The sequence below is a fragment of the Sardina pilchardus genome, chromosome 23 (assembly GCF_963854185.1).
Source record: "Sardina pilchardus chromosome 23, fSarPil1.1, whole genome shotgun sequence".
Classification (NCBI taxonomy): domain Eukaryota; kingdom Metazoa; phylum Chordata; class Actinopteri; order Clupeiformes; family Clupeidae; genus Sardina; species Sardina pilchardus.
This window is the reverse complement of record NC_085016.1, coordinates 28971343-29093238: the sequence shown is the minus strand read 5'-3', so window position 1 is coordinate 29093238 and position 121896 is coordinate 28971343. Positions and strand designations below refer to the sequence as shown.

Sequence of the window (121896 nt, the reverse complement as noted above, 5' to 3'; positions counted from 1 at the left end):
GCAGGATTCCAACAGCCAATCAGATTGCTAGATTCCAACAGCCAATCAAATCGCAGGATTCTGGGAGCCAATCAAACTGCAGGATTCTGGGAGCCAATCAGATTGCAGGATTCTGGGAGCCAATCAAATTGCAGGATTCCAACAGCCAATCAGATTGCAGGATTCTGGGAGCCAATCAGATTGCAAGATTCCAACAGCCAATCAGATTGCAGGATTCTGGGAGCCAATCAAATTGCAGGATTCCAACAGCCAATCAGATTGCAGGATTCTGGGAGCCAATCAAATCGCAGGATTCTGGGAGCCAATCAGATTGCAGTATTCAAACAGCCAATCAGATTGCAGTATTCCAACAGCCAATCAGATTGCAGGATTCTGGGAGCCAATCAAATCGCAGGATTCCGGGAGCCAACCAAATTGCAGGATTCTGGGGGCCAATCAGATTGTAGGATTCTGGGAGCCAATCAGATTGCAGGGTTCTGGGAGCCAATCAGATCGCAGGATTTTTGGGGCCAATAAGATTGCAGGATTCTTACAGCCAATCAAATTGCAGGATTCTGGGAGCCAATCAGATTGCAGGATTCCAACAGCCAATCAGATTGCAGGATTCCAACAGCCAATCAGATGGCAAGATTCCAACAGCCAATCAGATTGCAAGATTCCAACAGCCAATCAGATTGCAGGATTCCGGGAGCCAATCAAATTGCAGGATTCCAACAGCCAATCAGATTGCAGGATTCCAACAGCCAATCAGATTGCAGGATTCCAACAGCCAATCAGATTGCAGGATTCTGGGAGCCAATCAAATTGCAGAATTCCAACAGCCAATCAGATTGCAGGATTCCAACAGCCAATCAGATTGCAGGATTCTGGGAGCCAATCAGATTGCAGGATTCCAACAGCCAATCAGATTGCAGGATTCTGGGAGCCAATCAAATCGCAGGATTCTGGGAGCCAATCAGATTGCAGTATTCAAACAGCCAATCAGATTGCAGTATTCCAACAGCCAATCAGATTGCAGGATTCTGGGAGCCAATCAAATCGCAGGATTCCGGGAGCCAACCAAATTGCAGGATTCTGGGGGCCAATCAGATTGTAGGATTCAAACAGCCAATCAGATTGCAGGATTCCAACAGCCAATCAGATTGCAGGATTCTGGGAGCCAATCAAATTGCAGGATTCCAACAGCCAATCAGATTGCAGGATTCTGGGAGCCAATCAGATTGCAGTATTCAAACAGCCAATCAGATTGCAGGATTCCAACAGCCAATCAGATTGCAGGATTCCAACAGATTGCAGGATTCTGGGAGCCAATCAAATTGCAGGATTCTGGGGCCAATCAGATTGCAGGATTCCAACAGCCAATCAGATTGCAGGATTCTGGGAGCCAATCAGATTGCAGGATTCTGGGAGCCAATCAAATTGCAGGATTCCAACAGTCAATCAGATTGCAGGACTCTGGGAGCCAATCAGATTGCAGGATTCCAACAGCCAATCATATTGCAGGATTCCAACAGCCAATCAGATTGCAGGATTCTGGGAGGCAATCAGTGTCGAAATTGCTGCTTTTATCGCTTCGTTTCATGCTAAATTAGATTTTACAAATAGGCTCTGAAAAAAGAACACTGTGTGCACGACGTTGGTATAGATATAGATATACCGTTTAACGTAGAAACTTCATTCAAACTGAGCTGCGTAGGTCTTACTTAGGTGACTTCAGCTATGTATTTTTCAACTTTGTAACTTTTATACTTTTTGACCTATTCGGTTTTTAAGTCCGACGTCACGGGCCCAACAGCTATTTTGTGAAAAGACGTTTATTAGCGCAGCCAGACGGTTTTTGCGACTTGTAAACTTTGTCATCACCACCTTCGTTTTAGCGGTTTTAAAACAAAATCGCTAAACTTTAACAAAATAATCACTGTAGCTATCCATCCATATGATATATTAATGGGTAACGTCTAGGCTTCCGCGAAAAATATAGATTTTATTAGGTTGAGGCAACAAGTCCGTTTAAGATGTGGAGGTTAGGGTGCATGTAGAGAGGGTAATTAGGTGAATCAAAGAGAACAAGCTGTTTGACACAGTAATACCGTTGACCATCGCTGGCAACATTAACCAGCTCTTTACAGTAGCCTGCCTCTTGGCAAATTTTCAGAATAGGCCATTGGTAAAGGCTTGGGCCAAGGACCTACACACGTACAACTGATTTTTGTAATCATCTTCCTGGGCTATTCCCCTGTCAGAAAGAAACAGGTGTTCCAATGTGCATAGTTTGTTTACTTACAAGTTAGTCTTGTTGAGCAAGCCAGTAAGAAGTGTCATACAGTTCAACATTACTTTTGTGCAGGTATGCTTGCATATACACACTGAAGAAGTAGTGGTCCACCTTCTCTCTAATGACAGTGGTCACCCTCTCATCCACATCGATGCGCTGCACCAGCAACACCACTTAAGGCCAGTGATCAGTAACTGCCCCTGCACTTGCCAATAGTATGCATGGCTTTCGCGGAGTGATGCAGTCCCATACCGCATCTGTAGACAGTTGCAGTCCACATCCTTTTTCACAGTCGGACACTTAAATCTCCACCAGTCCGCAGGGTGGTTGGGCAGATGGATCAAAAACCAGGCCATCTGGTGAGGCTCCAAGCCAAGGGGCATCGGGATGGATGACGAGGCCACAGGGTGTGCAGTTGATGTTCCTCATCCGGGAATACTCCTTGACTGCCTCAAACTCCATATTTGCACCTATTGTAATCACATAATCAATACACAATTCTTGTTTATATGTATTATTGCATACTATGTCAAAAGTCATCATCAGTTAAAAGATTTTTACTATCAAACTGAATTACTATATTTCTAAATTCTTAAAAACCTACAAACCTCTTCTCATCTCAGCTGTCTGCCTAGTCCTCTGAGGATTCTCTGTGCAAGAGACTCTGCAGAGCTCATTCCCCTCACAAAACACACTTCCCGGAAGCGAGACGAGGTGATCCTGCACCGACGTAGGCGATGCCAGTCCTGGTCTGCTGCCTGGTCCCTTGTTGCTGCCTCAATTTTGTAAGCCATGTCCTGTGTGACCAACAGGCTACTAAGGTGGAAGTGTTCCCTTTCGGTGCACACGTGCACACACTCTGTTGGGGCAAGCCTGTAATCCTTTAGAGGCAGTGCTGTGTAGGTTGGAGCATCTTTGTGTATTGTAATGACTCTTAGGCATTAAAGGCTGCTGGTATGACAGCACACTCCCCATCTGTGCCAGGCCAAAAGCTGTTTCCACCAGGGTTTTTTCAGCTGTGATGCCCATGGTCGTCACAAGGGGTTTCTCAGCAAGCTCAAAATCCTTCTCGCCTGCTAGCTTCATGTTTAAAAGTGACCAAGATTTCTGGTAATTTTCCCATTTAAAACGTGTCTCCTCTCAAGTTAGAAAGTGCAATAAGACCAACTGAAAATGAAACCTGCCATTTTTCTAGGCTGATTTGACATGGAACTACATTCTCATCTGGCGTAATAATCAAGGCAACTTGCAAACGTACCGTAGGCGCAGTGATATCGTACGCAGCATCTGAAAATAGTAACCATAGACAACAAGCAGTAGTAGTGCCAGTAGTTTGCAAGTCGCCTTGATTATTACGCCAGATGAGAGTGTAGTTCCATGTCAAATCAGCCTAGAAAAATGCCAGGTTTCATTTTCAGTTGGTGTTATTGCACTTTCTAACTTGAGAGGAGACACGTTTTAAATGGGAAAATTACCAGAAATCTTAGTCACTTTTAAACATGAAGCTAGCAGGCGAGAAGCTAATGGTCTAATCCGATTCAATGATCTATGCTAGGCTGAAGCTAAAAGTTGTATCACCAGACTCACAGAATGGCTGGATGAACGGGAACAAGGTAAATATCGATTGTTTTGCTCGAGGGGAGGTGGAAAATGAGCGTATTTCCGAAAATGGCGGAATATCCCTTTAAGCCTTTCTTGTCCAATGTGTTGAATATAAGGCGGAATAGGGTAAAAAGATTAACAAGCAGATATCACTATGAAACTTCACCAACTGATTACTTAGATCAATATGAAAAATAAACGTATTACAAGTTTTCTGAAATGTAATTTTAATATGCAAATGTGAGGTATGATGTAATTATAGCCTATCACTGATTTGCATAAACTTCAAAATATAAAATCTGAACATTGGTTAAAACCAGTTTTAATTATTTTTCTTTTCATTTTAAGAGATGAAAAGTATTTTAGAGAGGGAATTATGGATATATGTTTAGTTATTCAGTAAATCAGAAAATACTATAGCCTACCAGCCTTTAAAAAAATCAATTTTCGCCATGTTTTTTGGAATAAAATGTTATGTAAATCAGGCTAAGAATAATATATTAACAAACCCCTCTGTAAAAACCTTCTAAACATGGTTAAGTATAAGACTGAAAAGTTTGGTGTATGTAGATGCTTGTGAAGTGGAGATTTTGTTCTCAGAGTGAGGCAGGAAACTCATCCATGGGTGTATATCCGCCATTCAACACATTGGACAAGAAAGTCTTAATATAAAAAATTGCCCAAGGGATATCACCGGGCACCCTCTTAAATCTTAAAGAGGTACCCCTAGTCTACTGCCTGACTGAGGGACTGATGTTCGGGTCTTGCAGTTTCATGATGAGCCTAGATGGTATTATGGTGTTGAAGGCGGAGCTGAAGTCGATAAAGAGCATCCGTATACGTTGTTCTGGTCCAAGTGAGAGAGAGCAGTATTCAAGGCCTTCATCACAACAGAGGTCAGAGCGACAGCGCGGCAGTCATTTAAACAGCTCACTGATGATTTCTTAGGGACTGGGATGATGTTGCCCACTTAAAGCATGTGGTGACTAGGTTTTTATGGGCAAAGATGGCAGCTTTCGGTCCTTTTTGTAGGCGAACTTCAGAGGACAGTAGCATATAGCCTGTATACCTGTCCACATTTTAACTGTAGCATGACAGTAGCCTAGGCTATATGACCACTGCTTCTCTCCACAAAAATAAATCATGCTTGTCAACTTGTCTGTATCTCTACTTTAACTTTAACCTTTAACTGAAATTATTAAAAATTCTGCTCCTCTGTCATTTTCTCATTTTCTTTATAGCAGGGCGCAAATCCCCCTTTTTTAGGGAAATCAGACGTGGGCTGCTGTAAAAGGTTGTCATAGAAAAATGAAATCTAGGGTGTCCCAGGATCACAACCTGGGAGGACAACCCGGTCAATAAGCTGCTGTTTGTGTGTTACCACCCTCTTTATGCCCCATTATAAGTCTATGGACGAATACAGTAGGCTATATTTTGGGGTGAATAGGGTAAAAAAATTAACAAATAGATATGCCCCACAAAAATTCCTTAGATGATTTCTCACTGTAAGATAATACTTTTTTGAATTGCAAGTTTTCTGAAATACTTTATACATTTTATGTAGATGAACCATTATCAAATGAAATATGGACGAATTTGCATACATTTATAGCCTTGGGCTTGGGGGGCTTAAAGTGCACCTCTATCAACCAACCAGACTTTTGGTGAAAGGTCTGGCTATGCTGAATATAAAAATGAATGTTAACATGGGACAATTTTGGGTTACACTAACCTAAGCTACATGGGTGTACATTGAGAATCAATGCATTACAATACAATGCAAATACTATAGAGAGATTCATTGTCAAATGTTGTGGAAGAAGGTGAGACTTGTCTCAGCACATATTAAATCATATCTACAGGGTGTAAGATCTAGAAAATATATAGCCTAGGTTAGGCTCAGCCTAGGCTGTTTCTTACTGTATTTACCCATAAGGTACAGGCCAACCTTTTGATAATTAGGCTATTGCGTAGCCTTTATATTATTATATTATATTAAGTGTATGATAGCCTACCTCATTTACATATTTGTACATGATATTTAAAACAACTTGTAATACAAAAAAGTATTGCCTTAATAAATAATCATCTGAGGAATTTTTGTGGGGATAGGCCTATCTATTTGTTAAAATGTTTACGCTGTTCACCCCATAATATATTCGTCCATAGACTGATAATGGGGCATAAAAAGGGCTATAACACACAAATAGCAGCTTATTGACCGGGTTGTCCACCCAGGTTGTGATCCTGGGATTTGTTTTTGCATGACAACCTTTTACATCAGCCCATGTCTGTAAACCCCCCTTTGCCCCCTGGGTATGTCTAACTAGGATAGCCTACAACCAGTGTTGGGGAGTAACGCATTACATGTAATTGAGTTACGTAATTCAATTACAAAATAAATGTAACAGTAATATTACAGTTACTGTAGAAAAAAATGTAATTCAATTACAGGTACTTTTGACATTTTTCAAAATTACAATTTGAATTACATCTCAATATTGTCAGCAAAACTTTGCAAATAATATTGTATGTAAAAAGAACTGTTTCCCTCCACAGCCATAGTTTGATACGGGACCTTCTGATAGGCTCCATCACGTCTACAGAGCCATCAGCGTAGGCCTACATGCCTGCCTTTAAACGTGTTATGAATATCGTTATATTATCCTCACACAAAAATGTGATGCTAATTCATGTAGGCCTATTAATGCCCTTGCTGCCTGTGCGCTTGTAGCCTATAGAACTGCTCAGCCTGTAGACAAAGGCCGAAATCTTCGCATGGATTTGGGGACTATAAATACCATTCAAAAATCGGAAAAGTAATCAAAAAGTAATCAAAAGTAGTTACTCAGAAAAAGTAATTCAGATAGTTACACTACTATTACATTTTAAACAGAGTAGCCTAACTTGTAACTGTAAAACATTACATTTCTAAAGTAACCTTCCCAACACTGCCTACAACCTACTTTGAGATTGAATAATCTGGACACTTTTAGCAAAGATCTTAGAGAAATTTCTGTGTGAGTGTGTTTCAAATGACAGACCAGGTAGATGACATCAAGGTAAAATGCATGGTAAAATACTGTCAGTGCCGTTTCTGCAAAAGTCGCGAGGACTTTTGTTTTGAAGTGTCTGCCATATTGAACTGGCATCAGTCAAGCTAACATCTAGCTGGTAAGATGTGAAGATGGCGGAGCTTCAAATGCTTTTGGAAGAGGAGATTCCGGCTGGACGAGGCGCTTTACTTGACAGTTATGCCAATCTAGAAAGAGTCGCAGAATACTGTGAGAGCAATTATATACAGGTATGAATAAGATTTGTGATCCTAAATATACGCACAGTGCTGAAAAGGCATGGCTGTGAACGGAAAGACGTCCAGCCTGTCATGGCTTCATTAGCTTGCTAAGTTACCTAGCTAGCTGGCTAACGTTTTGGTCATTGGAGTATTTTGCCATTGACTGCACATTGCCCTCAACAGATGTATTCAACGTTAAACTCTTGGATATAATATTAGCAGTATATTTCAAAATAATCGTTAATGATCTCGTTCAGATACAGTCCTTGGTTTTTATCACGAGTAACTTAACGATGTTTAGCGGGGTAGCCATTTTAGGTAGCTATATGGTTGGTAGTCATTGGTGTAACGTTATGGATAGGCAGCTTGCTAGCTGGCAAGCGATCATGGTAATCTAGTGGCTAGCCAGTTCGCTAGCTAGAACAGTTGCTAGCTGGCAGTAAATGCAATGGAAGCAGTTCCCAGTATGCTTTTGAAGTTATCTTTTTAAAATAACGTTAGTTGTCATTGTCCACCTTATACGTTATATATATATATATATATGTAGCCTATATAAAATAATTGAACCAAATAGTCTGTCTTAATTCGATTAATGATCAACAACAAACTAACGTTTATGACACGGCGAGAAAAGTTCACCGTGCTATGCTCGCACAGGCACCCTTCACCAAGTGGCTAGGAAGAGCAAGAAATGTTGTAGGTAAAGTAGATCATGTTCCCATAGATTGATGAACGTAAACATTTCAGTTGCGACTGGAGCAGAAAATATAACTGGTGTGTTTGGAAAACGCGTACGTAATTGGTGTTTCTGATGGTGTTATGGTCCTTGCTAACGTCACTCTTAACATTAGCAGCTATCCAGTGTGCCAATCTACGTTAATTTCAGTAACAACAAAACAAATTGTGACCTCTGTGATCATAGCCGTTTGACCCAGAACTGTGATATAATTCCCCTTTATCAAATGTCAAAGGCTGAGGTTGCTCAAGTCAAATAAGCAGCGATTTTTGCTAGAGAATAGAGATTAAGGCCCGCAGAGAAAAACAAACACAACACACACACACACATCGAACGCTGCCAGGGATGACTGTGATTTACTTTGGTGTTGTGTAAAGAATTTTGTCTCTGTTTTGCAGGCATTGACTCAAATTTGTAAAATATCAATTACCCATATTTTACACTATACTCCTTGCTGTCAACATTAGATGTGCTGCAGATTTCCTAGATGTTGAACTCAATGCGTTAAATTGCCAACAGACGTTTTGTATGAAGATGCACTGTGTTTCTTTTGGGGTAGAGAACTTCAAACACGTCGAACGGGTAGACCTTAGAGCCATTAAACTGGGTTGGGGTATCAGATTTGACCCCAAGGGCTTGTTCGAAGGTTCTATCTATACAACAGGTTTACTAAGCCCGACATTGGGCAACAAATCACGGCTGCTAAATGTCGCTAAATGTCGCTCAACGCCTCTGGCTCAGATGGTGCGCGAGGTAAAAACGCCGCGAACCAGCACCTGGACGTTTTTTGGATTTTTTTGTAAACGTGTGATCACTGTGGAATTCCGTAGCTATTGTTAATTGTCCTTGGCCCCGTTTTCCCATTAGGTGTGTGTTGGTTGGATTATTTTTTTAGAGGTCACACCCTGCTGCATGTGTCCACGCTGCTTGGTTTTCTCTTGCGGAGTGGTGCTTCTCCTCCGGTTCTTCGTTTCACTTGGGCGGGTTGTGTGAGTAGGTGGGAGAGCATCATTAAGCTCATCATTAGCACGAACAGAGACTCGGTCTCTGAAAGGAACCACTCTGTTTTCCCCTTTGATGCGGTACCACAGGCAGTATCTGTCCTTTGTTGGAATGTATCAGTTATAGAGATAATTTAGCATCTTGAAAGGTGCACACAGCCTACTGTACAGAGACCATTAAGGAAGAATTACAAACGGCATCTATGATCAAACATGGTTGCTGGCTAAACGTCAGTGTGTATTCTAGCAGAATCGACTGTCTTTTTAGTCGTTTTCATCATGTCAGATTGTTGGTAGGATACCTAGTTAACCCAAGCACAACTTCATCTGAAACAAACTGAAGGCTTTCTTCCCTCTTCCGACTTTATATTGTGTTTCTTAGTTCTGTACTGTCTCCCTGGCATGGCCGGTCTGTTGTTATGGCTGCCAGTGCGTTGGCAGTCTGTCTGTGCAGTGTTGTGTGTTTTTGGGCTGACAGTGGAGAGCTGTGCCCTGGTTCCCTGAATGGGACATGCTCCGCTTGAGCGTGCCGTGCACTCCCTCTATGGGACCCTGACCTGGTTCAACCACTCGCAGCACTGACTACAGAAACAGAAGTGTTGACGGGCTACATTCAGAGAATGCTGAATGTTTGTGTGTGTGTGTGTGTGTGTGTGTGCGCGTGCGCGCATTTGAACACATACCACTGAAACCACATACTTGGAGAGAAGTGTCATAAACTTCATTCAGCAGAGTCTTGGAAATGGCAAGATTGTTGAGTATGCCATGGCTATGTGAGTGAATATGAGGTTTTAAGTCGCGCAGTGAATGTGGTGTTTCTTGATTCAGGCATCGGCTTGTGAGTTGTTGGACGGTGCCTGTGGGGGAATGTATGCAGTTTCACCTAGCTGATTCGTGATTCCTAGCAGTATGGACATGTTGGTGTACTGCTTCATATTTTGAATTTGTATTTTTTTTTTTTTTTTATCTCTCTGGGTTGAATCTGGTTAGCAGGTGGAGTGATGTTTGTTTGATGATAAAGCGATGCAAGAAGCAAGTCGTGCATACGTAATACTCCTGTGTGTGTGCGTGTGTGCAGACTGCAGACTGAGAATGGTCTGATGAACCCTCAGACCTGAAGCCAAAAGCTTCTGATGTATGACTAATGTGTCATCTTGAAGCTGAAATTCTATAAATGTGACTCCAACCCCTCCTCTAGGACCTGCCAGGGGCACAACAACACTGTGTACTGCGTAGTACAGTGGGCAATGTTTTGCTTTGATTTTATGTAAAAACGCTTGGGTTACATAACCGAAGTTGAGAGTTTGTCTCTCCATGTTCCATGTTCCTTCGAGCAGATTGTGTGTGTTGGCTTTTGCAAGGCACCCCCCCCCAAACTGTCCTGTGAATGTCTTCACACTCGCTCACACGTACCACATTTATTTTACGGCTCTCCGATGTGATGGCGTTGCCTTAGCAACCATGACAGGTGGTGATTGATGGTTGCAGGCGGCCAATGGCGCGTGTCTGGGAGGTGTTGTGCTGCTCTGTCATTGGGCTTGCAGGAGGCACAGTCTCAGTGTCCTGATCCGCTCCCTTGCTCCTCAGGAGATGATTTTAAAGGGATGGGGTGGGGTGGGGTGGGGGATGTTGAAGTAGGGTGTGTGTGTGTGTGTGTGTGTCATTCTGTCGTTATCTCTGCATCTGCATGCTGCCTCAGTTAGTCACCCCATATCTCCTTCTTTTTCCTTTCTTTGTCCCACCTCCCTCGTTTTCACTATTCTCTCTCTCTCTCTCTCTCTCTCTCTCTCTCTCTCTCTCTCTCTCTCTCTCTCTCTCTAGTCCCCTGATAAACACAGGGCTTTGGAGGAGACCAAGAGCTACACCACCCAGTCCTTGGCCAGCGTCGCCTACCTGATCAACACACTCGCCAACAATGTGCTCCAGATGCTTGACATCCAGGCGTCCCAGCTGCGCCGCATGGAGTCCTCCATCAACCACATCTCACAGGTTAGACACAAACACACACGCACACACACACACACACAGGACCTGATCCGTCAATACCACACACAGACATAACACAGTGGAGGTCTCCATCATCCACATATCAGATGTACTCACATACACTATGCACACGTTCTAAAGGATTTCATTGTATAGTCCTTTGCGGCCAGCCAGTTACAGCATTCTAACTCAACACTGCATGAATTTTGTTTTTCTCCCTTCTAAAAATGTGGATCTAAAAAGATAAAAAAAAAATAATGAAATACAAAAAAAAAAACATTCCCCTTTAAGCCTGAGGAGAGTTTGTGTCTTTAGCCAACACCTTACATCTCGTATCTCATTTCCCCCTAGACGGTGGATATCCACAAGGAGAAGGTGGCCCGCCGGGAGATTGGCATCCTCACGACCAACAAAAACACTTCCCGCACACACAAGATCATTGCACCGGCCAATCCCGAGAGGCCTGTACGCTACATCCGCAAGCCCATTGACTACGGCGTGCTGGATGACGTGGGCCATGGCGTGAAGGTAGGCGTGGGAGTGGCCCAGGACACTTAGCATGTGGAGGCTGTGATACTGGAGACCCCAAAACCTTTGCATGTGCCTGTCCTCTATGCACTGTCAGCATTAGTACCAATGCAATACATCTCGTAACGGCTGCGTTTAGTGGTCTTTTGATGCACTGTCTAGGCATTTTCTTGGAGGACAGATTGTACCTAATTGATTAACCTAAAGAGCACCGAGTTCTTTTGCTCAGCTTAAGGAGGATATAGATATAGATAAAGATATAGATAGACAGACAGACAGACAGACAGACTAATGTCCTTGTATTAACCAGATAGTTTGTAGGATTAAAGTATTGTATTGTCGAGACATGCAGTAAATGTCACTTTCCTTAATAATGTTAATATTGAGGCCTGTGAATTGAAAGAGAAGCTCCATATGGATGTCTCTGAAATGGCAGTGGCACGTTTTTTTTACTCTTTTTAATTATTATGATTATTTTCTTCTCTATACAAACTCTCCAATATACTGTGTAAATGTATGTTATGCTTTGCTAGTAGTTTGCACCTTTCTAGTGACCTGTTTGCCTGTGCTCTCTCTCTCCCCCCCCCCCCCCCCCCTCTCCATTTCCTCTATCCCTCTCTGAGAGTAACACACTGAGATACTTTGCCAAAGTGCCATATGCCGTACTAACAGAATGACTCTCTTCTCTCTTTATCCCTGTTTCTTACTTGGCTCTTGTATGGTCTTAGTGGTTGCTAAGGTTTAAGGTAAGGACTTGTTCCAAGGCCCCTTTCCACTCCCTGGCTTGGTGTGTAGTTGTGTTGTTTGTGTTTGTCGTTTCCTCCATTGAAGTGCCTTAAGGGCAATGTATCATCTCATCTTCCATCAGACTGTAATAGATAGACTTCTGTATAGATCTAGTCGTTAAAAGTGACAGAGCTGGAACAGTTTTTGTGTTCCATGAGTGTATGTGTAATAGTGTGATGTTATGTTGGAGGTGTGACTTCTTGACTTTTAACTTTTGAACTCCTTGTCCATTTTACAGGTCAATGCACAGAACATGAAGGCAGGTGGGACGATCCCCCGCACTGCAGCACCGACCCAGAAGCCCCCGAGCCCCCCTGGACCAGGGAAGGGCACTCTTGGGTATGTGGGCTGGAGGATCGATGTGTGTGTGTCTGTCTGTGTGTCTCTGTGTGTGTGTGTGTGTGTGTGTGTGTGTGTGTGTGTGTGTGTGTGTGTGTGTGTGTGTGTATGTGTGTGTTGGAAATGTGTCTAACAGGTTTTGTCACTGTGACGATTGCAGACAATTGGACCTGACACTTTGGGAAAAACAATTTAGCATTTTGTAAACGCATTGGGTTTGTACCGTTACATTTCCTGAGGCCTAATATTTTTTTCCCCCTTAAAATGAAGCTTGTTAGAATTGCCCTGTCCTGACCCGACCTGACCTGAGTATGATCAGTGGGGAGAGGACAAACGCTGACCTTCAGATGACCTCTCTCCTTCTGTGTAGAGGAAGAAGGGTCTCACTCAGGGGATCAGCATATGTTTTTAGTGTGCTTCAAAACATCCATGTTTTATTCATGCTCATCTCCATAGCAAAAGACAGAAGGCTTACTTCCTCATTGTGTGTGAATGTGTGTGTATGTGTGTGTGAGTGTGTGTGAGTTTAAGCGTGAGACCAGTGTTGCAATGTTGGGATTTTTTTATGACCTAACCTATTTCTTTGGTACTTGATGGGTTTGGCCATTCCAGTTATGTGTGTATGTGGCTGCTCTGCTTTTTAAGGCTAGATAACGCTGGCATTGACAAATCACACTCTGCTCTTCAATTCCAGCATTGTGGGCACTCATTGTGAGTGTGAAACGTTTGTCTGTTCAGGGCCTTTGTGTTACTTGTGGTGTGCGTGTTTGTGTGTGTGTGTGTGTATGTCAAGAGGGTGTGTTTGCCAGGTGTGTCAGTGTTGATCTCCCTCGACTTGTGTCGTGTACCCTCTCACCACCCCCCTCCCCCCACCCCCAACCCTTCCCCTCATCGTTGCCGTAGCAACACAGCTGCCATTCATCACGGCGGTGCAACAGAAATGGCGAGCAGCAGCATCATTGCCTTCTAATAGACCCCCGCCCCTCCCTTGTACACCTAGAGCTCCACAGTGCCATTACAACTCCCAGTATGACATTCAGCCATTGAGCTGACACCTGGGAGAGCTCAGAATGTGCACTGTTGCGTTCGCAGACGAGTGAATTAGCCAGCATGAAATAACCAGCATGAATTAACATCATCCACAGGCAGCCTGATCTAATTCCCTGACCAATAGCAAAGTAGTTAAGCCTTTTTTTTGTATCACGCACTGCAAGTCACAGTGTGGTGCTTTGCACTGACCACTGATCAGAAAGGAGGGGCCAGTTTGCTGTTGGGCCACTGCAAGGGAACTGGGTCCCAGATAAAGCTGGTGTTTGAGATTTCAACCCCAATCCCATCCTTTCCTCCTCCCACCCCCAACTCCCCAACCCCCCGTCCCCTTTCTTACCCCCCCACCCCCGACCCCCTCGGCAGGCGACACTCCCCCTACCGGACGCTCGAGCCGGTGCGTCCTCCCGTTATTCCTAACGACTACGTGCCGAGCCCGACACGAAACACTGCCCCGGCCCTGCAGAGCCCGGCACGCACCGCATCTGTTAATCAGAGGACCCGCACGTACAGGTACCCCCTCACACACACCCTTTTACACACACACCACACACACACACACACACACACACACACACAGACCACACACATACAGGTACCCCAGTCTCACACATACATCATGCCAGAATGAACATATACATAGGCGTGCGTTCAAGCATGGATCCCCAGACATAGGACACAAATATGCTCGGAAAGAGGCACACACAGTTTTGCTTATTCATTGGAATAGACAGAAAGACACACACATGTTGACACACTATACAAATCATATAGCCTGCAGAACAGTCTGCAGAGAAACATGGCCTAACTCACCGCATTGGACCTTCAAACAACGATCCAAAACGTACAGGCAAACAAGGCAAGAAATCGATGTCAACATTTCTTAGCGGCCCAGCCAGTGACAAGACGTGAACCCCAACACCGCTATTAATCAAATACACTATATTGCCAAAACTATTGGGTCACTCGCATATGAGCTGAAGTGACATTCTTAATCCATAGGGTTTAATATGACGTTGGTCCACCCTTTGCAGCTATAACCGCTTCAACTCTTCTGGGAAGGCTTTCCACAAGGTTTAGTAATGTGTTTATGGGATTTTTGACCATTTTTCCAGAAGTATATTTGTCAGGTCACACACTGATGTTGGACGAGGAGACTGGCTACGGTGCTTCTTGATACGGATCCTTGTTGCCTGTGCATGCACCCTGTATACTGTAAACCACAAGGACAATACAATTAATAAATTACATTGACAGAGTTGCAGGTTATGCATTTTCTGATGTGATATTTTGTTCCCAGTGGAGAAGCTGGTGAAATGGTCAGTCTTGTGAACTCGTTTGCATATATCATCTAAGCGTTTGCGGGGACGTTTAGAATGATCAAAAGTATCTGAGTGTACTAAGTTATCCTTGAGATCAGACGCCCTAGAGCAGGGGTCGGCAATTAAGTTTGGCCTCGGGCCAGATATTTGCCAAGCCATTACATAGCGGGCCACAAGTTCACAACCAAAACAATTGCTAATTTAATTAATTAATATCGGAGGAGGTAAAAATGATAGGCGCTCTTGAAATGTCAGAGCAGAGACATTCAAGCAGGCTGATGTAGGTTAAATTTGTCGACTGGTCATTGGGGGCGCTATTATATGCCTCAAAACACCAGAAAAACATTTCCACGCGTTGCTGTTAGCTGTAAAAAAATGGCACTATCAAAAAATCTGAAGAGACAAGTTAACAGCGAAAACAGGATCTTTAATGATGAATGGACAGAGAACTATGCCTTCATCCTCCCTAATTGTATTAATGCAAATCCCACATGCCTGATTTGTAACAACTAGGTGTCTCTGCATGCAAAGAGTACAAGACGGCACCACGAAACTAAGCATGCTCCGCTTTAACCCTCTCTGATTTAAAGGTTGCGTTCCTAACACGCACGCGTTTGAAACTCGTGTTTTACTTTTCACAGTTCTATGTGCGTAAATTGCCTGTTTGATGTCAGGCCTGTTTAAAAGAAGTCGTGTTTTAATTATCACCATAAGCTTATGTCCGTTGTTTGAATGACAACAAGCGTTTTAGGGACTAGCTTGGAATTTGAGAACCAGCGCTGTCGCCTTCATTTGTTTTTGCATGTTGTGCGGTCACGCTGCACCTCGCTGCGTGCTTCTTCACTCGTATTCAGATGAAACAAATAGCTAAGCATTTAGATTGATTGAAATTCTTCTGTTCTGGAAAGTTACGTTTCAAAATAAAGAGCATGTTTGAGACTGGCAGTCCGATTTTTAAAAAGTGTTTTTTTTTTTTTTTCATTCTCTGGTTCAAAAGATCTCACGGGCCAGATGTTCTTTGCTTGCGGGCCGCATCTGGCCCGCGGGCCGCCTATTGCCGACCCCTGCCCTAGAGTGAGTGACGAGCGGAGGTCTGGGGGAAATCTCTGCACATTTTAGCGTCTCCTGCAGGACATGCCAATGACATTTAATAATGTTCTTTATCTGGTGGCTATGTAGAGTGTATGTCGTGCAACAAATCAGTGGAGGATCGCTGCGATGAGGTTTTGGATCGTAGAGCCGGATTGTATTTTCGTTAGACGTGACTCGTGTGAGGGCATCGTCAAGGCATTTGGTTGTGTAGCCCCGTTGGATAAGTCTTGATATAATTTCTAGGATATGTGTCCGATCCCTGCCATATTCAAGGCTGAAATGAATGGAGTCCACAAGATTATTCATGTATATTGGTTGAATTGCAGTACCTCTCTCCATATTAGGAATAAATCATCAATGTACATGTCAATGCTTAAACAAGATGATGTTCTTGGCAAATGGATTATTTGTGTGGATGTGCCTGTGTTCAAGAAAACCCATGAAGAGGTTGGCATAATCTGGAGCGAAGGTTGCACCCGTACCTCGAATCTAAAGGAAATAGTCTTGTAGCATCCCCAAACTGTTCCCACAAAGTTGGTAGCAGGAGCTGTTCAAAATCTCTTGGTTAACGCTGAAGCAGTTCCTTTCACTGGAAGTAAGAGCCCAGTTTGGGGATGGACACTTCCTGTTCCAACATGACTCTGCACCAGTGCACAAAGCAAGGTCCATAAAGACATGGATGACAGAGTTTGGTGTGGATGAACTTGACTGGCCTGCACAGAGTCCTGACCTCAACCCAACAGAACACCTTTGGGATGAATTAGAGCAGAAACTGAGAGCCAGTCTTCTCGTCCAACATCAGTGTATGACCTCACAAATGCGCTTCTGGAAGAATGGTCAAAAATTCCCATGAAGACACTCCTAAACCTTGTGGAAAGGTTGCTGTGGAAACACACATACACACACACACACACACACATACACACACACACACACACACACACACACACATACACACACACACACAGTACCCACCCTGGGTGCATTCAACTGACGCCTGGTGGTTAGCAGTGGCTTGGAGGCTTGGTCCCCCCCCCCCCCCCCTCTCTACCCATTCTTCTTTCCCCATCCCTTGTTCCGTCTCTTTCTCTTTCCTCTTCTGGATTCTGTCTAAGTGTGTCTGTCTATGTGCTGTCTGTCCTTGTCCTCTCTGTTAGCAGAAGGAACAGTCACTCACTAACCATCTTTTCCTTTTTCACTTTCTCTTTATTCTCCCCCTCTCTTTTTTTCTTTCTTTCTCTTGCTTGTCTATTCTCTTGCGCTCTGGCTCGTTCTTTGGTGCTCTAGCTCCTTAGTAACTTAGCATTTTTCTTTTCTTTTTTCCTTTTTCTTTCTGTTTTTTGCCTGCATTTCCAGCTGCTTCATTTGCATTTGGCGATCTTGCGAGGTTGCTCTCTCATTATGATCCATTCTAAGGGGAAAAATCTCTGAAGGACCTGTTACAGGCTTACACTAAAAACTGTTATTCTGTGTGACATGGGTTTTTTGCTGTTAATGGGATGATATTTGTGTGTTGTTACATTTTGAGTGTGTACACGTGTGTGTGTGCGCGTGCATGCATGTTTTTATGTGCAGTGTGTGTGCAGATATGGAGAGAGGGAATGTGTGTGTGCGTGTGCCTTCAGTCTGTGCTAAACCTGAGTGTGTATTAGCAGTGGCAGCAGTGGCGGCAGCCACCCCAGCAGTCGCAGCAGCAGCCGGGAGAACAGTGGCAGCGGAAGTGTGGGCGTGCCCATCGCCGTGCCAACCCCAGCCCCTCCCTCAGCCTTCCCAGGTAAGGTCTCCACCTGTCGGCACCGCGTCCCTCACAGAAACAGCCAGCTCTTGGGCCACTAACCCACACCCTAGCCCCCTCTTCAGCCTGATCTGTTGCCCTGTATGCCATCCAGATCTCGTAAAAAGCCTAATGTGACCTTCCACCTTTGACCCTATGTTGCTCCATCCGTTAACCCTGTTGCTTGACCTTTAGCAGTAGGGTGACCTAGATGGTCAGACATGTAACAATGTCTCTTAATCTCTTTCTGCTTCTCTTTCCTCTGATCTTGCTCTTAATCTTCTGTGTGCTTTATCTCTCTCTTTGGCCCTCTATCACACTTTCCCCCATCTTTCTTTCTTTCTTTCTTTCTTTCTTTCTTTCTTTCTTTCTTTCTCTCCCTCCCTCCCTCCCTCTCCCCCTCTCCTTCTTTTGCTTGCCTATTCTCTTATTCTCCTTTCTCTCTCTCTCTCTACTGTGTTTTGTGTTCTCTGTTGGTTGGCTACTCACTGCAGGTGCCGCTCCTGCTCCTCCTAACCCTCCAAAGCCTCCTTCCTCTTCCTCTTCCTCCTCTGCCTCATCCACCCCCGCTCCTGCCCCGGCACCTGCACCTGTACCTGTACCTGCGCCCCCTGCCCCCCCACCCCCTCCCACTCCTGAGTCCACCCCCTCCCTGCCCCCTGCAGAGGGCCCACCCCCTGAAATCCCCCCTCCCCCTCAGCTGCCCCCCTCAGCTCTCACGGCCACCAGCTCTGCTGCCCTTAGCACCCCCGCACAAGGTGAGTCCCCACACCGGTAGCCCAACCCATCCCACCTTACCCCACCCAACCAAACATCATCCCCTCTTCACCCAGCACCAGCACTGCCACCTCCAACCCAGCCACTCATCCATCCTGCTTTCATTCTTCCTCTCTTTCTCCATCTCTCTGAGGATGTGTCTGTCACTCACACGCACAGTGTTCTTTACCCTCCTCCATGGCCATTGGCCTCCCCGCATGACTGTCCCTCATAGTGTGTGTGTGTGTGTGTGTGTGTGTGTGTGTGTGTGTGTGTGTGGCTCTTTGCCTTCATCTCTCATTCCCTCAGCTCTGGTCAGTGTCCTTCTCCTTGACATAAGAAACATTTCGATCTCTCTTGAAAATAATATCCAGATATCTCATATCACAGTTTGCCATTGCTTTTTCCCCAACTAATACAGGAAATAGTTGGAAGAAGTCTGTCTTTCATTTACTGTACCTCGTCATGTGCTCAAGCTTGTTGCCATTATTTATTTAGTACATAGCATTTGTACTTTCAGCTGTTAATGCTTGCTGCTTTCTCACCAAATATCTGACCCGGCTTAAAGTGGCATATTGAGCATGGCACCATTTTTGTAACGCTCGTTCTTAGTGACTACCAGGGGATTTGGACTTCCTCTCAGTGAATTATTCAGTGAAACATTCACAATTTGAAGTCCTCTGCTCCCTAGTCAAGCACATGCAGACATAGCCCTTTTGTTTCATGCTGAAGATGAATTGGTGACTGATCTATCCATCCAGATAAGTGTCCTGGATGAACTACTAATCAGTACAGATCAATTGACACACACACACACACACACACACACACACACACACACACACACACACACACACACACACACACACACACACACACACACACACACACGTTGTTTTGTGGTTGGGTAATGATTAGTCTCATGGAGCCAGATATATATTTGTCTCTGCAGGATGCAAGATGGTCTGATTTTACATTGGGCACAACGCAGATGACTTCTGTAACAAAAGCCAGTGCACACAAAGCTAGCTTAAAGGTTTAACTCCTTAAACATGCCCAAGTGCTGTTTAGTATGTGATCCCACATTGAATCTTCCAAGAGACATTGTTTGAGGTGCATTGTTTTAAAGTGTTTCAAATGCTCAAAGCATGCCAGTTTTCATGAACATCTAGATGAAAACGGTCATATCTCCACATGTTGGATCACATGTATTACAATACACATTACCCACGTTTACATGGACCCTATTGATCCGATTAGAAACAAAAAAAAAAGCCATCCATGTAAACATGGCTGTTGTAATATTATGTTGTCTATGTTGTCAAAAGTGTAAAAATAAATAGTTATTTGTGCCTTTTTCGTGCTTTGTGACTAGGCTCCATGATTTCAACAACATGCCTGTACTTCTTCTCACTGTCACCCCTCTACTGTTCATCTCCAAGGGAACGGCCCTCAGTTCTACAGCATGAACCGACCAATGACACGGCAGGCCACACCCAACGTGGGAGGATCTCTTCCCTACCGCCGCCCCCCATCGGTGACTGGCCAGCCGAACCTTCCCCAGAATCCGAATCCTACTCCGGCCCCGAGCCAGAACCAACTTAATGGAGGACCACATTACCAGAACCAAGGTACCAAGGAACCAAGGTCACTTTTGTTCCTCTCAGTGGGCCTTCAGCTCCATCTCAGAACTCCTGCACTTTATTGCACCCAAAGTTCTTGTTTGTTCTTCTGGTATAAGTATAGAGAAAATATCATGAAAAAAATCCCCTCGTGGTCATGAAAATAATGGCTTCATTGGAACTTTACATCTTCTTCCTCATTTGAGAATTGGGATCTCTCTGGCCCGGCCCCCACTGACCCGCCCCTTACACACTGTTCATTTGCTGTGACTGGCTGCTACAGCAGACCGGACACGTTAGCCTGATTGTCTGCATCTTTATGAAGAGTTGTCCCACCCCCGAGTACTCAGGATTGGTTCAATGCCCTTATGGTCATAAAGGACTGCAGTTTGAATTTGTACACTGAAACTGTGATTGGTTGACCTTAGATCCAAGGCAGTAATCCATGACGCTGAGTGCAAATGTTGCTCTTTATTTGACTTTTATTTATTTATTTGAAAACATAGCTGACATCATATGGACATGTTGACAAGGTTAAAACTAGATTTTCACTGGAGGGGGTCTTTAAGCATAAGCATTAGTCGTTCATCTTCATGCAGATTGCAGTGACTTTGAGTTGTCTCTAGATGCTTTGTGACCATCACAAGAGTTCTCTCTGTGATGAGGCTTTTTGCTTCTGACCTAATGCCGCACCTCTCTCTGCATTTTTTTCCCTCTTTGCTCTCTCATCATCCTATTTCACCTGTCATGTTTCCTCTCTCATCATCCTATTTCACCTGTCATGTTTCCTCTCTCATCATCATATTTCACCTGTCATGTTTGCTTCCACGTCCTTTTCTCTCATTTCCCATCTCCCTCCTCCTGATGTGTCCTCTTCCTTTCTGGCTCCTCTCTTTCTCTCTTTTTCTCTTTCTCTCTCTCTCTCTCTGTCTCTCTCCCTCTCTCCCTCTCTCTCTCTCTGTGCACTCTTTTCTTCGGGGCCTGGGGGGGTCATCAGGTCCAGCAGTGGCTCCCCCTCCCCCCTCGATTCTGCAGATCACTCCTCAGCTTCCGCTGATGGGCTTTGCCGCCAGGGTGCAGGAGACCAGTAAGTGTCTTCCCCACTTGCCCCTCTCCATGCCCGTGCGCCGACACCGTGTGTGTGTGTGTGTGTGTGTGTGTGTGTGTGTGTGAGAGAGAGAGAGAGAGAGAGAGTGTGTGTGAGTGATTGAACATGTCTGTCAATATTATATGTATGTTGTCTTGTTTGTTTGTAGGCAACTTGCATGCATTTTCATGTCATGGTATGTCCTCATCATTGCGGTTTTGTTCATTAGAAATGTTTGGTGTGTGTTTGTCTTTTTATATTTGTAGGTAACCTGCATGCACCATTGCTGCATGCTTTCTCCATAACAGATTATTGTTTCCAATAGAGAAATCCCCCCCCCCCCCCCCCTTAACATGTTGTAGGACAAATGGTTTATTTGTCAGGCCGTTGTGGTGTTGTCTCCTCACTAAAGCATACAAGCACAATTCCATGTTTGCTTTTCACCTCGCATGGCCCTGTGCCCTGAGGGAGTTTCTGCTAAAACAGAGTGTACAGCAACACTCTCGGCAGGAGAGGGCAGCCTCATTCACCTTTAATGAGGAGCTCAGCACTGCGCCCTCTACTGGTTGTGTGCAAACATCTACCACCTAGCACAAAGAGGGGACGAGAACTACTCAAAATAAATAGTTCTATTGATAGACAAATAAACAAAGAAAATGATTGTAAGTGGAGCTACAGTTCTTTCTTTCTGTGTTTTTGTGAAGAGTAGTCTTCACGTAGGCTGGGTGAACCCTGCCTGAACTTCCGGCGAATTTGGATTTAGCCCGGCAGCTCAGACTGGAAACCTGCACATCCATCTCCTCTGTTCCCTGCCGGAACCTTTGGCCCCAATCAGATACTAGCTTATCCAAAAGACACACCGGATCGTTGGTCTGATTGGTTGAAGGACTATCCAAGCACACAGTGTCATTTGAACGATGCCCATTGTTCACGCCTTGAATGCAGTAGAAACAAAGCGCAGCCTCCCCATACTAATGTTCTGTCTTAAAAGATTGAGCTTAGTAAGGTGATAGCCAGACTAGTCCAGCTTCCAGAGCCTTCGTGTGATGTGTGAACTGTGATGGAGTTGTGCTTCAGGTCCCCTTCTTCCATAGTTCCTGGGATTGTTTTGGTGGTGTCCTTGCATGCCGAGGGGTTTCCCCTTAGCCTGACCTTTCATTTTAGACCACCTTTAGATTACCTTAAAGGGATATTCCGTCATTTTTGGAAATAAGCTAATTTTCCACCTCCCCTCGAGCAAAACTATTTATGTTTACCTTTTTCCCGTTCAACCAGCCATTCTGTGAGTCTGGCGATACAACTTTTAGCTTCAGTCTAGCATAGATCATTGAAACGGATTAGACCAGTAGCATCTCGCCTGCTAGCATGATGTTTAAAAGTGACTAAGATTTCTGGTCTCTTCTCAAGTTAGAAAGTGCAATAAGACCAACTTAAAATGAAACCTGGCGTTTTTCTAGGCTGATTTGACATGGAACTATACTCATCTGGCGTAATAATCAAGGCAAGTTGCACGCGTACCATGGGCGCAGTGATATCACTCAGCATCTGAAAATAGTCCCCATAGACAACAAGCAGTAGTGCCTGATATCACTGCGCCCATGGTACGTTTGCAACTTGCCTTGATTATTACGCCAGATGAAAGTGTAGTTCCATGTCAAATCAGCCTAGAAAAACGTCAGGTTTCATTTTCAGTTGGTCTTATTGCTCTTTCTAACTTGAGAAGAGACACGTTTTAAATGGGAAAATTACCGGAAATCTTAGTCACTTTTAAACATGATGCTAGCAGGCGAGATGCTACTGGTCTAATCCGATTCAATTATCTATGCTAGGCTGAAGCTAAAAGTTGTATCGCCAGACTCACAGAATGGCTGGGTGAACGGGAAAAAGGTAAATATCAATTGTTTTGCTCGAGGGGAGGTGGAAAATTAGCTTATTTCCAAAAATGCCGGAATATCCCTTTAACCTTCAGTGCTGATCAATTGAATCATTTTATGCATATACCATGTGTGTATATCAACATCTACATACATAATGTAGTGCACTGTGCATCTTAAAAGCAGAGCCGATCGTTGGTCTTCACTAAAGCGGGCTAGTTTACCAGTTCTGTTGTGTGTTTTATAATGAGCTCTGCATAATTTAACAGAACTTTTATTCTTCCCTCTTTACACACACACACACACACACACACACACACACACACACACACACACACACACACAATCCTCTCCTCCTGCAGTCTCGGACGCGCCGCCACCCCCACCCCCTGCCGACGAGCCGGTGTTTGAGGAGACTCCCCCTCCACCACCCCCAGAGGACTACGAGGATGAGGAGGACGAGGAGGAAGAGTCTGCCGTGGTGGAGTACAGCGACCCCTACGCTGAGGAGGACCCGCCCTGGGCCCCACGCAGCTACCTGGAGAAAGGTGAGGCAGTGCACCTCGATTGATTGCTTGATTGCGATGGTCTAGCTGATAAAGATCTAGCCTTAAGAAAACAAACTGAGGGAACACACATACAAACAATAGATAATAGATATCCAATAGATCTCCGTTCCTTGAGGAGGTCACTGAGTACTATCGGTGCGAACAAACTAAAAAATAATCAGTTTTGCTTAGTTGGAGTTGCTGCAGTCTGCTGTTAAGACAGCTAGGCAGCTACAGCGCCACACTCTGGGGCCATGAGCATTGGGGCTCACATGCTTTCAGAGGACAGGGCAAATGAGGGTCTCGGAGCTTCCAACTGGAACAGCAGAAGGTTGAGAGTTCAGTCCCACCATTGTGCCCCTGAGCAGGGCACCTAACCCCGAGTTTCTCCAGGGAGACCGTCCTTATAGTTAGCTCCAGACGCGCTGGATAAGAGTGCCTGCTAAAATGACCAATAACAAATAATCTCAACATCTGATCTAGCATGCCTCAATGATGTCATGATCCATGGCAACTTTTATTTCTGTCAACTGTTTACTACATAACACAGTGGCTGGCCTATATATTGCCTATATGGCCTATGAATATTATGGTTACTGTCAGGTTTTGTATTATGTCAAGTAGGGGTGCAACGGATCGAAAAAGTCACGGCTCGGATCGTTCCTCGGATCAAGAGTCACGGATCGGATCATTTTTCGGATCAGAAAAAAAAAAAAAAAGACAAATAAACATAGTTTTGTCTTTGACGGGATGTTGTAACGTGGCTCAAGCACTTTCAGCATGTGTTTAAAGTAGGCTAGTGTTGTCATGATACCAAAATTATTGTTTCGATACCGATACTAAGTCAAGAATGACTTTTTCGATGCTTTTTTACAATTTTAGTTGATTTGGTGTTTAATCACCTTATATTGAATATTGTGTGATCATTCACACCAGTGGCCATCCAAGATTCTGCTGGACCCTCCACACACAATATGCATAATTACTAGTAGCTACAAATGTTCAGTCATTTGTGTAGGCCTACTGATTTAGCTATCTTTAATGTGGTGTGGAGGAGTGCGCATAGGAGGTGTGTGTAATTGAGTCCCTGTCGCTTTAAGAAATACGTGAGGGTAATTAGGCTTCAGTCTCACGGTTTTATTCTTGAGAAAATAAGTTGGATAGCCTATAGTGCATGATGACAAGGATATTTCATTAGATAAAATACATGTTAATAAAACTAACAAGTCGAAGAAAATCTTTCTGGGATCATAAAAGAGATGAGTGTCTTGCAATGCTCCTTTATGATTTTAGTGAGCACTTAGCTATCTCCAGATGTACAAGTTAGCCAATGTTGCGTAGCTTATTGCTGACATTGAACCCAACAGTAGGCTAAGCCTAAATTACCTAAATATCATAGCATAGGTAGGTGCGCAACAAACTTGAGATGTAAGTGTGCACAAACGAACTTGATATTAGGCTATTATTGTGTTGCTGCTATGCAGCCACATCAGCACTTAAACTAGCAGCCATGTATTGCTGGTTATGGCATGACCGCTAATAACGTGTGTGAGAGCAGGAAAGACGCGCAGGCAGGCTAGGGGAGCAGAGCAGGGAGGGACTAGAAGCATGCCTTGTGGACACGCATGTTACTTCAAAAGAACACACGGACATTATTATTAATAATTATTATAAATCAGTCCACGGATCATGTGTGTGCCGAACCGAAGATACTGATCCGAACGGATCACGGATCAATGATGATCCGTTGCACCCCTAATGTCAAGTCATGTCAATGTGGGTCATGTGAACCATAGGCCATGAGAGAAAGAGCTTCACTGCGGGAGGTTTTTCAGTTGATGTGGGAGTATTTTCTCTGCCTCTGACTTGAGTAAATAACCGGCTGTAATGACTTGTCACCCTGTACACTTTTATGTATTGCGTATTGCGTCTGTATTTTTGTAGTAATTGGAATCCACCCACGATGCCAAAGGCCACCCAGTCTATTAAAATAGTTTCTAATGAATTAACAGTGCAAGGACAATTGCAGGAAACACGCTTACATTCTGAGTCTGTAACGTGTCCATCTTTAACCCCCTAATAACCCCAGACAGCTGAGTTGGTCAACTCTTATTGGAAATGGTGTGTTTTGTGAGCACTGTTGACACGGTACTCAGCAGAAATAGTGTGTGTGTGCTGTGGGTAACACAGGATATTCTGTTTCCTGTTTTTCTCTCATACTGTCTGATACAGAGATTTTGCATCAGAGTTGAACTATGGTTGCCCTCTGACAGGCGGAGTTCTAGGTTTTGTCCCTGTCAGCTTGCTTTAGTCCGTGAGCACAGACTGAATTGATCGTCTTCTGCAATGACCCTGCAGGATATTGACTTGTGATGATCTCTCTCTGTCTCTGTCTCGTCCAGTGGTGGCCATCTATGACTATTCGCGTGATAAGGAGGACGAGCTGTCCTTCCAGGAGGGCGCCATCATCTACGTGATCAAGAAGAATGACGACGGCTGGTACGAGGGCGTTATGAGTGGCACCACGGGCCTGTTCCCCGGCAACTACGTCGAGTCCATCATGCACTACGCTGACTGAGCCCCCGACACACACACACACACACACAGCCCCCCCTCCACCCTGAAACACCTACATCATGCTCATCCGCTGCCCACTGAGCCCCTACACACACACACACACACACACACACACACACACACACGGGAGTAAACACTCCCTTTATCCTCCTTAATTCACAGTGCTGCTCCCGCCATACCATCTGCTGCTCTTCAACATACACTCTCTCTCTCTCTCTCTCTCTCTCTCTCTCTCTCTCTCTCTCTCTCTCTCTCTCTCTCTCTCTCTCTCTCTCTCTCTCTAAGTAGATACCTACGGATACAGAAACTATTTACATAACACCCACACACTTTCTTTCAATGATTCAGAACACACACACATACACACACATACACACACACACACACACACACACACACACACACACACACACACACACACACACACACACACACACACACACACACGCGTATGTACTCAGAACTTTCCCATCCCAACCTTAAGTTTTGAGTGATGGATAACTGGAAGAGACTGGAGGTGTGAAGTGGAGGAGTGGAAAGAGTGAAGAGGACCGAGACTTGACTTGGAGAAAATGCTACATATTTTGCCTGAGGAAACATTTACCTGAAGTGAACTGTGAGATTTAGTTCTTTCTCAATTTTCTTTCTTGTCTTAAACCGTGTACCCATGAAGTTAAGGGTGTATAGTAAAGACTGTAGTGTATGTGTGCGTGGGTGTGCGTGCGTGTGTGTGTGCTTGGTGTGTTTTGAGTGTGTGCGTTTGGATATCAGTAGTTGGAGAAAAAAATCCAGAATCTGACTGACCAAACCTACAGGTCATTAGGACTCTTTGGAGGACTTTTATTTTTTCCTCAGTTTGAACTCTTGTGTATTTCTTTCCATTTCCTCCTTTTTGAAATAAGCTTGTTTGCTTCCTTATTGCTTTGAGTCGGTGTGTGGATTTGCATGCTTTGTGAAGTGAGAAGTGTTGCTGTGAACTGAGACCGAGGAAGAGGGGAATCCATAGAACTCGCTGTCTTATACCTCCTTCTTCTCCCTCTTACCCCCCCCCACATACACACACACACACCTTAAATTTCAGTTCTTCTTACCCTCAAACAATTACACTTCATACGTGACTTTACCTGAGAGTGCTCTGAAAGGAGAGAAAAGCATGAACACTAAGTGGTTGAACACTAATATTTTGTCTTCAGACTGCCCCTAAAAGCTTCTTGAGGGCTTGTTACTGCTAATGGTTATCAATGACCTGCATCTGCACCACACATTTGATCAAACTGACTTTCCATTATCCAGAAACACGCTAGCAACAGCCATGGTTAAGCTTGTGAGAGACAGAGACAGATATTTATTTTTCCATGTAGGGGTGGTGAGAGATTATATTCTATATGTTTATTTTGAGGGAGAAGGGAAGATCAACTAAGCTATATGAAATGTTTTCTTTTGATGTGGGGGGTTGGTGTGGTAGGCTGGCAGGGGGAAGTGGGTTATGGTTCAGGGCAGGAAGGCCGTGGGGGGTTTGGCGGTGGGGTGGGTGATAACCAAAGGGTCCAACTATGTTTGGAGTGCAGTGTTATATGAGATGACCTTCAGAGACACTATAAGCCTCTTCACTCTCATCCTCAGTCTCGCCCATTTCTTTACAGTCTTAATGTTACACAGTAAAGTTACTGATGGCCACACACACACACAGCGTTTCACATTTACTACAGAGAGATAGGAGTCCTATGAAGAGAGGAACATTAGTTGGTGCCATAGACATGTAAAGGTTCAAGGTTGGTTGGTTAGTGTGTGTATGTGGGTGAATGAGTGTGTGTGCATGAGGTTAATTTTGTAATGCTAACCACCTTTACCTTTCATCGATCCAGAACCACTACAGCAAAAAGTTCACTCTGTTATTACCATTTTTCTTTTTTTTTTGGCAACGTAAAGAACTACTTACGTGCTCTTGCCTATTTCAGAGTATCCTGTGTAAAGTGTTGATATTCAGAGTTATATTGTATATGATATGATATGATATATTGTGTTGAGCATCATGTGAAGGCCCAGCAGTGATTTCATGCTTACCCCCCTCCCCTGTATACCGCCTGCCCCCTCCAGTCCTTTACTTGTATCTGCAATAACGACAACACGAGGCACAATGGATCTGGTGGATCTGGACCGAAAGCACAAGTGGACTGGGGAGAAACGGCAGAAGTGGCCCGTCTGAGAATAGACTGGATCACACACTCAATGGGGAACCGGTCTTTACAGTGGACCAGCCTACAAAGCAAGAGACTCATCACAAAACTGACCTTTAACCGATCATATTGTTTGTTCCACGAGTCAGCTGTATGACAAGGTGCACAGGGGACTTTTCTATGAGGTACATTGATGTCTGTGTCAGACCGTCTGTCTGTCTGTCTGTATGTGTGCCTGCGTGTTTGATGTGAAATGGCTATTTCACTGTCTCTTATGTGTGTTAAGTTTACGTTATTATTTTTTTTTTCTTTTTTTTTTTTAAATTGAGAGTTTGTGGACTTGAGTCTTTGCATGTTGATTATCTTTGTGAGGTTTCTTTTTTTCCCTGATGGGTGAGGACTTTTATTGGGCCTTCTTTTCTGGGGAGAACACTGCTCAATTTCTCCACTTCCCCCCTTTGTCTCCTCACTTCCTCCCTGAATACTGAACTGTAAACAAAGGATTGATGCTAGGAAACATAATGATTGTGTTGCCTGTGTTGGTCATGCCCCCAAGAGATTTGAACCGTTGGAGAAAATACTCCTAGGACAAGATGAAAGACGAGACACACAATGTTTAGTTGAAATGGGGCCTTGGTTTTGCATTGCTGCCTTCATACCTTGAAATACAGTCTCCCTTAGCGTCTGCCAGAACCTTGTTACTTATGCCCAAGTTCCCAAATGGATTCAAAATCTCAGCGCAGGATATGAAAGGGACAGTGGTATGGGAAGAGGCATGGTGTGATGGACAGGGAGGGGATGGAGCTGGAAGGTTGGAGTGTGAATGAGCAGGAAAGAAGAGCCCCAGTTTAGTGTAGACCCTTTTGAAGAGACCAGTTGGCCCCCTAGTGGCCCAAGCCCAAAACTACACACCCCTCTCCCCCGAAAGCACCAAGGCCCCATCCAAAGACAACCCCCCCAACTTCTGTACTTGAGTCCAGGTGAATAAGGCTTGAGTTGAAGACCAGTCCATATGACATGGCAATCAACTTAATCCAAAAGGAACAATAAAAAAATAAAATCCGTTGGAAAAAATAAATCTTGACTCCAACTTTTTTCCTCCCCTTCTTTTTAATCATGTGTTTTTACAGCAGCGTTAGTGTGAAAAAAATGTATGTAGAATATCAGTAAGGACACATGCCAGAGGGTTCACTTTAAACATTGGTACTTTAATTGTGCCGTTAGTCTCATTCACACAGAGGTGATGCTGTATGGTTAGTTACACAGACTTCAGCTACCAGACCTCTGTATGATACAGGTATACCCTTAAAAGAAAATCCTCATCATTCATCTTATTACAAAACTGATTTTAAGATTTTTAACATTAAATATTGCCACAGTCTGATAACTGTTTACAAATGTGTTTCTCTACATATAAATTTGTTTTAAATATCTTGACACTGGGGTTTTTAAGCTATTCTCAAACATCCTCTATTTTAAGAGAATGTGTTCTTGCTTGATTTCTTGTTAAGGAAATATACATAGAATTGTGCAGTGTATTAATACATACAGCAGATAGAACTGTAAAAAAAGATTGCCCTAAACTACGTAATCTTGATACCAAGTGTCACTAGTACAAAAATCATTCTCTATGCAAGTATGTAATATGTTCATGAGTGGCTATATTTCATACACTTTCAATAAGCCAGTAATTTCTTCCAGTAAGTCATATGGTAAAGAGAGCTGTGAGGAAGCTTCACAGTTTAGATTTTATCACAGGCCAAGCATTTATCTTATTACCCACCAAAAATACACGCATTAGGCCTGTTTGAAGTTACTGAATTTGTTACTTTTTTTTTTCTTTTTCTTTAAATCTTTTGTCTCATTTTCATTCTCTCTTTCCACACCAGTGTAGCTTGGGGCAAAAACAAAAGCATTTCTTTACATTTTAAAAACATCCATAAACCATGGACAGTATCTCACTTGAGAAAAGATTACTTTTTTACATCAAAAATATCAGAAAACAACTTTTTGTCTTTCGCTTTGATATTGCTGAGATGGAAAAGAGGGAGACCAAGCGTCAATCTACAGTCGGGACACAACCACTCCTTGGCTCACCCTGGCTACTGGCTGCTGCCACTTTTGCGGCACAGAAAAGAATTGCAATAACAAAAACAATAACTCGGACCACCACCAGACAGGAAACAGGAACAGCTCTAAAGGAAATAGAGGGGCTAAAATATTGTAATTTCACTGCACTCGAGTGGAACTCAGCAGAAAAGTGGTTTCCGTTAGGTGACCGTGCCACCGTTCGTCTCCGCATTACAGGTTGCAGATCTCGGTCTCCACGACAAACTTGTTCTCGAAGTGGCGGATCTTGTGGCAGTCGAGCGCTTCGCGCTTCTGCATGCCTGTGGTTCACAAGACACAGAAAACAGCAAATTCTCAGAAACATCTCGATGTCAGCGGTTTTGCTAAGCACGGTTCATGGTGGTTAAGGGAAGGTTATTATGGACCACATCAGCAAAATGTATCAGAAAATAAACACAGAGTACAGCTGCGTAGCTGTGTGAAAGACAAGACAGGTAGGTTTGTGTGAACCTGGATTTCAACATCATGCTTCGCGTTGCAGATTTTAGTTGAAAAAGATCTCTAATAATAATACATGCATTACGTAAAGAACCCCATCTTAACCATATCAATGGACAGAAACTCCGACATAAATACAGACAATCTACATATTCTTGCCAAGATCAATTCTTCTTTATACTTGTGTGATCCAATTTGTGTGTTGTCTGTGTACTCACCCATCACAGTATCTCTCCTCTGCAGCTTGTAGGTGTCCTTGCCCTTGCACAGGCTGTAGATGAAGTAGCCCAGCGTCTCCACATTGTCCAGCTTCTCTGTCACGATCATCTGCTCGTGAATCAGGTAGGACTGGGGCAGGTAGGTGCCCGCCTGGTGAGGTGAGGAGAGGAAAATCAATCAAATGACATGGAGAGATCTCCAGAGATCCAATTGGAAGCGAGACTTACACTTGAACGCTTCAAGGACACCATCAGGCACCATGGAGACACGCGCACACAATGTTTTTACACTCATACTGCTTACAGTACATACAACAGAAAAATCTACCAAAGTATACCACAGGTGCGCGCACACACATACACACACAAAATCTCTTTCCTGAATGAAGTGAGATCTGCTGACCTGATGCAATGATATTACCTTAATATTGATAAGCAGCTCCAGGAAGTCTTTGGGTGGCATGACGATGGACGTGTTGAGAGGGATCACATAGCACTTGTTCAGGTTCAAGTCCAGATAGGCAGTCAGACGCTGAAGGAGTCCCAAAATACATCGCACCACAGATTAAAAAAACAAGTCACTAGGTATGAATATGTATGTATGGCCATAGCAAAAAGGATTTCACATAGTTAGAGGCCTTGGGTAAAAGCACATGAATGACATTTTGAGTAGAGTATAGGGGAAGCTGAAATGGTAACATGTCACCTGTCTACTCCAAGAGCTTAATTTCAAGAAAACTATATGTGAAGACTACATGTGCTACCTACTACATGTGTCCGAGTTAGGGGCATGTCTAGTGCTCCAGTGTCAGGGGCATGTCTAGTGTCCTCACCCTGTTGAAGTCGTGGACAATGTCAGCGGGGTCACTGTTGCTGAACTCGGGCACGGGCACGTTGATGAACTCCACCTCGTCGTCCTCCAGGATGCGCACGGTCTCCTGGATACGGCGCAGCTGAGAGGGCAGGTCCTCGGGCACCATCACCTCCTCCTCCTGGATCATGTAGTCTTCCTCCATGTAGTCCACGCCGCAGAAGTACACGGGACCCTCCTGGAACAGCGAGGGACAGAGAGAGAAAAAGAGAGAAAGAATGACAGAAAGAAAGAGTGAGCGATATTCTTCAGCATTAAGAGCTCAAGAGTCCCAAGTTGTCCCAAATCTTGGTTGCACAGTGAAAGTGGATATTTCATCAATTCATATGGTCGCACAGGACTGAAGCCAGAAATCTGGTAGCAGAAGAGGCTGAGAGCACATAAGCATAGAAAGTCCCCTAATCATCATGAGTAATCAGAAGAAGTGGCATAATCGGCTATGTTTACACACACATTATGGACCAATGATGGGACATGTTGGCAATATTGGGTCATCATTTAAATAAATCAAATTGGTCTATGATGACAAATTGTCACCAATTTAATGTCGGACAAGGAGTGCATGAACTTGAGCCATCATGTGGCATACGAGGTCATAGAGCTGACCCAATGATGTTTGCAATTCGCTACAGCATTCTAGGTGACTTTCATGAAACTTGTTATGACGGCAATAGCGCACAAAACCTATTTAATGGGGACTATTTTGAAGAATCAATATATTAAACTAAGTTTCATAGCCCATTACAAAACCTTAAAACTCTTCATTGCTCAGTGATAAGATAGTATGTTGTTTTTTTTTTTTTTTTAAATAAATAAATTTGACATGATAACTACGTGGTCTGTCTTGAACAGAAGTGTATGGCGATTCTGAGACAGCTGTATAGTAACCATGACGATTTTGGTGGAGGAGGCTGCTGTGACGTAAAAGATGTACTGCGGTCATATGCTGAAAATAGTTCTGAGTTCTGGTAAGGTTGACCATAGAATTCCGACGAATTTGTGGTAAAGAAAAAGGTCTGTTAGCATCAGCACCCCTGACACGGGTGATTGAGCTTAATCAGATAAATTACAAAGTTTTGGAGAACGTTAAGCATCTCAATTGTTCTAACAGTTACATTTACCTGACTAGTCAGCTTTCTGCTTACTCACTTCTTCTTCAAAGAATAATTTTGATCATTATCAATGTTATATCAATATCATATCAATATCAATAAATCAATATCAACCTGATTGAATCTAACTTGTCAAATGTATACCCCAGCCTCATTTTTATTTTATTGTAATGCATCTATTTGTTCATTAATTCATATATTTATTACATGGGTCTGTGTTTGATACGTATTTATTGCACAAAATAAATAAATAAATAAAACGGAGTTGAACCTTCCCACTCAACATGGATGTGAATGTGAACATAGCCTTTGATTGAAGCAGGTGAAGATTATGATAAACCCTGTGGGAAGATCCACACAAACCTGATGGAGATAATCATACTCATCATCATCACCACCACCACCTCCACCCACATTCAGGTGGGGTTTCATTTGGAAACTATTATCCGTGCGCCCTACCTCCTGAAAAGGGAAAACCTTACAATTACCACCTGGGGAAATGGTTGTGGTGCCACCGTAAGCAGCAGCACTGAGTCATGTATGGCGATTGTGTGTGGGTGCGTGGGAGGCAGACGGACGTGTCGGGCAGCTCTGCTCTTACCGCCAGGAAGTAGTACCTGTACAGGTACGCTCCTCCGACCACTACCCCGGAGAGCAGCAGGGCCAAGCCCAGGCACATGCACCAGCACCAGGCACGCGACTGCTGGCGAATACGCACACCCTCCTCCACATCCTAGAGAGAGAGAGAGAGAGCGCAAAACAAGAAGCAAACAAGTTACATTACATTTATTCACTTTTTATCCAAAGCAACTCACAGTTAAGTTAAAAGAAGTAGAACAAAAATATATATGATATAGGTCCGAGCAAATATAGCATGAGGTACCTTCTTTAACATTCAAACATCAAGTCAAGCCTCAAACCCAGAATTCCCCTTCCCCCCCACCCACGAGGACAATTTTCCCCCCTGTTACGTCCCGGAAGTTGTAATCAAGCCATGGTAGGGGGGTCCAGAGACAAGAACATTTTGAATATTTAAACGTTTTTAAATGCATCAATGTGGTGCACTTTGAAAAGAAATTCAGAGGTTAGACTTATTTGTATCTATGACCCCCCTGCTGGAAGTTACAATCAAGCCATGGTAGGGGGGTCCGGGGGCATGCACATTTTTAAATATTTAAACGTTTAAAAGCATCAATCTGGCGAACTTTGAAAAGAAATTCAAAGGTTAGACTTTTATCTGTGGATGATAATATTTCTGCTGTACTCTAAACTATTTTGCACTTCAGAATTTTAACCATACACACACAGGTGGAATAGTTTTGATGATACTGCAATCCTAAAGTAGCATATCTAAAGATTGATTGATCTGTCTGTCTGCATCCACAGTTCCCTCAGGAGCTGTTTACTCCTCAGCAGATCTGCTACTGATCTGGTGCAGATCCATGTCGGGCCTGACCTGGATGCTCACAACAAAATTAGGTGCTACTTATCATTTTGGCATTTTTCTCCGTCGCAGATACCCGCTTTTCAATTGCCAGAGACAATGAGCTGCGGCTCTTATGTAACATGTGCGCATGGGCGGCCGGGCGCGCGCACACACACACACACACACACACACACAGCAAATCCAGCCTTTCATCCCAGTTGCCTTGTTTGACCTAGCCGCTGATCTTGCATAGGCTGCGCGCACTCCACAGCTAGATTATCTAGCGGTGCTCAGCGTGTCATCCGGCCATTTGCCTTCACTTGGGTCTTCCTTAAACAGATGCTTTCCTTACCCCACCCTCCGAGTTCCTCCTCCATCTTATTTCTTTCTCTCCATCCTACAAACTCCACTCCAGCCCTTTCCTCATCCAAGCATCCGTCTATCTTTCGGGTTTTGCTCTTACACCACCTCCCAGGCCTCCTCAATCCAAATTCCTCCTCAAATCTCCCTCCTTCAAACTCAACTCCTTCCCTTTCCCATCCATTTGTCTGTCTATCTTTCTTTTGGTTTTGCTTCCCCCCATCCCCCGGCTCCCTTCTCTTCATCCCATTTGTTTGCTCCTCAGCCCACACAGTCAAACTAGTGTGTGGGTGTTGATGACTGCCTCCGCAGCCCTGTCCAAAGTACAGCAGGAAAAAAAAACGTCTTGATTGCTGGTCACTATATGGCCTTTAGTCTGAACACCCTTCCAAAGCACAGACTTGACTGCTTGTAAACAAGTCCAGGGGGTGAATGTTTCGCTTCAACTTTGAGAAGGGGTTAAGGGAAGTCAATATTCAACAAAAAGAGAGCTGAGAAGGCAGAAGTGACTAGAGTGGAACGGACAATCCAATCCACCTCACCACATCACAACTGGCTTCACATGGGCCACCTATACTACTGTGCTCACAGTCTCCAGGGAAGTGAGCAGATCAAGTGAATTATTGCTAGCTGTTGCATTTGTGTTTGTTGTTGACAGAGGTGGAGTGGGGGGGGGGGGGGGGCATTTTGAAGGCCTCTTGCTATTGGCACATGATTTACTCAGAACAAAGGATTTGTTTAGGGAGGAGATGCTGGCAGGGTCCTATCTCTTCCTAGAGATAAACTGGGAAAATCTCATGCACATGCGTGCATGGACACATACACACACACACACACACACACACACACACACACACACACACACACACACACACACACACACTTGATGCAAGTCTGATGAGCAAAACGTCTGTTGGGCGTTTTTGTGAGAAACAGAAAAAAACGGAAAAACGAAAGCGAAAAAACTATTATCTGGATTTAGCATTTCTGTTATGTTAGGTCCTTAGTGAAACTTGTAAGACTACCAATGAAATGCTCAATGTTCAATTTGAGGTAGTCTAGGCCTATTTACAGTTTTATTATCATTGACGGGAAGTTCAACGCAACAGTAAAAACAAGACGTTTCTTGGCTAAAAAGGGGAAGCGCAACACACAGATAGGGCAATTCTGAGAGGAAGTACCGGCTTTCCTCTTGAGACAGCAGTTAGCACGCACCCAAAATTAACCTCCCTTCACTAACATAAATACCACCCCATCAGATCTTCAGTCCTTCACATGTTCAGTCTTCCATTTTGTGCATCACGTGGAGTAACAAAATGTTTTCTTTCCTACAAACTGAATTACAGTGAAACAACAATAATACATTTGTGTCACTGCTAATTGTTGCCAACAAAAAAAACTCATAGTGGTATTGTTTAGTGCTGGCAATAACATGCAATAACTACCTAATTCCCCAGACACAAACTCTGTCTCTCCCTCTCCACAATGGAAAACCTCTTATGAAGGGAGGCTTAATCCCTTTGTCCAGTAAGCCAAGGAACTTCATCACTTCCAGGTCACTAGGTTTACCCTTTTATGAATTCTACAAACAATTGACAGCGTTCAACACCACATCTCTCAAGCCAGCAGTTTTATTTTGCAAAGGTTTCTTGATTGCCTTTCTGCCAATCTGAAAGTCCAATTTACTACTCATGACACAGCCAGACTATCTACAGTGGTGTTTTGGGAAGGGGGGAACATGTCTGGCACCAAGATGATGAAAATTTGCCCGTGGATTGCGGCAAAACCCACCAGGGACAAGACTACATTTCCACCCACAACCTACTCACAAGAGCACCAGTTAACACCAGTTAACTCTTTTTTTGGTTCAATCTTCACAGCTAGATTGACCATGGTCTTCGAAGTGTCTGATTAGACATTTCCAGCTCAGTTGAGTTTATAATTGATCCCAGCTCAACCAAAATTACCACCCCTACTCAATTATGTCAGATACACATATAACAGCTCTTAGACCGTAAACAACTAGGTCTTCAACTGTAAATAAGATACAGAGACAAACAGGATAAACAAAATACAACACTATACTGTAAAACCCCATGTCACCCACAGTTTGCTAATCTGTAGAGGTCTTGCAACAGTATGCTGGTATTGTGTGTGCATAAAATAACAAGATAACAAGATAACAAAATCTCAGAAAAGACTAAGAAAGAGCACACACACACATTTACTCTTCTTGTTCAAAAACTACCTCAGAACTACAGTTTGTGTAACCATGAAACAAGCATTGCATCAGCACTTCCAGGTCCCCAGGGTGACGAGCCATCTTGTGGGTGGTGTGTGTGAGTTTGTCTGGGCGTGCAGAAAGAGCAGGAGAGACAGAAGGAGTGAGAAAGAGAGAAAGGAAGAAAGAAAGAGAGAGAGAGAGAGTTCAGAGCTAAAACATTTAACTCACAACACAAGCAAGCCGATACATGCCGCGCTGCATGCTACCTACCCATCTACCTACCTACCCACACACACACACTAAGCATTAGAGGTCACACAGTACAGAGCCTAAGGCCTCCTCATTCAGTCGCACAGTCTTCACTGAACCATTCAGGCAGTAGGCTTTGTCTATAGGCCTGTAGTGTCTCCTATGCATGGGCTGCGCTGGCTTGGGGTTGACCACTCTGGCTACTGAGACCGCTTTGTATATCATAGGTGGACAAATGTGGAAGGCTATATCTATGCTTAGACTACTAAAACTAAACAGCCTGGTATTTACTGAATTGTGAAACAAAAATCAATATCCAGCTTTTCTTTTGCATATTTAGGTCTGTTTGTCTGTATTACCTATACTTCTATCCCTCTGTTTCTCTCTCTCTCTGGAGAGACACAGATATCTGTAGGTTTATCGGTCATCATCCTCTCGTTCTATCTATCTCCGACTAACTAGTAGGATGAGGCACAAAAATCCCCTCTGCCGGCTGTTCACTGTTGCCATGGAAGATTAGCGTGTAATCTCTCACACTTCACGTTGACTCGTAGGCCTGTCCGAAATGTGCTTAGGTCGTCCTCACCTCTCTTGGCCTGCACTTCCGTGAGAATCTGCTCTTCTAAGCAATCTCACTTCCTCCTTTTTCTCCTACATCTGATGAGCCATTTTCACTTTCTCGTAAGCTCTCGATCAACTGTTTAAAGACATGAGTTACTGTCTGTATGCAAATACCAGCATGCACACACCGAACACACACAAGCCTACACAGGACGTCAAAGCAAGGGAAAAGTCTGCTTGAAGTTATCAGAAACTTCTGCATTTTCAAATCTTAAATAACCTGGCCTGTGCCTGAATTCAGGTACTATAACATACAACGTTAAGACCTAACTACAATCAAATATACTAGTATAATACATTTCCTTTTTATCTTAGCACAGTGATTTTGGCTTTACCATTTTTAAAATGCTCCGCCTAACTCTGGACTACTCCAAATAATTGCTCTCAGCGCCAAAGTCCAAATGACACAATAATGTTACACGTCATTGTTTTTCTTTCTTTTCAAAAAGCCGCTGAGAGAGGGCAGAAAGAGTAGACAGTGAAACTACCTGGTGAACCTTGAGAAAGGGCCAAGTGACTTGTGCTGGATGTCACATAATTTCCTGTACAGTCAACATTACCCCAACAGGTTATTCAGGATAACCATTAACATAAGGGCATGGTGGTTTAGATATTTACTCTGTACTCTGAAGCCAGATTGCAAAAAAAGGCCTCGTTTTCACTCTTTTTAAGAACAGAATTTAGAGGAACAAGTTTGTTTCAGTCTCGCTGAGAATGCACCCGCTTCTCAAAACATGAGCAGACAATTTGAAGGGGGAGTGAAAGCTCCCACGAAATCATTGCCTGTCGCGGAAAACCCAGTTAGATCTTTTTTACTCATGATTCACACCGCATGTCATAAAATTAGCAACGACACCAAAACCATCCAAATTTACACCATTTCAACAACAGATGGTGCTTTTTCAGGGCTCCGCGCAAGGAGTGCCAAGTCACAGAGACAGACGAACAGAAGACAGGGATGTGTCAAAGTCTGACACCTCGCTCGATTACGCTCACTTCACACATTAATTTATAGAGCGCTGATCCCATAGCTGCTTCGCGACTTCCGCCTTTGTTACTCACCCACCCTCCAAACGATCCCAAAAGGCTAAGAGAAAGGGAAACAGGAGCCGCAGCAGTCAACTTAACTGGAAGTCAAATTTCTATTGCCCGAATATGTAAAACAAAACATGACATACATCTATCTAACTTTAATCTTTCGCCATCTCCACTTTCCAGATTAAGAGATTTCCCTTCGTTGTCGGAAACAAGGGAAATATTCCTAGGAATTAGCGACATTTCGTGTTTAAATGGTGGTAATGTTACTGGCTCAAAGTGCACAAACACTCGTTTGATAACATTAGTCTACCGATAAGCATATATTGTTTCCCATCAAGTCGATATGCTTGTCAACAATTCGTTGACGTTAAGAACTTCCTTCAGTGTTTCAGCAACTGCGAGACTGTATGTTCTGTGGTTCTGAGCAGTCAGCCATTTTTCTTACAGCTTCGGATTAGTCAAAACAGACTCTCTGTTGGACGGATCAGGTCATAAACAAACCGGGAAATGCTACAAACTTTCCGTATATAAAGGTTTAGACGTGACATGCATTAGTTCTACTTTGCATAAATTACTAACACGCGTGCACTAAATAATTTCGTCTCACCTTAAGTCGAAAGACGAAACCGCAGCTCAGTGTAATCGACACTGTTTGGAGGCCCCGAATTCATTTAAACCGCGCTCGACATTTGTTATTCAAATAATGGCAAATGCATTGCACGTCTATATCAGCAAGCCTGTACCACCACGGTTATGGTGTACCCACCGATATACCCGAATCTCAAATCACCCCACTCGGTTTTCAGTTTATCGACAGAGTTGAAAGAATAAAACAATTAACGTTAGATTTACCCTTTCATCAGGGATCAATGCCTCTTCCTTCCCATCTTTCTTCAAATCCTTTTGACCAAGAGCAGCGTTGAACGTTAATTTCACCATTGTGGAAAAAATATGCGAGAGAAATCTCGTCTCCTCGTAGGTCGACCTCCTCTGTAAGTACCCAGACTAGCAATGACGCATTTTAAACACAAGGCAAGAGATCGTAAACCCTAAGTCACCACTAGAGGGAGTAGAAATCCATTATCATACACGGCTTACTTTTTTTCTGATAATGTTTATTTATTACAAAATATATGGTGTGCATTACTGTTGTAATAAAAGTTTCCTGACTTCTCGCCACAAAGCAATCCTTTGTGGCTATAAGTCCTGAATGTCACCTCCCACAGGCTCTAGGGATCTGTTTTCAATACATGGATTAATTAGACTATGCTTTAAAAACAAAAATCAGTTCCCTGAAGGGAAAAAGTTCCCTTTAGGCCCAGGACTTGGCTTAATCCATGAATGGAAAACTGTGCTGGTTTAGGCAGATACTCAGTCAGAGAGTCAAGTCAGAGAACAAACTGAGGGTTAAAATTCCATGCAAGAGTGCAGACCCAATGTCTCACAAATGTCTTGGTTGACATCCCCCATTATGAGAGATGCTATAAACATGAACAGTTTCTGACAGTGTTGCTTGGAAGATGTTCAAGTCTTTCATTAAGGTTTAAAGACCATTTCCAGAGGTTTATGTTCCATTTGGAATGCCTTTGAATGGATGGTATCCTTGTTGCCTTAGACAAGCCAGAGGCAGGAAAAGTTGCTCTTCAGGGGGGAAATTGTCCCATCGTACCCAACGCCATCCTAAAAAAACACATACCGTTTCTAGTGAATTGTACATAATGCTCTACAAACCAACACGTTTCGTCCATACCACTGTGTTCTGTGTGTGTGTGTGTGTGTGTGTGTGTGTAAGTCTTATTATGGTGACTATGACGATATAATGTTTAAGATAATCAGTGACCTGTGTTAAAGACATCCTGCAACATTTTAACCTAGATATAATAGCTTCAAAGTCATTTTGACCGTAAACTAACTCATAATAGGGAGAATGACACACCACCCCAGCCATGGAACCAGCCTTGCAACTTCACTCTCTTCCGACCCAGAGAATCCCAAATTGCGTGATGCCAATTGTACGATAGCCAACTTTTTGTGTGAAATCATGTCATATTTATCTGGTCAGTCAACATGGCTCTTCAGAGATTATCTTTGCCGATTTGTAAACAAATCCACAAATGCCGTTTCCAAGGGGAGGCGAAGGTGCGAGCCATGAGAGTTGTACAACAGTTATGTAAAATATTACATATCTGATATCTATAGCTAACACTACCTAATATGGTGAACTGTAATTTAATGCCTGTACATTGGGAACCATGCTCTATTGTGACTATGGGCTGCACTTCAAAAAAAGAGTTGTGAAAAAAGAGACAAAAGTCATGTTCATTCCCAGATGCTGCAAGTATGATCCACACTGCTTAGGATACAAGTCTTGACTAGATGGATCACTCTAATGGCAATAGTCAATGACACCGAAATATGTTCAAATACTCCAAAATGATGGCACATAATGGTTGTTGTGCATCACCCAGGTAGGTGCTACACATTGGTGGTGGTTAGTGAGATTCCCTCTTCATTGGGAAGCACTTTGAGTGTCTATAAAAAGCGATACACTAACGTAACACGTTGTTGTTGTGTGCACTGTCTGGGGAATACGTTTGCAACAGAGTGTTTGTTTGCAAAAACACTACATGACATTCTAATTAACATAGCCTACTAAAAACAAAGTGCCTCAGTCTCAGTCAGTCTATTGTGTGAGCAAGCCGTCTGTTGGTGTTGATGTGATCTGTATTTCTGTAGGTCAACAAAACAGTCTAATGTGAAACATTCTCATTCATAATCCTCAAAGCCAACCTGAATGTAGCTATTATTATGAAGTAGCCTACAATATAAAAATATAAATACTAGACATATCCAAAAGTGCTTTGTTGATTAGATTGAGGGGGTTACTATACAAATAGCCTATCTAGCAAATATCACAATTCATAATTACCTTCATTCTTTTCAGGTTCAAGATTCACAGGCTCTTTTGAGATGACCCTGTTCAGTTCACCCTGCATAAAGACAGTGATGTAATGGTAATTCTCCTCTAGCTTGATGGAGTTCACCACAGATGCATACTGTAGGTTCTTCAGATGGACCCCAGCCTCCTCCATCACCTCTCTCTGTGCACATTCCTCCCATGTTTCTCTGTTGAGGGGTAAAGGTCAAGTCTTAACACATCTTATATTTATATTTTTATCTATTTGTATTTTCCAGATTTAGAAGAGCATTCCTCTGCTTTCAATGTTTTTGTTTGTCTGTTTACACTTACCCAAACTCTATGTGGCCACCGGGTAACTGATAAGTACCTTTGCCCACGATACCTTTTCTTTTACCCAGTAGGACACAACACGGGTTTAGTGAATCTGTGACGATTACACCAAGTCCAACTCCAGGACGCTTAGGGCTGCAGTTTCGCACCGCTGTCTCTGCCATTCTACATGAGACCCTGCGGAACAGAAACATGTTAATAATGGCCTTATAATGACTGAAAAGTAAATCACTTCAGCATGGATGGCTAATTGGGGAGAATCTGTTGCAAAGACCCCAACTGCATAATCAACACTTCAATGAACTCACTGTAAACCCCTGTATGGAACAAATCTGAGAAGGAACATGTAGAACCAAGGATCGTCGACAGATTCGACTAGAAGACTTATGGAAAATATCAACATACAGTTCAAGGCTACTTAAGCTCTCATAACAGACAAGACTAGAACTATTTTACATTGAGGGCATTCAATCATTGCAACGCATTTCTTTTAATGGAAGTTTGACGAAGCGTGATCATCTAGGATATGAACTCACCGCGCATGGGCAAAAAAAAATGACGTTGAGTTTCTGCGCAAGCGCTATCAGAGATTTGTTTTTCTCCGCGGCTGCTAGTGGAGAGAGAAACATGGCGACGTCCCTGATTTGCGGCCGGTTGTCCGCTGGACTAAGGAATTCCGGGTCCAGGACAACTCTAAGCTCAGCAGCTAAGGTGAGTTGGTGTTGTGATGGAAATTAAAATGTTTGGCCATATTCTGGGTGTTCAGAAGTTGTCCCCAATCGACCTCTTAGGTTGAATCGCCTCAGAAGCTAGAGCTAACGTTAGATAGCTCGCTTAACTAGCAAGGGTCACATTTGACATTAACTGACGTTAGCAAGATAGCTTTACTTGTCAACAACTAGCATTTCTCCGTTCCTTGGACATTTCGTGACATACGGACAAATTGTCGGTTACATATTCATGTATGTCAAACAAATAAGTGTTGATTTGAGAAGGATGTGAAAAGCCAGTGATCTGTGCGGCTGACGAATGAACACTGTCTATGGATTACTTTGACCTCCACGGGATGGTGCTCATAAATGGACGTGGTGTAGCTCTCAGAGGAATTTCAAAATAACTGTGCTAACACAACACGGTTGATAGGACTGCACCTGATTCTAGCTATAAATAGTCCTTAGGCCAACGTCTTAGGCCGTTAGATAGGCCATCTGTCTACTGTCTTACCCGAACTTGTATTTCTGGCTAGTGCTGGCCTTTAAGTTCATAGCAGTAACGTTAACTTATGTTGTCACCAGTAGGCTATATATGTTATATACGTTATATGCCACTCAGCACGCCAACAGTAATACGTTATCGTTTTTGGTGGCCTTCACGATGGGTCCGTACCCATCACTTCAGATCGGAATGCCGCATAGATAATCTAGCTGCGTGCTGTCTTCTCACGGTGGTCTCTCGTGTGTCCCTCCTCAGGTCCTCGGTGGAGCCACAGGTCTGCTCGCTGGACATGGCGCCCAGCAGCCCCCCCTGGCTATGCAGCAGCAGCAGAGGCACCTGTCGCTGCATGAGTACCTGAGCATCGGGCTCCTGAAGGAGGCTGGCATAGCCGTGCCCGCTGGCATGGTGGCCAGCACACCTGACGAAGCCTACTCGGTTGCCAAGCAGATTGGTAAGACCACACACACAAACTCACATGTCAGTGAATAAGTACAAAGACCACAAATGTGAAGTGTGATGATTATATATTATTAATGTAGCTAAAACATCTGCTGTACGCTATATATAGTTGACTGAAGTGAAGCATGAACAACATTTCTGACTAGTGCTTGTGGGTTGGAAATGTGTAAGTCATACTTTTGCCTGGGGTGCTAGTGTATGTGAACAGTTGATACTCATGAGGATGAAACGGTTGACAGTAGAACTCTCAGATGTGATTGCTGTATGCTGAAGTCCAGTCTGTTGTGGATATGCAGCTCTTGGTCATACGGTTGTAATCATAATCTAATCTAACTAAGATCATAGGGGTGTCCCCAGATTCCTGTGTGTCTGAAATACCTCGTATCAAAGTGGATATCAAATATCTAGGTCTGTGTCTAATTATACTTTGGATTAACCTATATCCCAGTAACATGTTCTGCCATCCATTTTCATTGATGACAATAATGTTTAACCTAATTTTATGGATTTATCTGGCTATTTTTGTAGTGGCTGGTCACCGATGTGTCTATTCTATACATGCCGCAAAGTGATAAAAATAGCCTGTAAAAGTTCAACACCTCTCCTGACAAGTGGCCTCTCACTCTATGTCGCTAATGTGTGTCCACTGAGCCCAAAGCCTTCATGTTGCAGGACTTACCAAGGGGTCTGTAGTGCTCAACAGTCCCACCCACTGCCTATTCCGGAAGTAAGAATTCAATGCAATTTCTCCATTGACGACTAGAATATAAGCCATAAAATCGTGACCATCCATGGTAGACTAAAAATCAGCTACGGCATGGCTAAGCGATTGTATACTCATATAGACAATTTCACGTTAAATCACTCAATTACCCAATATCCTAACGTGTAAAAGCAGAGCCTTTGATTAGTAGAGATCACCATTGCCATAAAAATGTTTATGTTTTAAACTCCCGTTCTTACTAACGTGGCTTGCTCCTTGCTGAACAAGATGGATGCCGGCAGTCAGAGCGATGTGTGACATGTTCTCACCTTGAAAGTTGAATTTGCTCAGAAAGGGTAGGAGGTTAGTCATCTTGTCATCTTACATTCAAAAGTAAGCATGTTAAATGGTTGTAATGTTGGATTGTTTAATTCGCTGATGGGATGAGTAGTCCCTTCGCTCGGAAATGAAAATATGTGCACACAGACTTGTACCTTTGCCTTTTTTCCTTTTTCTGTAATTTTTTTGCTCTGCATGAAGTGTTGTATGATTTCGAGTCACATCATAGCTGGTCAGCCTAAGTCGGGGTCTAAAACTGTTATGGCCTATAGATTTTGCCAAACGTCCATTGGAGAAATGCTTGGGAAACTTACTTCCGGAAACAAAGCTTTCTCAGAGGAGGGGTGGTACAGTGCTCTATAGAAGGCTAGCCCCGTTGTTTTCTTATTGTCTGCCTATATCTCTGAAGTGGCTGTGTCTTCTCTGGTTCGGGAGTCTAAACATAGTCATGGCCTGGTTACTGTTCTGCTTGTCACGCCTCCAGTTCAGAAGCTGCAACTGTGCCTGTCTGTGATAGATGTGGCCAGAGTGAACTCATTCCTGTGTGAGTGTGTGTGCGCGTGTGCGCGTGTGTGTGTGTGTGTGGGCACTGAACGTGTCTTCCCCCACTGCCAACACTTGTCAGTGGTGTTGGTGAGTTTCACATCCATAGTTATTAGAATCACGTCTAATGTCCAGCCCTCAGGACGCTTCTTGCTGAGCAATTTGTTCACAAACTGTTCCTATGCTTTTTTTTCTGTCCTGGGTGTGATCAAGGTGAAAGGTGAACAGGTGGGGTGAGACACATGTGCCTCCCTCAGTCGTCTTCACACAAGGGTGGGAGGGGCATTGAAGGACATTCCAGAGGTCCCAGTATTGCTATTAATGAAGACCTAGAATTAGCTCTAGTTTAGTATGTTGGTGTGCAAAAAGTGAGTTAGCCTAAAACATATGGAGCAGAAACATTGCAGACTCATAATAGCACAGTTGGCACCAGTAAAAGCTTGCTAGCATGCTAACTGTTGTCTTGAGTTGATAAACAGTAATTTGCAATGTTGTGCTTTGAACTCTTTACTTACATTTTCATGCGCTGATTTGTCTTGAAACACAGACCTACATTGTGGTAAATAGCTTTGGGAGAAAGTGGGAACTGCAAGTTTGTTTATCAGCTTTCAACAAGGGAATTGTTGTAAACTTTTCCATTAACATGGTAGATAGGGAAACAAGTCATAGGAGATTATTTTTGCCAGCAGCAAATTTTTCAGATTTAGTAGGAGGCACACCAGTCACTTGTGAAATTGGGAAGTGATCAAATCTGGGAATGGAATTACACAACTCTGTATATCCCCAAACATAGTGCCTCTAAAATGTGTGGTGGTGTTTTTTAGCTGATTCTGCAGAAAAGGTCCTTCTGACAGGGTAGTGAGACTGGTTTGAGAAACGTCCTCATATAGTAATACTGTATAATATATACTCTGTTGTCTGTTTACAGGGGAGGTATGTGTGGGTTTCTGTGGGGTTTTCAGTGCTGGAATCTTTAAGGAAAACTCTTAAGGTGATTTTTCACATAGACCTCTGTTTCGTGAGGTCTGTTTGTACAAAAAAAAAAACAGGCGGTTACGGTACTACACCGCGGGCATCTTTAAAATCATGCCCCCATAGTGTAGCACTGTAGCTGCCTGGCAACTCAAGCTAGGTAGCACTCCCCCCCCCCCCCCCCCCCCCCCCCGTACTGACAGTACTTGGTGACCTTGAGAAACAGTTCTGTGCGAAAAATTGCTGGAGTTTTCCTTTAAGCATTCAAACAAATACTTTATATTTTTGGGACCCTCAGTTTTGTAATTTTCTCATGCCATCACATGTTTTGTTAGGTGAACTGTGTTGTTAAGTGAACTCAAAATCATCCTGTTTTAAATGTCTTGAATTTATCTCTCCCTCTTTGTCATTCAATCTGTCTCTCTCTCTCTTTCTATGTCCCTCTCATTCTTTGTCTTTCATTTTGTAATTTCTCTTCTCACTTTTACTCTGTCTTCATCTTTCTGCACCCTTTTGTCTTTGTCTCTGTCTCTCATTCTGTCACCCCCCACCCCCCTCTCTCAGGCTCTAAGGACTTGGTGGTGAAGGCTCAGGTGCTGGCTGGGGGCAGAGGAAAAGGCTCATTTGAGGGCGGACTGAAGGGGGGAGTGAGGATTGTTTTCTCGTATGTTGTTGGTTTTTCATTTCTTATTGTTTAGATGATTTACTGGATTATAGGATTATGGTGGTGTATTAGGGGGTCGCATCTCTAACACTCTCATTCTGTTCCCCCCTCCCAACCAGTCCCGAGGAGGCTCGGGACATCTCCTCTCAGATGATTGGCAAGAAGCTCTTCACCAAACAGACGGGGGAGGCAGGTCGCATCTGCAACCAGGTGTTCATCTGTGAGCGCCGCTACCCCCGCAGGGAGTACTACTTTGCCATCACCATGGAGAGGTCCTACCAGGTGAGGGGAGGTGGTGTTGGGTCACGGCAACCATGCGGGGTGAACTTGGGTTGTGTTAGGTAGTAACGGCAGATTTGTGTCTATGTGAAGTGTTTGAAGTGAAGGGTAACTAACAATCATTTTCATAGTTGAGTCTAGGGATCGTATCAATGTTAACCGATCAAAGATTCTAAATTGGGCTATTAGTGGACAAAACGCTACTACAGTTAGCCATCTCATTCCAAGATCTTTTTGTGAGCAAATCATCAAGTTCATAACTCGCCGGTTTGTATTTAATAAGCCAATAAAAACATTTAGCAAGAGGTCACATCGTTTGGGTTCACACGCTCACAAGGTGAGACCTGCCTTGGCTGGTGTGTCTTTTACACATTCTGAAGGTGCCTGTTTTATCGTTTGGTTTTTATCGTGTTGCAGTCTGTTGGGCAACATTCTGCATAAGATGGGCTTTAGATTTGGAAATACATTAAAATGACTTGATTGCAATTACATCAAAATACATGGAAATTCATCAAAGGGAACAGATATGGTGATTACGATCATCATCTTTCTTTATTATTGTTAGCACTACCTTAAACTAAAGCGGATGAGCCGCGGCAGTGTTTCAGATGAGCTTCTAACGCTAGACAAACGCCTTTATTTTCAACGTGATCACCTTGTACCCAAACCTTTTTGAAACTAAGGAGCCATTTCTCCTCCGCTTACATACAATCTCCTGTTGTCCAATGGCTGTTATTTCAAATAGCGTAGCAGATTTTAAACTAATTGGTTAACCTGTTTCAACCACCTAATGAGGCTCGGTAGTCGGTCAAGAGCATTTTTAGTTTTCACCATCCCTAGTTGAGTCATCTGTTGATTACTCTTTATGTTCATGGTTACGGTCTTAGAAGACACTTTTGTCCAAAATGACTTCCATTGATAAACATTACATTAATATTAAAGCGAACAGTTTATAGTAAAGCAGGGCTGTACACTGCGAGCACCTCGTCGCAAATGCGAGGAAATATATATTAGTGATAATTGAAAATATGAAATGGGAGCACAGGTGCGAGTACTGAATTCAACCCTTTTATTCGCATTTTGCTCCTAAAAATGTGGATCAAAGTATAGGCTAGTACAATTTTCGCGCATCTGTATACAAATTTCATAGTCGACAACTAACGCTCCTGGCTGGAAACTCACACTTTCAGCATCAACCTCGATGTCTCTCACACACGCAAGAAATGTCACTCCAAAACCATTCTTCTTTTTCTTTAATCTGTTCGTTATCAGTTGGTGACTTTGTAGCGATTAGCCTACCGTTGAAATGGCAAACCATGATAAGAATGTTGACTATATAGCCTACAATTACCGTGTTCATTTCAAATATTATTATTGTCACGGTTGATAAACACGGTGTGGAAACCGTGTTAGCTTCACCCCAGCCTGCATTTGACATAGGCCTGGTTGACTTCTATGAGAGAAATCCGACTGATTCTGTTGTTTAAATGATGGATTTAACCTGCTTTAAAAAGGCGGAACATTTTCATTGCAAATGTGCGCATCATAGCCACTCTGCGTCTTTGTATGGAGGTAACATTCACATTAATTCCATTCCACTAACGTTATCAGGAGAATACTGTTACGTTTTATTTTGAGCTCTGGTTGTCACTCATTGGATATAACAGATATAGATTACCAAACTTCAAGACGAGTCATGGTAGAGTAAGTTAAGCACCCAGCCAATTAAACATGACCAAGGAAAAAGTGACAACTCACGATGCCATGCCATGGTAGGCTACCTAAATCATAGAAGTTAACGTTACTGGACAGTGGACACTCATCTTTTCTATTACACCAGAAATATTTGTCTTTACCTTTGTTCGTTTTTTGAACATTTAAGTTATTTAATGAAAACATGATGTATCCTTGAACTATGCTTGACTCTTTTCCTAAAACCGAATGAAACCTAATTATGTTCACGTACATCTTAAAGTGACAGGCACTCAATTAGACCTACACACCACCCCTGTAATATCATTACAGTGTAATCAATATGAAGTATTCAGTTTACTGAATATTTTAAGCTATAAGTAATTATGCAGATCCTAAAATGCTATAAATTGATAACAAAATGTATACAAATTCTGAATTCAAAATATGAAATAGAAACAAGACAAGCCATTTTCTGTGTGTGTAGGGTTTGAGCAGAGACTATGGTTGCCACTGCTGTGAATGATCTGTAACCTGCTTAAGGCAAGAAGGTTTTCAAGGAAATTTCATAGTGCTCCTAATTTTTTTTCTGTGCTCCTAAACTTTTTCATTCAGGAGCACCTGTGCTCCTAGTGAAAAAGCTTAGCGTACAGCCCTGTAGTAAAGTCATGTAAAACTTATTTATTTATTACAAATCGCCAGCTAATTGATTGTTTTGATAATTGATCATTGCTGGAGCCCCAATGAAGTGAACTTTTTAGTTATATACAATTGAAATGGAAAAACCCCATGCACAATCAATATTTCCAGCAAAGACTGATTACTGTTCCATCATAAAAAATAGACCATGATTATTTTATTAGGTGGTGATTAGAGTCCAGTATGACTGGCCCTTGCTGTCCCACTTTCCATTAAGAATGATTATGCTGGACTTTGTCACAACTACCTTTCCCTTTGTTGTCTAATTTAAAATACAAGCAGCTTAGGTGTTCTACCTCAACTTCTGCTCAACAGAGTTCGACAAAACAAATGTAGCTCTGATACTTCACTTAACTAGTTAACTTGGGGGGGGGGGGGGGCATGACTCTGACTGCAGCCTGTCAGGTGTGTCTCCGAAAGCGAATGTCAGGGTGAGTGTGAAGTTTGCCCTGTAGAGCAGGGCTATTCAATTAGTTTGTAATAGGGGCCAGTCCATGAAAGGTATCACAACTGAGGGGCCGGAGAAATACCGCTTGAAATATGAGTCATCACGTACAAATGTAGATACAATAAACTACAACAGCACCAATATGGGTGTTCAAATGTTGCATTTTGTAAATGCATAATATCGTTTTTTGGTGGTTATTTGTGTTTTGGGAATATTTCTGCCACAGGCCCAGACTACCACAGTGGTAGGCCAACATTGGGTGACACTGGATCTACATTGCTAATATGTTGCATTTTGTTAAAGCATAATATCGTTTTTGGTGGTTATTTTGTTGTATTTGTGTTTTGGGAATATTTCTGCCACAGGCCCAGACTACCACAGTGGTAGGCAAACAATGGGAAGGTGACACTGGATCTATATTGCTAATATGTTGCATTTTGTTAAAGCATAATATCGTTTTTGGTGGTTATTTTGTTGTATTTGTGTTTTGGGAATATTTCTGCCACAGACCCAGACTACCACGGTGGTAGGCATCGGGAAGGTGACACTGGATCTACATTGCTAATATGGCTAATATGAAATCTGTGATAACATTAACAGCCGAGCTGAGTTGTATATAACAATCTGATCTTTGCGCTGCTAGGTCCATACAATTTCCAATGGGTACAAACAGGTTTCAAACAGTGTTCAAATGAATCAAATGTGCCGTGCGTAATCGGTCACATAATATTGTAACTCTTCTCAACATACTTGTACATTTAACGTTTCCACCATTTATATTGGATGAACGCGTTCACAAATCAATGTTACTTGCAGTGGACTTGACATCAAGGCGATGGATGTGTATTAGCTTCACACTGAAACTATTTGCGTGGTGCAACCCGTCAAAATGTTAGTAGCTTGTAGTGGCAATTTAAGTTGAAACTAAGCTAAGATGAAACTTATGTTCAACTCGTTCTAAACGTTACGTGCAATTGGCTGAGGTGTGGCTGCAGGACTTCAGAGCGAGTGAGAGCATGCAACAGAACTGATGCCACCAAAGTTAAACTTTTAAACCGAAAATTTGCTCCAATAGCTACATTACGAGTGGCGAATGTTTTCGCGAGGATCTGCTTGGACTGGAGAGGCATACTACCGTTGAAATTTCATGCACCAAAATTAAAATGCTTCATGCTTTGAGGAAAACAACTTGGATTTGGCGCACGTCAACATGTTGGTGACGCTGCGTAATAACGAAGCCAGGCACAAGTAACGTCTTTGTATAATAACACAGTAGCCTACAACGGCAACACACCACACAGAGCATTATTTATGGGCGCTACTCGCAGTGTAGCCTATCGCTGTATCTCCATTATCGTGTTTTCCACCAGCTATTTACGTCTCTACCGAATATAAAGATTTGCTCATATAACATCTGCCAACATTTCAAGGGCCACTACAAAGTATCTCGGGGGCCGGATCCGGCCCGCGGGCCGCTAATTGAAGAGCCCTGCTGTAGAGTGTGGTCATTGTGTGGCATTGTGTGGGCTATGAAACAGAGGGCTGGGCTTCCAAAATCCATACAGGAGTGGAGATCATATGAATTGGCGATATAAGAATGGAATGCCTGCAGGATGAAGACCTAGAGGTCGAAACGTGCTGTCTGTGTTGTGTTGCCCATGCTCTGAATGTATGAAACTGCAAATAATTAAAGTGTAACTGCACCCCATAACCTCACCCACTTCACATTTCTGAAAAAGTCTTTCAAAATGGGCGGGATGTTGTGTAATTTGGAAGGGAGTGCAGCACTGCTGCAGCCAATCAACCATGGTGATTTCGTGTCAATCTGGGAATGAGTGCTGCAGACATGGCTTATCACAGGTAGGCTAATCAGGGCAGCAGGCGTTTCATTTCTAATTTGTAACGACCCAGTGACGTAGATTCACCAGAGAAGTGCAGGACTATGTCAGCATTCCAATAGCATTTTGGACAAAAAGGCCATGGCATGTTTCAACCTGTAGAAGGCTCGGAGAGCTATATCTCTAATACAAAATCATACGAAATGTTACCTTTCTCAGGAAACACGATTTTTGTCAATATTAACCCTGGTAATAGTGTAGTTCGCCATTTATGAGTAATTTCAATCAATCAACAGCTCAAAACACATATTTTAGGGTGCAGTTACACTTTTAAGAGTGCTTTAGTTTCTTTTACCCTGGTGGTAGCCAGCCATTGCCGGGATTTGGTCCTTTCGTTGTTATTGTTATTGTTCCTTTGGACTTGTCATATTATTGACCATTGCGCTGTCATCCATGGAAGCTGAGGCAACTGCTGATCAGAGTAGAGAGGTCTTGTATACATGTTGGTTCATTTAAAAAAAGAAAAAATCTTTGCAGAGGGATATCTGCATAGTGTTACTTATTGCAGCTCACAGTGACCTGAGATTTATTTAGTAGTTAGTGTATTTCTAGATTAAAATAAACTAGGGCACATCATTAAGCATGACATGACTAAATTCAGACGGAGACTGGTACACTTGCTGACCACTAGGTGGCAAAATGTGTTCACAAGTTATTGCATTACTCTCCAAAGCTTTGCCAGATTATGACTTAGAAATAATTGCTGTAAACGTGAGCTTTATTTATATCCTGCCCTTATTACACTTCTCACATGCGTATTACCAACCAGCAACCATTTTTTTTCCTTCAGGGTCCCGTGCTGATCGGCAGTTCTCAGGGAGGCGTGAACATTGAGGATGTGGCAGCAGAGAACCCTGATGCCATCGTCAAGGAGCCCATCGACATCATCGAGGGCATAAAGAAGGAGCAGGCTGTCCGGGTATGAGGGCTTGCTCTTCTCCTCCCTCTCCACCTATTCTCTCTCTTCCTCCTCTAGCACCTCCTCATCCCTCACATTCCCATCCTTCTCCGCCTCATCTCATCTGCCTCCTCTTCCTCCTCTCTGCCACCTGCTGACAGTGCTGTCTCACACACTCGGGCTTAAGGTCCCACCTCTCTCTTTGGGTGTCTCTCTCCTGGATGGGGATCAGAGCTAATCTGGTACCACATTTGACAGCAGTGGGAAAATCTCAAAGAAAATGAGATGCCGTTGGTCCCAGACCAGGCTCACTCAACACACAAAGTTTGACAATTTCATTTTTCTTTTTTATGCCTTCAAAAAGTGTGTTAAACCCCCCCCCTCTCTCTCTCTTTACGTCACTTTCTGCAGTTGGCTCAGAAGATGGGTTTTCCAAAAGCTCTGATTGACGAGGCAGCAGAAAACATCATTAAACTGTACAATGTTTTTATCAAATACGATGCCTCCATGGTGGAGATCAACCCAATGGTGGAGGACGCCTCAGGCACGGGTAGGAATGGCACCTTTTCGGCACTCACAGGATAGCTACCATCACATTATTCCCCTATTTGTAATCCTAATGCAGAAACCTGTATAATTGCTGTTTTTAACAATAACAATAGCAAACTGGAATCTAAATAGACGATCGAATACACAATTTGATGTCTTTAAATTCAATTAGTTGGTAGTAGAACAACAATATGGCACACTAGGCTTGGGAATCGGTTCCAGGTTCCGGTTTGGAACCGGTTCCGAACGTTCCGATCCATCGGAATCGTACAAGTCCACACGTTAACGATTCCCTTAACGATTCTGAACGTTCTGTTCTGTCATGCTCAAGCACTTAAACAACATCCATGGCATTAAATACCAGGAGTGCACTGTATTTGACAGTTTGCAAAAACGGCAGGCTTAGACTTATATCAAAACATTATTGCTAGCTGTAAGTAGCCTATTTTTTTCGTTTGGCAAAAATGACAACGTGTTGACTATGCTATCATGAACAGGCTTTAGCCTATAGCCGAGCCCACTACGTGTTTTATAAATGGCTATTCAAATTATTTTACATCAAACCTGGATTAATCTCTGAAAGAGAGTATGCACGAAGTTAACTGGCTATCCGAGGGAGTTTCTGCATGGACAACTAGAAATCACGTAGAGAAGGACAGAACAGCTGAACTGACTTGTGAACGTCAGCTCAGCTGGCTAGCTTTCAAGGTAGGCTACGAACATCCCACTGCTAGCAGGGCATCAGGCTATATCATCAATTGCCTTTAAATTAAGTGAACCGTCTATATCAGCGAGAAAAATAAACTAAAGGTTTCCCCAGTCAGGAAATTATACTTTCTAATGTGGTGCCATCAATGCAACCTGTGGGCACTCAATGTGCGTGCGTTCCTGCGCGTGAAACTTCACAGTGGATAACGTGGGCTAAACGCTGTCTATGGCTAGAAGCAATGTTAATTAAAACAACTAACGACTTGGATTTCATGGAAACTGCAGAGACTGCCTAATCCTAGTCATTGAAAAGAATTATGGAATGCAACACACTTTATATTTTCGTTGCACACGTTATAGCCTAGAGCCTCAAAACTCTGTTGTCTGTTATGCTCAAGTCACGATTTATTGTAACAGATCTTTGCAACAGCAGCAACATTTTCTTTCATTTGGACTTCAAAGATTCATTAGGCATAATACATTTACGCACATTGTTTGACAGGCTTTGTTTCACTGTATGTTGACATTACAGTTGACAAAATAGTGGTAGCCTATGATGAAATTGCTGCTGCAATCGCCTTATCTAATGCAAGATTTTACATAAGGCGCACCACGTCGGCTATACGGCATATTAAATTAAATCGGTATAACTTTCTGCAGTACGGAGCTGTGTAATAAGTAAACTCAATTGCGGTTGAATCATTGAGATCAGAAATGGCCCTGGCATTGCAGCCCACCAATTTTTGAGCGTTTTTGATGAGTAGGCCTACAATTTTACTCAATTTGACCTAAAATGTAAACCATGACGTGTTGTTTAAGCTACTTTTTTAGAACACACGACTAAGTGTGATTAGGCTACAATAAGCTTTGTTTTAGAGATGTTTACTTTTTAGAAATATAAAAGCATTCAATACATTCAAAGCCAACAACTCTCAAAACCATACTGTATAAATGTTCTGTATAGATGGTACAGGAATCGATATGGGAATCGATAAGGAATCGCATCGATAAGCAGACTCGATAATGGCATCGATATCGATAATATCTTAACGATGCCCATCCTTACTTGTGCCTACGGCCAAATCACAGCTGTGACTATCTGTTACCAACACCACTCTCATTTGTGCACTGTTGCTTATTTTGCTGTTGCGCTGTCTCGTTCACCTGTCTCTTACTTTGTTTTTGTCTCTGACATGACAGTGATGTGCATGGACGCCAAGATCAACTTTGACTCAAACGCAGAATATCGCCAGAAGAAGGTGTTCGACATGCAGGACTGGTCTCAGGAAGACCCACGTGACCGACAGGCGGCGCTGGCCGACCTCAACTATATCGGCCTGGACGGCACCATTGGCTGCCTTGGTTAGTACGGTGCGCCCTGTTCACAGGCAGCAGTATTTTGTCTGTGTATATTATGTTCTGTTCATGGTTCACATCGTTTGGAGGCTATAGTTGGATTTATACTCCGTTACCATCATGTTATTTGGAGGGTGGAAACACCAGACTGGTATGATTCCACAAATATTTTGGGAAATCAAAGAGCCTATTAGCCTGTTTGATGCTCATTGAGCTCAATGCAAATCAAACAGGCTAATAGGCCAACTGGAAAAAACACCACCAACAACAACTTTAGCATGGTATTAAATACATGTGCTCCCCACTGTAACTAACTAACATAGACAAGCATCCCACTAATTTAGGCTATTCCTGCCAGTGTGTTTTCTGCTATTGATACGACTATTCTGCTCCAATTCCAGCCCCTTTCATTCGGAAATTCTATAATAACTTTTTAATACTTCAAAATAACATTTGATAAATTAACCTTACATTTTCCTGTAGCCATAGATTTGTGGATTTGAGCAAAGTCCCGTTTGGTTCAAAATCCTATTTTCTTTACTCTGTGCTCGGAGTTTGGTGCCGGGCTGGGTGAACACTTGAGCTCCATGTAGATTGCAGTACACACAGCCTTACAAATGTTTACAGCTCTTCGATTGACGGTAAAATGTAATGTGTTACATAGCTCATTTAGATACACGTTTGTTGCTTGTGTCTCAAGAAATGAATATTAAGTGACATACACGTAAAAGGACAATAAGAGGTGACTGACTTTGATAGCACAGCATAGGAAAGAGATTCATGACTTCAGCCTGATATGGCCTGACCGTCTAAATGTAAAGGTGAGGCTTCTGGACCTGGGCGACTAGCACCAGTTGGCCCCCAAATTAGCCTGGCCATTGGGGCCTCAGAATGTCAGTCTCAGGTGATAAGGCAATATCCACCATGCCACATTCCTATGCCTAGTGCGACTCGTGGTAATTTCCTCATCCACCTCATCTCTCTCTTCCATTTGCTTCCGGTTACTCCTTGCCCTTAGACTAGACTAGATGAGAACCCTCTGTGACATGGGTAGCACAGAGGAATGCAGCATCCTTTATTTTCCCCTTACATCAAATGGCCTTGTAGGTTAATTGGTAGTCTTTGGTGTTGTAGTGTTAAAGGGCTGTTTGTTGTCCCTCTAGTCAACGGAGCAGGTTTGGCCATGGCCACCATGGACATCATCAAGCTCCACGGTGGCACCCCCGCCAACTTCCTGGATGTGGGCGGCGGAGCCACAGCGCACCAAGTGACAGAAGCCTTCAAGCTCATCACCTCCGATAAAAAGGTGTGTGTGTGTGTGTGTGTGTGTGTGTATGTGTTCTGTCCTTGGTTTGTAATGTGTGTGTGAGAGAGAGCGAGAGAGAGAGTGTGTGTGTGAGAGAGAGGGTGTGTGTGTGTTCTGTCCTTGGTTTGTATCTATTTGGATTTTTTTTTTTCACATAACATTGTGACAGACATAGCTGCTGGGCTTATGGGCTAGTGCTGTCCCTTTGTGTATATCAAAGTACTTCCAAGTATTCTTAAAGAGACCCTATGCAACTTTTTCATAGTCATAAAATCGCTTAGAAATCGTTGTTTTGCTTGACTGACCAGTTTTATCGAAAACAGTCACATTTCCTCCCGCCCCTAGTGTCCCTCTCCGCTATTACAACCTTGCAACTTTCTGATAAACGATCGTCTGCTGTTTACATCTGGAAGTCAGAGACGCGAAAGGAACAAGAAGAACCACGCTTGCAATTTATATATTTATATATAGCCTATATACAGTGCCTATAGAAAGTCATCATACCCTTTTGAAATAGTTACTTTTTTTGTCTTACAGCCTGAAATCAAAACCCATTTTAAAAAAAATCTTTTCCAGTTTTATTAACAAATTTAGCTGTACAACATCAAAATAATGAAAAAAAAGTCAACAGTTCTGAAAATTAATAAAAAAATTAAAAACTAGAATAACAGGGTTGGAAAAGTCATCATACCCCTGACTTAATACTTTGTAAAGCTTCCTTTTGCTTTCATTACAGCCATCAATCTGTTTGGATGTCTCTATTATAGCTTTGCACACCTAGATAGGGGAATATTTGCCCAATTTTCCGTACAGAAATGTTAAAATTTAGTCAAATTCTGTAGGGAATGGCGATGGACTACTCTCTTCAAGTCAATCCACATGTTTTCTATAGGATTTAAGTCAGGGCTCTGACTTTGCCACTCAAGGATATTCACCATCCTATCCTTAAGCCACTGCTTTGTTCTTTTGGCAGTATGTTTAGGATTATTGTCGTGTTGGAAGGCGAATGACCTCCCCATCCTCAGCTGTTTAGGAGAGGGACGCAGGTTTTCCTCAAGAATTTTGGTGTACTTGGCAGCATCCATTTTCCCTTCCATCCTGACCAATTGCCCAGTTCCCGCTGAAAAGAAACATCCCCACAACATAATGTTGCCCCCACCATGCTTCACACTAGGTATGGTGTGTTTTGGGTGGTGTACTGTGTTGGTTTTCGGCAAACATTGCGCTTGGAGTTCAGTGCAAAAACACATCTGGAATATTCTGCTACCATGTGGAAAAAGCTTATATGGTCAGATGAGACTAAGATCGAACTTTTTGGAGACTAAGATTGAAGTTTTTGGACTGAGCTCCAGGCGCTAACCAAACACAGTATACACACCCAAACACACCCAAAACACACCATACCTACTTTGAAGCATGGTGGGGGCAACATTATGTTTTGGGGATGTTTCTCTTCAGCGGGGACTGGGCAATTGGTCAGGATAGAAGGGAAAATGGATGCTGCCAAGTACACCAAAATTCTTGAGGAAAACCTGCGTCCCTCTCCTAAACAGCTGAGGATGGGGAGGTCATTCGCCTTCCAACACAACAACAATCCTAAACATACTGCCAAAAGAACAAAGCAGTGGCTTAAGGATAGGATGGTGAATATCCTTGAGTGGCAAAGTCAGAGCCCTGACTTAAATCCTATAGAAAATATGTGGATTGACTTGAAGAGAGCAGTCCATCGCCATTCCCTACAGAATTTGACGAAATTTTAACATTTCTGCACGGAAAATTGGGCAAATATTCCCCTATCTAGGTGTGCAAAGCTATAATAGAGACATATCCAAACAGATCGATAGCTGTAATGAAAGCAAAAGGAAGCTTTACAAAGTATTAAGTCAGGGGTATGATGACTTTTCCAACCCTGTTATTCTAGTTTTTAATTTTTTATTAATTTTCAGAACTGTTGACTTTTTTTTCATTATTTTGATGTTGTACAGCTACATTTGTAAATAAAACTGGAAAAGATTTTTTTTTAAATGGGTTTTGATTTCAGGCTGTAAGACCAAAAAAACCCAACTATTTCAAAAGGGTATGATAACTTTCTATAGGCACTGTATGTATAAATATACACGCTAAAGCTGTCGGGGAAGCTCTGCAGAGAAATATGCAAGCATAAAACGAGCGAAAACGAAAAACGAAACCGAAACCAGAGATGAAATCGCCAATCCTGCATTATTCCTCTTTAAATAGGCATTCAGTGTCTACGGTTGGGTGTCATGTGGGTTTTATCCGATACCGGTGCTAAAGCAATACTTTTAAAATGGCGCCGGTGCCTGAACCGTTACTTTGTTTTTACTATAAAATGGCCAAACCAATGGTTGGCCAAACCAATGTTTTTTTTTAATTGATAAGAGAAATCAGAACATAAAATTGAACTATAAATTTAGTTTATTATCAATCAGCTGTAGTTTCAGTGCTTCTAGGCATACATCTAAGTGCAAATGGCTTGCCATCACTTTAATTGTTACTGTTACCATGTTTAAATGTTACCATGGATGCAAACACAATGGCAACCTAATCAATCTTTCCTCTACTCTAAAGTTTATCCAGTGCAGAAGTCTTGTCATATCTTTATGTTAAAATGGCGTGTCTTTGAACTACCAGGTCATGGACAACACAATTGCAAATAGTCTATGGAGTCAGCTTTCAAGTTTGTCCAATGTGTTTTCAAATGTTTCTGTGAATTGTATGTCTTCCCCCTTAAAACACAATCATTTTTTTAATCTGTCACATATGCCTGTGCTGAAATATTTCGATTACCAGTGCTAGTAGGCGTATAACAGCGCAAAAGGCTTGTTTCATAGCGGCCTTTTGCTTGTGTGAAATTATTTGCTAGATAGATTTGCTAGATGGTTCCGGTGCCAAACCCTAACAGTGACAGTTAATGATTGGTATCAAGTCCATGTCTGTCTACAAATTGTGTGGTTTGAATGTGGGTTTTGTGAGTGTGTTGTTATTGGTGTTTTTGTATGTTTTATCTATTTGACGTTTGTGTGTCTGTTTGAACAGGTCCAGGCCATCTTGGTGAACATCTTTGGAGGAATCATGAGATGTGATGTCATTGCTCAGGGCATCATCATGGCTGTCACTGACCTGGAGCTGAGGATCCCCATTGTGGTACGGTTACAAGGTAAGAGAGATGAGGAGCACCGACCCACTGGGAGGGGCACAGCACCATATGCACACCAGACACTAGTGGATGCAGCAACCTCAGCTCCTTTCCGATTACAGAATATTTTTTTTCTCTGCCCTGTGTGTGTGTGTGTGTGTGATGTTTGAATCAGGGACGAGAGTGGATGATGCTAAAGCTCTGATTGCTGCCAGCCCTCTGAAGATCTTGGCCTGTGATGATCTGGATGAGGCCGCTAAGATGGTGAGTCTCGGCCTCTACTCCAGAGGAGAAATACTGTGTGAATGACCACAAGGTTGGAGAAAACCGCAATGATCTCTCTTTCTGACTCTCGCTCTCTCTTCCCTCCTCTCCTTCTTCCTTTCTTTCTGTCTCTCTTTCTCAGGTCGTTAAGCTTTCTGAAATCGTATCATTGGCCAAAGAGGCCCAGGTGGATGTCAAGTTCCAGCTGCCCATCTAAAGCCACACCCTCTTCCTACCCCGGACATATTCATTGACACACACACACACACGCACACTCACACACCATTTTGAAACCACACCCCTTGGGCCTCGCAAGCTCTCTGTTGATCCACACCCCTGACCGCTGCACAGTACCTGTCGCTATCATTTCGAGTCCAGCTACTTAAATGTTATACCCTTAACTTTCCCCTCCCTTACCCGCTTCAATGCTTCCAAAGATATCTTCATAGCCTACCCCTCATTGTAAGACTTGACCCTGTGGACTCCTTGTCTTGTCTCAATTCATCTTCCAACCCTCATCCCAACTGATGGCATATTAGATCGGTTCATTTGTTACTTGTGTCGGATTTGGCGACGTCTTTTGTTTTCCTCATTTGTTGTTGTGTTTGTTTTTAATTTGTTTTTTCTTTTTTTTTTTTTTTTTCGATGAGAAGGAGCTATTTATGCGGGACTATTTATATTCATGACCAGGGAGGAGGCCAAGCTGTTCTAAGCAATGTCAATGACACTGGTTCTGCTGCCTGTCACAAGGTGTTTCATTAAAATCCTTCCCCTCTACCCCGGCTTGGCTTTCGCTTGAGAGTCTACGTCCCATTTGTTTCTCATAGAGCACTATTTAATGACGCACAACCCCCATGCCCCTTCCCCCTTTCTCTCACCTTGCTCCTCTGAATCTTATGGATGTCTGATTTCATTTTATCATGTTGCAGGATTTTATTAGTTTCGGTTCTTCTGTATTTTAGGGGGGATTGAACCTGCACTTACCAGAGCTGCTTTTTTTCTGAATAGTACATCCTCTTTGGAGTCTTAAGTGTTATTTGTTTTGGGTCCCGGGGTCACAGGCAAGGGGCAGTGTTTATTTTGTTCAGATGTAAGGAAGAATGACTGTGGCCCTGTTGCTGAAGTTACATGCACAAATACAACATCCAATAAACCCTGAAACACCAGCCCAGTGAAGAGTGCCTTGGTGGGAGATGAGACCAGAGGGTATGGTGGGGTGGGGAAGGTTTAGAGGGGTGTTATTCAGGAGACGATGCGTCCATCTGTCCTTCTCTGGCGCAGAAAGGCAAACACACTTGGATTGTACGAAGCAGCTCTAGTGAACTGGGCTCTGATTTGTATGTGTACTGACATTGGAGGATTGCAGGCCAGGGGAAACGGGATCCACAATCACAGCCCCGATGCTGAATGGGAGCATCTTTTTTTCTTGTCTGGTGTTACTGGAAATAAACAAATCCTCTGACAGAATGATTGTTGAAGAAGATCCCCTCAATTGACCTATATATAGTTTGCCCTGTCAATATTAAAATAAACCCAAGCATTATGTCTGTTAACAGATATATCTGTTTCCTTGCATTATCATTTTGACAGTTTTCCCTCTCCTAGTTCACCAGAGGAGCTTTAACAGCTGAGATGGTTGTCAGCAATTTGTTAAGAATAAATCAAACCTAAACTTATTTGAACTAACACTAGCAGTGTGTGTGTGTGTGTGTGTGTGTGTGTGTGTGTGTGTGTGTGTGTGTGTGTGTGTGTGTGTGTGTGTGTGTGTGTGTGTGTGTGTGTGTGTGTGTGTGTGTGTGTGTGTGTGTGTGTGTGTGTGTGTGTGTGTGTGTGTGTGTGTGTGTGTGTGTGTGTGTGTGTGTGTGTGTGTGTGTGTGTGTGTGTGTGTGTGTGTGATAGTGATAGTGATGCAGACCGAGTCTTTAGAGGGTCGAGACCGTTGGTTTTTAAATGCAGCCGAGACCGAGTCTTTAAGGAGGCAAGTCCAAGTCGAGGCCGAGTCTTTAAGGAGTGGAGACTGCATTGAGACTGAAAAAAAAAAAAGTAGATTTTCATGATTTATTTACATTTACCATCACCCAATTATCATATTCAACAGTTAAATGGGGATTGTTGGTTATAGGAACAGTGTAGCACACTTATTTACCGACTTCTTTTCTGAACAATACTAGGAACTAAGACTAGGAACTCAACTGGAGTCAAAATGTTGTATGCCGTGATGTCAACATTTCATTGAAGTTGAAGGTTTTGAATTTCAAGTAACCAAATGTAATAATTGCAGATTTCTCATTCATCTCATCAATTATAACAACCAGAGGCACGCATGACCGATTATGCCAAATCCGTAGGTCAAGCTACTTCAACCTTCTCCAGAATAACTGCTGTGTCGTTTAGACAGACTGTATCTCTCCAAACCTTTGCACTGTGCAGCATAGCAGTATGGAATAATTTAATGCCAGTCAATGTTATAATTTTTTTTATTAAAATAAGAATATTTGTAATGGTGAATATTTAGAAATAAAAAAAATGGGGGTGAAAGGACCTGTGGTCTCGCTCTAGAATTACCAGTACGTCGAGACCGAGTCAAGACCGAGTATTTCTGCTTTCAAGTCCGAGATGAGAGCGAGTAAGCAAAAAATGGTTTCGAGATCGGACTTGAGTCCCAAGACCGGACTCGTACTACAACACTAGTGTCTTAAAAAGTAGTTTAACAAACACTCAACAGTTACAGTGGGGAGCACATGTATTTGATACCATGCTAAAACAGGAATATAAAATCATCATTGAATTAAAATAGCCCCACATCATCACATTCCCTTCACCATAGCTGAAGATTGGCATGGTGCTTTTTCCAGTAGGCCTATTAGCCTGTTTGATTTGCATTGAGCTCAATGAGCATCAAACAGGCTAATGGGCCTACTGTAAAAAGCACCATGCCAATCTCCAGCTATGGTGAAGGGTATGTGATGATGTGGGGCTATTTTATGATGATTTATGGTTTATGGTGATGTCGGTCCACTCTTTGCCGCTATAACAGCTTCAACTCCTCTGGGAATCCTTTCCATAAGGTTTAGGAGTGTAATGGGATTCTTTGACCATTCTTTCAGGAGCGCATTTGTAACGTCATACACTGATGTTGGACAAGGCGACTGGCTCTCAGGATCAGATCTAATTCATCCCAAAGGTGTTCTATTGGATTGAGGTCAGGACTCTGTGCAGGCCAGTGAAGTTCATCCACACGAAACTCTGTCATCCATGCCTTTATGAACCTTGCTTTGTGCACTGGTGCACAGTCATATTGGAACATGGAAGGACCATCCCCAAGCTGGGCTTGGTCTCCTAGTTCCAGTGAAACGAACTCTGAATGCTTTCGTTTAGCATCAACCAAGAGATTTTGGACAATTCCATGCTCCCAACTTTGTGGGAAGTTTGGGGATGGCCACTTCCTGATCCAACATGACTGTTCATTTTAATAGAAGGGTTTTAAGTAGAAATGTGCATAGATGGAGGCAGATTAAAGGTGCCACACAAAACCATTTTCACTTGTATTCTTTGAAGTATGTTAGGTCCATTTGTGTTTGTGTTATGTCTTGAAAATGAACTGCTGTCTCCTCCTGAAGAAAGTGACTTTGGCGACTTCAGTTGAAGCCTGGAGCAGCCTACCCTTGCAGCAGTCTACGACCAGTGCCCAGCCCGTAAGTAAAACACTATTGTCAACTCAAGGAAGTGCTAGACTATGATATACAGGTTTAAAAGAGTAACCAAATAACTGATTAAAAAAATAACAGAGTAATTGATCCTGAATGATCTTTGACCTGGAGCCGTTCTAGTTAGTAACCATTAGACTGTAAAATGAAGGAGAGGGATGAAAATGTGCTGCATAGATCATTGATTAAAAACGGTCTGATGGTGTTGATGAAAATGCAGCATTGATTACAATAAAGTCCTTTGCGATGTCTGCAGCAAGGACTTTGCATATCACTGGAGTTTGTCAACTATAAAGTACCACATTTTACTAGCCTGATAAACCAGCCTAAATGGATTGGATGTCTAATTTAGTCTGGCTCCGATGAATGGATACAACGGAACATTGTTGATGAGCACAACCCGTTGTCTTTCAAACCGTGGCTGTGCCTATAGGCCAACGCTCTGACCAATCAGCGCCCCAGAGCCCCCTGCCCCGCCCGCGTTGATTCAAAACACATCTCTGCGTTGTGATTGGTTTAGTTGCCATCTGCCAGATTCAGGGCAGTGTTTTCAAAATGTACAGTGGTCCCAGGCCAGACGACCAAATGCAGGCAAAACATTTTGCCGTCCAGCAGTTGGCGCTGGTTTTCCAGGCTAACATTTTACACATTTAACATCAACCTGCCAGGGACTGCACATGGAAATTAGTCTGTAAATAAATCTGGTGCATTTAGATGTTCTATAAGGACATGTTGATTAATGTACATTGTCCCTTTCTTAAATAAATAAAACATAAAACATAAACATCAATGCAAAGAATCATAGATTGTTTTTTTTAAAGATTATATATTTTGGGCTTTTTATGCCTTTTAATTGGATAGGATAGTAGAGAGAATATGGAAGTGAGTGGGAGAGAGAGTCGGGGTGGGATCCGGAAAGGACCACGGGGCGGGAATCGAACCTGGGTCGCCGGCGTACGGTGCAGGTGCCCCAGCCAGTTGCGCCACTGCCGGGGCCAGAATCATAGATTGTTATGGCCAGTATTTGAACGTTTTTTAACTTTAATTTCACTTATGCTGAGTATTAAATGCTTCATTTGAATTGAAATAGTTGGTACACTTTACTTGACGGGATCGTTCATAACACATTCATAACAGCTGTCATGAACTGCACATGAAGCATTCATGACTGATTCATGAAACATGACTCAACATTCATACCAACCAAAGCCTTCGATATATCAAAGTTGCGACACTTCCATTGACTCCCGTGTACAAACAATGGCGGCACATCCGGTATGTCAGGGTCGTTGAAAGGAACTATCCCATTGAGAATGAATGAATATCTCAGGTGTTATAATAAGACTTTTCTACCTGACTTATGGTCGTGTGCATAATAATGCATTTTCATTGAGTAATATATGTATGTGGAAATGCAGTTTATAGTCATTTTCATCGAGTCTTTACCGTAAATATTAATGCGATCGCTGCTGTCAATCCCGTAGTAAATCAGGGACCGAGGGAACTACTGAGTCTACCCACTAACCACGTGACCGCTCTAATCTGGCTTTAACATGGAAGTCAACGGCTGTCGCAACTTTGAGATATCGATGGCTTTGATACCAACCCTTTCATGAATGTGGAACACAAAACGTCAAAAAACGTGTCAAAATAAAAGTCCAACAATTGCACAGCAGCATTGCTGTCTTTTTTGTTTTAGCCAACCTGATCATGTCACATCGGGGAAGTCCAGTGTCCAGGAGAATTTAGTTTTTTGTTTGTCTGTTTGTTTATTTTATGATAGTAACCTCTGAGGAATGCATAATTCTCTAGGCCAAGGGAACTTTATCAGGATGCATAATATCCTGGATCCATGAAATAGCTGGCCTTAAAAAATAAAAATCTGCCTGCCCCTATGTTAACCCTATGTGTTAAATTCCCATAGGGTTACATTGGGGGTAAAATACTTCCTTCCCCCTAGCATTTAGGAAAAACATTTATTTATTTACGATACATTCTTCAATCACAAAGAAAATTGGCGTACTTAGCGATTTTATTTTTACTCATTTTTTTAATTAAGACATTAAGATCAATTGTCAAATGATGATTTTACATTCTTCTTTTTAGGCAACTTTAGCATGGTATCAAATACATTTTCTCCCCACTGTATAAAACAGGAATGTCCAACCATTCAGAGGTCCACAGATGGTCAGATAGTCACTTCCCAGTATGATGAATACTTCACAACTCGTATAGTAGAGTGACATTTGAAGTAGACTTCATAAAACATTCATGAGATGTTTACAAACGCTGGAGAGGATTCATAATACCCTGTATGTGGATTACTAGATTATTGGACTTTTATTTTGACACGTTTTCGTCATTTTGTCTTCCCCATACTTGAAAGTGTTGGTATGAATGTTGAGTCATGATTCATGAATCAGTCATGAATGCTTCATGTGCAGTTAATGACAGCTGTTATGAATGTGTTATGAATGAACCCGTCAAGTAAAGTGTTACCGAATAGTTTGAATACTTTCACAGCAAAATTACATGTGATTAATTTAGAGGAATTAATCACAGAGTATGTAATTAATTAGATTACATTTTTTAGATTTACATTTTTGTATATAATATATATAATTTGAACCCATGCTAAAGTTGACTAAAAAGATGAATATGAAATAATTTATTTGAAATTGATCTTAATGCCTTAACTAAAAACATGAGCAAAAATGTATGAATGTATCGTAAATTCATAAATGTTCTTCCTTGAAATACAGGGGTCATAAGTATTTGCACCCCTATGTTGAATTCCCAACGTCAGACACTTTCCGCTTTGAAGCTTTGCTGGGTATCAGTTCATCCGGCATAAGCAAAAGCTATGGTGATACGGTTACAGTTCTTGAGGTAAGGTTAATATTTCACGTGTATTTATTATCTTCATTTTCCTTGTTATCGTTGGCGATCATTGCCATCACGTAGCTGCCTTGATTTGAGGGTAAAGTCAGTAGCCTAATCCTTATATAGAAGCAACTTCAGCTAGCTTCACCGAAGATCAAGTTGGTTTGATATTGGATATTCGACAGAGTTTCAAAATAAGGAACGGTCTTTCATTGAGTATCCGAATATCCAATATCAAACCAACTTGATCTTCGGTGCTAACATGTTAGCTAGCTGAAGTTGCTGTTATGTATAGCAGGGGTCTCCTAACGTTATGTTCCGTTATCGTTTGCAATCATTGCTCTCGTGGCTGCCTTGATTTGAGAGTAAAGTTAAATGACGTTATGACTGTATATTACTGCTACCGGACGAACTGATACCCAGCTGCTGACATCACGTGAAAAGGGTCTATTAAAATAGCCATACATCATCACATACCCTTTACTGTACCCTGAGATTGACATGGTGTTTTTATTTCAGTTAGTCTATTAGCTGGTTTGATTTGCATTGAGCTCAATGAGCATCAAACAGGCTAATGTTTGATTTAAGGTACATCTGAGTTACATTTTAAGTAGGCCTACATCATGTTTTGTAGTAATACCCGCCACCCTCTATGCCTCCTCTTCATAAAGAGAACGTACATGAATGCAAACCACTCTGAATAATAAAACTCGACAATAATGACTTCCTAACTGTGCTGCATTTGTGTGTCTTTTCAGAAGAGTCGCTGTCTTGACCTCAATTTTTGCCCTTTCTGCCACAAAATAAAAAAGATTTGTCCACTCCTTGTGGAGGAAAATTACTATTCAGTTGTCTGCCACATGCAGCTGCGAAAAAAATGAGAAAAGTGAGAGAAAAGGGCACGTCACATAGAGACTCAACAAAAGCCTGTTTATGGTGCTCAAATTCTGATTTGTCACCGAGCAGCTTTGAGGTGAACCGTTTTTTCGGAAGGAGAATGCCCTTTCCCGCCCCCTGGGCAATTAGCCCTTTGGCTCAACTTGCTGCATTCCCTGACTCCGCATGATAAGACGACACGCTTGGCAGGCGTCTAGCTGTTAGGATGTAAGAATTACGGGTGAATAGCATTCGACCCACCTGTTTTGCCATGGGTGACAAAACACTGTTTACCTGTTTAATTCATGCGTGCCATATTATGTAGCTTTAGAGTTTGAATATTTAGGGCTCTGACCCCGAAGCACGCTTTAAACCTGAATTTATGCTCATGAATAAGGAGAAAGGGCCTGTGAGTGTAGCCTATCCAGGCGAAAAATGAGTGCCATTTTAGAACATCCACACGGCGACATTTACATTTGTCATCCTGAGACATTTCAGGATGAACCCACTTAGGTGCCTGCCATGGAACACTATGAAGAGAGATCCAATTCACTACGTTTAACGTATAGGGAACTAATATCCTACTCCTAGTTTACATATACCCTTCATGTGCCAAAGGAACTGTATAAATATTGTCTATGTGTGTAGGAAAGGACAACTTTGGAGTTTCGGCATTAGGATATGGAGCAGGTGAAAAATGTCCACACCAGTAGGAATTTGATTTGATTTGGCTTCATTTGAGAAATGGATATAGGCTTACCAAATCTATAATAAAACAAAACGACTTTAATATCTTGTGAGGATATTGCAATCATAACTTTTTCAGGTTCACCACACAAGATATCTTTTATTGTCTATATACCTTTGTCCAGACACGATTTAAATCTCGATTTATATCACGATTTATATCACGATTTCAATCTAGTCCAAAACCTTATCATCCAAATATTTTTGTGTGCACTCCTCTAGTTAGTACAGGTGTGAGACAATCTGGTGAGAGAAGTGTTTAAATAGCATAGGAGTGATTCGTCTATTTAACTCCATAGCCTTTTCAAACCATCCATTCATCCATTATCTGTAGAAATTCTGAGGTTTTCTGCGCCTTAGGCTCTTGATAGCAAGCAAGGCCAAACCCCCTTTTGTGTGAAAGTATTTTGAGATCTCATTTAAATAGTGAGAGCATTAGACACCTGGGCCATAGACCAGCGAGGGAGCTGTGGGAATGTGTAAGCATATACTTAAAGTGTCAGCAGATGTGAATAAACTGAGTGGTAAGATAAAACACAAGTGCTTCTCTTGTGCTCGGTGAAGATATGAAATACTTCGACTGTTTAGATGTACAGACACCATTCAGACACCATTTTACGTGTCTGAAAATATGCCCAAAGACAGTCTGACAAGGTAGTCCATGTGAGATGGGTCGATTGTTTGTGAATGTGTAGGCCTACTTTAATGATCTGTTTTTAGTCAGAAGTGTGAGCTCGTATAATAGTCAGACTCAGGAGGTGTGTGTGTGTGTGTGTGTGTGAGTGTTTGTGTTTATGTTTTATGTCTGCCATCTCTAGCCAGGTAGTGTGAAATCAGATTCTTCACTGTGAAGCTCACACACTATGCTGTTGTCATAGAAACACTGGACTCTTCTCTTCGGATACTGTCATTTGATTCAACTTGATGAATTGATTTTGTTGTGCTCTCTGTGGTATCAACATTTTGTGATGCATTGCAAAGTTTAGTTCCAACAGAACATACACTTTCATTTTGTTCTTTATGAGCTCTCTGTAGTCCTAAATCTGATCTATTTATTGATGATAAATGTTTGTTTATTTTTTTACCCCCTCACAAACAGATTGTCCAATTAGTATGTTCTGTGCTCTCTGTGTGTATAGCCATTAGGCTGTCTGACCCAGAAAGACCACTGTTGCATTATTCACATTAACAGGACATGCAGTTGCGAGATCATTAGCTTGTTTGGTTGTAAATGGCCATATTTAAGAGGCGAAGGAGAGGCTCCCCTTCAAACCCAAATCACCCAGAGATTACGGTAGCAACAGCAGCAGCAGCAGCAGCACAGGACACCTTACTTGCTCCATTACACAAATCTGAATTTCATAACCAACCTCATGTGCCCATGGCCTCAAGGCAGCCTGTTTACAGATTTCACATGTTAGGTAACACCTCAGTTTTACAGAAGCCTGAAATGCAACACGGGACGTTGAGTAGTGTGCAAACAGGCCTAGTATCATACACTGTATGATTGTGTAAAATGCATTTCATTTTACACCAGACTTTTTGGGGTTTCTAAGAACTATAAGACTTTCACTTTTCATCATTTTTGCCATGAACAAAAGTTTACTGAACAAGGCACACAGTAAGGGACTACTAGTAAGCCCCATATAATAGTCAGTCACTATGTGTATATTATAAGACAAATAGCCCTAAGAGACACATAGTCGGATGCACCGAGAAATGTATGAAAAGGGCACAGACAGCCTTAATAAAACCTTCTCCATAAAGCCAGATTGAGATGAGATGAAGCCTTGCCTGTGGAAATTTCCATCAGCCCTCATACTTTCAGCATGCATTTGAAGCTGTCACTAGTGTGATGTGTCACAGAGCAGAAGGAGGGTAAAAAAAACACATCCCCATATTTAGTGTGAAGTTACAGTATGGTTCTCGACCATGAAATTCAGTTCTCTGAGGCGAGCTTCTAGAAAATTCTTTATGAGTGAGAACATGTGGTATTCCACCCACCTATCACTGCTGATTAATGCTTCATTTGTCTTATTTCTGTTATTTATCCATCTGCTAGGCTGCTACTACTGTGCTAATTTCAACACAGTGACATATCACAGATAATTAACCTTTAGAGCTAATGCTTCTACACACTAATGTAAGCTAATTATTATTTCAGTATGGTGTGTGTGTGTGTGTGTGTGTGTGTGTGTGTGTGTGCACATGCCATGCCAAGATGTCAAATCACCCAACTGTGGTGAGACTTGCTTATATTTAGTATTACCGATGACTTCAAAATATTTGGCACCAACTATGAACTATGATATCTTGATTAATTGGTCCTTTTACAGATAGGTAGGAACTGCTTGACACTAGCTATGCTAAACATCTTTGCTCTTATCATCAGCTTTACTGACAGCTTCTGTCTACAGTCCCTGTCAGAAATGAGCTCAGCCAAAAAAAGACTGAAAAAGACTCTCGTCAGCCTTTCAGGACCCGAGCACAAGCTCCTCTTGAACTTCTCCAAATTCAGCTGACCCTGCAAGATCTGTCTCCAAGTCAGTTGGACCCACTTAAGCCATCACTGCAGTAGATGGCAGTCATGCTGGGATTTTCAGGTTAACTCAGGCAGAAAGCGGACCTGTTGCGTAATCATCCAAGTTATGCACTTCAGCAGTCTCTTCTTCACGACCACAACCCTGACCAGCCACCAGCGCATGAGGGCTTTGTTTCCAACAAGCACACTGAAGCACTTAAAAATGGGGAAACTTTAAATGCAATGTCTGGCCATTAATTGGGTCTGTAGGACACAGTCATGACAATGATCTTCAAGTGTTTCTCTGGTATTTTTCCAGCAGTTTGAGTGTCCTATTTATGTAGATAAACATTCACAACCTGACTTCTGCTGGGGACCCTGGCGCAGATGACTCCCTATTCTGTGCGCGCACACTCATCTGAGAGATACGGTCAAAGTTTCTTGGAGAGCCGTGGCGCTCCGAGAGCAGTAATGAGCATGAGGCAGTGCTGATGTGCACGGTGAGTTATGAATCACCCGTTAATGACCTGTCCTCGGACGCTCATCAAAAGCCCGGCGCGGCAAGAAGTGGCTGCCGTATGCGGCCAGCGGCGAGAAGGCTGTTTGGCAGGCGTGGGTCGGATAGCCTATACCTCTGGGGAGAAGAAGCCCTCGGAAGCGAAGACTGCCTAAGCTGCCCACTGCCAAGTTCTGTCCCCCTATTAAAACCCCAGGAAGGGTTTGTTTAGCTGTGGGTATTTATTTGAATAGAGCCAACTGTGTGTGTGTGTGTGTGTGTGTGTGTTGTGTTTGTGAGTTTGTGAGTGTGCCTTTGTATGCGTATGGCTAAATTCCCCCTAATTTGTTTGATTCCACACTAGTGCTGCTAACCACTATTCACCATCTGTGTGTGTGTGTGTGTGTGTGTGCATTTTTGTGTGTGTCCTCAGATTCTTCCAGATTAGTTTGATTCCACAGTGTTGCTACACCAGGCCGTTAGAGTGTGTGTGTGTGTGTGTGTGTGTGTGTGTGTGTGTGTGTGTGTGTGTGTGTGTGTGTGTGTGTGTGTGTGTGTGTGTGTGTGTGTGTGTGTGTGTGTGTGTGTGTGTGTGTGTGTGTGTGTGTGTGTGTGTGTGTGTGTTTGAGTGTGTGTGTGTGTGTGTTTGAGTGTGTGTTTGAATGTGCCTTTAAAATCCCCCAGATTAGTTTGCTTCCACAGTGCTGCTAGAGGCACTGCAAGTCCCATCACCTTGGTGACTGTGCCTGCGCCTATGTGGGCGTTTGTCCATTTGCACTCTACCCTGCCGTCTCCTTATTCCGCGGCCTTCAAGGATCCTTGTGTGTGTGTTCTGATTCTGAAGTATGTCATTACTTGTTCCCATGGCATCAAGTACATGTCATAGCTGTATGGTCAAAGAATGAGTCATTTGCCGATTCTGTGCAGCTGTAGTCAACCCCATAACATTCCACCCCCCACCACCACAGAAAGAGGGTAGAAGTTGTAGACAAATGAAGCGGCTAATTAATTTCAGTGTGAATTGATTTTTGTTGGAACACAACACTGCTGTCTCAAGGTAATGCCAGTTATGAACAAAAGCCTTTTAGCTCTAGGGTGAATTATTGTTTCTTTTTCACAGCATTGCTACTGTGTGTGTGTGTGTGTGTGTGTGTGTGTGTGTGTGTGTGTGTGTGTGTGTGTGTGTGTGTGTGTGTGTGTGTGTGTGTGTGTGTGTGTGTGTGTGTGTGTGTGTGTGTGTGTGTGTGTGTGTGTGTGTGTGTGTGTGTGTGTGTGTGTGTGTGTGTGTGTGTGTGTGTGTGTGTGTGTGTGTGTGTGTGTGTGTGTGTGTGTGTGTGTGTGTGTGTGTGTGTGTGTGTGTGTGTGTGTGTGTGTGTGTGTGTGTGATGAAGGCTAATGAATGCATGGGTCGGGTCCAGACACGGCCTGTTGTGGTGATATGAAACGCAGAGAGCCATCTCTTCAAAGGCGAACGTGCGCTCAGCTAATCTGGTTAGAGCGGCGTAATGCGATTGCTCTGTCTCCATAATCATAGAGGACGCTGCTAATTGGTCCATCTCTCTGTGCACATCTTCAGGCAGACGCATCGGGGCTCTTCCTGATTCCGGATTCTTCTTGGAACGGAGCCTCCGCTCTGCGGCCTCCACATCATGTCGCCAGTCACCTGATCCAGGATCAGATTACCTATTCACCCCCCACTTATTTGCCCTATTTACCCCCTCCCAGCTCAGTCTTCAGAGCACAGGTCTGGCCTCTCTCAGGTCCTTCCTACAGTACATAATCAAAGCTTGGAGCCAGCTGTTTGTCCATGGTTGTGTGGTGTTTCTGTATGTCTGGCTTACCATAGGGGTTCAGTTAAGATAATTGCTTAATTGAAAAATTAACCCTGGGTCTGTTTGAACGCCCACACACATAAGGCTATCTGGCTGTGCATGGACAAGGTCTGTAGTATGACTGTTGTGCAACAGTAGGTTTGCAGCTGTTGAAGGAGAGCATGTTTGCACATTCCCTCTTTCACATGTGTCTTCTTCTGTAGGAAGACAGAGGCGAAATGAAAGCAGTCAGCTCCAAACCTGAAGCTGTCGCATTAGGGTCCCAACCCGGTAAGTGAGAACGGAAAGGGCAGCGCAAGGGGGAACCCGAAGCGCTCTGTCACCCTGTCACATTGAGCAAAAATCTCCAGAAAACGGACGAGGTCCCCTTCCACTACACTGAGATAAACTTGCATCTGGGAAGCGCGGCCACAGACAGTTGATTCATGGCAACGCTATGAAACCCTCTGTAATATCTCACATTTCCAATTTTCAGAAGCCCTCTATCTCCCTGGTGTGCAATTACAGAGGGACCAGAAGCACAGTGATGGATTCACAGAGGATGTAGCTTTTGGTCTATATACGAATCACTCATAGATTCTATCTCTCTCTCTCACACACATACTCACACACACTCTTGCACACATAGATGCACAGACTATTTTCAGACTCAAATGCGCAATTTGAAAGAGACTTTTGGAGGAGGATTTGTTTCTATCCCGGAAGTGAAATGTATCATTTATATGCTATGCGGCACAAGAGGTAAATGATGATATTTTAAACCAGTCGGAATCTGGGCTAAAACGAGTGTCCTCTGAGACCAGGGCAGGGTTTTACAATGAGTTTTCCCAGGCTTTGACTCCACCTCATATTCAATATTGCAAAGCCATGAAGACAGACCAGCAACAGCAAGAGAGAAGTCTTAACTTGATGTATTTTGCAGATGCCTTTGTCTAGAGTCTCTTTGCAAAATGATGCACTGTAGTTAAGAAAGTGCCATTAGAGTTACAATGTAAAAAAAAAAAAAAACAGTAATAATTAGGCTGTGAAATGTTTTCGTAGGTTTAAGTTCATCTAAATGTGATTTGTCTGTTCTTTATGACACATAACATTGGGGCCAGAAAGCTCTCAATCCCATTTCACCATTCCTAACGTTCCCAGTGGTAGCCTATTGGTTTTCACCATTCCTAATGTTCCCAGTGAGTGGTAGCCTATTTGTGTTTTCACCGTTCCTAATGGTCCCAGTGGTAATGGTGTTTTCAGGGCCGGTTTGTCATATGGACACAACTGTCAAAGAAAAAGGAATTGGAGTATTTTTTTTGTGCTAATCATTTGAAATATCGCTCATTTACACCTCAGGCCAGTCATGGCACCGTGTGGGGAGTGGCCTATACACTTTGCAGGCACCTGCGATTGCTGCTGAGGGGGTTTCATACAGAAGTTGAGAAGGGAAAGGAAGAGGGGTGGTTGGGGGATTCACCTCTGGACAGTGTCTCCCTACTGGAGCAGGGAAGTGGGGATAACACACCTAGTCAGTCACACTATGGATTGCCTCCAAAAAGCACATTTTATTCATAACATCATCACATGGACTACATGTTATTGTCCTGGGTTGTGAAGTAGTAAAAACAAATCATACAACACAAATCTGAACACCAGCATGAATTGGTTTCTTCTTGACAATTGTTGACTGCTTCATAAGCAGTGATTAGTACAGTATAGTACAACCAGAACGCACTTCGTAATTAGTACAGTAGGGTACAACCAGAATGTGCTTCATAAGAAGTAATTAATAGAACCAGAATGTGCTTCATAAGCAGTCATATAGGGTAGAACCAGAACGCGCTTCATAACTTATACGGTACAACCAGAACGTGCTTCATAAGCAGTCATTAGTACAATGGGTACAACCAGAACGTGCTCCATAAGCAGTAATTAGGGTACAACCAGAACGCGCTTCATAGCAGTCATTATACAGTATAAGGTACAGCCAGAATGTGGCACGGCCTGTCAGACAAGTTGTGGAAGGTTGTGATGAACTTCCTTCAAAGATCTGGTCCAACTTTTGTCACTAGCAGAAAATAAAGCAGAACTGGCCCATTTCTTATCATAGGAACTGTGTTCGCAGGCACCCAAGGATAAAGAATTTATAGTCGCAGGGGGATTTAGAAAGGAACTTGAGGTCAAGTTATCAAAATGTACAACTGATTCGGCACCCCTGAAATCCACACATAAGGAAGCAGACACAAGATTGTTTCTGCATGCCATTCACAGTCGGTTTAATTCTGTTGTAGTGTCTTTTAGGGATACTCCTGCTTTTGGTATCCCACTTTCAATGTACTGTATATGTATAAGCATCTCTGGATGATGTCAGGTTCATCTAAGAAACTCCAATATATAGCCTACCTACGTAACCTACCTATAAGACCACCTCTTACATTGCAAATCACACCAAAAGGGATGGGAGGGAGACTTGCATGCAAGCCAGAATGCAAGAGTCAATGTGCATCAATGCAATGCGTCAATGCCAGCAACAGGTGCGGACTCCTTGCATGAATGCAGTGTGATTTGCCTAAAAGATTTAAGCCAATTCAAACATTTCATTGATGACAGAAATTTGGTCACACAGCGGCATGATGGAACTTTTGGTGTGTACAATTTAGAATTCTAAACTAACAATTTTACATTTCATCACTGTACATCTTTCTTATCCCTCAAAACGTCTTCTCATTAAATATACCTACTCAGTCAGAGTTTCATTCAATTATGCTAATTATCTACGGTATAGTGGTAGATTAGCTAATTATCTACTACGGTATAGCGGTAGATAATTAGCATAGGCTTAATGATGGATTTTTCACAACCTGTACTTTTGATCTATTGCCCAAGGAAGATTTCTGAGGCATTTCAGATGCACACATATGAACAATAGGAATTTATTTGCATGGTATAACGATGCCCGCCAAAAGAAATTGCCAACAATCACCATTTTGCCATGCTAATTAAATGACCATCACTCAAAACATCCAACTTCAGCTTGGGAACAGGCCTAGTTGAATTAAGCACTTCAGTATGATAACAAGTCCTGTTCCCAACTTTTACTGAGAAATGCTATAGGATGCACATATCTCAAAACTAGCACTCACTTCTGTTGACGTTTTACTGTAACAAAGCTATTGAAACTCTTCTACACGCATCTCATCGGTGATTGGCTGGAACAATTTAAGTTTTGGTCCAGGCTGGACCAAGTTTTGTTGCTGTTTTTGGAGCCTGGCCACAGGGACCACATCTTTTCCCCCAGAGTATTCAGGGCACAGGCAGCTAGTGGATGGTGAGACGATGTATGTGACAAGCAATGCTTTTGCCTACAAACCGTGCTTAACTCAGAGAACCTTTAAGCTTTACAGTTACAATGATTTGAATACATTTCAATAATAATGGAGCAGTGACAGTTGTTGCAGTTAGGCTACGCAGTTTGGGGGGAACAGAATTAAAACTTCAAGGAAGTTTTTGCCAGGCACTGGCTCAGCTATCTCTTCTTTTGAAGGCGTAATGGGTAAATGCCATCTTCTCGCTCTCTCTGTCTCTGTCTTGCCCTGGCTTCAAAGGTCATACCCAGTAAATTCCCAGTGGTGCTGTCAAACAGATGAGCAATTTCTTTGATGCCTCCATCCACCACAGATGCATTTACTCTCTCCACCTCTCACCAATTTCTCCCTCCCTCCCTTTTTTTCACCCAGCCAAAACAGCCCCAAAGCTGAATCCAGGCGTTTTCACCTCTCTACTTTAATGAAAGGAGGAGAAAAATATTCTTAGAAGTGTATTAAATATTGAATGTGGGCGTGAATAATACATTGTTAATACATAATAATGATATTGTCCTGAGGTGCCGGATCAGACTTTTCATGTGTAGGTCTTTAATATTTCATTCCTGGTGAATGCTATATGCTGACGGCTATCACAGCAACATGTAACTGCCTGTGATAATCGACTCATTTTTTTTCCCTCTCAGAATGTTTCAACAGTTGGTGCTTTAGCGCCAAACGAAGACATAAAGGATGAATGCAATATATCTCTTGCCAACAGTGCATCCCAGCACTGTATGCTAATGGATCAATTTGTTACTGATCACAGTTTTATGGGTCTCATAACCTTTCCCAGAATAGTCCCTCGAGCACCCTCATTACTGTCTTCCGGCACAGTTTGTGTATTTCATAGTAAAACAATGAACTGCTGTATGTTGTATGTGGTGCAGAACATGGGCGTGTGTGTGTGTGTGTGTGTGTGTGTGAGAGAGAGAGAGAGAGAGAGAGAGAGTGTGTGTGTAAGAGAGAGAGTATGTGTGTGTGTGTGTGTGTGTGTGTGTGTGTGTGTGTGTGTGAGAGAGAGAGAGAGACTGTGTGTAAGAGAGATGGAGAGAGTGTGTGTGTGTGCATGTGAGTGTGTCTTGGGATATATGCAAAAGGGATGGAAATTGTCCTCTCTATGCTGAAAAGTGCTAAAGAGAGAAGGAAGCTGCTCCTTTTCACAGTGGAACGAGGTGGAGAGAGAGAGAGAGAGAGAGAAAGAGAGAGAGAGAGAGAGAGAAAGGGGGAGAGGGAGGGAGGAAAAGCAGAGGTTAAACAAAAGAGGGAGAGGGAGGTCAGAGAAGGGAGTAAAAAGAGGTTCGAATAAGAGAGATAGGGTGGTAGTCAGAGTGAGAGGAGAGATCGTGGGTTAGAGGCAGGGTTGGGGTGGGGGTGTGGGAGAGGGAGGGAAAGACATGGGCAAAAGAGAAACAGAAATGAGGCAAAGAGAGAGGGAGAGAGAGTAGGAGAGAAGAGGGAGGGAAGAGAGGCAGTGTGGAGAGTTGCAGAGGACAGAGAGAGGTGAGTGGGGGAGACACTGAGATACTGAGGAAGTAAGAAGGGTGCTGAGAGAGAGAGAGAGAGAGACGTCAGCTGCAAAAGATGAGAGATGAAGAGAAGGGGGGTTGGAGGAGAGGACGAGTTCATCTCTATCAGAGACTCAAGCAGCCGCTCAGCTGCTGAGCAGGAGCCACGCTCACTCAGGACTCCTCTGCTGGCTATGAGGTGAGGCACTTCCCACCTATGTGGAGGGACTTTGTGTTAAAGATTAAGTGGTGCTTATCTGTGCGATAAGGTGGTCTACAGCTGTGTGGACTGTGGAGATAGGTGTTAGGTATACAATATGATATGGATGCATGTTCAGGGTTTCTAACTTATATTGTTATAAGGTTGAAGGCAAATGTGTGCGAGTTTGGAAAATCAAGTACACATTCAGTGAGCTTCAGATAGATTAAAGCAGTAAATAAGCTGAGAATGTCCATATTATACAGTATTTACTAGTGAGACATATCTGAGAAATACTGATAAAATAGTGTCTTTTTGTGTTGCTTAATGAGTTTCAGTATCTAACACTGATGGGTGAGTGGATAATTGCCTTTTAATGACTGGACATCTACTGTATATCCATAACCAGATTTGTAACTTTTTGTAGAACCAAAAACAGTAGTTGCTTTTTAATGACCGTCATTCCATTCTATGTCATTGTACATGTGTGCTTGTAGCTTGTGTGTGACTGTGACTGTGACTGTGACTGTGCAATGTGTGTCTCGGGTGATTTCAGCCCTCTCACGCCTTGTCTCACCTCAGGCTGTACATACATTGTTGTGCATTTGGCCATGCATGTCCGTACGTGTCTCTCACTGCGCGCGCGCGCGTGTGTGTGTGTGTGTGTTTGTGTGTGTGTGTGTGTGTGTGTGTGTGTGCTTGCGTGTTTGTGTTTGTGTGTGTGTGTTTGTGTGTGTGTTACACAGAAGCAGGTGCATCTGGTTCAGTGAGTTTCTCCACAAGATTCCTGTGGGATTCAAACGAAGCAATTGCCTTTGGGGGTGTGTATATGTGTGTATTTGTTTTGCGTTGTTTGTCTGGCTGAATAAGTGCTCGCGCCACTTCACACTTTCCTCACTCTCTTTTGCTCACTCTCTCTTTCATGTGCTCTATCTCTCTTTCCTTCTGTTAGGCTGACCTGCTTCTCTACAGACCAGAAGACACATGCATACATTATGCTAACATGGGATTAGTACGCTGGCGACTACACTAAACTCACGTCGCCTGAAGCTGCAAAAAAAGAGAGAAGCTGTCACTCTGAATGGACTTACCTCTCACAATGCTCTTCATGACTACAACAAGATGATTCCTTATTCCTGGTAAGCTACTCTTATGGACAAGGACAGTCATGTTTTTGGACAACAGCGCAGACTGGATGGAAATTCCAATGGGACAAGAGGATAATGTTGCAACAGTGCCTAGTTGCCATATAATGTTCGTTCAATGAGCCTGGTGCCATCGGGGTTGAAGGCTTTGCCATGATGGCACGCCAGACCAACCAATCAAAGTTCATGTCCTCAGTCATCTCTGCTATGACATTACCTCCTTTTACTTCTGAAATCTTGTCCCCCGACGTAGTTCTGGGATATGTAGTTCACAACGAGTCCGTGGAGTGCAACAGGACGGCAGGCGCAAACAAGACGTCGGGGTCAGGATGTGCGGTCTTCACGGCGACTCAAACCCCGAAGAATTGGGCAGCGCTCCTGATCCTGGCGGCCATCGTCATCACCGTCACGGGCAACATCCTGGTTATCATGGCCGTCGCGCTGGAGAAGAAACTCAAGAACGCCACCAACTACTTTCTGATGTCACTGGCTGCCGCAGACCTGCTGCTGGGCCTCCTGGTCATGCCTATCGCCATGGTCAACATCCTGTACGGTGGGTAACCGTGTGTGTGTGTGTGTGTGTGTGTGTGTGTGTTTGTGACTGTCAGTGGTGTATTTTAAGAAAACCAAAAACACACAGGAAGGAATGTGGTGATATGGAGAAAGTATCCCTCAAAAACAATCTGATCCAACCCAGTATTTGATTAGAGAATATATATTTGAAATTATATTATATGAAATTCAATCGAAAGCAATAAAAAAGCAGTCTGGAAATGCGTTTAGACAAAGCAAATGTCAAGAGCAAGCAGACAGGTTGTGTGGATGTCCGTGCTCTGCTGCAGCTTGGTGTGTGGAGAGTGCAGTGACTCAGGCTCACCTATTGAGAGCCTGACCACAGGCAGAGCCTTTGTTATTCGGTATGTACCCACAAGAGCATGGAAGGAGACATGGCACAGTTCAATGGTAAAGTGATTTTAGCACAAGCGTAAATTCTTTTTTTGTGTGTGTTTTTATGCTTTTAACCTACAGTACCTGCGATTTTTAGATTTACATTTTATTTTTATTCATATAGCACATTTAAGACCAAAGTGCTTCACACAGTAAAAAGAAAGTGAACCAAATATGTAGATGAATCAAGTCTTCCTGAAACTTTCCTCACAGCAAGTCAAATCCAGAAAAAGAACATTTGGTATGCTCATTATGTTCTTTTTTTACTGTTTCCCCAAACAATACTCTTTCATTTTTTACATTTCAATATGTTTCCCTCTTCAAGGCTTCCTTGTTTACAGTATCATGCTATTCCCCATCTGAATCCCTGAGAATATTGTCTTCCACTGAGTGAAACGTGAACACTTCCTCAGACAGCAGTGGATTCTGACTTGCTTCACATTCAGTCTGGATCAGCAGCACGTGAGGGCCAGAACTGTTCCATGGATGTGCAGCCGACGCTGTTGTCCTGGACAGTGCTGTGGCGTTCGTGATGGTACAGACTCAAGGTGTTGGGTCTTTGGTCTTGCAGTGTTGTTTTAACTGTGATGGTACTGACACATCCAAGGGTCTGTAGTTATGTAGTCTTATCCATGAGGGGGTGATTCGGTGACTTTACCATCAGGGTGTTTTGCTAACTGCTGTTCTGGGCAGTGCTGTGATTACGATGGAAGTGACGTGCAGAGAAGAACATCAGCAGTGTCCTGTGGTCTGTGGCCCGCTGAGGAACCGCTGGTGTTCTCACTACCTGCAGTCGGGAGAGCGAAATGCAGGCATCCTCCTGAGAAGCACTAGATGAATCATCCTCAGTTTGTCAGCCATGATTTAGCCAGAGTCTGACTTATGAAGGCTTGTCAGATTCTGTTACCCCCCTCCCCCACACCAAGGCTCTATCCTTTTCTTTTTCTCATTTTAATCTTTCATTCTCTCTCTCTCTGTCTGTCTCTCCTTTCTTTTGTGGCTGTCTTTTCGTCTGGAGTGTTTCTTGTTGCTCAGTTCATTTGCATGTGACAGGATGACTCAGGATGATCAGAGCTGCGCTTAGCGTATCTCCAGAGGAGCGTTTGTCATGGAGTCAGGAATATTCATCCTCACTCGCTCACACTCATGACGCCCCCTGTGTTTAGGCTCCAGGTAAACTGACATGTAGCCTACAGATGGCTTTGGTAGCCAGGTCCTGGGTACGCAAAATGACTTCAATTCATCTACAGCTGCTAGCCCATTAAACATGCTGAAAGTAGTGAGAGAGAGAGAGAGAGAGAGAGACTTCTTCTTTGAAACAGCTACTATGTAATGCAATAACAGGCCACTGCACACTGATCATTCATATTTTAGATCATTCATCCCATGCAAATAATATACAATTCACACACACATTTTTATCTTATTATTTCTACTTTCTCGCAACCAATTAACACTTCAGATAATAATCACTTCATAATTTTTCCGTTATTGACCGATGGTTTAGAATTGACCAGTAATAGATGCTGTATTATTTGGTGTTGCTGTATTTGATGGCCCAGTATAGCAGCACACTACTGCTCTATGTCCTTGGCACTCAGTGTGATCTCCACCACACTCATGAGTCCTCATCACAGCAGCACACAGCCACCGCTCGGGGTCTGTCACCGCGTCTCCATGATGCCGTCTCCACAGCGACAAGCACACAGGAACAGCCAGCTCTGATTAGCCTCCACCGCTGGCCTTTTAGAGACACATATGCTGCTGTGTGTCAGGATAATCGAATGCCGCCCAGTAGTGAGTTGACCAGTGGTCAAGGACCTTGTCTTATTAGAGGAGCCGGAGAAGGGTTGTTAAAGAGCCCGAGAGAAGATTACTCTCAGCAGATAATGTGCCATGGCAAGGCATCACTGCTTGTGCCTACTGTTTCCAGGTTTAGGCAACAGATGAACAATGTCAGACAACAGTCCATGGCACATCAAAATGGCAGGTAAACAGGTGGTTAGTTGGGCAAGCAGATTGGGGCAGATCGGTGAACAATCCTGGAGAAAAGCAGCCATATGTAATTCTCTGTCCTCACAATGCCACAGTCTACCTGTCATCAGCTTCAGCCACAAACAATCCAGAGACAGGGAGAGGTTGACACATTGTGTCTGGTTGCCAACTGTCCATATGGTGGTGTGGTATCAGTACTGATACTAATAATGATAATGCATTTATTTTTGTAGCGTCTTTCTTCACACTGAAAGACGTGTTACTGTTTTTACATGGGCACAAACAAACAGACCAGGTACATAGACAAGATTGCGTAAACAGAGGAACAGTCCATGAACATAGCAGAGAGAGGGAGGGTGCAGCTGAGAAGGCTCTGTTGCCCCAGGTCCACAGCTTGGTCCTGATGCTCTTGAGTGTGTTTGAGCAGCAGTTTGATCAGCAGACCTGAGGTGGTGGGTGGGAGTGTGGCAGATGAGGAGGTTGGATAGGTATGGAGGGGCAAGTTACTGAATGCTTTGTATAGGAGAACTATTTTGAAGTTGATTCTGTGTTTGACTGGGAGCCAGTGGAGGTTGTGGAGGAAGTATTGGAGTATTGGAGTATTGGGAAGTCCGTAAAGAATGTTGTTGCAGTAGTCCAGTCTGGAGGTGATGAGAGCATGGATTAGTGTTTCAGCTGCAGTGATGGCCACTCCAGCTATGGAGGTCTTATCTACCTGTTGCAACATCCACCTGCAGTCCATATCCAAGCCATTGAGTGAGGGGAGCTTTTAACTGGAAGTACCAATCATTTCCATTTTCTGGCCGGATGGCATGCTTCTTGCTCAGTGCCTAGTTCCTCCTAGACACCCTCCCTCCTCACACATACACACACATCAACACACATCTTCCAGTAGAGGATCTGTGACTGAGGTATGATATAGTAGCCTTAATGAGAGAGAGAGAGAGAGAGAGAGAGAGAGAGAATAAAAGAATGCTGAGAAATAGTCACAAATAAGACTTAGAAGCAAGGCCTGAAATAACACAGCATCAGCCAAGTCAGCGGAGAGCTCCGTAGATGTACTGCTCCCTCCCGTCTGACGTAGGGCCTGAACACACACACGGCGAGAGTGGCCCCCCTCCGACACGTTGGCCGGCTCCTTTGTTTCTCGCCGAGGCGGAAGTGTGGGCATCGTAATTGGGTTGCGGCGCATAATTAGCCGCTGATGACTTTTGGCGTGTAATGAGAGCGCACTCGGCCGTCTGGCGTGTCTGGAATTAGCAGCGGTGTGTCGGGGCGCGCGGCGCGCCGCCATTTCCTCGTGTGAGAGATGAAAAATCCCCTCGCTCGCCTCCATCTGTGCCTTTGATGCTGAATTAATTACGCGCTAATGATGCCGGCGCGCGAGTGGTGGTCGGGCCGAGGGGTTGAGGTGACGATGCTTCCTGTTCGGGGCCAGGCAGTCTAATATTGGAGCCAGGCTCTGAGAGTGAGAGAGAGAGAGAGAGAGAGAGAGAGAGAGAGAGACGAAATTTCATGCCTGGCAAGAAGCAATAGGCTTTGTAGGCAGTGTTCTAATTCTGTATTAGCTGCTGGCTGATTAGATGAGGCCACAAAGAAACCAGGGTGAGACAAATGATACAGTGCTGTACCTACATCTCCCTCTCTCTGGGTTGCCCAGCAACATTGTACTGCTTCTGGAGGAGATTGATTTGGGATGAAATGTGATGTTTCTCTTTCCCGTGAAAGGAAATCATCAAATGTGGGAACTTCAGCAGCACTGTGAAGCATCACTTGGAGCAGTTTTTTCGCCTCTGCGTACTGGATGAGATGACAAACAGAGTCAGGAAGTCACTCTGTCACACACCCTCAACCACCCACACCCACACACAGAGAGAGAGAGAGAGAGAGAGAGAGAGAGAGACTCATACTATTTGATGTAAGGCATCCTTTATTTACCTCCGCCAAGGAGGTATACGTTTTCATCGGGGACCGGCGTTTGTCTGTCTGTCTGTCTGTCTGTCTGTCTGTCTGTCTGTCTGTCTGTTTGTCTGTTTGTCTGTTTGTCTGTCTGTTTGTTTCCAAGATAACTCAAAAAGTAATGGATGGATTTCGATGAGATTTTCAGGGAAGGTCGGAAAAACGATTACATTTTGGGAGTTAATTTGAGAATTACATTTTGGGCCACGTGGTGGCGATCTGAATAGTTTCGGTTCAAATGTATGACAACCTAGGAAGAACAATGCAGGCGGAGGTCTGCGCTCTGCGAGTGCTTTTCTAGTTTCTCGCTCTGATTTCATCATTCATCATTCTCATCAGTCAGTTGTTTTATTCCTCCTATGATCCAGTTCTATTCATTTCAGTGAGGTACCTATTGTCATTAAACAGTGGGCCGTACAACCAAAAAAACAAATCAATAATTCATGTATTTTCTCTCCACATTCAGCACTGCAGAATGGGAAGGATTGTGGAAGAACACATTAAGATGTATATTTACAGTTGGCATAAATCAGTCAGATTTAAAACCTTTTATAATTCCTTGCTGATACTTATGATGACCGAGTTAATTTTAGATAAACATCCCCACTGCTTATTCTGGTGTTGATGACTCATGTTGAGACATTGCCAAGAAGCCAGTACTAGATTTGTGACAATCTGGTAAATCCTGCTTTAGTATGGAGAGTTAAGACCCTCCTGGCAGCGGAAGGCTGGATCTAGCACCTCATGGGGAGAAAATGTGTGTGTGTTTGTGTATGTGAGGCTTGTTATGCTGGCTCGTATGGTCATGTGGCATCTAATGCCAGATGGTTCCTGAACAAACAGACAGCAGCGGCTGAGGTGGGGAAGACTCCTGGCTATCGTGAGGATTTCCTGCGATGGGGAACTTATTGGCTATGGAGAACTTTCATGGCCTCTCTGATATTCTGTACTAAGCGTCTAAGAGATGAAAATTCCTTCATGTGTGGGATGGTGTTAGCGTCAATAGTGTCAATAATGCATCAACAAGAGTGTTCACTGACTGAGAGCTATCATTTAATCAGATAAGAAAAAAACACAACTGTAATGCACCTATATCCATTACAGCAGTTCTGAACTGGACTAAATTACTAGCAAATCACTCACATCATATACGAAGAGTGGACAACTCATGTGGCACAGGGAGTGTGGGTATGTGTGTGTGTGTGTGTGTGTGTGTGTGTGTGTGTGTGTGTGTGTGTGTGTGTGTGTGTGTGTGTGTGTGTGTGTGTGTGTGTTTGTATGTGTGTGTGTGTGTGTGGGGGGGGGGGGCAATTTTAAATGAACGAGATTATTGTCACTTAGCTTGGACAGCAAGTTGTTTATCTTTCCAGTTTGTGGTGGAGAAGCTGTTGCCAATGTGATTGGGTGCACCTGTTGTCTGTTCACCTTCTCTTGCTCCTTAACCCAATTATCCCTGTTCCAGTGCTGCCACGCCACAGAGCCACTGAGATACTCCGTTGGAAATGAACAAGAAAGCCTGTTGTCGCTTAGAGCTTTGTCAACAAATCGTTTATCTTTCCAGTTTGTGTGGAGAGCAGTTGTCAATGTGATTGGGTGCACCTGCAGTCTGTTCACCTTTCACCTCTCACTCAGTCCAGTAACTCAGTTAGCCCTGCTCCAGTGTCACCACTGCACAGAGCCAGATACCATCACACACTCATGTTCTTCTGCTAGAATAAGATAGTGTCGTATTTCATGATGCAATGTCATTACGTAATAATCGAGTTCTGAAGCAGGGAGAGAACAAGGAACAAAGTGGACATGTACAGCGATCGCCTCTCCAGGCTTGAGAGGACTTTCTCCCTCAATTACCCTACAGCCCCACCGCCACACGCATACACACACACACACACACACACACCCAGCCCACTGCCTGCCTCTGTGAATGTCCACAGACCTAACTGGTGGTGGTGGTGGTGGTGGTGTGTGTGTGTGTGTGTGTGTGTGTGTGTGTGTGTGTGTATGTGTGTGTGTGTGTGTGTGTGTGTGTGTGTGTGTGTGTGTGTGTATGAGTGTGAGAGTGTTTTTGTGGCTTGGAGCGCAATGGCTGCGGTTTTACTGATGGGATGTAATAAGCTCGGTAACTGCACCCAGAAAACGATCAGCTTAGCCCTGGAGCAGAGATTAGTCCATACAGGGCAACACAGCACTGTAAGACAGCCTCTTCCACCACTTCACTTTGCAATTTAGAGGAAAAAAAATCCAAGTTGCAAAACAACATTACCCTGAGTATGAAAAAGTTATTTTCTTGAGTTCCCCAAACAAAGGAAAGTCTTCTCTGGTGTGTGCTTTGAACATATTTGAAATACTTTTCAGACCAAAGCTCTTAATCCTATCTAAACCAGAGACCTGTTTCAAACATTTCATGTTAGGGCATTGCGACATTCTTAGTGTATTCTTACTACTACTACCCCTGTTGCTACACTTAAGTCTAAAGTACTGCATGACTGAGTCAGTCCTTGTTTAAACACTGTAAATATTCTCAATTTTTGCTTTCAAATATGATACTGCATTCATCGCTGACAAAAATGCAGAGGATCGTCTTCTTTATTTATACAAGGCCACTGTCACACATACTTAACTGTCACTTTGTTTGCGTACAGTGATCTTCTTTTGGTTATGTTAGACTGGATGCTGGGTGCAGTGGGAACTGTTTATTTCAACGAGTTAATTAGTTGCTGTATATTCTCAGGAGACGTGTCGAGGCCTCTTCCTGTCGCTTTCTCCTCATCCACTGCAGTTTGGCCTTGATACACCCAGCCCTCTCTGTCTATGATCATTTACAACATGCAGACTTTCATGAGCTAATAGATCATATTTATTTATTATTTATTTATTATTATTATATTATTTATTAGTATTTATCCATGAGCTAATAGTCCTTGTTTATTACATTTGGAATGAATGATGCCTTATCCACTACAGTACTACACATTTATAATTCATTAACTACTTGTGTTACTGGAGTTTTACTCAAATCTTATAACCACTGAAACTACTGGATTTTCATAGCTGATGAATTGAAAGCTTGTAAAGAGATCCTTCAACTAAACTGTAACTTGGCAGCCTACTTCATCTGCAAATCAAATTTGAGAATTGAATTCATGCTTTGGTCATCAAGTTATCTGAAGTGAACCAAGTAGTGAAAAGCAATCTGTTTTGTAGATTACATCTGGCCCCTCCCCTCAACTCTCTGTCCAATCTGGATCTTCTTGGACGTCTTGCTGTCCACAGCATCCATTATGCACCTGTGCACCATCTCCCTGGACCGCTACATTGGCATCCGCAACCCCATCCACCACAGCCGCTCCAACTCCATAACCAAAGTCCGCATCAAGATTGGCGCTGCCTGGACAATCTCTGTGGGTAAGTGCTGACGTCCAGATTGCATACCAGTTACTTTATAGCTGCTCCATCATTCAGTACTTTAAAGTTACTAAAGTACTTCCATAACTGCATCAGAACCCAGTTCTAAGTAATATTGCTTCATGGCATATTGAAGTGATTGAATCTGGGTACTGGGGCCAGATAATGACACTTTTGCAAAGAGTGATGTATAACTTATGCAGACTGTAACAAAAATGTTGTGGTACTGAAACATAACACTTATTTCCAAGTCATTGACTGAAGACCAGTGACATTAGCAGACTACCCTTTTGAATTGAGAAATATGAAGAGTAATCACTGGTGATGGGAAACTGGCCCTTTAAGTAAGAGATTATTTGAAGTGCTGGGGCAGAGATACCTGAGTATTACTGCACTCTTTAATGAATCCTCTTGCTCCTCTCTCCTTTCTGATCCACTTCTGGCCTCTCCTCTCTCCAGTCATCTCCTTACCCGTCCCAGTGCTGGGCCTTCAGAACCACTCCAAGTTCTTCCAGGGCCGGAGCTGCCAGATGACCGACGACAGCTTCGTCCTGATTGGCTCCTTCGTGGCGTTCTTCATCCCGCTCATCATCATGCTGGTGACCTACTTCCTCACCATCAGTGCGCTGCAGAGCGAGGCTACCGTCTGCCTGGACCAGCTGGTTCCCCGGCCCAAGTGGGCGTCGGCCCTGGGCCTGCTCCCGCGCGGCTCCGTCTCCTCTGAACGCCTCTTCCTCCAGCGCTCGCTCAGCCGGGACGGCGGGGACGCCTCAGCTGTGGCGGCGGGGGGCATGGGGGTCCCGTTCGGCCGCCGCACTGCCCAGTCCATCAGCAATGAGCAGAAGGCCTCCAAGGTCCTGGGCGTGGTCTTCTTCCTGTTCGTGATCATGTGGTGCCCGTTCTTTGTGACCAATGTGCTGGCTGTGGTGTGCGACGCCGTCGTGTGCCCTCCCGACCTCATGGGGTCACTGCTGAACATCTTCGTGTGGGTGGGCTATATGTCGTCGGCCGTTAACCCCTTGGTCTACACGCTCTTCAACAAGACATACCGCGCCGCTTTCGCACGCTACGTGTGTTGCCGTTGTAGGGAACAGAGGAGGCCTCTGCAGTTCATCCTAGTCAACACCATCCCACCGCTTGCCTACAGTTCCTCACGGATACACTTGAGGGCCGACGGAACTCTCCAGAGGGACATAGAACTCAGTGGTTTGGGGGGGTCTATAGGAATGAATGCACTGCAGTCCTCCAAATGCCACTCTGGGTATGAATCGGATGACATTATCAGCCATGTTTAGAACTTGGATGTTGGCACTAATGGATGTTGAGTTTCCTCTTCAACAGGGGTCATAGGTCACATGACTGAAACTTGAAAGACTATTATTTTGATGAAATACACATGTGTACACAATGTATACACAATATATGTTTTTGGTATTTGTAAGCCTACTGTATGTGTTTTCCTCTTTTGCAGACAGCCTTCGATAACTTTGTTAAAGTTTCATAGACATGATGAGGTGGACTACTTTATTATTCTATGGTTGACACATGCTTAAATGTGAAGAAATGAGATGATCAGGGACTGAATAAAATCAAGAGATATCTCAGTTGTTTATTACTGTCTCTATTTTGTTTTCTTCAGCAAATGAGAACTGGCTAGGCAACGCTGCGGAGAACCCACCGTGTGATCTCAAACTTGGTGTTGGTGAATGTAATCAAGGCGGCCTCTCGTCGTTAAGATCAGAGGGGGAGAGAATGTGAAAGCAGGGAAGGAAGACCACGAGAAGTCTACACTGTTACAACGTCCAACAGCATTCATGGTCTTGTTTCGGAAACGCTAGAACGCATCCGACAGACATGCGGAGCCCGCTCTAGGCTAATTGTTCCTGTGGGACTCGTGAATGCATCGGGATAGGCTACAATCTAATTGGATGGAAAATGGAGTTTCTCTCAAGAACACAAAGTATGACCTTAAACTCTCCTTTCTAGCAATCCATGTGTCGGTTTATAGATAGAGTGTGCGCCAGGGTACAGTTTTCGAAAATGGAGCTTGTTTTTGCTCTTGTGAAGGCCCTATAAGTTATTAGCATAGGCCATTTTAGGCCTGACTGTGGGATAGCCTATTTTTGTGACAGCTGCGCTGTGCTGAATTTGTTGACGTTGCGTTCCTGCTCATCTGTGCAACCTGATCATCCTTGCAGGGTGATAAAAAATGCCTGATGCCACACCAACACGGATGGAGCTACCAGGAAGCCAGAGCTTCACCACGGTAGGCCTACGCTGGCTCTAATAATGGTTGCATAGAAAGAGGGCACGTAGGAAGTTGTTGCATCTGCATGTGCGCCTCTGCCATAACTCTTCCGTCAGACTAAACAGCAAATAAGAAAGGTTTCACTTTAGCTACAGTATAGCCTATAGCCAGGGGTGGGACAAAGTCATTATAACTAGTCATATTTCTAAATAAACGCTAGCCTAGGCCTACTTGTGCTCAAAGTAGCCTAACATATGAGTGACTTGACATGCAAATGATCAGAAAACCGCAAATGAAAGCAAACAAATACTCCGTTGTTTCCCCCCTGCGAGCGCTCATCGCACCTCGTTATTTCAGAATTTCCACTCTTAAAATCAATTCCAAACCCTATGTTAGGCCAGTATAGCCTAGTCTTGATATTATTCCGTAGTTTGGTAAGATTATCTAGTCTACTGGATAGACATGCCCGCATGAGTTACAATAACAGGCCATACGCATTCCAAGAGTCGACACCTGGCTAGCCTTGGTGCTGGACGTGTGTGTGTGTGTGTGTGTGTGTGTGTGTGTGTGTGTGTGTGTGAGAGAGAGAGAGAGTGTGTGTGTGTGTGAGAGAGAGAGAGAGATTTGAAGAGCTAGACTAAAAAAAATATTGTAAGCTATCTAACTGCTACCCATTAGTTTACGTCCGCCGTAGGCCTATGTTGGTCCCGTCGTCAGTCAGCTCAACTCTTATTTAATAAGTCTAATCATCCTAGCCTACATCGGGGAAGCGCAGATAAAATGTGAGATAAAGCATGTGTGGCATGTGTTCGTGTGAGATATGTTAATAACTGCATGCACCTTATGGTCAATGTGTGAGACTTCAGTAGAAATATAAAATAATTATATGCAAATAGGCTAGGCCTACTAGGCCTACTAGGCCTACTAACAGGCTAATAGTCGGAATAGCACTGCCACCTAGTGGATGTGCACGTAAACCTGCTAAATTAGATGGCTGCGTAAATGAATACTTGGCTCATTCAGATATTCTTACACATAGCTGCTGTATTAATTGACAGATGATTGTAAGTTCTGTGGGAAAAAAACATCGTCACGAACAGGATTCGAACCTGTGCGGGGAAACCCCATTGGATTTCGAGTCCAACGCCTTAACCTCTCGGCCACCGTGACTGTAAGAGCGCGTGCGCAGTGCAGCGGTCTTGTTCTTCTCTGTGAAACTTTAAACCAACCGTCTGTGTAGCACGTCCTTTTAAACATATTCTGACATGCTGTACCCAGCGAAAACTAATGTAAATTCTGCAAAAAAAAATCCCCCCGCATGCTATTGTGTTAAGTTTATGTTTCACTCTTTAAGAGAGGTGGCGTTCGAACTGGCAATTTACAAGGAAGTGAATGCTGCGTCTGAATTGTCTAGAACCAGAGACAAAATGTTCCACTAGATGGGGTTGTAGGACCAAGTAAAAAGAGGTTCAACAGCATGAGAGACAGAATTCTCTTTGAGACCACTTGCTAAGCAAGGTTTATTAATGGGTAAGCTACTGTAGACCAAATGTAGGCCTATCTTTGGTAGAATATAGTAAAAGTGTAGCCTACAAAATATGTGTGATACAATAAAATGTAGGCCTATAGTAATAATTTGGTGTAGCTTTATAGGCTTCAATAGTAGGCTACAATAGGCCTGCCTGCAGATAGGTTGACTATAATTGTAGGTATATTATTGTATTTTGAATTATTATACCGTAGAACATTGTAGTATTATTACTAGTTGTTTTGTTGTAGTATGTAGGCTAATAGTAAAATAACTGTAGTTTACTATAGTAGCTATGCTAAATAACAATGTAGCCTACAGTTAAAAAAACCCCCACTACATTTCCTGTAGTACAACATAGTCTTTTTACATTAAGATATCAACTATAGCATTATCACTTTAGTTTTGCATTTATGCATTTGATTGTAATTGGTGGCCAATGTCAATACATGGATTTTGATGTAATTAATCAAGGTTGCAAAAAAACTTGTCATGTTGATAATCAACTAACCTTTTCTTCCCATTGCTTCAGTCACCCGGTTGTGCTGTTTCACACTACACTATATAATCAGACAGTACCTAACTCAATATAACCCATACCTGGTGCATACCATGATTATCTCGAATCTCGGCAACTGTAACACCCTTCTAATGGGCCTCCCAGCCTGTTGAGACCTTTTCTGATGATTCAGAATATGGTGGCACGCCTGGTGTTTAATCAACCCCAAAGTGCACCTAATTACCTCACTGCTCATGGAGCTCCACTGGCTACCTGTAGCTGCCCACATCAAACTCAAATCACTAATGCTGACCTAGCGATCTCCAGTTCCCCACCCATTTACTTGAATACTCTCATGAAGGCATATGCTACCATCTGACTGCTGCACTCCTTCAAATAACGCTGCCTGGCGCTGCTGCTGACATACTCAGAGCAGTCCAAACTATTCTCATCTCTAGATCCCCAATGGTGGGATGTGCTACCAGAGCAGGGCCATCCCTCTCTGTCTTCAAACCCCCCCTGAAGACCCATCTCTTCAGAGAGTACCTCCTCTCCCAACACCACTAACAATCCGACACATTTGAGTTACCATTACCTTCTCTATCATGATCCCTTCTTCTACATCTGTTGACTTTTCTTGACTCAAAACCTTTTTACAAGGTAGTATATATGCTCAGTTCGAAACGGAAAACAGATCTGCTGCCCTCCCTCCCTAAATAGAGAGCTGTCTCACTAGACATGATTTTGGATGAAATGCATCTTCTAAAAATGAGAGAGTAGCAGTCTAGAATCTTTGGTTAACACTACGGTATGACGTTTGTAAAAGCCAGACATTAAGCTAAATTAACCTATGTAAGTTAACGGTTTCAATTCGTTTTACCAGACATTATTAATGGTCACAACAATGGTATAATCAGATAGTAAATGATTTATTTCTCATCTCAAATCTACAAATCTAAGCAGCATAATGTCATACAAATTACATTTCAATAGATTTAGCAGCCATTACAGATGTCATCAGCCATCTTTGTTTCAGACGTTGCCGCAAAATATTTTGGGTAGGAGGGTGCATGATACTGCCTTCAAAAATGATCCAGGAAATCTAAGATATAAGATAACTTTCGGTTTGGAACCACAGTTGTTGCCTCGCTCCCCAGTCACATATCTTAGAGGGCAGCAGCTGTTCTCATATCAAGCACAGCCATACACTATTGTCTCCAATTCGCACTGTGCCTCCATCTTCACTTTGGACAAAGGCATCTGCTATGCACATTAAGAGTAAGCGATTTCCTCGGCAGGTATTGACTTGAGACTGTATTGGGGGGCGAAACACAGGTGAAGCACTGCTACAGTACTTGGGTGCAGAGATATCACACAACACATCAGAACTTTTTCACTCACCACAGCAAGGACAATCTCTGCACGCAAGTAGCAGTGCTTCGTGTGTGAATACGGAGGTTCTATTATAAGACGTGATCGGACTACTTGTGGAGTAATATGAATGACATAAATAAGAAGCACAAAACCCATTTTAGTTGACAGTGGTCTGTCAGAATGTATGTAAACATTGTGGTTAGCTTTCTGAGTGTATGTGTGTGTGTGTGTGTGTGTGTGTGTGTGTGTGTGTGTGTGTGTGTGTGTGTGTTTAAATAATGTGTTTTGAAAAGCCATGTTACTCTCCTCACCCAAGTTATCTTGAACATAATCATTTCAATGTTGCTCTGTGTAAGACCCCTCTCACCCCACAGAAGGATAGCAGTGACTGTTATCATTCAATATACAGACATGGTGATTTAGCCTTAGCATAGCTGACTAGCCCCATTGTAGGTCTCAGTATGGTTGGCCCTGTGGCTACCTGTACTGCCCTAGAGATTTGGCGTCTATACTTGCTAGATGCACCAATAATGCCACTAGTATGGCTTATAGATCTTGTAGTCCATAGAAACATAGAAAATAGATATTGTAGGCTAAGGCTATAGGGAGTACCCCCCTCAAGTCACATGTCAGGAAAAAAAAACATTGTAATTGTTCTGAGGACACAAATTTTGTTAAAAGTATTTATTTTGAAAACTCAGAAGAGGTGTTTTAATAACAATATGGCAAAAGTGAAGACAAAAAGGTCACAGTTTGACATGGTTATTAATGGTTTGCCATTAAAACAAAATCTCCACAAGTAGCATCTTTGGCATCACTGATAACTCTTGTTTACGTATAATAGGTTCAAGACAACATATACTTATATATATATTATTTAAGTCATTAGCGTAGTTAACATTTTATAGGATATGCAAATAGAAGGCAAAATGGACTTAGCAGTAACATAAAATCACTACAAAGTGTTTTGTAAAGACTCAGGAATTGAATCTTCATTTTTTTCACATAGGCCCAAAGCACACAACACAAGTTTTCCAATTGCTGAGCTTACTTGAAATCAGTTTGCTAACCCCCATTCATAGGTATGAATGATGTTTAAAGTCCAGAAGAGAAGGGGGGTTGGATAAATTGAATCAGTTGCATGAAATTGCATTCAATCAGTTATTTGGGAAATCAAAAAGTCTTTTGTATACCTTGGTATAAAACTGAGCTATACTAAGATGTACACTGGTCTCTACTTGACCTGATGAATGCTTGCGCAGACACATTTTTTGTGATCCATTAAGACAGAGCTTGTCATTCTTTTTTAATGTGTCAGTAAATGATCTCCAAATGATCTCTCGCTGACTGTGCTTCTTCAGTATGAGCTGAATTTTGTAACACGCTTAGCACCAAATCACCTCAGCTCATGTCTATTTATGTGTGTCATTTATCCAGTCCAGAGAAGCATATGTGGAAATCAAGATGATTGACGTTCAACAGCACCCCCACCCCCACCCCCAATCGTTTCCATCCCTCTCATCTCTTTCTCTTTCTCCTCCATCTGTCTGTTGTTTACCATACGCAGCTTTTTTGAGGTTCTATACAACATCCAAAGAAATCCTCCATCACTGTGAAGTATGCAAACCATCTCCCCCTCTCTCTCTTACTCTCTCTCTCTCTCTTTCACACAGACACACTAACTTCATGCCAGGCCCCTGTCACCTCCAAGTTGAGAAATAGGGCCTCTTGGGGCCATCTTTCAAAAGCAGGAATCCTCGCCATGCTAGGCGCAGACAGTGTGGAGGCTGTGGAGATGCCAGACCACACCCATCCCCATTAAGTAAGAACTTAAAACATGTCGTCAACATACAATACCGGCTGTGGTATATGCAACATTCACATTCAACATACATTGACATTTGAGCAACCAATGCATTTTCAATACTGGAGTTTGATATATACGCATATATATACGCATATACTATGATATATACGCATATATATACGCATATACTATGACTACTATGATCAAGTTAACAACAAAGTCATATGGGTCGGACATAGTTAATGGTGAAAACTGAGATTTTGTCCTGTTTGATTGATTCAAACTGCATTCACTCTAGTCTTGTTTGCATATCCATTCATCTAGCATGTATTAATTCTGTCTTAGCATTATGTTATTACCTACACATAGAGAACTCTTTCAGTGCAAACTCATACATCTGTAAATATGGTAAGAGTATGTCTGTTTGGTGTTACAAAACACACAGGGAGTATGACTGGCAGTTGTTCAGTGAAGATACTGAAGTTGGATTCCTGAAAACTTCTGATAGCTACTGAATGGATCCAAATGGTCTGATCCAAAAGATATAGTCAGATCTGGGCCAGGTTTGTTCCAGGCATCTCCTCTACATTGGACGAGGCACACCTCTGCCAGGCCCTCATCGCACAGTCTGTTCTCAGAGGGATGGATGGATGGTGGGCCATAGAACTCCACGCCAACGAGTAAAATGTGCTGACATGCGGGACCATGCTGGCGCTTCTTTTGTTTTCTTGCCTAAGGCGTTTGATGTCCTTAAATCATGGAGCTCAGAGCAAACAGATACAGACAGGTAGTCAGACAGACAGGCAGAGAGACAGGTGGTCAGACAGACAGGTAGAGAGACATGGAGATGGATGGTTGATTTGGTTGGCCAGGAGAGGCAAGCAAATGGCAATGTGGTGGTCTTTCATTGGTTAGTAAATAAAGCCGCTCCTATACTAGTGGACTGTTTCATGGTTTGATACGAGACAGAAAAAACTACTGGACGATAAGGGCACAGTGGTCTATCTATACAGCTGAGAGCATAAGAGGTGTCTCATCATCACTAACAAGAGGGATCATGGGATATTTGGAGGGTTGTAGTTGATCACAGTCATTTATAAGGTTTATAAGAAAGCATCAGAACAGGAAGGAATAACAATGATACATGTGGGCTTTGTTGAGAAAGGGTCATCATGTTATGTTGCACTGCAATGTAAAGTCCTTATAGGACAAGTCACTGTCCTGTTATTGTCCTATATTTGTATAAGAGCAGGTTGAATAGGTGCTGCGTAATGTCCAGGTATGTGTACGTCAATGGGGATTCATGTTCAGGAATGAGGCACTTTCTTATGGGTGTTGAGAATGGAATGGGGCATTGGTCAGGGGAGTGTGTATGTTTGAAAGTGTTAGGGAGAAAAGAGTGTGTGTGTGTGTGTGTGTGTGTGTGTGTGTGTGTGTGTGTGTGTGTGTGTGTGTGTGTGTGTGTGTGTGTGTGTGTGTGTGTGTGTGTGTGTGTGTGTGTGTGTGTGTGTGTGTGTGTGTGTGTGTGTGTGTGTGTGTGTGTGTGTGTTTGTTTGTGTGTGAATGTTGTATTCAGGGCTTGTGTGTGTGTGTGTGTGTGTGTGTGTGTGTATGTGTGTGTGTGTGTGTGTGTGTGTGTGTGTGTGTGTGTGTGTGTGTGTGTGTGTGTGTGTGTGTGTGTGTGTGTGTGTGTGTGTGTTGGGGGGGTTATTAGGACGCCTGCTGCACGGCCACAGCCTCAGGAACCGCTGCTGCTGCTGCTTCAGCTCCTGCGTCCTCCGCTGGACGCTCGCTGGCCACGGCGTTCTTCACCTCCCGGTCCACCTCTGGCTCCTCCTGCTCGGCTGCTGCTGCTGCTGCCGCCGCTGCGGCCGCTGCCACCGCTGCCACCTCCTTCTCCCCCACATCAGCCTCCACCGCCTCCTTCTCTTCCTCCTCCTCCTCCTCCTCCTCCTCCTTCCCCTCTCCCTCAGTGCCGTTGCACACGGAGGCGTCCTGTGGCAGGGTCGCGGAGAGCGCGTACTCCGCGCTGACCTCCTCCCCAGAGGCCGTGAGGTCCAGCGCCTCCTTCTCCATGGGCTCCACGGCGGCCTTGACCTCCTCGGTGTCCGGCGCCAGCTGAGGGTGCAGCTCGGTGAAGGGCAGGTCCTCTCCTGGACTGATGGGCGCCAGCTCGATGGAGGCCACTGCAGTGGGCGAGTCCTCTCCCTGCTCGCCGTCCGTGGCCTTGGACTCTGCATCCGCCTCTCCCCCGCCGCCGCCGCCGCGGTGCCTCTTGAGGCTGAAGGTGAGCGGGGAGACCTTGAAGGGCGAGCCCTTGGGGTGCGTGGGCGTCAGGCTCTTCTTGATCTTCTCGCGCTGCTCCACCGAGACGATCTTGGTGCCGATCTTGTTCATCTTCTTCTCGATGTTGTGGCGCGAGAAGGCCTTCTTCAGGCTGTCCACCTTCTTCAGGCTGGAGCGCTTGATCTTCTCGGCGCGCGACTTCTCCAGGTGCTCCCCCTGGAGCTCCAGCGCGCCCACGCTCTCGTCCTCCTCCTCGTCCAGGCCCAGCTCCTCGTCCGAGGACAGGTTGATGGTCTGCAGGCCCTCCTCTTGGGAGCGGTTGGCATCCACTGATGGGTTGTCCTCCGCATCGCGGGGGAACGGAGGAGGCTCCTTCACAAACACACTGGAGGGGATCTCATTCTCCTCCTGAAGAAAAAAATACACACACACATCTAGTCAGTTTGGGTTTTAAAAGTGTGAAAACCTGGCCATTTGAAGTATAGTCATCTTAACTTTTCAAAAGCAATGTTATGTGTAACATGTAGATTATGTAACATAGGAGTACAGAGCAAAACATGTGGTCACTTATGCTTGTAAGCTGAGGTAGGAAACATCTCCTTAGGTTGTAAATAGTGGTGGGATCCTGGCTATAGAGAGCATAGCTATCTTTACCTCATAATGCAATAGCTTGAACAGAACGTTGAAGGCCGTAGGCACTCATACCATTTCTGTAGCTTTAGAGATCCCGAACAGTCTGTTTTACTGCTTTGTTATGGTGGAAATCTGCTTCAAAACCTTGCTAAAACATTGGTATTTTACCATTGGTTAATAACCATTTAACATTGTTTTTGTTGTCAGCACTAATAATGTAGCCTTACTTGACATTAGTTATGAACAGAATTGCTCTGTGACCTAAATTGTCTCAGAGGTTGCCAGGGCAACACCCCTGTTTGTCTAGAGCTTGTGCATGATACATCAGTGAATCTTGTGATTGCAAAATTCTGTCATAGTTTCCATAGTTCCCACACTGTGCCAAACAAACCCATTTTTTTATAGACCAGCTTATTCATTCAATCCTTATGCAGTGCGTTCCGTACTACCACATTCCCTGCAAGAGCCCTGAGAGGTGATTCATCCCTGCAAAGGATGTTTCCATTAGACCCTGGCTTTGAAGCGTGCCACAGAACTTGGAATTCCTTCTGAAATTGCTCTGAAGTACATTGTCCATTAAAACCTCAAGAGAGTTCTCCCTTCACTCTTGCCTTGTAAAAGCTTTTGTGTTTCTTCTCTGAAAGTCTGAAATGCAGCGTCTCAGTGCATGCTGTGTCTATACAAATTCTCTCTCTATCTCACTCTCTCGCTCTGTCTCTCTCTGTCATTCTCTTCAAGCAAATCCTGAACTAAATCCCTTCTGAAGTGAGCATGTTCCAGCAGACTACACAAGCCAACCAAAGAAATGCTATTAAAGCAGTTGGCATCATTAGTGTAAGACTGTGGACAGTAGGAGACCTGTAACTTTGCTTCTGTTTGGATGGGTCTTGGGTGAGATACCATTTTGAAGAGGATTAGACACATAGCTGGAAAATGGCTGCCTGAATGACCAGGTCACACACACACACACACACACACACACACACACACGGATATATATACACACACACACAAACACACACACACACACACACACACACACACACACACACACACACACACACACACACACACTGCCCTGACATTGTTCACACTTGGAAAGATTTCAAGTAAAGCGTGTGGTGTGACAGAATGTGACCTGAAGTATTAAGGTGATTCCCTCAGCTGGCTAAGACAAATAGAAGTGCTCTGTGTCAGGTTCATTACTTGGAAATAGGCAATACAATATATTTGGCGAGTTTGAACATGCAGCCACAGGTAATCTTAGACACAATATCTCTTTCCCTCTCTTGCAGACACACACACTCACACACACTCACACACACACACACACACACACACACACACACACACACGCACACACGCACACACGCACACACGCACACACACAATCTTTTTCACATACCAACACACAATCTTTTTCTCTCCTTCTGGTGTTGGAAACGCACACAAAAGCTTAAGAATAGGGAGCGGGAGGAGGGAAGGAAGCCAGCCTGTGGCCGAGCCCCGGAGAGCAGAGCAGAGCAGAGAAGCAGAGCAGAGCAGAGCAGAGGTGGGAGCAGCTCAGAGTTTCCACAGGGTGCTGGAGCTCAGCCAACTCCACTGCAGAACAAAGAGAGACAGAGGAGAGAGGTGCAGCTGGAGAGAACACAGGGAGGGAGGGAGGGTGTGAGGAAAGAGGGGATAGAGAGAGACTGAGAGAGGAAAAGAGAGTGAGGCAGGAAAGGAGGTGTAGAGGAAGAGAAAAAGTAGAGGAGGTGCAAGTGCCTTCTGCTTGGGAGAAGAGGGAAGGTGAGGAAAGACAGAGAGGAGAGGCGAGGAGGAGAGGAAGAGAAGGAGGAGCGGGTCATAAGCCCTCAGGGGCAGGATAACAGTCCAGGGGTTCAGAGTTGAAGACAAATTGAGGGGATGATGGATGTAGATTTGGAAAGAGTGATGGTGGATGGAAGAAGGGAAGGAAAGGAAAGAGTGAGAGAGAGAGGCGGGCTATGCCCCCCCACCCCCCTCCCTCTGGGCCCTTATCAGGGTGTTCAGGCTGCAGCTATGCCAGAAATGTGCAGGAGTCGGAGGGCTCGCTGAGAGGGGCGCAGGCAGGCAGGCAGGCACTCCCTTATGCACAGGGTCAACAGAGAGAACACCACGCTCTGGGCGAGTGGGAACATATAGACACAGAAACAGATGTACACACTCAACACATCCACACACACACACACACACACACACACACACACACACACACACACACACACTAGCTCCAGAAAGTGTAGCATGGCACATCTGGAGAAAAGAGATGATGGATTGAGCTCTCCAAGCTTTCAACTTTGAACGTGCACACACACACACACACACACACACACACACGCAGAACAGAAGCCCCTAATTCTGTCCACTCTGTCCATCTCATTCTCTGCCCTCTTGGACTAAGCCTCCCTGTCTCTTTCTCTCTTAGCCTTTCACCTTCAGGAAAGACACAGGCCTCAGATGCCACAATAAGTAAACAATACTTTATATCTATTCTTTATTCACACAGATGTGTTATACACTCTCTGGGGAAGACTTGGGTGTTGTCTGTTGATCATCATGTATGGCAATACTTTATGAGTACACGTAGACATCTAACTCTAAAGATGTGCATCTTTACTAATCCCCTGCCATTTATTTCAAATGAAGAAGCCTCTGGTCCTTATAATCCAGTGCAATCCTCTGCTCTCTAGACTCCAATAATTTACAGCCTTATTTGTTCTTGCTGTCGGCTTTTAACTAATGGGTTCTTCACTGGACAGCTAAGAACTCAAGAGCTCCAGGAATGTCAAAGTTTGGTTGCCATACCATCTCATGCCAGTAGATGACAGTGTGGAGCACTGGGAAGTTGTCACTCCCTGTCCTCAGTGGACACTAGCCATCTCTCTCTCTCTCTCTCTCTCTCTCTCTCTGCTCACACACACACACACACACACACACACACACAGTATCACGCTTTGATGGCCCTGAGTGTCCGAGTCAGCAGTGTCGCCTCCACTCTGGGTACAGGGAGTCGTGCCTCTCAGCAGGGTGCTAATTGGGCAGGCAGGGGGTAATGTCTTATTAGCTCTGTGTTAAAGGCTGCTGAGGATGCTCAGGACTCGTAAGAGGGGGTGTCAGATAGACACACACACACGCACGCATGCACGCACGCATGCACACACGCACACACACACACACACACACACACACACACACACACACACACACACACACACACACACACACACACACACACACACACACACACACACAGAGGCACGCGCGTGTAGGATATAATGAATGTCACATTGTTGCAACAATGATAAGACAGCAAGTTGGTTGTGGATGCTGTAAACACAGAGGAGTAGAAAGAGAGAGAGAGAAGGAAATAGAGGAAAGAGACAAGATGGATGGTACACTGGGATGGATAGAGAGAGAGAGAAAGAAAGAGGGAAAGAGCGAGTGAAAAGCATGTTGAGCCCAGTTGCAGGCGTAGGAGCATACCAGAGTGGCCGTGAAGGAAACAGAGGGAATGCAGAGTGTCACAGCTCAGGCATGACAGAAATGTCTCAGCTCCTTACCAGTGGAGCTCCTCAGCTCATACATACGTGCCGCTTTCAGAGGTGTCTGTCTCAGATCTCTATCTCTTATTTTGGGTGTGTGTGTGTGTAGTAGTAGTAGTAGTATGCATGTATGTGTTTTCTGTGTGTGTGTGTGTGTGTGTGTGTGTGTGTGTGTGTGTATGTAAACTAACTGTATATAACTCAAAGTGAGGGAGGGCAGTAATGAGCATGTAGCTGAAGCATGACTCACTACTGTGGCATTAGATGAGCTTGCATAGCCGGAACAACCTCTGGGTCCATCAGTCAATCACTCCACACACACGCAAGCACACATGCATGTGCACCCACACCCACACACCCACACCCACACACACACACACACACACACACACACACACACACACACACACACAGAACACACACGGACATACCTAGCCACACACACTCACACACACACTCACACGCGCACACACACAGGAAAAAAAAAACAATGCAGGGCTCGAAGCCAAGTATTGAGTAAGATTTAGAAGCGGTCTGCACCTGCATGGCACAGGATATCACTAGAGAATCTCACCACACACAGACACAAATGCTCCACTCTCTCTGTGCTCTCCCTACCCCAATACACATCAGCTCTCCCCTCCTCCTCTCTCTTTAGACATTCCTGGCTGTCTAAATACTCCTAGCAGGTGGGCTATTCCCCCTGAAGCCATGCAGTCCTACATGAAGGCCCCTACTGGACACTACTAGCCCCCAGGGCTGCTTTCTCTCTTGTGGAGGGAGGGAGCCCCACTGCTTTGTGCTGCAGCTGGTGTGTGGATGGAAGATGAACATTTAGGGGGAAAGTGCTTTACACGTGCTGTCAGTAGGCTACAGTCTTCTTACTACTGGGTGGGATTGGAGTGAAGGGAGGGGCAAATGGCCTTATACGTATACATGTATGTGTAAAAACCATCGAGAAGTATCTGATAGTTGCTCTGAACTACAAGAGGTGTGTGTGTGTGTGTGTGTGTGTGTGTCTGTCTGACCTTCGGTCTTGCCATTCCAGTTATTCTGGCCATCAGGCTTTGGAAGATTGCACAGTGTTTTATTTTTCAAACTGCCCTCTGTTGTGGTTGTGGTTGTGGTGTGTGTGTGTGTGTGTGTGTGTGTGTGTGTGTGTGTTTCATAGTACTTAGATAGTATCGGTTAAAGGAAGCATTGTTGTTGTTGTCTCTGCGTTCATAGTTCTTTGGAAGCACCGTTTTTGTGTGTGTGAGAAACTGGTTGCTCTTGCTGTTTCCCCAGAGGCAGTTTCTCCTGACTAATGGAGGAGAGACATGCAGAGGTGTTCCACTTCACAGGGCGTAGATACGCCAGGCTGGGACTATGGTGGCATATTGGCCATTTAGAATGAATGCTTTTAAATGCATGGTCTAATGGAGAGCATTCAGACACATGCTCTTGTGAAACGTGCCATATTGTCATACTGGATTGCTTTCATTTCAGTTTCCAAGAGAGTCCAAAATGTTTGTTGTTATGGAGTATTGACTGGCTGAGGTAAAAACATTCTGAATAGTTCACACAGGTGCTTTAGCGATGATGCACTTCACAAGGTAGATGTGGATCATCACACACTGACGCCCTGTGATTGAATTGAGTCACATTCATGCTGCCCTGTGAATACTCGTGACAGGTGCCTTATCTGATATGACCCATTGATTTAAACAAGGCTATAGAATAAGCTCCATATATCTGAGGTATGCTTCACTCAAACATTTCCATTAAGTGTAATCTTAAGGGCTGGCACTACTTGGGGAGTGTTTACATAATGGCAGACAGCCATGTGTTGGACCTGCTGTTTATGGGGTGTGTGTAGCGTGTGTGCGCTTGGCTGGAGGTAAGCCTCTGAGCTTTGGCAGATGACTGTAAGTGTGTGTGTGTGTGTGTGTGTGTGTGTGTGTACTGTATATACTCTGTCCATTAAGAGGAACCATGTACCACTCTCTCAGCAGGCCTTCGTCTGTCACTGATGATAATTAGACATGTGTTTGTGTGTGTGTGTGTGTGTGTGTGTGTGTGTGTGTGTGTGTGTGTGTGTGTGTGTGTGTGTGTGTGTGTGTGTGTGTTTGTGTGTGTTTGTGCGCTTGTGCGCCTGAGGAACGCATTGTAGACACCAAGTCTGGGTATTGCTGTGCAGCGACACATTTACACACACACACACACACACACACACACACACACACACACACGGCTGATTTGCGCGATCATTAGTGAAACACATGCTCCCCATCAGCAGATGTGTGTCCTCTCAGCTTGCTGGTGTTATGGGACGATGAGATCAACTCTCACCACCCGCCTCACACACAGATAAGATAACCCCACCATCGTCTGCACTCTTACCACGGACCCAAGGAACCACTCATAGGCCTTTTCCACCGACAGAGAACCGGCTCCGTTCCCGTACATTTGAACTGTTCGGAGCATTTCCACCATACAAAAGCCGGTTCGGAACGTGGCACCTTGGTTTGGAAGTTGAACCAGAAAATAGTTTGCTGTTCCTGCAAACCGGAGTGGGCGTGTCATTCTGCCATTCAGAGGGGAGAAGGGAGGCTAAAAGCATGAGTTTTCCGTCCGCATCAACTAGTAGACGTTGACTAGCATTTTAAACAGCTAATTTCTGCTGTTTTTGTGGGATAACTGTTCATAACATTCTCCCGTTTATGCATTTCATTAACTTTTGTTTTTGCATGCAACACCCATTGTTGATGACTCATCCTTGGTTCGGTTCAAAACTGAAGGAAATACAGGCTGGTTCACTAGATAGCACCACGGTTCAAAGAATTCCAAACGGCAGTTCAACACCGGGTTCGCTGTCGATGGAAGACTGCCTTTAGGAGTGCTGAATGTTCTCTGGTGGAGTCTGAAGTCTGAAGCCTGAAGAACGCATTAGATTCCCTGAACACATCATCTCATGTGTTTCTCTCAACATCCATAATTGAGACAGATGTCTTTGGAGAGGAACAGGCATTAAGAAATGAAAACTACCATCCCTGTTGGTGTTGAAAAGATGATGGAGTCTGTGTGTGTGTATTTGTGTGTGTGTGTGTGTGTGTGGACTGGGGAGGGTTATTTTCTCATGAAAAGGCACTTGAAGTTGTAAACAGATGGTTAAAGCACCTCTAGGGACATGGAGATTTAGAGAGGCAGAGACAGACGGTGTATGTATGTTTGTGTTTGTTATGTCTGAAGGCACACATGACCGGGGTCAGTTACAGCCTTTAGAGTCAGTTAGAGCCATGGCTAGGGTCAGTTATTTGACTTATACTGTACAGTATGCACTCTCTCTCTCTCTCTCTCTCTCTCTCTCTCTCTCTCAAATAGGTGTGTTATGTGTGGTAATGCGGAAATCTCAAAGTGTGTTGGAAAAAGTGTGGTTACATGAATAGTGGAGTGCAGTGTAGTGTAAAGTAGAGTAGAGTATATTAGTATAGTATAGTATAGTATAGTATAATATAGTATAGTATATTATAATACAGTATAGTATAATATTTATAGTGTAGTAGAATGTAGTGTAGTGTAGTATTGTACAGTGTAGTAGGGGTGTATAGTTTTGGTTTGAAATGTTCTGTTTGATGTACAGTAGGTGTTCATATTAGCTAATGTTAGCAAGTGATTCTGCTGAACTGACATTTTTGAAAGGTTATGTATTGTGTTTTTACTGGGATAAAATGTTCATTCTGATTTGGGCATGTTCATGAGGTAAAGTGCTAAGTATTTTCGGGCTTGTTTTGAATGTTCTGTGTTTAGCTTGTTCATGAGATAAAGTAGTCAGTCTGAGCTGGGCATGTTCGAGAGGTTAACTGTGGTTCAATCTGTGTTTGGCATGTTCTTGAAATGATGTGTTCAATCTGAGCTAGGCTTCTGCATTAGGCAAACTATTCTGAGTTGGTGTGCGGTGTGTTGGCCATGTTCATTAGGTAAGGTGTTCAGTGTATTGGCCATGTTCAAGAGGTAAGGTGTTCCATGTTTTGGCCATGTTCATTAGGTAAGGTGTTCAGTGTGTTGGCCATGTTCAAGAGGTAAGGTGTTCAGTGTATTGGCCATGTTCAAGAGGTAAGGTGTTCAGTGTGTTGGCCATGTTCAAGAGGTGAGGTGTTGGGTGTGTGTTGGGCGTGTTTGTGCGGTTCTGTATTTTCCTGTGAGCTTGGCTGCAGTGCTGAGGAATGCCTGCTATGGCCTCCCGCACCGTGTAATCGAGTGTCTCTCTGGGGCCTGCGCGCTCACATTCCTCGCCTGCCCCTGAGTCTGATCAGCCCTGACAGGAAACAGCTGTTTCTGCTCGTGCCCTCTCTCCAGAGAGCTGTGTGTGTGTGTGTGTGTGTGTGTGCCCCAGTGTTTGACCATGTCACTGTGTGTGTGTGTGTGTGTGTGTGGGTGTACGAGAGCATATAGGTAGATACTGTATGTGTGCATATGCAGATGTATGTGTGTACACACTAGAGTGTGCTCATGCCTGTGTGTGTGGGTGTGTTGTGATTTGCGTGTGCTGTGTTGAACATACTGTATAAGCTGTTGGAGACGGTCCTGTCTATCGGAGAGGAAAAGTCTGGTGGGTTCAGGATGTTCCAAGGATGAGCCGGGGAACCCCCTCCAACACAATGGACTATGCCCCCCCTCTAGTTTGGTCTGTCCTCCCTGTCTTTCCATACCTCCTTTCTTTGATTCTTCTGTTGCTCTCTTCCTCTGTTCCTCAGTTTCTCAGTTCCTTCTGCTCATTCCTTCTCTCCCTTTCCTCCATACTCTCATATCCCTTTCTCACTCTTCTCTTTTTTCTCTCTCTTTTGCATCTCTCCTGTCTGCCCTCCTCTTGCTCTCTTGTTCATTCTGTCACACCCTGTCTCTCCTCTCACTTCCCATCAAAGGCTCCAGTACAATGGACTCTTCCTCTCTCTCTCTCTCCCTCTCTCTCATTCCTTGATACATCTGTTCTCTGTTTCTTTGTTCTTGTTCCTCTCCTCTCTCCATCCCTCCATGTTTTCTCTATCCTTTCTCCACCCCTCTTTGTAACCCCCCTCTCACACTCTCACTCATCCTCTCTCTCTCTATCTCTCTCTCTCTGTCATAACATTCTCTCTCTCTCTCTCTCTTTCATAACATTCTCTCTCCTCTCACTGCTCCTCAGAGGCACTGGAAATCTCACTTAGAAGGGTGTGGAAGAGGTCACTTAAAGTGTGTGTGTGTGTGAGAGAGAGAGAGAGAGAGAGAGAGAGAGATGGAAAGAGAGAGAGAGAGAGAGAGAGAGAGGAAGGGAATGTTCAGAGATAAGGAGACTGCATCCTCATGACTATTCATCATTGTGTATGGAACAGATATTATTTCTCCAATGGAATTTGTCCGTCATTGTTTATGTCCACACTGAATGTACAACCAGCTGTCAAATTTGAATTTAAAGGGGCTGCAGGAACGTTTATCACACACGCACGCATGCATGCACGGATGCACACACACACACACACACACACACACACACACACACACACACACCCTCAGCTTGACAGGTGAGGATAATGTGTGCTTACAGTACATGTGGAATTCTGAAAAAGATTGAAGTGGGAAAGAGATTTTATGCTTTGGGTGGAGATGAGTAAAGAAAACAATGGCTGATTAGTGTTGAAATAGAGGAGTATTTGTCAATGCTGATAGCAGAAGAGGAGTGTATAAAGTTTACAACAGCAGGGGCGAGATGAACGCTGGGGAAGGGGGGGGGGGTATCTCTTTATACAGAGGGCAGGAATTCCTGAACGATACAACAGTCACATGTTGCTGCTGCAGGCCTCTCTCACCAGTAACACACACACACACACACACACACACACACAAACAAACCAACCACATGAGCGTTCTCTCTCTCTCTCTCTCTCTCTCTCACACACATTCACACACACACACACACACACATACACACACACACACACACACACACACACACACACACATGACCTTAACTCTCTCTCTCTCTTGCTAGTGAGTGAATATTTAGCCCTCCTCTGCCCTATCAGCGCACCACACTGATACCCCTGCTTTATCAGACTCCCTCTCTTCGCCGGCCTTTTCCTGAGCGCTCCCTTTATCGGAGTGTCCAGGAGCGGTCTCTCCTTACGGTTCTCATGGCCCGGCTCCACTAGATCCTAGACCAGCGCATGAGAAGCGGCGGGGGAACCCAATACTGCTGCGAGGGCCGCTGGGGTGGCCAGGCTGGCGCTAGCAGAGCTCTCTGGCCAAAGGCCACTGTCACGAGACGCTAACAATGACCGCTTTTGTGCTCCCTTCAGCTTTGTGTGTGAGAGTGTGGGTGTGTGTGGGTGTATGTTTGTGTTGTGTTGTGTGTGTGTGTGTGTGTGTGTATGGGTATGTGCGTTTTTGAGATTGGGAGAGAGGCTGTGAGGGTTTGTGTTTGCAACTGTGTGTGTGTGTGTGTGTGTGTGTGTGTGTGTGTGTGTGTGTGTGTGTGTGTGTGTGTGCGTGCGCGAGAGAGAGAGCATACTGTGTGTGTCTGTTAGTGCACAAGTATGTGTGTGTCACTCATGCACTCGCTCACTAAAGAGGCAGAAGAGCGCTGTCACAGGCACAATGCAAGGTCTTGTCTGTTTGCTCAGATAATAATAATGGAGTCCTTTTTACTGAATAGAGTGAGTTTGCCAAAGCTGACACACAGCAGGAAACTACAACTCCCACAATCCCGATGGCCTTTGAGTGAACTTGGACTGGGCCTGAACTACTGGTATACCTGACAGCACAGGTTTCGCTCAAGCAGAGAGGAGTGGCATTTGGAGTTTAATTTTTGTCTTCGCAAATGAAATATTTCTCTACGCATTTCTCTGTTCTGTGATTTGATTTGTAAATCCTCCTCCTGCGTTTGCGTTTCAGCGTTTTAATTTGCATGTAAATATGATATCTCAGGTTCCACCACAGCAGTGACACACAGCTGTGGGGTCGTTTGAATGGCCACACATTTCTGCTGCGTTGCCTAGCAACATAAACAAGCCGCTCTGTAGGCTCGCTGCTGATGTCAGCCGCTGTGTGAAGGCAGATGTAAACAGAGGGCACACCACACATGTTATTACTGGAGAGTTAGCCCATGGAGCCACATACACACTCTGCCTGTGTGTGTTTGTGTGTGTGTGTGTGTGTGTGTGTGTGTGTGTGTGTGTGTGTGTGTGTGTGTGTGTGTGTGTGTGTGTGTGTGTGTGTGTGTGTATGTGTGTGCGTGTGTATGCGTGTGCGTGTGTGTGTGTGTGAGGGAGTGTGTTTGTGTTGTGTGTGTGTGTGTGTGTGTGTGTACTGTATGTGTGTGTGTTCAGCCAGCAGTGGAAAATCTGCACATACCCACAAGAGAGGAGCATGAAACATGTGACCTTTCACCCCTCAGAGAGAGGGGGAGAGAAAATACAGAGTGAGCTAGAGAAACAGAGACAGAGAGATGGATAAAGAGAAGAAGAGAGAGGGAGTGATAGAGATTATGGCGAGGAGGACCAATAGAGAGAGAGAGGAACTTCCTGTTAGCACTTTAATATTTGTTTATCACTGAAGCACTGAGTCATTGAGACTCTGAGAGTGTGTACATCTCTGAAAGTGTGTATTCTGTATCTATGTGAGTGTGTATAGCTGTGTGAGTGTGTGTAACCCATGCCACTGTCTGTGTTTCATAGAAGAACAACTTCAAGCAGTAGTTGTGTGTGTGTACATTTCATTATAGTTTGCATTATTATAGCATGTGTGTGCATGTCTTGTGGTGTGTGTATGTGCATTTATGTGTGTACTAGTGTGCTGTGTGTGTGTGTGTGTGTGCATTCATGTGTGCACTAGTGTGCTGTGTGTGTGTGTGTGTGTGTGTGTGTGTGTGTGTGTTTGTGTGTATTCGTGTGTGTGCATGTTCCTGTCCCCTCTCTCCTCCTACATTTCACATGTGGCTCTGGTATTTGTTCGTGTGCAGTGGAATGGGGTTTGGTTAGCTGTAGAACTCCCTCTCTCTCTCTCTGTGTATGTGTGTGTGTGTGTGTGTGTGAGTGAGTGAGACTTGTTGTGTGGAATTCTCACCTCCACCTGTTTGTAACATCCCTGTTAGAAGTGTTCACCTATTTCCAGTGGGGCCAAAGCTGAGAGTCCTGCACTGCCCCCCCCCCCCCCCCCCCCCTGCAGGCAGCTCCTTTTAAGTGCTTATGGCATGGAGGCCTCCTGCTGCTCCTGCTGGGAAATCCAGCACCATTGGCTCACCCATCAGATAACATTGTATTGGATTTCTCTAGGTCCTTGGAATTTAGTTTCCATACATTATGTTGATACGAATCATAGCAAAACAATATGCATGCACACACAAGTATTGTGTGCGTGTGTGTGAGACATGTTGGTATGAGTGAATGTGTGTGTGTGTGTGTGTGTGTGTGTGTGTGTGTGTGTGTGTGTGTGTGTGTGTGTGTGTGTGTGTGTGTGTGTGTGTGTGTGTAAGAGACCTGAGGCCCAGGGTCTTCCTCCTTCCTCCCCCTACTCCTGGTCTAATCCCTCTCTGCATGGATACTTCCTCTAATCCTTTCTCTCCTGATCTTTTTCACCATGAGTGTGTTTGCCTCGCTACTCTTGCTGCATTCTGCCCTTTTTTTGTCTGACTACCTCTGTCTGTAACTCTCAAACTCTCTCTCTCACACACACACACACACACACACACACACACACACACACACACACAAACACACACACACCAGGATGAGCATCAGATGTGTGCACCATTGTAAGACACAATGACTGACCATACACAACAACCATGATTGTCTGCTCTTCTCTTTCTCTGGTCACTCTGTCCCCATTTTTCACTCTTTCTATCCGTCTGTCAGAAACACACACACACACACACACACACACGCACGCTCTCTCTCTCTCTCTCTCATACACACACAGGCTGGCCTGTATTGAAAGGCGTGTACTTGAACTTCACCAAAAGCACTCCCTGGCCCAGAGGTGATAGCCTTATTAGGACATGCCCGAGAACTCTGGGTAAAAATACCCCTCCACCACCCGCTTCCCTGTTCCAGCGCGCTTGGCTGGAGAGGAGAGGAGAGAGAGAGGGAGGAGAGGAGAGAGAGGAGGAGAGAGGGGGGAGAGGAGAGGAGAGGGGGGATGGTGGGGGAGAGAAGTTTGAAAGCCCAAACTCTTAAATCATCAGTGTGTGTGCTCACGCTCACGTTTGAGCTTCGCTCCGCTCAGAGCCCATAACACAAGCCATGTGTCGGCCGTCACAGAGAACGTTACATCAGAGTTAATCAAACGCGTTTGTGCATGTGTGTGTGTGTGTGAGAGAGAGAGAGCGAGAGAATGATGTCAGTCCTCTCTGTCCTCTGTCTGTTATTATATGGTCATTCCTGCAAAGCTAATCTGTGTTTGTTTTTACTCTCGTTGTGGAGCGTGGGCCCAAGTCTCTCGCATTTCAGGCGTAATTGATTGTAACCTCAAAGTTATTTATATGCTGGGAGAGAGAGAGAGTGGGGGAGATCGAGAGAGAGGGGGGAGATCGAGAGAGGGGAGAGAGAGTGTTTGTGTGTATGTGAGAGAGAGAGTGTGTTTGTGAGAGAGAGAGAGAGAAAGAGAGAGTAGCTTAAATTAAGGAATGCAGAGTCTTCAGTGCCAGAGGTGACGCTTATGCAAGAACAGTATTTTCCCTTATGCCAGATACATGGACACACACACGCACGCACGCACGCACACACACACACACTCACGCACACACACACACACACACACACACACACACACACACACACACACACACACACACACACACACACACACACACACACACACACACACACAGAGCCTTGCAGTGGAAATGGAAAACACACCACAGAGGAGAGAGGGTGTGGTGAGCACCTGAGTGTGCGAGGAGTGCTACATTCCCCAGGGAAACGAGCATTCAGACAGAGGGTTCCTACTGAACCAGAAATATCCTAATTCCTTCCTGTGTGGGCTGAGGAGGAAATTTAACAAATAAGCTGCCTCGTCATAACTATAGGAGACAGAGAGAGAGAGAAAGAGAGAAAGAGAGAGAGCGAGAGAGAGAGAGAGAGTAGGAGGAAGGGAGGGAGGGAGGAGAGGAGAGGCAGAGGAATCCCTTTCTGCTGATTAGGAAATGGTCCCATTTGGAAACGTTTGACCCCCCCTCAGTGTGTGAACCCCACCCACTCTGTGTATGAGGAGAGTGTGAAGTGTGTGTATGTAGGAGAGAGGTGAATATGAGGTGTGTGTGCGTGTGTGTGTGTGTATGAGTATGTGTGTGTGTGTGTGTGTGGGTGTGTCTGTGTGTGTGTTGCGTGGGAGCTTTTGAAATGTGTTTGTGAGTGTGTTGGTTAGAGAGACAGAAAGAGGGGAGAATATGAAATGTGTTTTTGAGTGTGTATGCATGTGTGTGTGTGTGTGTGTGTGTGTGTGTGTGTGTGTGTGTGTGTGTGTGTCAGAGGCTGGCTGCTCTGGCCTAACGGACACTTTCCAAACGAAATGTTGAGTGACTCTCGAAGACAGTAGAGTCTTTATTGGATTAGAGCAAGCTCTCAACTCTGCCCCTAACTATGGGAGAGCTACACACACACACACACACACACACATACACACACACACACACTTACTATGACAGAGCTCCTAATTCTGATGATTCCTTATGGCAGACTACAAGACAAGATGGCCCGGACAGACAAGTGATGATCCCTCACACACTCACACACACGGACAAACACAAAGACACATACGCACACAAGAGTCACACAAGAGTGGTTGGCCTGTGTTGTGCAGCAGTTTTCTTTAGAATGTGTGTGTGTGTGTGTGTGTGTGTGTGTGTGTGTGTGTGTGTGTGTGTGTGTGTGTGTGTGTGTGTGTGTGTGTGTGTGTGTGTGTGTGTGTGTGTGTGGCGGGGTTCCCCCTCAGAGAGAGCTCACGCTGCGGTTGTGCTGACATCAGAGCCGTGTCCCCGTACAGAACTCCCTCTGTCTCTGTGTCCTCTCTCTCTCCACACTGGAGCTCAGCACTCCCACTGCTGAAACCAAACCCTGCCATTACCGCCACTGCAGCTCTCGCTCTCACTCACTCACTCGCTTCCTTTCTATCTTTCTTTCTTTCTTTCTTTCTTTCTTTCTCTCTCTTTCTTTCTCTCCATCTGTCTGAAATTCAAATACAAATTCAAATGAGCTTTATTAGCATGATTGCTTTGGGGTGTTGTTGCCAAAGTAGACAAACGTGATAGCTTCATGAGGTTTCTCTTTCATTTTGTCCTCCTTCTCTCTCCTTTTCTCTCTCCCTTCTTCTCCACCCCTCTCTTTCTCTTTCTCTCTTCCTCCTGCTTCCTCTTTATCCCACTGCCCACTTGCTCTGATCATTAGTGTGTGTGAGACACAGTGTGTTTGAGTGTGTGTGTTGTAGAGAAACGTAGTACTGTAGAATTCCCTCTCTTTCTCTTCCCATCTGTCCTCCACTCTCTCTTTATTTGTCCTCTGTCTCTCTATCTCACTCTCTCTCTCTCTCTCTCTCTCTCTCTCTCTCTCTCTCTCTCTCTCTCTCCCCTTTCTCTCTGGGCTGGTTTGGCATGGAAGCGTTGAGTCACCGTGTCCGAGACGAGCGAGTAAACAGCCACGCAGCAGAAATGTTGGCCAGCCCTCTCCTGACCAGGCCCTACTGCACACATATCTGTACACACACACACACACACACACACACACACACACACAAGTACAAATCCTACAGACACACATACATGCACACATATCACACAGCAAGCAAGCACAACAGACCAGAGCCAATACACACCCTCACCTACACACATGCTCCTACACACAGTAGCAGGGCGCCATAGACGCCACACTGTGTTACTCCACACACACACACACACACACGGCCGTAACACATGAGCAGCTCCCAGGGGCCACACCTGCCATTCACCTCCATTGTGCTGCTGATAAAAGAGCAGGACAGGCCCACCGCTTCCCATGTGGCTTCTCAGCTTTTCCTTTTTGTTCCTCTCTTTCACTCTTTCTCTCTTTCTTTCTCTCTTTCCCTCTTTCTCTCTCTCTTTAACATGCACAGGCATACTGACGCTATGGAACAAGAGATTTGAGATACCAGACATGTATCCCCGGAGATGTTTAGTGTAGATAAATAGTCTGATACACACATAGCAGTACTCACTCCACACACACACACACACACACACACACACACACACACACACACACACACACACACACACACACACACACTCACACACACACTCTCTCACACTGACTCACTTTCCCCCCTCTGTGAACCTGTGCTTTCCTCTACTCCCATGGCAACCACATTCTCAAGTATTTCCATTCAAGGAGTTCCCAGTGGCTGTCATGTCTGTAGCTCCACTCTCAGTCCACTGCAGTCCCTCTGATCTCTCAACAACGTCTCTGTCCAGGCGAGGTCAGTTCATATCGGAGGGTGTCATGTCTGACCTGTTAGTCAGCCTTCTGTCCTGTACTGCCCTGTCCACACACTGCAATCATCTGTTCCAGTAACCGTTACTCTCCAACTGGACATATCAATTATCCAAAACCACAAGAGTTATGCTGTTCACACTTCCATACACACACACACATGCACAATGTGGGATAATTGTAACCTTTCCAGTGTATTCAAAAATAAACACACACCTAGGGTAAAATACTGCCCCCGCAAACTAAACTTAAGGCGGTATTTATCCCAATATGCAACTTTGCTGATACACACAACCACACACACACACACACACACACTGGGACTGACCTGGAAGATGAGCACTTTGAAGTTGTTCCTCTTGAGCAGGTGCGAGTGGTTGGCCTCCAGCTTCTTGACCTGCGAGGCCTGCTTGTCCATCTTGTCCTTCACCTCCTTCATGTGGACGCTGACCTTGCGGCTCTTCTCCAGCAGCTTGCTGACCGTGTTGGAGGTGGACGTGTGGCTCTTGGACAGCTTGGTCATGTCGTTCTGGATGCCCCGCACCGCCCCCTCCATGTCGGCCTGCCGCTGCTCCATCTTGTGCTGGTTCTCCTGCACCTGGTCCAGCATGTTGACCAGCTTGTCCAGCAGCGTCAGGACCGTGATGGCGTTCACCTGGCCCGTCGGGGACACGCCGTCCCTGGGCAGAGTGCCGCCAGCGGTGGGCGACGGCGGTGCCACCATCCCCGGAGCGCTCGGAGCTCCAGCCTCGGGGCCGGCGCTGCTGCCCAGCTGAGACAGGCTGTGGGTGGGGGAGGACTGGGTGGGGCTGGGGCTGGGCACCACCAGCTCCTGGCTCTCGTGCGCGCTGATCATGCTGCTGCGCTCGGCCATCACGGCGTCTTCTCCCATGGCTGTGTTCCTGGGAGAGCGTGGGGGAGGAGAGGGCTTCTGCTCTGGGGCTCTGGGGCTGAGTGCGTCTCTGCTCCTGGTGCGCTGGGTCCAGCTCCGGGCTCCCTGCCTGCCGAGAGTCTTGCTGCGTGCGTCAGCTGAGCGGAGCGGAGTGCAGTGCCGTGGTGCTGGGCGCTCGACTGAAGCCTGGGAAAAGTCTCTCCGCCGCCAGGTTCTCCTCTGCTCTGCCCTGACGCGCGTCTCCACCCCTCTTTTTTTCAGACGGCCACGCTTCTCTCTCTCTCTCCCTCCCTCTCTGTCTCAAACACACACACCCTCTCTCTCTCTCTCTCTTTCTTTCTCTCTGTCCTGTGCTCTCTCTCTCTCTCTCTCTCTCTGTTGGAAGAGCAGCATACGAGTTGCCCCGCAGCTTAAAAAGCTCCACACACCCAAAAGGGGGGAGGAGTTTGGGTAACTATGGCAGCTTGCCCAGCCCAATGCTGAGAGAGTTATGTGTGTGTGTGTGTGTGTGTGTGTGTATGTGTGTGTATGTTTGTGTGTGTGTGTGTGTGTGTGTGTGTGTGTGTGTGTGTGTGTGTGTGTGTGTGTGTGTGTGTGTGTGTGTGAGTGTGTGTCTGTGTTGCTAGCTTGCTCCCTCTCTCTTTTCTTTTTCACTCTTTCTTCTCTCATCTCTGGCTCTCTTTTTTGAGTGAGTGTGTGTGTGTGTGTGTGTGTGTTTCTGTGTGTCTATGTGAGCATGTATGCACACGTGACAATCTGTTTCCCTCTTGTACTGTTGTTTGTTCAGTTTAAAAGTTCAGAGAAAGAGAGTGTAATGTCTGTATACTGTCTTTGTGTGTTTGAGTGTGTGTGTGCGTGTGTGTGTGTGTGTACAATGTTTTAGTTGTGACTTCATCTTTGTCAGTTTGGGTCTTTGCAAAATGTTCCTCATACACACACCCCCCCCCCACACACACACTCAATGGCTAACTGTTTTTTCACAGGAGTGTGTTGTGTCGTGCTGTGTGTACAGTGAAGTGGGTGAAGTATGTGTTTTTAGTGTGTGTGGTCTGGAAAATAGTGGTCAGTACAACTCTCTCTCTCTCTCTCTCTCTCTCTCTCTCTCTCTCTCTCTCTCCCTCTCTCTCTCTCTCTCCCTCTCTCTCTCATACTGTACTATCACAAGTGAAGTGGCTGACATTTCTAGAGGCCATACTAAATTCAAAGCATAACATTGAAATGATAATCTATGCATGGGGGACACCCACTCCACTCCACTCCACTCCACTCCACCCCCTGCCTGTGTTCATGACCCCCATTTCCCCTGGACTCTCTTTTTCTCCACCAGGAATTTGGATCTCTTTCCACATGCATGGACACAGTACACACATACACATACACACACACACACACACACACACACACACACACACACACAGACACACCTAATCACACATACACATGCACACATTGTTGCATGCACACACACACACACCCCACATAGCCAAACACACCCACACACTTTTTCACAAGAACCCCCCCCCCCCACACACACACACACACACACACTAGTGGTCGTAGGGGTTTCCTCCTGACTGTATTGTTATGTGAGGCTCTATGATGTCATCTTTCCTCCGTTGGGCCGTGACTCTGGAAACATGGAATTCTGAGAACGGAAGAGGCCGCCATACACAGCTCACTGACCTAGCTGCCCCCACACAGGGACACACCTACACTCACACACACACACACACACACACACGTTCACTGATACACACATGCACGCACACATTTCATACAGTACAGTATACTTTATTTGATTCCACTTTACAAGTCATTAAGAATCACATTTCATCACAAATGTACACACTCTCTCTCACACACACACACACACACACAAACACACGGACACATTCACTCATACCGACATGTCACACACACGCACACAATATAGAAAAGGAAATGCTTATTACACACATACACACACACACAAACACAACACACATAACAGTTGTAGAGCCATATTATCTCTCTCTCTCTCTTTCTCTCTCTCTCACTCACTCACTTACTCACGTACACACACACACACACCAGTATCTTCCCAGATCAGAGAGAGTGTATGTCCCCTCCCAACACACACAGCATGTGTGTATCCCATTACAGTGCAAATGCTGTGGAGCTGCGGTGTGTCACAGCTCTGGTGTGTTCCTGTGTCCCATTGTCCCCTCTCACTCAGGAGGAAGAGCACTGAGAACAACACACTCTCTCTGCTGTTCTCACTACACAGGGCCGCTCACAGCACCAGTCCTGCAGCCCTTCCACATACAACACGCTCCCCCTGCAGGTGAACACACGCAATAACAATCAGTGGCTAATCGTCCCTGCTTGTGCTCAGAGCTCTTAATCTGTGTAAGGTTTGCAGTGTGTTCCCATTGGGCTCTCTGTGTAGAGGATAAAGATAGAGTAGAGAGTCCTTCAGGGACTGTGATTACAGTATGTATGTATACAATGCTATCAGCCATGTGCTGCCATACCACAGGCTGTGAGAATCACATTCCATGACCTGCAGCTAATCTAAACATGGGGAAACCCGGGGGAGTTTATATAATGGGAATATACACATGTTCAAGTAAATTGTGTGAAATTAAATTGTGTAAATTGAGTACCGGTAAATTGTGTTTGTGTGTGTGTGTGTGTGTGGGCGTGCACTGTTATACATGTTTTATGGGTGTGTGTGCATGTGTGTGTCTGTGTGTGTGTGTGTGTGTGTGTGTGTGCACATGGATAAGTTTGTATGTTTTTGTGAAAAGCAAGATAAGATAATAATGTGGAATGACACAACTCTGATAGTAAAGATTAAAGCATTGGCATAGTTTCCCACACATGCCTGGTTGATAGTCTGGAATTCAGCTGTATTACGAAACCAGAATCCTCTGTGAAATATGAATGTGAATATCACAGGGGTTCATCACAGAAGATTCTTCTTTAGAGATGTTAGGTTTTAGGTACACTCTGCAAGATTTTCACCTGTGCGAAGCCAGTTTGAAGATAAATGAACTTGTATTAGGCTAATCGTTCACCTATAGCTATGCAGCATAGACGTAGCGAGTCCCTACCGAAAAGAGCCAAGAGCAGCGCCCCGCTATGCAATGACTTGCATTGTGTACAGGGGGATAACCATTTTGTATGCAAGGTAATCACACCATTGAAACTGATGTACTAGACAAGTGCACTTATAGACAAGAGTATTTGAATGTGCTTTAATGTCAGTTCCATGCTCTATCCTGTAATATTCAGTCAGCTCAGCTGATCTTTGGTACAGTGCATCTTGAATCCTGCCAAGCACTCTATGCCAGACACAACCAAGTATCCCGCAAGCAATCTAGAAAAAAATGTCCCATTCTTTACTCTTGACGGGCTCACAGCGGTTCCATAGATTGACATTTCTAAAACAGATAGTTCCGGTCCTTGATTGTGATTGGCTGAATCGTGTTCGATGCCATTGTAAATATCACACATTGACCGCATTTCGTTCTATAGCAATGCGCTACCGCAAAACTAGCATAAAAGTTAGAGTGAGTCTCGTTGTTGCATGCCAACCATTCATATGAGGGAATATATTTCTTGGCGGAAGAATGATTATCTATGAGTACATCCTTACATTTTCGTTGCTGTGCCTTCGTTGCATGAAATCTTGCTAGATCGACCGCTTTAGAAACTGTTTAGTAACCGTTTTAGAAAAGCAATAAGCCACTCGAGTCCATGGTTTCTTCGCGTCGTGCCTAACAACGCCCCTTAGCTGTTCGATTATACAGTATAACCCACGGCCTCCCGGGGCTTATTGCTTAATTGACACACATCAACTGAGTTATCTGCCACTAGTGTTGTTTTTGGCAGCCTGTTTTAGTTTTAGTGTCAAGTTATCATTTTAGTTTTCATTAGTTTTAGTCACCTTCATACTCTTTTTAGTCTAGTCAAGTTTCAGTCGACTAAAAGTCTGAGCATTTCAGTCTTATTTTAGTCAGAATTATCTGTGACTATTTCCGTCTAGTTTTAGTCGACGAAAACTGATGTCTTGTTTTTGTCAATGAAAATTGGATTTTAGTATCTTTTTATTCATGCAATTCTATTTAAAGGGGTAGTTCCTCCATAGACTGTTCAGTCTATGGATAAGACTGTTTCTATTGGCAGGCTGGCAAATACCGTTGACTTGTGCTAGCCTATAGAACCAGCGAATTCTGAAACTAGAAGGACTGGATGAAATGTGCAGAAAACGGTAAATATCACACTTCGAAATGAGGTCCTGTCCAAAATTCTGAACTACCCCTTTAATAGGAAATTATGGATTTTGGTTAATTTTCATGGATTCAAAAATTCCAAACATTATAGGTTAAATTATAGGCCACTGAACATTGACTGTGGAATCAGGTATAGGAGTTTTTTTTCCCCCATGAAACCTCCTGTCTCTAGCTATAGATTACCCATTAACATGGTTTATATTTCCATGTTGAAATGTAAGTTTTCTGTCACCATGAAAGGAAACTAGCCTACTTGGAATATTCTGTAGACCTGCTATTCCTTTTATGCTCAACTTAACTGACTGGTCGTTTTCCTTAGGCTATTGAATGCTTTAAATGTGGATGCTAATTCACCATTAGCTAGGTTAGCGTGGTTACACACAGTTGTCATCTTAATGCAGTGTTTTGTAGGCTATGAAACGCATTTCACGTTCATCACTCAGTTGTGGTGTCGGCCTATGCCTTGAGTGATCGCTGCCCCTAAATGTCTGGGACTTTAAATTACGTTTTAACTCCATGCTGATTTCGTTGGACAGCATCGTCTTTGGGTGCCTCTCATTCGTCTTTTATCTGTCCTCCCTTCCTTCCTCGGTCCTCGTCCTCACTGAGCTAGATAAAGAATGATGGGGCGGCAACAATGGGATAGTCTATTCAGTGCTAGTCATAGATCAGTGGGAACGAGTCTGGAGGACCGAGCATCGAGGATCGAGGAGAGATGTTGAGAGAGGCACCCTTTCATTTGTGTCAGTTTTCCTACCGTTTTAATAAACTACATATGCACACTTGTTTTCACTAGTTTTCTAGCAATTCTCACATTACATTAGATAGCCTACTACTAAGCCATGGTTGCATTAAAATGTGTCTGATGTGTCACTATCTGCCACGTCAAATTGGAAACGGCAGGGATGGTTGGTGCCAATCAAATTGCAGGATTCTGGGAGCCAATCAGATTGCAGGATTCCAACAACCAATCAGATTGGAGGACTCTGGGAGCCAATCAGATAGCAGCATTCCAGGAGCCAATCAGATTGCAGGATTCCGGGAGCCAATCAGATTGCAGGATTCCAGAAGCCAATCAGATTGCAGGATTCCAACAGTCAATCAGATAGCAGGATTCCAACAGTCAGTCGGATTGCAGGTTTCTGGGAGCCAATCAGATTGCAGAATTCTTATGGTCATTTGTCTGATTTTACTGACCATAGTGGGATAACATGGAAGCAGTGTAAAATGGTCTCGTCGATAAATTGTTGAAATTAAATGCTGAGACTCTTCAGTTTGAAATAGCCTGCTATTACATATTTTATTTTCCAATTCATTGCATTTCTATGCTAGCCTAATTGCGGTAGAATGATCAGTATCATCAGGTAAACAAATGTAAATAGGCTACTCATACTCTGTTGTAAATGAATATCACTAGTTAAAACATTTCAAAATATAGATTGTCGATGTGTCGTCACCTGATGCTCATGCTGATTACTACTTTACAAGACAGAAGTGATTTTTTTTTTCACTTGAGCCCCTGTCCTTCCAAATCTCTGTGCGTATCCCTGTTCCGATACCTTAATTTGCAAGAAGTGACGTGAATATATTGCAACTCTAGAGGGATCTCTACAGTCCTCAAAAACACCTAAACCTACATGGTGTTTTAAAGAAACAGTATTTTGTGATTCTACCATTTCTCCTTAGTGTTATTGGTGTCATACTGTACTTTAAGAGCACTCTTTGCTGATTGCTGCTCCATGTGAGTAGCCTGATAAATCCAGACTGATTCCGGACTTCGACGCAATTGGATAACACTACGACCAATGTTTACTGACTTTGAACGATGCAGCGTTGTCGCCATCAGTTTAGCTCACCTTTGGCCCGCCTATATCAGATAGGCCTACACCGATTTGATTGGTTACCCCCGATGGTTTGGGTAAACGTAACGTGCATACCAGAGTATCTTGCAGACACAATCCAGGCCCCATTCTCACATACACGGGTATTTTGAAAAACTGAGACTTTTCCCTTCATTTGTGCCTTTCGTGTACACACAAACGGCGATTTAGCCTCTTTCTGAAAACTCCGGCAAAAGTGGAGATTTAGGAAAACTCTCGTTTCATGTATGAATGTGAACTGAGAAAAACAAAGAAAAACAGAGTTTTAGGCAAGCAACGCGCCTTCTAGGCAGCCAATGTCACAGTTTGTGGCTGTACTCGCATCTGCTCAAAAAGTGCGACCAATGTTTACATT

General features: G+C 44.0%; 6 protein-coding genes and 1 non-coding gene across 14 annotated transcripts; 3 read left to right on the top strand and 4 right to left on the bottom strand.

The window, feature by feature from the left end:
• Positions 1 to 7029: 7029 nt before the first annotated feature.
• Positions 7030 to 30399, top strand: abi2b (abl-interactor 2b). 6 transcript variants are annotated; one of them, XM_062527440.1, is made up of 10 exons: positions 7030 to 7181; positions 10731 to 10898; positions 11247 to 11423; positions 12448 to 12548; positions 13962 to 14108; positions 17665 to 17783; positions 19982 to 20170; positions 21159 to 21248; positions 23485 to 23670; positions 26073 to 30399. In XM_062527440.1, exons 1-10 carry the CDS (start codon positions 7065 to 7067, stop codon positions 26246 to 26248), a joined length of 1470 nt encoding a protein of 489 aa, XP_062383424.1. In that variant the 5' UTR covers positions 7030 to 7064; the 3' UTR covers positions 26249 to 30399. The 6 variants fall into 6 exon arrangements, with proteins under 6 accessions (XP_062383424.1, XP_062383423.1, XP_062383427.1 ...); XM_062527439.1 differs by having other exon boundaries at positions 17662 to 17783; XM_062527443.1 differs by lacking the exon at positions 13962 to 14108 and having other exon boundaries at positions 17662 to 17783.
• itm2ba (integral membrane protein 2Ba) lies at positions 29612 to 40130 on the bottom strand. 2 transcript variants are annotated; one of them, XM_062527445.1, is made up of 7 exons: positions 39964 to 40130; positions 33795 to 33926; positions 33557 to 33655; positions 32044 to 32259; positions 31632 to 31742; positions 31211 to 31361; positions 29612 to 30814 (listed from the first exon to the last, which is right to left on the bottom strand). In XM_062527445.1, exons 1-7 carry the CDS (start codon positions 40048 to 40050, stop codon positions 30726 to 30728), a joined length of 885 nt encoding a protein of 294 aa, XP_062383429.1. In that variant the 5' UTR covers positions 40051 to 40130; the 3' UTR covers positions 29612 to 30725. The 2 variants fall into 2 exon arrangements, with proteins under 2 accessions (XP_062383429.1, XP_062383430.1); XM_062527446.1 differs by lacking the exon at positions 33557 to 33655 and having other exon boundaries at positions 39964 to 40129.
• A 91-nt stretch (positions 40131 to 40221) lies between these two features.
• nudt15 (nudix (nucleoside diphosphate linked moiety X)-type motif 15) lies at positions 40222 to 42884 on the bottom strand. The gene is made up of 4 exons (XM_062527468.1): positions 42670 to 42884; positions 42362 to 42538; positions 42041 to 42237; positions 40222 to 40791 (listed from the first exon to the last, which is right to left on the bottom strand). The coding sequence occupies exons 1-4, from the start codon at positions 42762 to 42764 to the stop codon at positions 40676 to 40678; spliced, it is 585 nt and encodes a 194-aa protein (XP_062383452.1). The 5' UTR covers positions 42765 to 42884; the 3' UTR covers positions 40222 to 40675.
• A 33-nt stretch (positions 42885 to 42917) lies between these two features.
• On the top strand, positions 42918 to 62069 carry sucla2 (succinate-CoA ligase ADP-forming subunit beta). The gene is made up of 11 exons (XM_062527467.1): positions 42918 to 43072; positions 43832 to 44027; positions 47157 to 47256; positions 47376 to 47538; positions 53063 to 53191; positions 53582 to 53720; positions 55628 to 55789; positions 56947 to 57089; positions 60147 to 60267; positions 60422 to 60510; positions 60653 to 62069. Exons 1-11 carry the CDS (start codon positions 42989 to 42991, stop codon positions 60725 to 60727), a joined length of 1401 nt encoding a protein of 466 aa, XP_062383451.1. The 5' UTR covers positions 42918 to 42988; the 3' UTR covers positions 60728 to 62069.
• Positions 62070 to 78373: 16304 nt separating this feature from the next.
• htr2ab (5-hydroxytryptamine (serotonin) receptor 2A, genome duplicate b) lies at positions 78374 to 89641 on the top strand. 2 transcript variants are annotated; one of them, XM_062527861.1, is made up of 5 exons: positions 78374 to 78623; positions 79370 to 79444; positions 79576 to 80321; positions 87875 to 88075; positions 88535 to 89641. In XM_062527861.1, exons 3-5 carry the CDS (start codon positions 79922 to 79924, stop codon positions 89368 to 89370), a joined length of 1437 nt encoding a protein of 478 aa, XP_062383845.1. In that variant the 5' UTR covers positions 78374 to 78623; positions 79370 to 79444; positions 79576 to 79921; the 3' UTR covers positions 89371 to 89641. The 2 variants fall into 2 exon arrangements, with proteins under 2 accessions (XP_062383845.1, XP_062383846.1); XM_062527862.1 differs by lacking the exon at positions 79370 to 79444.
• Positions 89642 to 91411: 1770 nt separating this feature from the next.
• trnas-cga (transfer RNA serine (anticodon CGA)) lies at positions 91412 to 91493 on the bottom strand. Its single transcript has one exon. It is a non-coding gene; the product is annotated as a tRNA-Ser (tRNA).
• Positions 91494 to 97125: 5632 nt separating this feature from the next.
• Positions 97126 to 115750, bottom strand: cavin2b (caveolae associated protein 2b). The gene is made up of 2 exons (XM_062527627.1): positions 114821 to 115750; positions 97126 to 98225 (listed from the first exon to the last, which is right to left on the bottom strand). Exons 1-2 carry the CDS (start codon positions 115382 to 115384, stop codon positions 97242 to 97244), a joined length of 1548 nt encoding a protein of 515 aa, XP_062383611.1. The 5' UTR covers positions 115385 to 115750; the 3' UTR covers positions 97126 to 97241.
• Positions 115751 to 121896: the final 6146 nt, after the last annotated feature.

What these genes read in the sequence shown, in the direction of transcription:
- abi2b (XM_062527439.1), top strand. Translation starts at nt 7,065, where the DNA reads ATGGCGGAGCTTCAAATGCTTTTGGAAGAGGAGATTCCGGCTGGACGA. An exon ending in CCATCAACCACATCTCACAG is followed by an intron (nt 10,899 to 11,246) that starts GTTAGACACAAA and finishes ATTTCCCCCTAG; the next exon opens with ACGGTGGATATCCACAAGGA. An exon ending in CAGAGGACCCGCACGTACAG is followed by an intron (nt 14,109 to 17,661) that starts GTACCCCCTCAC and finishes AGTGTGTATTAG; the next exon opens with CAGTGGCAGCAGTGGCGGCA.
- itm2ba (XM_062527445.1), bottom strand. Translation starts at nt 40,050, where the DNA reads ATGGTGAAATTAACGTTCAACGCTGCTCTTGGTCAAAAGGATTTGAAG. An exon ending in ACAGGTACTACTTCCTGGCG is followed by an intron (nt 33,656 to 33,794) that starts GTAAGAGCAGAG and finishes TTCCCTTTTCAG; the next exon opens with GAGGTAGGGCGCACGGATAA. An exon ending in GAGGAGAGATACTGTGATGG is followed by an intron (nt 30,815 to 31,210) that starts GTGAGTACACAG and finishes TGTGAACCACAG; the next exon opens with GCATGCAGAAGCGCGAAGCG.
- nudt15 (XM_062527468.1), bottom strand. Translation starts at nt 42,764, where the DNA reads ATGTTGATATTTTCCATAAGTCTTCTAGTCGAATCTGTCGACGATCCT. An exon ending in GTTCCATACAGGGGTTTACA is followed by an intron (nt 42,539 to 42,669) that starts GTGAGTTCATTG and finishes TCTGTTCCGCAG; the next exon opens with GGTCTCATGTAGAATGGCAG. An exon ending in GGTGGCCACATAGAGTTTGG is followed by an intron (nt 42,238 to 42,361) that starts GTAAGTGTAAAC and finishes ACCCCTCAACAG; the next exon opens with AGAAACATGGGAGGAATGTG.
- sucla2 (XM_062527467.1), top strand. Translation starts at nt 42,989, where the DNA reads ATGGCGACGTCCCTGATTTGCGGCCGGTTGTCCGCTGGACTAAGGAAT. An exon ending in CCATGGAGAGGTCCTACCAG is followed by an intron (nt 47,539 to 53,062) that starts GTGAGGGGAGGT and finishes TTTTTCCTTCAG; the next exon opens with GGTCCCGTGCTGATCGGCAG. An exon ending in GGAGGACGCCTCAGGCACGG is followed by an intron (nt 53,721 to 55,627) that starts GTAGGAATGGCA and finishes CTGACATGACAG; the next exon opens with TGATGTGCATGGACGCCAAG.
- htr2ab (XM_062527862.1), top strand. Translation starts at nt 79,922, where the DNA reads ATGATGGCACGCCAGACCAACCAATCAAAGTTCATGTCCTCAGTCATC. An exon ending in CATGGTCAACATCCTGTACG is followed by an intron (nt 80,322 to 87,874) that starts GTGGGTAACCGT and finishes TCTGTTTTGTAG; the next exon opens with ATTACATCTGGCCCCTCCCC. An exon ending in TGCCTGGACAATCTCTGTGG is followed by an intron (nt 88,076 to 88,534) that starts GTAAGTGCTGAC and finishes TCCTCTCTCCAG; the next exon opens with TCATCTCCTTACCCGTCCCA.
- cavin2b (XM_062527627.1), bottom strand. Translation starts at nt 115,384, where the DNA reads ATGGGAGAAGACGCCGTGATGGCCGAGCGCAGCAGCATGATCAGCGCG. An exon ending in TCAAAGTGCTCATCTTCCAG is followed by an intron (nt 98,226 to 114,820) that starts GTCAGTCCCAGT and finishes TTTTTTCTTCAG; the next exon opens with GAGGAGAATGAGATCCCCTC.